This window comes from Crocuta crocuta, unplaced genomic scaffold, assembly GCF_008692635.1.
Source record: "Crocuta crocuta isolate KB4526 unplaced genomic scaffold, BGI_CrCroc_1.0 scaffold54, whole genome shotgun sequence".
NCBI lineage: Eukaryota > Metazoa > Chordata > Mammalia > Carnivora > Hyaenidae > Crocuta > Crocuta crocuta.
Window position 1 is genome coordinate 2614276 of NW_027530356.1, and position 114951 is coordinate 2729226.

General features: G+C 37.3%; 3 protein-coding genes across 4 annotated transcripts in view; all 3 read left to right on the forward strand.

Moving 5' to 3' along the window:
* The first annotated feature begins 13412 nt into the window (after positions 1-13412).
* On the forward strand, positions 13413-49270 carry CPB1 (carboxypeptidase B1). Its single transcript, XM_077765856.1, has 11 exons — positions 13413-13522; positions 13632-13707; positions 21965-22089; positions 29986-30085; positions 30172-30273; positions 31119-31220; positions 34172-34282; positions 34372-34462; positions 35346-35548; positions 47186-47270; positions 49083-49270. Exons 1-11 carry the CDS (start codon positions 13452-13454, stop codon positions 49268-49270), a joined length of 1254 nt encoding a protein of 417 aa, XP_077621982.1. The 5' UTR covers positions 13413-13451.
* A 5867-nt stretch (positions 49271-55137) lies between these two features.
* CPA3 (carboxypeptidase A3) lies at positions 55138-79152 on the forward strand. The gene is made up of 11 exons (XM_077765855.1): positions 55138-55233; positions 55332-55407; positions 58349-58473; positions 67582-67684; positions 67808-67909; positions 68984-69085; positions 70611-70721; positions 71823-71913; positions 72907-73109; positions 74920-75004; positions 78610-79152. Exons 1-11 carry the CDS (start codon positions 55166-55168, stop codon positions 78795-78797), a joined length of 1254 nt encoding a protein of 417 aa, XP_077621981.1. The 5' UTR covers positions 55138-55165; the 3' UTR covers positions 78798-79152.
* Positions 79153-106048: 26896 nt separating this feature from the next.
* GYG1 (glycogenin 1) overlaps positions 106049-114951 on the forward strand; it is a 96033-nt gene continuing 87130 nt past the window's right edge. The window contains exons 1-2 of one of the 2 annotated variants that reach the window (XM_077765871.1): positions 106049-106305; positions 110910-111417. In XM_077765871.1, coding sequence (XP_077621997.1) covers positions 111368-111417 — 50 coding nt within the window. In that variant the 5' untranslated portion in view covers positions 106049-106305; positions 110910-111367. The remainder of the gene's footprint in view (positions 106306-110909; positions 111418-114951) is intronic. The other variant, XM_077765869.1, reaches the window with a different exon arrangement.

The following is a 114951-nucleotide window of genomic DNA, read 5'->3' on the forward strand; positions in this document are numbered from 1 at the left end:
GACTGGAACACTATGTCCTGGGTTCAATGAACTCTAGTAAGGAGGTAGGGGGTTTCCTCAGCTGGAATTAAGAAAGGAAGATATTTCAAACAGCTGGCAGCACTTGAACAAAGGCACGGATATTTGAAAATGCTTGGTCTGTTTGGACAACTATGGCATCTGGAATGACCAAAGCCAACTTGAAACAGCTCTATTATCAAACAGATATGAACACTTAAGCAGGCTCTCAACAATTATCATAATCTCCTACCCCTGAAATGCACTTCAGCATCCACACTCAAACTCTCACTGAAGCACAGTCTTATTTCAAATGAAAATGCACCATTCACTTCATTCCTGAAACTACCCTCTTTTAAAATCCACCTAGTAAGGAGTTATACATTTTTAAGAATTCTGTAGCTCAGAAATTAGCAAATTATATTAGCTCTTTAAAATCCTAAATAAAGAGGGGCACCTGAGTGGCTCTGTCAGTTAAGTGTCCAACTCCTCATTTTGGCTCATGTCATGATCTCAGGGTTCGTGAGTTCGAGTCCCCCGTTGGGCTCTCTGCTGATGGTGAGGAGCCTGCTTGGGATTCCCTCTGTCTCCCTCTCTCTCTGCTCCTCCCCACTTGTGCTCTCACTCTCTCACGCACACTCTCAAAATGAATAAACTTTTAAAAATAAATAAATTCTAAATAAAGAGCTTTCTTTTATTATTTTTGTGTTTCATATGTTTTATTTTTTATTTAAAATAATTTATTAGCAAATTGGCTTCCATTCAACACCCAGTGCTCATCCCAACAAGTGCCCTCCTCAATGCCCATCACCCACTGTCCCCTCTCCCCCACCCCCCATCCACCCTCAGTTTGTTCTCTATATTTAAGAGTCATGTTAAGAATGAAAAAATAAAAGCACATAAATAAGGAAGAATGTCTAGTGCTTGCACAGATTTTTACTAAAAGTATCAGGCAGGCCAAAGTCCAGAATGTGCTACGGTCTATGGGAAAATGTCAAGGATAACCAAAATAATTAATTGGATCATAAAGTGACATGAATTAGCAAAATATAAGTCCCTCTTTCTCACTTAACTTTTGGGAGATAGTATCATCGCTAAATAACAGGGGGAAAAAAGTAGACATAAATACACAGGCCCTAGTTGCTCCTGCCCCAGTTTGTCTTCACCTAGAAAGCATAGAGGGAATCGAGTTCAGGAAAGATTTGAACAGTAAGAAGCATCTAGTCCATTTACTATGGTCACAGCCTCTAGGCTCAGCTGGACTGTTCAGGGGCATCAGTTTCCCTAAGGGCTTGGAAGTGCTTGTAGATGTTCACAAGGAATAAATGCGTACGACGGTAAAGAAATCAAATTACCTCTATTCAAGAAAAGCCCCCCACTCTATAACTACTGCCCTCTTTGTAGGACACTTGTCACATCTCAGCTTCCACTCCTCAAGCCATGCTTAAAGAGTTCTTTTGTCCTGGGTAAAGTTGTTCCACTTCATCTCACAAAACTGCCTGCCTACAAGGCTGCCAACCTCTTCATTCTGCACAGTTCTAAGGAATAATCTACTGGAGCAACGATCGTTTTCATGCTAGCATTATGTAAGTACTTTATTGTAGCTGATACTGTCTTGTTATTCAGTGCTTTACTGGCTCTTATGTATGCTGACAGAACCATCAAAAAGCCATAACTAGTGTCCAATCTAAACCTACTACACATATGTCTTTTCCTAATTTACCTTTCCACCTATGTTTACAGTCTTACTAAAGTTCAAGCAAGCCATAGCTAGATTTGAAATCAAGCTAATCCTATCAGTGGGCCCAACAGGAGAAATTTAGTGCTGAGGGGACATTACACAATGTCAGAAGACATGTTTGGTTGCCAGAGGGAGTAAGGGAGATTACGACTGGCATCTAATCAGCACTGTCAGGGGAAAGTGCTAAGCATCCTACAACGCACAGGACAGGCTACACAACAGAGAATATCCAGCCCAAAATGTCAGCAGTGGTGATATTGAGAAAACCTGTAGTAGTCTACAAAATGTTACTAACTCTATGAGTCATTTCTCATTTGACATGTATTCTTGGTGTATAGAATTTCAGTATCTGCCTTCAAAGATTTAACAATAAATGAGCCAGAAATGCCTGTTCTGCATACCTACTATGCATACATTTAACTGCGCTCAGAAATCATTAGTCACCATATAAAATAATGCATGTTAAAAACGTTGACTTTTCTTATTATTCTCAAAATACATCTATGCTATTAATATAAGCAAATCTTTAACAAATCATTCAGTAAGTGCATGAAAAAGCAGTCACCAATGGCTTCTATGCATAATTTTCATTTATCTACATTAAACATGATATCTGCATTAAACATGATATCCCTTCACCATAACCAGGAAGAATGTATGAGTCTCTCTTTTGTATCAGGAGATCTGAACCACAGACCAGACCATACATGGCTGGAGTATACATTCTGGATCTGCCTGATGCCCATTACGATTTTCCCACATGATGGTACTGATTTATGTGAACATTTTGTTTGTTGCATAATATGCTAAGTAGAAACATGAGCAAATGCATGGTTTCAAAAATGTGTGTGAAAGAGTGAGAAAGAAAAAAAGAGCTTTTTTTTTTTTTTTTTTTTTTTTAATCCACCAACGCTTATGCCAGAGATGTTGGGGATAATTACTTCAGCTGTGTCCTTGCTTTGCCTCTGAAGTGCTGCCATTGTCCACAATTTGTGACCTGGTCCTATATTTCTCTTCATCAACTTGTCTGTCAGTTAGAATTCGCCATCAGACAAAACTTTTACCAAATGCTACCCTTATGCCCATTGGACTTAAACCAGCTACTCTTCCCCACATTTTATACTCTGAATTAAATTGTGTGTGAAAATTACCTTTTATTGACTTTAGTGAGAGCCTTATACAAACAACTGAGGGCAGATTTCAACTGCCCACTGCCAAAATAGCCCTCTGTCCCATCTGTTGGATGTACATATCATTAAGACTTTTATTAGCCTCAGAAATAGAGAACTCATTTTATGGTGTTAGCTAAAAATCTACAGAAGTCCTTGAAAAGCAGCTCTTACTGGCCCTGGTACCCACTGCATCTCAGCAAATGCTGCTAAAGAGCCAGACTAGCAATAGATCTCAAAAGTGTAAAATGTTTCTAAATGATGGCACCAAAATGTAATTTCACTGTCTATAAATTCATACGTTACATTACACTGCTCAAAGAAAGTGGAGCCTTTTCAAAATTTGGATTTTTAAGAAATATTGAGAAAATTTCCTCAGAAACACTGGAAACACATAATGTCTTACAAAAAACACTGTGAAGTAAAGACATGACATGAGAGTCACCATCAGAAGAAATCAAGAACTTTCTTGGAAATGAAAAAGTTGTAAAAGGCTTAACCATTAGGGGCCCAGGGAGAAGTAATGACCTTTTACCAGAAGAAGAGAATAAAATCATGGAAGCCTAATATGGCTTTTTACAGTTCTGCTTACAATTACGCATTAGACAATTTACCCCTTGTGGATGAGTTCCTAAAGCCTGCTGAGATGTTGCACTTGGAGAAACGAATGCATGCTGTTTTTTCTTCTGTTGTAGTTCATTTTTATTAAAACAAAAAACTTAACAACAACTAAACAAAATTTCACTTTTGCTGAATTTTACTCTTTCCAAGAAGACTGACAGCATGGATGAACATTTGTCCAATATCTGTAGTAAGTCCAACAATAAAAGACAATGGCTTATACATTCATGCCCAGTCAATGTCCTATGGGCTAGAATTCATAAAACAAAGGCAGCAGATGGCATACCTAAATTTAATTTGCTATTTGATTTATCCTTGTGTTAGCATTCTGAAATGCAGACACTGAGTGTTTTCTAACACCGTTAGAAAGCACAAGACCATGCTTTGAGCAAGTTTATCATCTAATCTGATGCTGGATCATCAATCCTGAAAATGAAAATGGTAGCCCATCCATAGAGGTACTCTTCTCAGATTAAGAAGGACCTGGCAACAGCCAATATTCCATGTATCAGGGATGGCATATCATGCAGTTTGTAATCACTACTCGTGGCAGTAAAGCAATACCAGACACCATCAAAAGGAAGAATATGCCTTTGATTCTGCTGCTCTAAGTTGAAATTAGAACGGATATTTTCATGTGTTTCAGCCTTAAGTATTTTGTTTGATTGATTAATGTGATCACCTTTCCTTACGGGTTCTTCTCTTGAACATTGTGTTACTATCTTTGATTATCCATTAGTATATACACAGATGAATATTCTGGGCTACCACATTCTAAAATGAAAACTTCTTGAGCCTTATGTTACTGCTTCTGGCAGCTGTCAAAATAATTCCTGCTGACATCACGTTTAACAGACTTGCCTCTAAGTCAGATCGATGTTGGGGAACAGCATGCAGTGCTGCAAAATTAGGTCATTAATTGTAAAGCAACTTCAACCCTCCTTGCATTTGGAGACCAAAACTTCCAAGGTAAAAGGAAACTGAACAATCAAAGATTCTGAATCTTCTTTTAAATCTCAATAAAGGTGTCAATTTAGCTATTTAATTCTCAAAATTCTTTTGAAGGATTTTATTATTTTAAAGTTTGGTGATAAAATATCAACTTCTCCAAAGGGACTGTAAAACATTCCAATGTTAAAATCTGTCCCTCCCAAAGGGTGAACATCCAAGTGCTAACAACATCCATTGTACTGATCATCTTTGAAGCACTTAAATGTCAACTTTTTCAAACAACTCTAGGAGAATCTGTGGTCCACCTGTTACCCTCAAATGTCAACCAGACTGGGCATCATAGGGTTAGCCTATCAAATGACCTCATAGCAATATAATAGAAAGCAAAAGAGTCTCAATGAGTTAGAATTTGAGAACAGAGGAAACAATCTGGTGGTTAGAATCAAACTGCCAAATGACAGCATCAGCTGTATTATCTGTGTGCCTGGGGTTTGCCCTTCCAAACTAATTTTAAGAATAAATTGAAATTGAGCTGGAGCCATGCAAAGTAGAACACAGACCTTTCTGAAGACTCATATCAGGTAAATATTAAACAGGTTGTCAGAAAATACTGACATTTTCTTTTTTGAATTGATTTTATGCTTTTATTTCTCTACCCATACAGAATTTTAATTAACATTTATTTATTAAAACCTGCTCTTTCCTCAAAAGGTTTAAAGGAGTTTGGTGTTTTGTTGCAGCATTTTAAAAATAAAGATAATCCCCCACCACCTTACAAACTAGCAAAACCCAAACATATCTCATATTTGAATTAAAGATATAAATGTACATCTTACAAGTTTGTTTCCAATAAAGCAAAGATGTTAATATGGAAATATAACATTTAATTGATTCATTTAACAATTCAAAATACCTTGGAATGTTTTCCCAAAATCCATAATCTAATATACAAACCAAATACCAAAATATTAAGATAGATGGTCTATAAGAACCAACAAAGACAAATGTAGGTGCAAAAACAGGTTGATTTATTTGGAACCATTCCAATTTACCTCCCCACTCTTCTGTCCTGATTAATTGCCCTCAGCAAGGAGCTGGAGCCTAGTTATGCTGTTTTCTTAATTCCTGTTGATGGAGTGTTGATATAAGAACAGAAAGAGAACCAACTGCCTTCAAACTAACCCATTCTTCAAGAGTTAATCAATCATAACTTGTCCATTTTAATTATCTCCCAAATTCCAAACAGAGATATGTTTGCAGTTTCCAAATATTTGCTTGATTAAAGATGTTTTCCTTGTTTCAACAAGGAACCTCAAATTGATGAGTCAGGTGGTAAGATTTATGGGATGAAGTTGTCCTGTTTATCTTCCAGCTTTCAAAAATACTGGTCTGCAATTCAGTAGTAAACAACATTCCCCCCAGAGATATGTAGACCACATCCATTAATGATAATAATCATGTTTAAAAACATATACACATATAAACACACATCAACATCAATAAATGCCAGAGAGAAAAACCAGCCAAGAAAATGTTTACAAGCCTCCTTCTTCATATCCATAAGAAAGCAGCTTATTTGCATATTAAATCTAATCACACAAAGCTAACAGGCTATTGGTGCACCTGGTTAACATTTTCTGGTTGTTTTTGCCCTCCTTGGTGCAATACCAACAGACTGGTCATCAATCAGTTATACCCATCAAGTTATAGGGAAATCCTGGCTGCCTCACTAACAACTGGACAATTCAGGTAAGATAAGGATTTGAGCAGAATTTTGACTGAACTAATCATTTCTTTTGCTTAGATGGAAACAAAACAAAAGATAACTCTTCAGAAATAACTCTCCATTTAGGAACTCTACCCCTATCATCTGAAATCCTATTGTGTTTGTAACATCAGAAACAAAGCACCAAAGTTCTCCTTTCATAGTAAATGGTCTAGCAATTGGTGATAGAATATGATGATAATGATGACGAAAATGATGATGATACAGGATCTCTGAAAAACAGTTTTCATATAAAATTTCTCTTGTTCAATATCAAGACACAAATACATGTACAAAGTACTTGAACTCTTCCAAGTAATTAGAACTGTTTTCTCTGATTTAACAGAAATTGCACATTCCCTAATTTACCTGTCTTCCCTTATATCATTTGGTCTTGAACAGTGAAGAAGAGCTCTCACCCACTAGTTCTATGTAGCACGCAAGTTAAGAAAACAGTTTACCCAGAATCATCAATTGATCCAATTGTTAAATCCACTCTCTAAAACAAAGAAGGGAGATGTCAAGAAAACTACTCCTTTAATATTTCTGCCTAACCACTTGCATGACTGGCACAATAGGGCTTAAAGAGCAGAAATTAAGCCCCTTTCATCTCTGAATACTCCATAGCACTCAGCCCAGTGACCTTAATGTTGAAGTCCCAATAAACTCTTTGTCCTTGAACAAACAGACTAAGAATCCATGAAACCAAACTTTTAAGTTAATGTGATTTTATTTGTGATCTCAGTCTAATGTTTCCTAAATGTGTTCCTAAAATCACTGGTCCTAAGTGATGCTTTTGAAGAAAATGTTCCACAACCAAACATACTAGAATGTAGCAAAGGCCCTAAGTCTTCCAATTGTAACCAGACTTAACCAACCCAGCACTCTACTGTGAGATATGTGTGGGAAATGCTTTCAGAGCCCCTTTTTTGATGATTTACCATATATATTAAAAACTCTAAAAACCCTACACTAAAGGAGCTTGTTTGTTTTAGTGCAAAGCAAACATATCTGACCTCAGAACCCTTCCTATTTAACACCATGTGATGCCTTTGCATAAATGCTTTTCCAGAAACTGAGACCTCATAGAAGATGAATTATAACACCATGGGGCAGTTTACAGACTCCCCAAAATCTCATACTATTACACGAAACACAGACAGACACAAAGGTGCCTTTGTGCTTATTAGTCACCAAGCTGTGCATAAAAAAAATAAGAATTCAAGTATATAAACATGAGATAGGAAGCAGAAATTTCAAGATCTATGGAAAAACTATTACAACTAACAAAAACAAATTTTAATTACTAATTGGAAATCCTAATTGCCCTCTACTTGTATTCACAAAGCATCAACTGCAATAAACTTTCTAGTATGCTTAAAGTTCCAAATATAACACCACAAGTCATCCACAAATGATTTGGCCCTCCTTTAGTGCATATTTGTAATTGTTTTTAGCTGGCCAGATCTGAACCCCTTCTCTAAGTTTGTAGAATACTCTGGCTAAAGAGCCATACAAGGCTTCCGCTATGAACTTAAAATTCATAATCCCACCTTCCCAGCCTCTCTTGAAACTGGAGCACTGACCTAAAATCTTGAGTTTGACTTGGGAGCTGGTGACAGATACAAGTGATGACTGCTTAAGATTCATCCTGGGAAGGGTGGCAATAGCAGCAGTATTAGCTGTATTAGATACTTTGCATGGGGTGTATGTTAAGGTTCTAGGAGTGGTCAAATGAGTTAGGGCTGGCCAATCAGCATATCCCATCATCCTGACCATTGAATTACTTCAAACATGGAGAGATAAACATGCCAAGTCATTCCACTAAGATTCCATCTGAAAATCTGGGGTAGAATTTTTTTAGAAGAAACTACCTTTCAATAGAACTGCCAATTCAGTAGGATGTAAAACTGAACATATTAGTGGCCATCTTATTATCACATGGCAGAATTCACCAAAAAGAGAGACATGGGAATAACAAATATCATCAAATGAACTCGTGAAGCCAACACTATTGCTAAACACTTCAGGTGCATGAATAATGAGTTTTCTCTATCATTTAGCTACAGTTTAGACCAGGGTTGTTATACATGATAGAATTCCCATAAACTCCCCCTTTGCAGGCCATGATAGAGTTTCTTCAGTAGTTAATAGATTCTGTTGTATTATTGCCTCAGGTGAAGCAAAACAGTCAATACTGAAATTGAAGAAGAAAGCTACCTGGCTTTCTAAAGCAAACACTGATGCCTTATGGAATTTGTTCAGCTGGTTGGGTCTGGTACCCTGGGGAGGAATGGCTGTGGTCAATGTTACAGATTGGTTTCATCATGCTGCTTAAAGTCCTGTTGATATTAACCTAAATTAAATGCCACATTAGATAAATTGAATGGATTTGGTCCTAGCCCCTGTCAGTCAGATTGATCAGAGTGACCAACATCATTGGAGCATACTCATGAGGAAATTCACCAGAAATCAAGAGTGTATAGAAAAGAGTAGGTATTGTTGAGAGACAATTCTCCATGGATCCCTCTGTTTCTTTACCTCCCAGGACAGCTCTTATTGTGGACTATCTTTTCAAAGATGTTTAAATAGCAAACAGCTTGGAAGACAGAAATTACATCTCCCTTTGGGGCAAAGGAAAGTTCTGTTTGCCTCCAGGATAATAAAGCAAATGTCAAAGGCAAAAGTTGAACAGGTTTGCTAGGAGGCCCCTCATGAGATTCAGAGTTTCCTAAACTAATATACCTCAACTGTGACACAAACCTCTGACCCAGCATCCACCTGGGACACCTTCACATTTCCCTATGGGAATGGATAATTCAAGGACTGATACAACCATAAAGTCTATGCTTCCTGCTATGTCATGCATAATAAAGCCCTTTGATTCTGACCCAGGAGTTTCATGTCTTCTTCCAGCGTCTATGAAACTGTGGAAGCATAACTTCTTATCTTGCAGGTAGGATAAAATTTCAGACCCTTCCATTTTTTGACAAAGACCCAGATTAATATACAGAAATAGTACTGTATAAGCTGAAAAACCAAATATTGAAATTATATCAGTTCTCCCCAACTTGATCTATAGATTCAATGCAATTCCAATCAAAATCCCAGGAAGATTTTTCATAGAAATTGACAAGTTGATACTAACATATAAAAGAAAATATAAAGTATTTGCAATCAAACTTAGAAAAGAACAAATTTGGGGGACTTACATATTATGTCACCTTAAGACTTACTATAAAGTACAATAATTAGACATTATGATAGTGGTATAAAACTAGACAAGATCAATGGAATATAACAGAGTGTCCAAAATTATATCCTACATATATGGTCAAATGAATTTTGAAAGAGAAATCAAAGAAATTAAATGGGGAAAGAAGTCTTCTCAACATACAGTACTGAATCTACTGCAGATCTATATATTACCTTTGTTGATCGATACTTCACACCACAAGACCCAAGGGACAAAACTCTTTTAAGAAAACATAGGCAAATATGTTTGAGATCTTGGGATAGGCAAACGTTTGTTGGAAAGACTATAAAATGAACTATTTATTTAAAAGGTATATAAACTAAAACCATCAAAATTTCAAACTTCTGCTCATAAAAAGATAAAACTGAGAAAATGAAAACACAAGCCACACACTGAGAAGAAATACTTGTGATATAGATTTCTAATAAAGGACTTCTATCCAGAATATATAAAGAACTGCTACAAAACAATAGTAAAAAGCCAAATAACCAAATTTTTTAAAAAGGCAAATGACTTCAATAGATCCTTGACAAAAAAGAATCTATAAATGGTCAATATTTGAAAAGATATTCAACTTCATAAGTATCAGGGAAATAAATACAAATGAAAGCACAATTAGATACCACTGCACACTCACTAGAATTGTTGAAATTAAAGACTAACAATACCAAAATGCTGGAGAGAATGCAGAGCAACTGGATACTGACAGAAGCTTAAAATGGTACAACTACTGTGGGAAAATGTTTGGCAGAATCTTATGCTAAACTTTCACCTATATTATTATTTAGCAATTCCACTCTTAGATATATACCTCCCCCAAAGTGAAAACCTATGTCAACAAAAAGACCTGTACAAAAATGGTACAGCAACTCTACTCATAATAAAACAAGATTGGAAACAACACAAATATCCATCAACAAGAAAATGAATAAACAAATATATTCACACAATGAAATATTACTTGTTATTAAAGAAGCTAATAATGCAAACAAAAATATTAATATATCTCAAAAACATTATCTTGAGTGAAAGAAGCCAGACACAAAGGAATACATATGGTATGATCTCATTTACATTAAGTTTTTGTACAGGCAAAACTAACGTACGAAGCTAGAAATCCACAAATACTAGTTGCCTGAGGGGAATACTGAAATACTAGAAAGTGCTCAAAGAAACTTCTTAGGGTGATGAAAATGCTCTAAACCTTGATTGAGATGTTTGTTACAGGAGTATACATACATTTGTCAAAACTCATTAGATGTTACACTTAAATCTATATAATTTATTATATATAATTTCCAATTCAAAATGAAATATGTACAAGAAATTATAGAATAGATTTTTTTATTTAAATTCAATTTAGTTAACATACAGTGTAGTTTTGGTTTCAGCAGTAGAACCCATTGATTCATCACTTACATAAAAGACCCAGTGTTCATCCCAACAAGCACCCTCCTTAATGCCTGTCATCTATTTAGCCCATCTCTCCCATCCACTTCCCCTCCAGTAACCCTCCATTTGCTTTCTGTATTTAAGAGTCTCTTGGGGCACCTGGATGGTTCAGTCTGATAAGTGTCTGACCTCGGCTCAGGTTCTGATCTCACAATCTGCGTGTTTGAGCCACACATCAGGCTCTCTCTGCTCTTAGCACAGAGCCCAGTTTGGATCCTCTGTCCCCTGTCTCTCTGCTCCTCCCCAACTTGTGTTCTCTCTGTCTCTCCCAAAATAAATAATTAAACTTAAAAAAAATTAGTCTCTTCTGGTTTGCCTTCCTCTCCATTTTTATCTTATTTTTCTTTCCCTTCTCTTGTGCTTATCTACTGTGTTTCTTAAATTCCATATGAGTGAAATCATACAATATTTGTCTTTTTCTGACTGATTTATTTTACTTAGCATAATACACTCTAGCTCCATCCACATTGTTGCTAATAGCAAGATTTTTCTTTTTGATCACTGAGTAATAGTCCATTGTGGGGGGGGGGGGGGGTATTTTTTTTTTATCAATTCATCAGTTGATGGGCTTTTTCCATAATTTGACTATTGTTGATAGCACTGCTATAAACATTAGGGTGTATGTGCCCCTTCAAATGAGCATTTTTTTGTTTCCTTTGGATAAATACCTACTAGTAATGCAATTGCTGAGTCATGTGGTAGTTCTATTTTTAATTTTTTGAGGAACCTCAATACTGTTTTCCAGACTGCACCAGTTTGCATTTTCACAAGCAGTGCAAAAGGATTTCCCTTTCTCCACATCCTCACCAACATCTGTTGTTTCCTGTTCATTTTAGCCACTCTTACACATAGGGGGTGGTCCTCATTGTAGTTTTGATTTGTATTTTTCTGATGATGGGTGATGTTGAGCATCTTTGCATGTGTCTGTTAGCCATCTGGGTATCTTCTTTGGAAAAGTGTCTATTCATGTCTGCTGCCCATTTCTTCACTGGGTTATTTGCTTTTTCGTTGTTGGGTTTGATAAGTTCTGTATAGATTCTGGATACTAACCCTTTATCCAGTATGTCATTTGCAAATATCTTCTCTCATTCCATTGGTTCCCCTTTAGTTTGCTGATTGTTTCCTTTGCTGTGCAGAAGCTTTTTATCTTGCTGAGGTCCCAATAGTTCATTTTTGTTTTTATTTCTCTTGCATCCAGAGACATGTTGAGTAAGAAGTTGCTGTAGCTGAGGTCAAAGTACTTGCTGCCTGTTTTTTCCTCCAGGAATTTGATAGATTCCTATCTCATATTCAGGTCTTTCATCTATTTTGAATTCATTTTTGTGTATGATGTATGAAAGTGGTTTTGTTTCATTCTTCTGCATGTAACTGTCCAGTTTTCCAAACACCATTTGCTGAAAAGACTTTTTCCCATTAGATATTCTTTCCTGCTTTGCCTAAGATTAGTTGGACATACATCTATGGGCCCATTTCTCGGTTCTTTATTCTGTTCCATTGATCTATGTGTCTGTCTTTGTGTGAGTATCATATGTCATGATGATTACAGCTTTGTAATACAGCTTGAAGTCTGGAATTGTGAAACCTCCAGCTTTGGTTTTATTTTTCAGAATTGTTTTGGCTATTTGGGGTCTTTTCTGGTCCCATACAAATTTTAGGATTGTTTGTTCTGGCTCTGTGAAGAATTCTGTTGCTATTCTGATAGGGATTGCACTGAATGTGTAGATTTCTTTGGGTAGTAGCAACATTTTAATAATATTTGTTCTTCCAAGCCATGAGCATGGCTGTTTCTCCATTTCTTTGTGTCTTCTTCAATTTTTTTCATAAGCTTTCTATAGTTTTCAGCATACTGATCTTTTACCTCTTTAGTTAGGTTTATTCCTAGGTATTTTATAGGTTTTGTTGCAATTGTCAATGGAGTAAATTCCTTGACTTCTCTTTCTGCGGCTTCACTACTAGTATATAGAATGCAACTGATTTCTGTACATTGAATTAATATTCTGCAACATTGCTGAATTCATGTATTGAGTTCTAACAGTTTTTCGGTGGAGTTTTTTGGGTATTCCACATATTCACGTCATCTGCAAAGAGTGAAAGTTTGACTTCTCACATGACAGGGATGTCCATTTTCACCACTGTTTTTCAACATAGTACTAGAAGTCCTAGCCTCAGCAATCAGACAACAAAAAGAAATAACAGGCATACAAATTGGCAAGGAAGAAGTCAAACTATAAAATAGATTTTATTTAAAATTCATTTACCTCCAAACTATTCAAGGCCTAACATCCTAATTAAATAGGTTGAACGTGAGATTATTTGTTCTGTATCCACAGGTGTTGAAAGAGATATCCTCTCAGACTTTACACAGCTACCAAGGCAACAATACTAGGAAAATTATTAATCAAGATTTGATAGTGGCTATCTGAATCAGAAGAAGAAAACAAAGAACACCTTGGATTATAAATGCAGGTGAAACACACCCAAAAGACCTAGTCAGTCACAATGTTGACGTTCTTGCTTCTTGTATGTGTGGCCCTAGCATCTGCTCACCATTCCGGTGAGCACTTTGAAGGGTAAGTAAGCAACATCTTATATGAGCAAGTCCTCTTCCTTGCTATCCCCAAAATGTGAATGCATTACCCAATATTAAATTTTCTCTTCTTCTGCTACCTCACCATTCAGTGAGTCGGTGTTCCGTGTCAATGTTGAAGACGAAAATCAAGTCAGCTTACTCCACAAGTTGGCCGGCACCACCGAGGTAATGATCCAGTATTATAGGTTTGCTTCACAATTACCTTAAAATCTTAGATTCCATCAAAGGAAAAATAACCAAAATATTAATTATAGCAAGAAATAACTTGAAAAACATTTAATGCCACAATACCTTCTTTTTCTGCCTAAATTAGATTACCATAGCCCTATAGTATAATAAATCCATGGTAACTCTTTGTTTGTTTGGGTTTTTTTTGTTTTTTTTTAACTCTTTTTTTTTTTAATAGTTTATTGTCAAATTAGTTTCCACATAACACTCAGTGCTCATCCCCACAAGTGTCCTCCTCCATGCCCCCCCCCCCGCCTTACAGTCACCACAGTTGTGTCTCTGGGTTAATCTTCATGGGTGTCCGCCTCCATGCCCATCCCCCCTCCCCCCACATCCATCAGTCCTCAGTTTTTATCAGCATTCAAGAGTCTCTCATGGTTTGCTTCTCTCCCTTTCCCCCACCATTTCCGCCCTTCTTCTCCCCCTTGTTCCTCCGTCAAGTTCCTCCTAATCCTCCTATACGTGCAAACATATGATATTTGTCCTTCTCTGCCTGACTTATTTCACTCAGCATAACACCCTCAAGGTCCATCCATGTTGCTACACATGGCCAGATCCATGGTAACTCTTGAAGGAGCTGACAGAACATGACAACTGGATGAGCTGGAGCAGTCACGAAGGTCACAGAATGTCTAATGTACAGTCACTTCCCTTCTAAGGCAAAAGTGAAAAATGATCAACTTGGATATTACTGAAAAACTGGGCTTCTGCCCAACTTGAAATTCATTTCCACATCCCATGTATCATCTGTTCCCTTTGATTTTCTTTCATTCCAAATCAAACAGCTTGAGTTTTCATGACCTTGATTCAGGCCCTCTTAATGATATGACACGAAGGAATTGGGGGCAAAGAAGGTAAAAAGCCATGAACGATTTCCATACTTTTCTTTTACTTTCAAGAAACCAAAATCTCTATGCTACTTAAAAATGAATCCACTGAATATGGGATGAGAAATGATATTCTTAATTATTTATATAGTATAGCAGGAAGCTATTGCTGGCCACAAACAGGTCACTTGGGCCAAAGTTGTTTCTTCGTGAAATATAAACCAAAATAATTTGCCAGCCCCTAAATTATCTCTCAATCTATCTTTTTATAGTTTTTTTTTTCTTTTGGCTTTTAAGGTATGGAGAAAAAAAAGAAGAAGGTACAGTGTCATAATCTGAAACAGATTCAAAACTTTAGAATTCTAAGAAAATAAAAAGTCTATATTCCAGCCTTCCACTCAAACTGGAATTTCCTCCATAGAAATACCATCCCTGGTTGCTGGCCTTAATAAAAGCTGTTTGGGTACTTCTAAGGATGGCAGGAATGCTGCGTCTCAGAGTAGTCCATTTGCCTTACAAGTCAATTGTTACATGAAGTTGAAAGCTACCTTCTCTAACTTTAGCCCACTGGACTTAGCTGAGCCAAATATTGTCTTATCTCTAAGATTTATCTTTTCCAGGCCTTCCATCATTTCTCTTAGCACTGATTTACACTGATCATTCCTGGTCACCTTTGAATATAGCTCAATCTTTCTGTCTATATTTCTTTTTTTTTTTTTAATGTAGCTTTCAGAATTGACAATGGACCTGTAGGTATGCTCTGATTAATACAGACTACAGGACCATTGCCTGTCTTCATCCGTAAAATAGACATTTGCTAACAGAGCGTGAGATTCTTTCCAACATCTTCAACAGTTAATGAATACTCTTAGTTTATAATAAACATATGGCCAGCAAAAGCTAGTAGGTTATTCTTTTTTCACATGAATCACTCTCAAACAAGGTATTATTTCTTCTTGCCTAATTTATTTTTTACCTAAATTCAGGATTTTAGATTTACTCTGTTAAAATTTATCTTTATAGTTTATTTTCAGCATAATGAGATCATTTAAAAAACTAATTCAATCATCCATGGAAATAATTCTTCCCCCTAACTTTGCATCACCAGCAAGTTTGACAAGCATGCCTTCCCAACTTTTATCTTTGTCACTGATAAAGATAAATTTTAAGTCAATCAAGGGTCAGGACAGAATTAGAGGCCTCCTTCACGGTTCATTCGTTTAATACATATTTATCATGAGTCTTCAATGTGTTAAGTATTGAAAGTGACTCATTAACCAACTATTCTAGGATAAATTTGCTCAATTACCACATTACTGGGGTGTTAGCTCCAGCTAACACTGTGCTTTCCCGCTTGTAAAGAAAAATATAAATACAGAGACTTGGTCAAATGCTTTGTTAAGATCTAGATTCAGCATTCTATCAGGCTAGTGGTCTCTTTCAATAATCAGATGAAGTTAATTAGGCCTGACTTACTCTTGCTTTAACCCATGCTGGCTTCCAGGGATCACAGCTTCCTTTCCTGAGCATTCATAATCCATCTGCTTTCAGTTTACTCCACAGCTTTGCCAGAATCCATGCTAAGCCCCAAGAGCTCCTGCTTCTGGAAGTCACCTGCTTTCCTATTTATGAAAACCAAGATTTATCCCTTCAACTCCTCAGTGATTCCTTCAAACTCCGATTCCTCCAAAATTACTGAGCAAGTTCTGCAATCACATGTGCACTAGTATTTTAGTTACCTAAAATTCAGCATTTTACAATAGTCAAGAGCAGAGAATCTGGACTCAGACTCCTGGATTCAATTCCTGGTTCTATCACTTGCTAGCTGGACTTTAGACACCTCTCTGGGTCTTAACTCTTCTTCTCTTTTGTCCAATGAGAAGAATAATGGTATTTACCTTATAGGATTGTTATGAGATTTAAAAGACTTGATATAAGTAAAGCACTTGAAACTTATATAGTGAGAACTACTTAAGTATTTGTTATTATCATCACTACAACTGGAATATAAATGCTATTTATAGCCTTTATAATGGCCTGTATAATCCCCTCTCTCCTCATCTATCTTGGGCCTCGATGTTCTCTTTCCAAAGACGGTATTTCTACTAAAAATCATAACATGTGAAAAATTTTTTACTTACGGTAATTTCATCTCTCAGTAGAAGTAGAAGCAGCAAGAAATGATATACCCCCTCAGAAAAGACAAAAGTCAAAAAACAGTTAAACAGGATGACTTTCTCTCTTCCTGCTGCAAGCATCATGCTTTAGCTCTAAGCAATGGGATTGCACATTTCTTCTTTATTCATTTCATTTCTAACATGAATGAAAAGAAGATATTTTTTCTCCTTAGCAATCCTGCAACTGCAGCATATTCTGGACTATAGCCTTCCTGATAAGATCATTACAAGGGCATCTAGTCTTTGTATGAATCCTTGGCCATGTGTCCTTCCTCCCAGCTTTTAAACATATCCTTTTACAAGCTGAATGCACTAGAGATATCTGTGATGACATGGGACTCCAGCAGCCTCCCTTTTCATCTGTAATTATATAATAAGGGTTTTATTTTATCTCCTTGTAATCAGAATTGAGCTTTTTCCTTTATTGGAGACATTAACTATAAAACCTATCCTCTTTGCTCTCTACATTCTTGAACTCTGTTTCTCTATGGTAAGGTCCATGTTCATCTATGCCCAGAGTAACATGGTTAGTCTTCCAATGTTTTCATCACTCTCACTATACTACTAAGTTGATCCCTACTGTCTGAAACTATGCCTGGATTACAAGTCAATCCTCCAAACAGGAAATGAAAATTCCATCAAGATAAATAATCTATCAGATGTTCATCTTATAGTCAAATGCAATGTGAAGAAATAAATTGTGTAAATTTGTAAAGAACCAAAGATCTCCAACACCAATATTTATTGTTTTAAAAGCCTAAAAGAATTTACAGTGGACACAGTACTTTTGCTTTTGTGCTGGTTCTATAATATATTTTAAGAAAAACTCTTCAGTTACTAGCCAACTGGTTAATTAAGTTAATATTCCCACAGTGCTATCACTTAAAGACATTCCTTTATCCTCCAACAAATGCTTTTTACAGTTTTTTGTAACTCAGCTTCCTGGATTTATATTTTATTACCTCAGTTTTACAGTTTATTAACATATAATTCAATTCCCCATATCTCACATCATTTATTTTATTCCATTTCCATATTTCAGAGACAGCTCTCGTTCACCTGGTCCTGGTAATTACTGAAATGTATATCTATCTTCTTGTGAGAATTTTGAGGTTATTATTTTTATCCATACTTGATACATTGGTAAACATCTATGAGGCTATGGAGTTGCTCTCCTTTTTGGTTCCATTTCTCCTAAGGAGCACTAGTAACTAACTCCAGTGTAGTAAGTCTGCATCACAGTTGGAGAGCTTCATAGTGTTGGATGCTGGTATATTTGTTGACCAACTTTCTCCATGTCAGACTGAAATTTTAAGGTACCTCAGGTTAGATCTCCAAGTTTTCTTTTTTTTTTTTTTAATTTTTTTTTTTATTTCTAGGAGAGAGNCCAACTAAGCCACGCAGGTGCCCCTCCAAGTTTTCTGTAAAAACATATTCATGTTTTTTACATGAGATTTACATGAGAAACATAGAGATTTCTCTACCCCATTTTATTTATTTTTTAATAGTTTATTTTCAAGTTGGTTTCCATATAACACCCAGTGCTCATCCCAACAAGTGCCCTCCTCNTTATCCCTTGGGTAAATTTCTAGCAGAGCTGTTACTGGGTCTTAGGAGAGACCCTATTGTTAATTTTTTGAGGAACCTCCGCCCTCTTTTCCAGAGGGGCTGCACCAGTTTACATTCCCACCAACAGTGTAGGAGGGTGCCCGTTTCTCCACANACGAAGATTAGTTTGCCATACATTTTTGGGTCCACTTCTGAGTTCTCTATTCTATTCCATTGGTCTATATGTCTATTTTTGTGCCAATACCACACTGTCTTGATGATGACAGCTTTGTAGTAGAAGCTAAAGTCTGGGATGGTGATGCCTCCCATTTTGGTTTTCTTCTTCAATATTACTTTGGCTCCTCAGGGTCTTTTGTGGTTCCATACAAATTTTAGGATAGTTTGTTCTAGTTTTGAGAAGAATGCTGGTGCAATTTTGATTGGGATTGCATTGAATGTGTAGACTGCTTTGGGTAGTAATGACATTTTAACAATATTTATTTTTCCAACCCATAAGCATGGAATGTTTTTCCATTTCTTTGTGTCTTCTTCAATGTCCTTCATAAGTTTTCTACAGTTTTCATCATAAAGGTCTCTTATATCTTTGGTTAGGTTTATTACTAAGTATTTTATGGATTTTTTGTGCAATTGTGAATAGAATCAGCTTCTTGATTTCTCTTTTTGTTGCTTCATTATTGGTATATAAAAAGCAACTGATTTCTTTTTTTTTTTTTTAATGTTTTATTTATTTCTGAGAGAGAGAGAGACAGCATGAACAGGGGAGGGTCAGAGAGAGAGGGAGACACAGAATCCGAAACAGGCTCCAGGCTCTGAGCTGGCAGCACAGGGCCCGATATGGGGCTCGAACCCACAAACGATGAGATCATGACCTGAGTTGAAGTCAGACACTTAACCGACTGGGCCACCCAGGTGCCCCAAAATGCAACCAATTTCTGTACGTTGACTTTGTACCCTGCAACTTTGCTGAATTCATGGATCAGTTCTAGTAGGCTTCTGGTGGAGTCTGTCAAGTTTTCTATGTAGAGTATCATGACGTCTGTGAAAAGTGAAAGTTTGGCTTCTTCTTTGCAAATTCTGATGCCTTTTATTTCCTTTTGTTGTCTGATTGCTGATGCTAGGACTTCCGGCACTATGTTAAAGAACAGTTCTCTACCCCATTTTAAAGAACCCATCATTTTCACTGCAGAATCTTAAAAGTCTCTGTCTCTCTCAGTCTTTCTATGTTTTTCTCTGTCTAGATAGATAGATATAGAGATATAAACATAGATATAGATACAGAGATGTATGTAGATATGCAGAGAGAGAGATCGATCTCCCAATATTTGGGAGAGCCAAGACCAATGAGCAAGAATTAAGAGATTAGGAAAGGCAGCTTTCAACTTAATATCACAAAGAAAACCCACCCATAAAGTAATTAGGCTATTCTGAATTGGTACTAGATGTATTCAAGATTGTATCAGAACCATCACCACGATATCTTGTACAGGTACATGCTGTTCTAAGTGAAAAGCTGATGTCTCAGTATAGGTTCTTAAAATCAGAATCTTAGACAAAGATTTGAGGGCAAATATTTTTTTGAGGGGAAGTACAGGGAACACTGGAAGAGAAGTGAGGAGTGATGCAGAGAAAGGAAGGTAGACAAGAAAGGGGATACTATTAAGACAACTACCACAAAGGATTAGAGCTTAGTCCTACAGAGAAAACCCAAGAAAGGGTACAAATCACAGATCTCAGAATTATCCCACCTGAGAAATGAGAGAATTGGAGTATTTATACATCCACTTCCCAGGCTCACTGGTTGAGGGCTTCTCTGTAAAAAGTTATTTCTTATCCACCTCCTGCTGGCTGCAAGCTTGGCTTTTTCCAGTTTTAGGGGAAAGGGCTTTCACAGAGATGAAAATGTTGGTGGTGAGGGGTCCCTTGAGTACACTAAAAGGTCCCAGATTTATGTACGGGTGGGGCACTGTCAAGTTCCCTACAGATGCCTGGAAGACTTTGTGTGCTTTACCAATTCAAAACCTCTCTATATCTATAATAAAGATACACATCCCACTCCCATCCCACCTCGGAATGACAAGCATTCTTAGAAACACAAATTCGGAGTTAAATTTTGAAAATATGCTTTCTCCTATAAAGTGCTTGTCTTCATCCCCTTTCTCTTTACCATGCTGGCTAATGAACTTCATTACCAGATCCTTGCTTTCTACGTTCTTACAATGGCATGCCTGTAAACCTCCTCCCATCTTTTAACTTTCACCTTTATTTTCTCATCTTTGACTCACTAGATCACATTCTGTAGCCAATCCTTATCAAATTGTCAGTACTGTCTCCTTTCAACACCTTACTGAAAACCACACTCATGTTTTTCTTCTGGAATCCCTTGTGATATTGTCCTAATGTCCCAGCCTTCTACTGCCCTGGAATGCCCTGTAGCGCTGACTCATGACTCAGCACCCACTAGACATCTACAGTGGTCTCAAGATTACCAGGACAGGATATAGGTTATTGGATCTCCACAGGCAAGTATATCTGAAACTGAGTCATCTTAATATCTTACCTAATTAGTTTTAATTAAACAACCACTAAGTCTTGCACAAACTCCCTCGTAAGTTTCCAAGCCATGATCCTAAATATCGCCTGTCTCAGGCTGGAGACTAGCTCACAAACATCCAAATAGGGACTCAGTGAGACGCAGGGACAGAGAAAGACCCACTGTCAGGCACACCTCAAGCTTCAAGATCTTTTCTCAGATCAGGGAAGAAACAGGGTAACAGAAACCTGAGAGAGACAACACATCCTTAGTTACTATTTTTCCATGGAAAAAAAGAGGAGATTTGAAACCATACATCCAAAAGGGAAAACATTAGAATTCTCAAATATGTCATCCTGTTATTTTTGTGCATAATTGTCTCTAAAATCTCCCCTGTAAAGACAGAAGCTATGTTTGACTCGCTCACTTAACGTATTCCTAGTCTCAAGCTCAGAGCCTAGCACATAAGAGGTCCTCAGTAAAAGCAGATGAATAATTGAACAATTGAAAATGTCTGGATCTCAGATCCAATGCTCAAGAGAGCATTTTGTTTCTGGCCATGATGCTGAGATATGCACTGTGGAAAGAGGCATGTTTCCTCTCTTATACATCAGAGATGTAGATCCTGGTTCTGCACATCACTGTGGCAAGCACGGTGCTGAGTTCCAAGCACAAATGAGCAAAATAAGTCAATTCAAAAGTAAAAAGGAAGGCTCAATCCCTTTCTACTAAATTTTGTGGCTCTAGTTAATTCATCATCATTCATTCAGCACATTTATCCATTACCACAAACACCACTATCACAATAAGCAACTGCTCTGGACCATTCTGGAAAATACTGCAACTAACTAGCATTATGGAAAATAATTACACGTTCTTCATGCCTGATGATAAGCAGTTAAGGCCATGTACGTATGTGTAAACACTTTTATTAACATCTAACTGTTTGGTCCCAACTTCTTCACTCAAAGGAGATTTCATGGATAATTTGAATTTAAAAATAATTTAATAGAGTGCTAGTGTGCTTGCTAATGATAATTCACCCACTGAATTATAGGTGTCAAATGCAATATCTCTTACTCCTTATTCAGATTGACTTCTGGAAACCAGACTCTGTCGCACAAATCAAACCTCAAAGTACAGTTGACTTCCGCGTTAAAGCAGAAGATGTTTTCACTGTGGAAGATTTTCTGGAGCGAAATAAACTACAATATGAGTAAGTTTAAGTTTTTTAACTATTAAAATTCTCTCCCATGTATACTCTTATCTTAGCCTCTGAATAACTCTGGGAAGGTAAAACTAAGACCAAGAACAGGCTTCCCTAGGGCTCCACAAATAGATCATGGCAAAACTGGCCCTAGATTCCAAATCTTAAGACTTTAAGCCTGGTAGATTTTGTTTTTAGTTACTGTTCTACTAAAAATGGTTTTCACTTTTAAACCCCAATTCAGCAAGATATCTGACCTGCTACTGGTTTACAAATGATATACAGACTACAGGCCAAACCATGAACACTCTTATTATCAATCAGCTAGACAGTTTCGGACCTAAATTGTATCAAACCTTCTTTCCTAATGAGAAGTCCTTATGATCTATAAGGACTCTCATGCTCCTAACTTTCTGTGTATGCACACTGGACTCAATAAATATTTATTTCAACTTAACCAGTTATTCATATTTTATTATCATTTTAATTTTTTTCATCATTCGAAGTGTACTTCTTAATCCCCATCCTTTTTTCCCCCACTCCCCCACCCATCTCCCTTCTGGTAACCATCAGGGTTTTTTTTCCTTTAATATCTGTTTCTTGGGGGACGCCTGGGTGGCTCAGTCAGTTAAGAGTCCAACTTCAGCTAAGGTCACGATCTCACGGTTCATGGGTTTGAGCCCCACGTCGGGCTCTATGCTGACAGCTGGCTCAGAGCCTGGAGCCTGTTTCAGATTCTGTGTCTCCCTCTCTCTCTGACCCTCCCCTGCTCATGCTGTCTCTCTCTCTCTCTCTGTCTCTCTCTCTCTCTCTCAGAAATAAATAAATTTAAAGAAAACATAAAAGAATCTGTTTCTTGGTTTGTCTCTTTCTTTGCTCATTTGTTTTGTTTCTTAAATTCCACATGAGTGGAATCATATAGTATTTGTCTTTTTCTGAGTGACTTATTTCACTTAGCATTATACTCTCTAGGTTTAAACATGTTGCAAGTGGCAAGATTTCATCCTTTTTTATGACTGAATAATATTCCCTTGTATATATACACCATATTTTCTTTATCCATTTATCTATGCATGGACACTTGGGCTGCTTCCATAATTTGGCTATTGTAAATAATGCTGCAGTAAACAAAGAGGTGCATGTATCTCTTTGAATTAGCGTTTTTGTGTTTGGAGGGTAAAGAGCCAATAGTATGATTACTGAATCATAGGGTAGTTCCATTTTTAACTTTTTGAGAAAACTCCATACTGTTTTCCACAATGGCTGTACCAATCTGCATTCCCACCAACAGTGCAGAGGGTTCCTTTTTCTCCACATACTCTGTGAGCGCTTGTGTCTTGTGTTTTTTTTTTTTTTTTAATTTTAGCCATTCTGACAAGTGTGAGGTGATATCTCATTGTAGTTTTGGTGTGCACTTTCATGATAATGAGTGACGTTGAGCATCTTTTCATGTGTCTGTTGTCCATCTGGATGTCTTCTTCGGAGAAATGTCTCTCCACATCTTCTGCTCATCTTTTCATTGCATTATTTGTTAAAGAGTATTGATTTGTGTAGTCCTTTGTATAATTTGGACACTAACCCTTTATCGAATATGTCATTTGCAACTATCTTCTCCCACTCCATATGTTGCCCTTTACTTTTGTTGATTATTTCCTTCATTGTGCAGAAACAATTCTGATATAGTCCCAATAGTTCATTTTTGCTTTTATTTCTCTTGCCTCAGGAGACATATCTAGAAAAATGTTGCTATGTCTGACTGGCATCAGAGAGATTACTGCCTGTGCTCACTTCAAGGATTTTTATGGATTCAGGTCTCACACTAGATCTGCAGTCCATTTTGAGTTCATTTTTGTGTATAGTGAAAGAAGGTGGTCCAGCTTCATTCTTTTGCATGCAGCTGCCCAGTTTTCCTAACATTATTTGTTGAAGATACTGTCTTTTTCCCATTGTATATTCATTTCTCTTTTGTCAGAGATTAAATGGCCATGTAATTGTGGATTTATTTCTAGGTTTTATGTTCTAATCCATTGAGCTATGTGTCTATTCTTATACCAGTACCATACTGTTTTAATTACTACTGCTTTGTAATATATCTTGAAATCTGGAATTGTGATATCTCCAGTTTTGTTTTTCATCCTCATGCTCTTTTAAGATTAAGGACCAGACTAGGGTCAGACTGAATGGTTATTCTGTCCTTTACCCTCAAGGCCCCACCACTATCTCTAATGGTAGAAGTCATGAAGACAAGGACTGAAAGAAAGAAAGAAAAGTGGTCCCCAAAGGCCTAATACAGAGTTGGCTAAGCTGATGACCCTATCTTCTCTCTCCAAGTACCACACTTGTCCATCTTAGCCTTTTCAGATGACTAGGAGCAGTTGTCCATTGTTGGTACAACAAATAGTAAATGCCTATATACCAAGTCCAAAAAAGATAGATACGGCCCTACTCCCATCAGAGGAAAACAGACTTTAAACAAAGAATTGCAAAATTATGTAACAGATGTCAAGAAGAGTAAACAGCTGGATATATAGGGGAAATGACCAACTCTAGGGTCAGGGAAGGCCACCAGAGGAAATGAGGCTTCTGCTGAGAACTCAAAGATGACCCAGAGTTAGCCAAAGAAAAGAAAAACACATACTCTAGGCAGAGAACAGACTATATGGTAACCTTACAACTGGGAGACTCCATGCTGACCGGGAGGCATTTTCACTAGAAAGAAGAAAGAAATGAGGTCTTTCATCCAAAACAGAGTTATTCCTCCTGGGAGTGGGTCAGTGAGAAGCAAAGAGGCAGTGTCAAGCTCCAGTCCTGAACATTCAAATGTTTATCCAAGAGCACCCCACCACAAGCTCAAGTCCTCATTATATTTTGAGTAAATATAACCTAAATAATTGTTACAAAAATTTTCTCTTGTTTTTCACATCTTAAAAAATATAGAATAGTATTTATGCTAGTGAAGATGTAATAATTGTTACCTATAAGGTCTGTTCATCATCAGAAGTGGCACGCCATAACACAACAAATAAATGCTCCAGTAAAAAACAGACCAGATTCAAATCCTGGCCCTGCAACTTTCTGGCTGTGACCTTAGATAATTTGCTTAATTTTTGTGAATTTCAGTTTCCTGATCCATAATGTGAAGATATCATGCCTCTCTCAAAGGGCTGTGAAGATGAACTAAAACAATACCTAAATAAGTTGCGACTGATATTACTACTGCTGTGAAAGCTGCTATGGTTTATTATTGTACAAAGAGGGAGATGATACATTGTTTAAAGGTCAACAGAAATTGTTTTGTTTAACCCCATTACCATGCTTCATATAGCTTAGCTATCTGCTTCTGCCTGAGGGAAGTGTCAAAATGTGACCTTAAGAATCGGCTGTCTCTTTTAAAAAGAGATATAACACAGTTAAGTTTCAAAATTTGATTAAGAGTCATGTCTGTGACTTTTTGCTCTGATTACACTAGGAAGAGTTTCAAAAATCCTAACCTTTAGGAGTCCATGGCAAAAACTTTTAAATGACAGGTTTGTTTTTTATACTTCTTTGAGAAAAACAAAGGAATATAGCAGAGACCATAAGCTAACCCTAGCTACCTGAATCATGTCCTACTTCTGCCTATATCACAAAGCAGTACAATGGCTTCTAATCGCGTATTGATCTCCTTTTCTCAGCTGGAAACTTCAAGCCTTTATTGGTGGGTAAACTTTTGGAAACTGGATATAAATGTTGTCTCATCTAGAATATAGGATATTCCCAAGAGCTAAACTCTTGTTAATTTTTGTTTCTCTGTTTGCTGCTTAGCACATTTGTAGCATATAATTTTCTAAATATTAAATAATAACAAGTCCCTAGAAATCCTGGAGAAGCACACCAGCAATATCCTTGCTGGGGCTGCAAGCAGTCCCTATGCATCCCGTTATTACTTCGTATGGTAATTAATTTGTATTTAGACAGTTTCCTGTCGGCAAGAATTTGTAGTTGTGTTTACATGCAACAGGAACCGTCTACTGCACAACTTCCACCAAAATAGCTTTGTAGATTCTTTCCATGGTTCCTTCAAACCTTCTTCACCGAGATGTGTATCACTTTGGCAGCTTTAGTTAGTTTCTGAGTTACCATGGGAAAAATTCAAAATGTGTGCACCAAGAAAAATAACTATTTTTATGCTTATGCTACACACTTATGTACAGAAAGACCAGGAATTGGATGGGGTAAATCTCCAACTTTTTGTTCTGAAGCCGGGCTGACAGACCTTTTAGTGGGCAGCCCTTCAGAGATTACCTTCCTACAAATTGCAGGATGGTTGTCTTTCCCGTATCCAACCTAGGAAGAAACTGAGTGTTACTAACTACGTATAATGTTACTTTTCTGCGTATTTCAGATTAGGACAGGAATGTGTCCTTGCATAGCAATGGGTTCTAAACAGTGTTCTTCATAGCAATGGGCATGTATTATGGGAACTAACCAAATATTCCTTTTTTAAGAATCTATAAGGGCAAAAAAGTGAGTCATGTCTCTCCTTCTCAGATGTTCTGTTCCCTGTTTTGTTGGGAGTCCCTGTTATCTAATTTGCTTGCATGTTTGTACAGAAGAAGTTGGATGGCACTATAAAAGGAACATAGGAAAGTATAAAACAGTGTACATGCCCCTATATTTTGGAGCTGTAATGCAGTCCCTATTACATTAAGAGGCATTGTTTTAATCTCCTAGAATAGAAGCTCATTATTTAGTAATCATATTTGTAATACAGCTAAAGTAGTGCTTTGCCCTAAATCTAATAAAATCAAATAATCACAAGGCTGGAAAAGATCATTTCAGGTCAATCCCTTGCCTTCCGGCAAAAGTCAGCACCACATTAACCTCATTCTGATGCTCTTTTGCAACTTTCTAGATGGAGGGTACTTTTCCTCTTGGGCATCATCTTAAATTTAACAGTTTTTTAATGCTTCTTTGTCCTGATTATTGATGAAAGTGTTTAACAGTTAACATAGTAATAACTCTAACAGAACATCTCATCTAACATCCAAACAAAACACTAATCCATACACAGTTACTGATTCTTCTAAATAATGTGAATTTGTGGATTAGGGGCAGAGAAGGAGAGCCATAACCTGTGGAAGGTCTGTGACCCCTCTATTCAGAGCTGGTTCCTGAGAGATCAGAGCTGGCCACAGTTACGGTCACAGACACAATTGTCTATTGAAGGTCTTGAGGCTGCGTCTTGAGGAGCATTTCTGTGATGATTTCTTTTCTCTGGGCACCCACTAACAAGCCACGTGATCTAGATGATATTGTACTCGCTCACTGATGATGAAAAATCCTGTTAAAGTAAAAGTAGCTGCCATTTACCGTTTCCTCTTCAAGTTTTAGTTTTCTCGCTCAGTCAGAGTTCATCTTTGTGACACAGGATTTGTTCTTTCAAATGGAGGATCTTGGAATGGTATACAGCTATGTTCCTAAAGATTTCAGCCAATTTTATTTTTTTGTTTTCAAGTTTTTGTTTTGCTTGTTTTGTTGTGTTTTATTTGTTTTTAGTTTTTGTGAATGTTATATTTGAAAATCATTTTCCTAAAAACCATCTATTCTAGGTGTTTTTCTAGAGTTTATGAAGGTGGTAACTGGCAATTTTAGCTTAATTTTTTTTTCATAAACCTTGGAAGACATCTATGACCAAGGCCTATGCATTTGAGTCAAGTCACTGCATTTTACAACTGATCAGGACATTAATACCAGCTAATCAAATGCTCCCTTCCCAAAATTATGAAATTAAGGCCCAGAGATTAAATAATTTTTCTGAAGCCAACTTACAAGTTAGTCAAAACTATTACCCATGACCTTTTGATTCCTAATTCTGGATTCTTTCTACTTTTGCCCTATCCCCTAACAATCCAATTTGGGTGTTGAATATAATTATAGAACATACTATAATCATTACTCCTAACTGTATCAGGCAGAATGATGATCCCCCCACCTAAAATGTCTACGTCTTAATCCCCAGAACACCTGAATATGTCACATTACATGGCAAAGAGAGTTAGGATTGTAGATGGAATTAAGGTTGCTAAGCAGCTGAACTTAAAATAAGTAGATTATCCTAGATTGTCCAGATAGGTCCAACATGATCACAAGGTCCTTACAAAGGTTAAACAGAGGCAGAAGAGGAGGTCAGAGTGATGTGACATACAGAAGACTTGAGCTGCTGCTGCTGGCCTCAAAGTTAAAAGACAATGGCAAAGAGCCAAAGAAGGTGGACAGCCTCTAGGAGCTGGAAAGGGCAATGAATCAGATTCTCCCCTACAGCTTCTAGAAAGAAGCACCTTTATTTGTTGACACCTTAACTTTAGCCCACTGAGACCTATGTTGGGCTTCTAACTTACAGAACTGTAAAATAATAAAAAATTCATGTTGTTTCACACCATACTACATTTGTGGTAATTTATAGCAGCCATAGAAATAAATATACTAACCAAGTACTGATGATTGCTTAAAGAGAAACTATATTTCTGCATGCTAAACTCTTAAGTCTGCTCCTTTTCCTTTTTCTTTTTAATACCACCTTAAGACAGTATTTGCCTTGGGGTGCCTAGGTGGCTCAGTCCTTAAGCACCTAACTTTGGCTCAGGTCAGAATTTTGTGGTTTGTGAGTCTGAGCCCTGCACTGGGCGCTGTGCTGACAGCTCAGAGTCTGGAGCCTGCTTCAGATTTTGTGTCTCCCTCTCTCTTTGCCCCTCCCCTGCTCATGCTCTGTCTCCCTCTCAAAATAATAAAAATAATAATAATAATAATAATTTAAAAATTTTTAATGATAGTATTTGCCTCTTGCTAGGAAGCAAATATCATTTAGTATTAATTTATTGCATTTTCCATAAACAGACACAAGTTCATTCCCAAGTTAACCAAATGAAGGAGAGACTAGGAGGGAGGTTCAGAGGATGTCCTTGACATACTTCATCAGAAAGCCCTTGGAGCAGCCACAGCAGAAGTAGACTTTTTGATGTGTGGCTGCAACTTTCTGTATGTCAGATAAAAACATTTCAAGGCTTAACTGTGGATAATACAAGTTTCTGCAAACTAGCTTCTGTCCATAATATTCACAGTGCTGTGATCAAGGACACTAATGCTCATAAAATTTTGTCCTTTCAAAACATACTTTTTCCACTCAACAGTAGCAAAGACAAAGGAAGTCGCACATATCCACACCTTCCAGCCTGCCTTGTAAAGTATGAACTTTCACCTGAATAATCATTTATAGAAATAAGCAGGCCTCAAAGGTCTGTCACCAATTTTCATACTACTGTGCTAGAGAACCATTCCTTGATTATTTTAAACCAGCCAAGAACAGGGAAGCAGAAACTAGATATTTAGCCCCAGCATTTTTTGCCAAATAATAAGTTTTTGGTTTATTAATATTTCTGAATTTCAACCCATCAAGACATTTTTCTCAAAACATAGAGAAAGTCCCTCAAATGACGAACTGTCTCAGTTTACCTGGGCCTGACTGGCTCCTGGGACCTGTGCCTTTTAGTGCTAACGGCAGGGAAGACCTGGGGAAGAAAAACCGCAAAAAGGGCTCACATGCATACTTCTGTGCGGCAGCCCAAGGCTCTGATCCAGAATGCTCCAGGTATCAGGGGAAACCATTTTCTGAATGTAGGGTCCAAGAACACCTAAATATGTCAAGTTTGGGCTGAGAAAGAGCCTGCCTTACTTGCTCTCTCCAACCATATGTTCACTCTTTGGGAGGAGCAGCTCGGTTGAAGGACATTAGGAATAATCAGAGGACACATATGACTCCATGAATAACATACTGCACCATTTACTAACGCAGTGACTCTAGGTTTTGGCATATGTTCCCTGGGAAATGCTCATGTTCACAGGATCATCCCCTTTGGTATATTGCAGGGTATTGATAAACAACCTGAGATTGGCGTTCGAAGGCCAGTTTGACAGCCACGTCCGTGCAACTGGACACAGTTATGAGAAGTACAACACATGGGAAACGGTATGATGCATACATGATTTAGACAGACATTGCTTTGGGAATTGAACTAAGAACGGACATTAATCCACAAATGGTTACATTGGTAGATAGAGGCTTGGACTCAACAAGTCAGCACTGAGAATCCAGGTCTCATCTCTCGCAGTGCCATTGGAACAACATTTGAAGGACGCACTATGTATCTCCTCAAGGTAATCATTTTTAACCATGACCGTGCCATGTCTGAGGGCTTTAAATCAATGGTTCTAACACATTAACATCTGTTACACAGACATGCTCATCCCAACATTGTTATAACTCTTTCCCTGTCTATATGCCCCAGGGAATCAAACAGACTCCCCAGCTTCTTTTATCATATGTGGATTTTTAAATCATTATTTTGATTTATTCAAAAGGAAAATGCAATAAAATAAGAGAAGTCCTATAAATTTAACCACATTCCTGTAAGCAATGTAAATGATCACCTACCTTGATGAAATTCTTCTCTCCCAGATGTTGTTTGCGATTCCATTTGCTAAAGAGGTTCATAAACTTCACGTCTATCAGGCAACATTACAAAGTGTAGCAACAATTTGTTTCTGTCGTCTTCTAATGCCATTTTTGTCATGTAATTCTAATGAAGAAAATAAAAAGACAAGGACTAAGTGGGAGAGAAGAAAAATTCTTACAAGATTAGCAACAATCATGATTACTTCTAATTACTCATCCAGTTGTCTTGGTCATGTCACCTAATAATAGCAGCTGAAAATAACCTCCACGTGAGTACAATTAAGCAGCGTAATCAGCATCTTCTGAAAAATATGAGCTTGTCAAGCTTAATAAAAATAATAAACAGCCATGTAAGCCTTCAGTTCAAACATTGTGAGTGTCTAGAGGCAAGAACATACTGTGCTAGTATTGTGTTTTAATTTAATCATGGGATCTATCTCTTGCTGCTGTCAAGTTTCACCTGTTGAATCCACAACCCAGACGGGTAGTGAATGTTAACCCCTGAATGTGACAAATCAGTGTCTCCTTTTTCCTTTGCTTGCAATAGGTTGGCAAAGCTGGACCAAATAAGCCTGCCATTTTCATGGACTGTGGTTTCCATGCCAGAGAGTGGATTTCCCCTGCATTTTGCCAATGGTTTGTGAGAGAGGTCAGTATATAGAATGGTTTTTGGCTGAGGGAAGTAGAAAGTATTTTTTATTTAATAAAAAACTTCAGTTTCTTATAACTTAGCTATAATAATAATAACAGAAAAATTCATAACTCTAAGTTGTCATTTTTAGGGAAACTTTATAAGGTAAGAGTTTAAGTTTTTTTAAGTTTTTTTATTTATTTTGAGGGAAAGTGCACAAAGGAGGGGCAGAGAGAGAAAGAGGGAGAGAGAAAGAATCCCAAGCAGGCTCCGCACTGTCAGCACAGAGCCCAATGCGGGGCTCCAAATCACAAAACAACTGTGAGGTCATGACCTGAGCCGAAGTTGGACACTTAACCAACTGAGCCACCCAGGCACCCCTGTAAGATTTTAAAATAGTTACAAAATTTTATTTATTTAAATTTGACTTATCAGAACTTTCTTACCCACCTTTGGTGGAGAGACTAACTGGTAGTATAATGGACAGGTCATTTAAAAGTAAATGATTGTGGATAAAGCACGAGCTTCATCATTATCTCTTAGGCAATAGAGAAAGTTTCGTATACTTCAGAAAAAAAGAAAACAATGAATAGTGGTTCCTACTCTAAATGATAGTGTTTTTCATTCCTAATTCTAATTGTCTAATTATCATTCTAATGATAAGATATATGAGAAAGCCCTTTAACTGAACTTTTTAAATATCCATGAGTCCATACTGATATAAATAAATTATTCAATAAATAAATAAGAGGGAAAGAAGGAACAACTCTTTCTTTAAGAAGAATTACAACTAATGGATATACAGAGAATGAATACAATAGAAAATTACCATTAGAATACCACAGTAATAATCATTTCGTGAAAATCTATGTACAGATGCAAAAATTAGTGAGTCAAAGTTTAAAGACAAATAGGATATTTGCAGTTTCAAGGCATCTCCCCAAAAATATGTATCCAATTACAAAGACAAAGTTTAGAGTAGAGAAACAGCAGAAACTATTTAACCAAATAGTGATCAAGGTCAACATCACTGGTAACATCACCATCACATACCACACATTGTCTTTATGGTACTTGTCCTAAAAATGCATAACCTTCCTCTAATCATAAAAAAAACTGACACAAACCCAAATTGAGGGGCCTTCTGCAAAGTAACCAGACCAGAACTCTTCAGCAGTGTCAAAGTCATAGAAGACAAAGACAGACTGAGGAACTCTCACAGAGAAGAGGAGACAAAGGAAACATGACAACCAGCACAATGTGGGACTGTGCACTGGATCATAGAACAGAAAAAGGACAATAGTGGAAAAACTGGTGAACTATAAAAAAAAATCTATGATTTAACTTATATTATTGTATCAATGTTAATTCGTTCACTTTGATCACTGTACCATGATTAAGTTAGATGATAACATTAGGAGAAGCTGAGTAAAGGGCATATGTGAACCCCTTGCATTTGCAACTCCTTCTCTAAGTCTAAAATTATTTCAAAATTAAAAGTATAAAATATTGAAGTACTTTTAAAATTAAGAATACTATTATATACAATACACCATCTTTTGTGTGAAACACTTCTGTATATATTTGTCATTGTCTTGGTTTCTAGACATGTTTTGAATCCAGTTGTCACCATTGAACTTCAATGGAGATCTCACCATCTGCCAAACTTTTGTCATTACTGTAGTTATCTAAGATTATACCAGTAAAAAGGACATGGTTCTATAGCTCTTCCAACTTAAAAATTACATATTTTATCATGTGTTTTTATAATGATATACATATATAGACTCATGAAAAAGTATAGTAAAACTATTAATAAATAGAAGCCTTAAATATTTTAAAATCTACTCAGCAAAGCCTAGGGCAGAGTTGAATTTAAGTTTAATATGATACTGGGGCTGGGATACTATGACTAAAAGAACATAATAAATGACTGAGGTCCTTCATTCACAGAGGAATGTCCACATTACTTAGCAGGGGTAGCTAGTCCCTTAACAGGGTTCCCTTCTCAATACAGAGGTATGAGAAGGAGACTTTCATCATTATACAGGCTTTGGTGAGAGCCACCCAAAATCTATCAGTGTGAGCTCACTTCAGAAAGGGAGGCTTCTTCATTCTTCCTCTTTATTGTACATTCTCTGCAGTGGGACTGCCTACAGGTTTCACAAAACTTAAATAAATTTCTAGATGATATTATTTTTTTTTTTACAAATAGTTTATTGTCAAGTTGGTTTCCATATAACACCCAGTGCTCATCCCCACAAGTGNCATCCTCGCCAGCATCTAGAGTCCTCTGATTTGCTTATTTTATCCACTCTGACTGGCGTGAGGTGGCATCTCAGTGTGGTTTTGATTTGTATTTCCCTGATGAGGAGGGATGCTGAGCATCATTTCATGTGTCTGTTAGCCATCTGGATGCCCTCTCTGGAGAAGTGTCTGTTCATATCTTCTGCCCATTTCTTCACTGGGTTGTTTGTTTTTCGGGTGTGGAGTTTGGTGAATTCCATATAGATTTTGGATATTAACCCTTTATCTGATATGTCATGTGGAGTTTGGTGAGTTCCTAGAAACATGCATAGCCACCCATAGACATTCCTTACTTACTAAAAATCGGTTTTACCCTCATATCCTACTCACTTTGGAAAAAATTTATTGCAGTTACTATTGAAAAGTGAATATGTTTAATAGTCTTTAGTTTTATTAAATCTTTGCTCATCTTTAAACTGAAAATTTAAATAAATAATTATGTGAGTCATATACGGGTATAATAGAATATCCTGGAAACAGAAGAATTAAAAACTATTTTAGTCAAAACTATGGATAATATTTTGCTGTCTTTTAAATATTACTAATATCTATGTCAATAGGTAGATATTAGTACCAAAGTTAACATTCATACAGTCTATGTAAATTTTAGCAGCATCATGCATTCCATTTTTCCACGAAATTCTCTTCTTATTCATACACAGGCTATTCGCACATATGGACGTGAGATCCACATGACAGAACTTCTCGACAAGTTAGACTTTTATGTCTTGCCTGTGCTCAATATTGACGGCTACATTTACACCTGGACCAAGGTATATGAACCAATACTGAGAAGGGCTGATTAAATTAAAACCAACCCACTTTCTATTATACTTGACCTAACCACACAATCCACTTTCAGAACCGAATGTGGAGAAAGACTCGCTCCACCCAGGCAGGAACCACCTGCATTGGCACAGACCCCAACAGAAATTTTGATGCTGGTTGGTGCAGTAAGTATCTGGCTGACCATTTTGCATGTATCTGTTGAAAAGTATGGGAGGAAAAATCACACAAGAAAACAAAACAATGTCTAAAATAAGAAAAAATGTAAAGTGTTACATTTTAGAATTCTAACTTTCTGAAAGCAGAAACAATAAACAGTTTACTTATTCACTCAAAAAAATGTAGTGTACTCTACTGTGTTCCCAGCTGTGTTAGATACTGGAAACACAAGGCTGAGCAATCCAGACAGAATTCTACTACTTTGAAATGTATAATTTAGAGGAGACAGTCATTAAAGAATTATTTAAATAAAAATGTGATATTATTACAATTTTGTGATTCCACTCTCAGAAAATGATTACAAGTAATAAGAAAATTTCTCATGGATATTAGTTTCTCCCTTATTAATTTTCTTACACTATATTGAGATCTCATTGTATTACTATACAAAGACACACTGATGATTTCACATGCAACTTTTTATCCCATTAGCTTAAAAACATACCACCCTAATCTCATGACTAAATATATGTGCATGCTTTATTATATATACATACATGATCATGAGGGCACCTGTAAAAACAGCTTTTAAGTTTATTTATTTTGAGAAAGAGAGAGCATGAGCATGGGGAGGGACAGAGAGAGAGGAGAGAGAGAATCCCAACCAGGCTCTGCACCATCAGCACTGAGCCCAACGTGGGACTTGATCTTACAAACCGGAACAATGAAATTATGACCTGGGCCAAAACCAAGAGTCGGGCACTCAACCAACTGAGCCACCCAGGAGCCCCCAAAACAGCTTAATTTTAACTCTCTAAGTTGAAAGCTTGAAACGTGCCTTGTAAGAACTTTAGTAGGTGACCATTCCATTAACGACATATGTTCTTCTAGAAGTCGGAGCCTCTCGAAAGCCCTGTGATGACACTTACTGTGGACCTGCTGCAGAGTCTGAAAAAGAGACCAAGGCCCTGGCTAATTTCATCCGCAGCAACCTCTCTTCTATCAAAGCATATCTGACAATCCACTCATACTCCCAAATGATGCTCTATCCTTACTCCTATGATTATAAACTCACAGAGAACAGTGCTGAGTTGGTAAGTAGCTGTGGTAGTAAATAAGGTATTTCACTGTTGAGATTTTTTAAATCCTATTCCTGAGAAAAAATTATAAAAACAATTTCTAAAAATTCCATTATTAATTTTTGGTAGTAGAAGCAAAAAAAATTGAATTGGCTGATAAATTGGCTAAAAAAGATATGATTTTGATGGGGCAAACAGTTCCCAACATGTTAAACTGGCTTAGTCACTAATTTTCAAAATGACAATAAGTACACTTACTCCTGCTTCACCACAATACTAACTCACGTGATGATTTCAGATGCATCTGGGGTCATCAACAAAGTTGCTTCATCTCACACACAATCAGAAAGTCAATTCTGTCAAGAACTGCCTTGAGCTGGATTTGACATAGACAGAGCATGGCAGATTTCATTAGGAACTTGGCACATTTGGTTGATATTGGGTTAATTGATAAGATCCTAATATTGCTTATATCACTGTTTGATTAGATGAGACACAGAAATAAAGCAATCAATGAACAAATGGTAAGAATGGGTCCTTACTATACATAGGAAATAATGCAAAAAAAAAAAAAATTAAGTATCTCTGACTCAAAAAAACTAGCAATCTTGTTGGAGAATCATGATATAACCACATGAAAAGTTAAATAATATAAGAATTTTATAGCATTCACATTAACAGATATCACATATCAATGCATAGTTTTTTTAAATCATCAGGTTTGAATCCTTCAAACAATATTTTCTAAATTATGAAACATCTGGCTGCCATAAGTTGGGACCAATGACCTTAAAAGAACAAGTGTAAGATTTAAAGCATTTGAGCTATGCCAAAAAAAAAAAAAAAGTGTTCCACTTAGACAATGACATAGATATTTGGCTCACCTAAATGCATAAATTTGAAGATCCAGGGACTTTAACAACTGGAAATTGTTGTTTTGTACTTTCAGTCTTTCAGAGACCAAATAAAACATGTAATAATATAAATATTTTGTGTAGAGCAAAATGGAAAAAAAACTCAGCCTCTTAGAAAATTGATAGCTAATAGTTGGCCTGGTCCTTTTCATTAAAAAAAATGCTATTTTTCAAAAAGCTTCCCATTTTCCCTATCCACAGCCAAAAAAACAAAGGAAAACATCACTAGTTGGAACCATTAACTATTTCAGTTTTCCAATTATGCTCCATCTGTGAAGTGTTCCCAGAGGGTGCACACAGCCCTGCTCTTCCAGAGATGGGTGTGGTCGGATCCTCATTCCAATCCCAGATTTCAGTCCCAGAGGACAGAAGGTGGGGCTATGTTGTTTGCTTTATTCATGGGAGTATGTTTAAAGTGTACCACATCAGAAAAGAAAAAGACAAAGCCATATTAAGTGTAACAATAATCAATATATCCAGTTTGCTTAATATATCCAGTTTTAAACCCAAATTCTAAAAGACTAATGCTAACCGAAAAATTTTAAAGTGTTCTTTGGAAATGAGCTGCCTTACAAAGCATCAATACCTTTTCTTATTTGGAGAATAAGTGAATTCTAATTAACAAAGAAGTGGAGTAAACAATTATATCTAGCAAAATATTCATAATCTATTCTCAACAAAAATACAAACCATAAAATTATCTTATGTTGGATGTTTAATTTTATATTCACAAAACCAATAAATTCAAGAAAAAGTACATGCTACTTCTTATCCTTTCTGAGCATGATAAGACAGGTGGCTAAACTGAAAATTTAATTGTACTTATATCACAGTAATTGATTTAAAAGGTACTTTAAATTTCCAGTAATTTTTTCTATGATTAAGCTTTTGCCTAGCATCTTAAAAGAAATACTTAAGCTCCACTAGTAAAATCTAAGGTGAATGTTAATTTGATTATTTGATTCATTGGGAATCTGAATTTAGTCCAGCACCCCAAAGTCACTTAAATCTTTGAAATAACTAGAGATCCTTTCCATCGTTTTCTTATTTTGCAAAATTCCAGTTCACTAACTTCTTAAGCACATTCTGCTAGAGCAACTCATAATGGTAGTGTTAATGAGTATATACATACAGTCAAAAGAGACTCTGAGTCTCTCATAAAGAAAAATATTGGCTTTTTCATGGTTTTTATTTGTAATGAGGCTATTAAGAACAAAAAGTACAAGTCCTGATCTGGGCACAATAAATGTTCCATCCAAATCTAGTGCTTTTATATTAATTCTCAGCTAGAAAAAAATGTGATTCCACTCTAGAAAACTAAAGGTAGGGAAAAATTAGTAAGATGAATTCTTGGCATACCACATTATAAATAACTCAGAATTTCTTTTTTTTTTATTTTTTTAATATTTTTTTAAATTTATTTCTGAGAGACAGAGACAGCATGAGCAGGGGAGGGTCAGAGAGAGAGACACACACAGAATCTGAGGCAGACTCCAACTCTGAGCTAGCTGTCAGCACAGAGCCTGACATGGGGTTTGAACCCATGAACCGTGAGATCATGACCTGAGCTGAAGTCGAAAGCTTAACCGACTAAGCCACCCAGGTGCCCCCAGAATTTCTTAAAGTAATACAAAGTGGACTTTGTCTTACACAGAATTGAGTGCAGAGATATAGATATGATTCTTATTTATCTTCACCCTTATAAAACTTACAAGATTATATTTGTAGCAAAACAAAAAATACTTTAAGGAGAATAAGACAGTAAACTGAAGGAAATTATCCTGTACCTATATTAGAATTCTCAGCCCAAATTTAGGACACATAGCAATCTTTGATATCTGAGTTGTGATAAAAAATGTATGTGGCTTCATTTCTGAAAGATCTGACATGTGATTGCCTGACAATTATTCATATCTCATGATCTGGGACATGTCAAGAGACAATCTTCAGAGAATGCAAAAGACCAATGAAGTAAAAGGACAGGAGCAGTAATAGCATGGATTACAAAGAAAGCTACCAAAAAATAGGTCTACAGCAGATCAGTAAAAAATATGAAGAATCATAAAAATATCTTACATGTATAATGCTTTCCCAGTTGCTAACAGTTTATACTACATTATTTAAAAAAAGAATACAGTTTACTGTGAGTTTCGAATGGCTTCATACACTATCCAGTTCCTCAGTGTTGACTTATTAAATATGAACTATCACTACCTTCAAAAGAAGTTTTAAGGCCCACAAAAAGAATATAATTACATTTCCAAAACTTTAAAAGATAATGGAATACTGACTCATGTGACCTCTTTATTGTCAAAGTAAATAAAAACTAGGAGGCTTAATTGAAAAGCCTCTCAAACCTTTCCATATCTTTACATTTATTGAGCAGGAAAGGAGCTCCAAATCTCTGGTCCACCTTCCCCCCAAAGGGCCTATGTGGCACTATTAATAATAATAATAATATTATTATATAATGAATTGTTATTGTTATTGTCATTGTTATTATTACACCATTTCTAAGCCCAAAAGCAGGAACCCAGAATAAATGGTCAACTAAGTATCTTGTCCTGTTTCCCAGACTAGCCAAATTGGAAGCTGATATGCACTACACAAAGGTGCTGATCCAAGCCATACCTCTCGCACTACATTTCTACATTAGAAGCATGGAATTTTACAGCTGGAAATCTTGAAATTTCTCTGGTTCTGCTTTCTCATTTTCCAGCTGAAATAATCAAGTTTTTGCTAAGCCAGCATCAATAGCAGAGGCGGCCTTGGGCCTAGGGCTATTGGATCCTAAAGGACTTCTTAGATTGTCCCAATTTCCAAAGATACCCACACATATTTGTGTGGCCATGTTCTACGTTGGTAGCCCATGTAGCCATTTTGCAGAACAGTCATCAAATAGTCCTTCATCTCATAAATACATTATTACCTCTGTCCCTGGACACTACTAAGGATTTACACTGGTCAGCTGAGATGCCTACCTCCTCAGGGCCCAGTCTTTATGATTCTGGCCCATACTTTCAGGGGCATATACCCTCTAACCAGGAGAAAGTTGACAGTCTTTCTGAAAAATTATTAAACTTGACCAAAAGATAAGAATCCATTCCTAAAGCCTAACACCTTCCAGTCCAGTGCCACCTCACTACCTCTTAATTAAAGTTTTAGTTAATGAGCTGCCAAGATAGAAATCCACTGCTCCACCCAAGCATGTGAGCACAAAGCAAGACTATGATTAGAGATAAACATAAAAATCAGAGGGAAGAAATGTTGTGATTAGAAGGTAGATAATTGCAGGCCCATGTGCATACCCAATCACAGCTGTCCCCATGTCCCTGCTTAATAACAAGGATAACAAGGACATAGTCCCACTGTCAGGCAGGCTACCAGCAGCTAAGGCAGACCAGGACCTGAGGCATGAAATTTTCACTCCAGGTATTTTCTCATAATTTTTAAATTTTATTTATTATATTAAAAAATAGATGACAACTACAGGATTTATTTAATTAGAGAAACTGGTTGCTGATTTATCACTATACACTTTAAGTGACATCTTGGTCTGTTAAAATTCTCCTACAGAGGGGCCTGGTCAGTACATGGCTCATCAGGTAATTACCAGAAATTTCACTGAGTACCTATTAAGTGGTCGGCGTAAACCATGGTTTCTGCTATTAGGAACGTCAGATCTTATTGAAATGTTAAAACTCAGGTATCAGAAACCATACAAGAGAAGTACAGAATTTGGAGTTTCAAACTAAGCACAGTAGTAGTAATTCAGGGCAGAAAAATGGTAATATGTGATAAAGCTATTCAATGAAAGTATAGAAAGGAGAAAATATATTCTGGGCCTTGAAGGATGGGCAGGGTTTGGGTGACAGAGGACAGAAAAGAGCATTTTAGGCAGAGAGAAGAGCCAACAAATGTGCAAGAAGGTGACTGAACAGTGGGGAGGGAAGGAGAAGGCTCAGCCGGTTTCAAGTGTTCTTGTGAAGGAACAGTGGGAGTGAGGTAAGGAGATTACGGAGGGACTTAAATGTCATAGTGAGTCCTGTGTCATGGCAGGCCCTGGAGCCAGTAACCTGGTAGACATGACTGCCAGGTCAAATTTAGGACACCCAGTTAAATTTGAATTTCAGAGAAATAACTTTTAGTGTACGTATCTTCCAAATATTGCAGACTCATAGTGAAAAAGTATTCCCTCTTTATCTGAAATTTAAATTTAACTGGGCATTCTGTATTCTTTGCTAAATCTGGCAACCCCGCTAGGAAAGTGATATTTTAGCAGCCCTGACCTAGCAGCAGTGTTTAAGAGACACTTGTACTATCATCCGCAAAGAAGACAGGCATTCAGAGAACCTTCAAAATGGTTGTCCTTCTTTTTAATTTTGTCTCTAAAATACACCCGTGTTTACCATAATTATGTCTTTTCTCTGACTTCCCTTTAAACTAGTTTTGCCCCCTCCCTGAGCCCCTAGGAGACATTTGGCAACGTTGGAGGGACATTTTTGGTTGCCATAACTGTAGGAGTGCTCTAGGCACCTCGTGGGTAGAGGCCAGAGGATGCTGATAAACATTCTACGATGCACAGGACAGCCCCCACAACAAAGAATTATCCCACCCACATGTCAAGAGTGCTGAGGTTGAGAAACCCTGCTTTAAAACTAAGATAAGAACAGAGTCACATTCTTGGCTAATGGCCCCTGGCTTTCACCCTCCTCACAAATAGTTTACAGCATTCTGCAAATCTAAAGAGCAAAAGATTCAGTACATGCTCATTATTCAGCATTTATTTTTTAATATTTATTTGGAAGACATACCACCTACACACACACATACACACATGCACACACATACACACAGGCACATACACACACAAATTCTCTAGACTTTGCAATTTCAGCTGACTCACGTTTCACGTTTTCCTTGAATTTTAAAGAGCTGAAAAATATGTACGTAGATCAGCCAAAGGAAAAAAACTGCTTTACATCAGTGAAAGCCTTCCCACTCTCCCCACAAGCTCTGCCAAGGCGGGCAGGCCCTGCTCTCCCGAGCCAAGCCTTTCCCCTAACTCCCTGCCTTTCTCTAATCTCAGGCTTTGCAACCAGAGCCCGCACTTGTTTACCCTTCTCTTTTTCTCAGAAACATATTTTGTTTGTTCAAGTCCCAAAGGCCTTCTCCATGCCTGCCTGTGGGCCTTGCAGCCTTCTCCTCTTGCATCAAAATTATAAAAGTTAAATTCCTCATTGGTCCCTTGGTGTAAGTTACCCATTATCACAGAACAGAAGGAAGGAAACGGCAGTTAAAGATCGTTTTGATGCTTCCATTATCACATGTATTCACCCAGAGGAATAATTAAACTCGGAACTTCAAGTGAGAAACAAAGTTCTGAAGAAAATTTCCTTCGAATTGGCTTATACCCCATAGTCAGTGTGGAACTTTTGTTTTCTTGTACTGTAATAATGGACCAGTGGAAGATTAGAAGAGGCAGCCCTCCACCTCCCATGACTCTGGCTTGCGATGAAGACCATGAGCACAGCCATGAGACAGGGGCCTCCTGATCACATGTTATCTGGGAACGCAGGTCAGTGGAAAAGAACACCCTCGCCTTATTCATCTTACCAGCCCCCTGGAGCTCAGAGCCTGAGAAACATTACACTAGTTGGTCTTTTGTCTCTTGGGCTTTGAGTTAGATGTGACATTTTAGACTCTCTCTGTCTTTTGCTCTATGACCAAGGCCTCTTTTTAAGAAAACAGGTGACAAAAGAGAACATGCATAAGACATGGTAGGAAACTCATATCTAAGGATTAATAAAGGCTGGCCATGTTTGGCCTTGACTGAAAGCAAAGTTTTCTCTGAGGCTGATTTATATTTAGCTTCCTTCTGTTCTTTACAATTGGTAAAACCAGCTCCAGCAACACTTCTTTTGAAGTATTCGAAGGCCACAAGGAGAAGTGAAAAAGAGCACAGGATTTAAAGCAAGAAGAACCTAGCTCAAGTCAGCCACTTATGGGGCTGCATGCCCTTGGGAAAGTTCTTTTATCCTCTCTGAGTTTCAGTTCTTTTATCTGTAAAATGGGGATAAAAATATCTAGCTCTTATCAAGAGCTCTTTGTAAAGTCTAAGGTTTTATGTAAATGTTAGTTCTTATTTTGAACCCATTGAGCAAGGATGTTAAGATGTCCCTCAAATGACAGGTTGTATAGAAAGTGTCTTTAATTGGAGTTTCAAGATGCGGATCATGCCTTCTGATGTGCTATTGCTTCTGCGGGTCTTTCGTCAGCTGTCTGAGTCCCTTTTTACAGAAATGTGTAAGGGAAAGGAGTTACCACTCTAACATTTTAGCAAATGCGGGAATGATCTCTCTTTTACCATTCCTGGCTGGGGTCAGTCACCCAGCTTGGTTGGAACATTCCCACTGAGCATGCTGCCCCACGTGGCATTCCATTTTGGTAGAAAATTCTACGCCGATGAAATGTGGACAGATAGTGTTGGGAAGATAAATGAGTAACATTTGTGAAAGTATTTGAACTCTTCAAGAGAAAAGACCCACACTGATTCCAGGGATTTTTGTAAGATCATTGGAATTTAAAATACGATATTTTGGTCAATTAACGTCTGTTCTGATTTTTTTGCCTCTTAGTTTCGGAGAGGCCAAGAGAGAGGGCCCACGGACCTCATTTTTTTTAATTACTAGAAATAAGTAAGATGCACAGCAGAAGTCATCATGTAATTGTGGCAATGCATTAACTATCACTACATGGTACCACCACCCTTCCCACAAACATCCTCAGTCTCCACTCACATGTCACAGCCTTTACAGAGCTCAGCATCCTATACACCCACCCAAATCAGGTCCATCCGTAATGCTCCAAAGTGCGAGGATAAGACTCAATCAACCAACCATGTGCTAGATGCTGTACAATCTGCTGCAGATACAAAATAAACAGCCAAGAATCCCTTCCTAGAGGGGGTTTGCCTGGGGGTGGGGGGCAAATAGATGCAAAAAAAAAAAACCTCCATTACAGAATAGAGTGACAGGAATGCTGATAGTGGGGTGAGGTTTCACAAAGGAGTGGGGAGATCGATGCTCCCTAAGAGGGTTATAGGGGCAACTTCACAAAGAAGGTGACCCTAAAACTGAATCTGGAAGGACAACAGTAATTCTTCACATAAACAGTGATGAGAAGAGGATTTCAACAAGGGAGGAGGATATCCAATGGGATGGGGGTAAGAAGAGGCAGGCACAGGCCCACTGGGAAGTAGCTCAGGGAAACCTGGCTCAGAAGAAACAGGAATGCACACCAAGGGATGCAGACTGAGAGAGAAGGGAGGGACCAACTCGCACCCTTTATGCCAAGAAAGGAGTCTGGACTTCAACAGAAGGTGAGAAAGCCACTGAAGGAAGTGGTGATGAGGTGACACTCAGAAGATGAGTGATGAGTAGATATCAAGAGGTCAGAGCAACCGAGGACAAGGAGAGCAAAGGTAGACACAAACTAAATGCTCCTGCAATGTGCACCAGTGACAGGAACAAATTAGCATCCCTTTTGAACTAACATCAATCTTAGATATTGCGGTCAGCAACAAAGGTAGAACAACTGCTTCCAGAAGATGCTTACGAAGTCTTAGAAAGCACTTGGTTATTATCACTTTAAGGAAAGGCAAACTAACATTTTTGTGTGGCCCTAATGGTAGTTATGACTAAAATGGTAAGTTGATAAGTCAAAAAAGATAATAGATCACAAGCAGGCCCCTTCAGTTTTGTCAGATAACTCAAACATTATGTTACACCAATAACCTTATTAAGAGACTTGAAGGTCAACAGGCATGCAGGAGTTTTACAGATAATGACAGTGACTTTCTTGTCTTAAATCTCCTCCAGTCTTTGTAACTGTTCATGTTTGGAACTAATCCCAAAGAATCATACTTCTTTATTTCTCCAGCTTTATTGAGATATAATTGACATATAACATTGTATCAGTTTAAGGGGTATAGTGTGTTGAAATTATATACCTATATACTGGGAAATGTGCACCACATTAGCTAACACATCGTTAACTTCACATAACTACCATTTTGTTGTTGTTGCTTTTTTGTTGTTATGGTGAGAACATTGAAGCTCTACTCTACTCTCATGGCGACCTTCAAGTACAATACAGTACTGTTAATCATAGTCATAATGCTGTACCTTAGATCCTCAGAACTTATTAGAATTGTATCTCTAACTAAAAGCAGTAATTCAAGGCTTAAAGGTGGGGGGTAAACCCAGAACAGATGAAAAGCCTAAGAAAGGTAACTAGGGAAAGAATAAGAGTTCTTTAGGATCAGAGGTTCTGACTTAGAAATAATTACAGATATCCTCCAATGGATGCAAGTTAAAGAAATTATAGAATAGTAGAAAATATACCATTTACTTACCAAAAAAAATTAGTACCTCACCATGTTTCACATCTCTAAAAGATGGTTTCAAACCTATTCTGAGCATTATGCAATTGTTAATAGATTATTCTCATTTCCTGTACTAAAGGATAGAGAGAAGACTGGCTCTAGTGTGTTGGTCAGAATAAGATTAAACAACAGAACTATACATTTAGATCACAACAGTGAAAGATTCCATGCAGTAAGAGGAAGCACATATTAGTTTACCAGATTGGGGAAAAAGGGAAGTGAAACCCTACAATTTTCAAGTTACTGTCCCAAAACTCTGAAGGTAACAAATTAGTTCCAAGAAATTGATTACACCATTTCAGTGGACCAGACAAGAAATGATTTCTGTTTTATAATTCTTTTTAAGTTTTCTAATTTGCCACTTGGTTGAGAAAGCATTAGCAATTTAGGAGCCGGAAACTTGAAGTTATATAGGCATGCCGTCATCCATGTGACATAAGATACCACTAAACTGGTTTTGATATTAGAACAGGGACTAAGGGAAGCTGCTACTTTGTAATACTCAAAATATTTTGATTTCATCACTAACCTCACAGCTTTCCAAGCATATGTACAAGACAAAATTATGATGCCAAAGTATGAAATATAGCTAGTTTCATAACCAGAATGAATTACGGCTAATTCTCCTGTAGTAAACAATCAGATTCTCAAATCTGTATTCCCAGGACAGCCAAGTTAGACCTTACTTTTCTTTTCTTTTCTTTTTTTTTTTAAGATTCTCCTCCAAAATAAACATTTTATTTTAAAAATACTTTTTTTTTCTTTCATAGTTTATTGTCAAGTTGGTTTCCATATAATACCCAGTGCTCATCCCCACAAGTGCCCTCCTCCATGCCCATCACGCCCTTCTCCTCTCCCCCACCCCCATCAGCCCTCAGTTTGTTCTCAGCATTCAAGAGTCTCTCATGGTTTGCCTCCCTCCCTCTCCCCCACTATTTTTCCCCTTCTTCTCCCCCATGGTCTTCCGTTAGGTTGCTTTTCAAGTGATTCATTTAAATATGCAATATGTCCGTGGACATTAGGGAGTTTATAGCACAGGGAGGAATGGGGGGACAGAGCCCTTTTCCTTGAGGAGTTGAGTGCAGGGGAGCAGAAAGGCAGTGGATCGTTCAAGAGAATGATGCTGCTTCTAAAAAAAAAATACACATAAGTTAATACTTGCCACTTTTTTTTAATTCTGGAATTCAAATGTTCACTCTGAAATATAGTAGATGTTGTCTAACTTTTCAGTCTAAAAATCTTTGAAGCTGGAACCATCCTCATCCCTGGAACTGCCAATTCCTACCAGTATTTCTATGCTGGTAGTGATCACTGTGTTGAATATCCAGTCGTTCATATGTGTAATTTTTGATACTCCTGCCCCAGCTCATATAATCCTATTTTATCTAGACTTTATAACCTACCATATCTCCAGGTAGTTTGTTTTGTTTTGTTTGGGGTTACTTTGTACTTATTTGACTTTTGTGTGTTTGCCTGTACTAGATAGACAACCTCTTTGCACAACCACAAAGAGCTCCTTGCCTCCAGCTGGTCTCTTACAAGCACCAGAGACAATACAGATTTGCCAGACTCATCTTTAGACATAGTCTAACTCTTAACACACCGTGACATCTTATTATATCAGTGAACGTGATAGGTGGGACAGTTACAGATTCTATACCCTCATTACACTAGCTTGAAATAGGGTTTAAAAAAAACTTGACAAGTCTAAATAAGAATACCTGGGGGAAAAGACATACTAAGTTCTATGTAAATAAAAAAGAAAAGAAAGTAAAAGATTGTCCTGTGACCAAAACAGAAGTTATTGCTGGTTACTGCAACAATGATTTGAAATAAACATAAGGGCCTAGTTCTCAAATAAGAGGGCAAGAAGAGTGCTAATTGTCCTCAGAGTTCCAACAAATAGTTCCTGGACAACCCTCAAGTGGTAAGCCGTGGCCTGGACCCTGAACATATGGAGATAAAAGACAAAAAAGTCACTGAGAGCTCAGAGGCCAGCAAATGGTGTTGCCACAATACAACACATTCTGTGTGGAACAGAGGGAAGCTCAGAGTGAGTGCCTGGAGAGGGCATTAGGGAAGACATCCTCACACAAGAATGACTTGGATCCTCTGATTAGGTCAGCTAAACAATCAGAATGGGCCCTGAGTAAGTAGAAAACTAGCCTAAATTGTGTCTTATGTGTCTTATGTCTCTTCAATGTCTTAAAAATAATGTAGATAATAATAAGACAGATGTTTGTCAGTGTGTGCTTTTACTTATTTACTGACTAACTGCTGGTTCTTTTTCAGAATGCCCTGGCTAAAGCTAGCATAAAAGAACTTGCCACACTGCATGGCACCAAGTACACATATGGCCCAGGAGCTACAACAATCTGTGAGTCTTGGCTTCAGAACTGTGCAAAGACATCGCATGCCTAAAATGGCGACAAACGGTTCCCAGAGACTTTCCTTAGATCATTTAAAGCATGTGGCTTTTGCCTGAGAGTGAATTTTTTATACATGTCATCAGTTTTCTGTTCAGAAAAAATATCCCTTTCAACCCACGAAAACATTTGCTCTATATAAACATCCATTGAGCTCCCACTACTATGTGCCAGGCCGTACTAGGTGCTAGGGAAGAAAGGAAGGATGGAGAGAAGGCAAGAGAGGAGACGGGGAAGGAGGGGGACCAGCACGGTCTTCTAAGAACCCACAGTAGGGAAGCAGGACAACTAAATACAGGGGTGCTAAGTTCTATGGCAGAGGATGCGCAAGGAAGGAGCACCCCCTAGGACCAAGCGGCCCATCCCACGGTCTCAGGGATGCCTCCCCAGGAGAATGAACCAGAAGCGTCACCTGGAAGAACAACTGCTGGAGAGAAGCATAAGGAGTGTTTTCCTGACTAAACAGCCTGCAGATGTGACGGCTAATTTGGGCTCAGGCCCCTTACCAGGGATAGATGTCAGCCCCTCTGACCAGTCACTCGGTGTGGTAGAGCAAGTGACAAGAGACACACAGCAAGAGGGTTCATAAGGACCGGACCCCAGAGTGCAGATTTCACCTAGATGCTACAGAGTTTAAGTTTCACGGGGAAGGCACATCCTGCAGGCCCCATTCTCCATTTCTACTTATATTTTTGTTTGCCTTTACATGATTTCTTTTTGCCCCAGATCTGAAAGGACTAAAAATACATGGGAAAAGAGCAGTTCCTGTCATCACAGGGCCTCCTGTGCATTTGGAAAGGCCTAATCCTGGGTTGTTGTTTTCTTTCAAGTTTTATGTAGAATACAGTTCTCTGTACTCTTGGCCTTAGTAACTGCTCTGGATCATATGGGGTATACTGTTTCCTTACGGGGTCCCAGCAGAAACATCCCACTTGGTCATATATTGTAAACTTCCTGCATGTTTTATTCAGACCAGTTCAATGAAGGTCCCTTTTCCATTAAACCATAAACCTTGGAGGGCAGAAGTCACATCTTTCCTCTATCCTAGCCCCTCCGGTGTACAGCCCATGGCCTGCTGCCCAGTGGGGGCTGTGCAACTGTTGACTGAATACACAGATCAAAGGATGAATTGATGAAGTAAGAAATGAACGACTGAACAAATGAACTAGTGACTGAATAAATACAAAATCCACATGGTAGTAACATCATTACCGTTACTGAATGAATAACTGGAAAATGCACAATCTGTGCCAGACCATACACTAGACTCTGAGGAAACAAATATAAAAACACAGACCCGCCCTCAAGATGCTCCAATTTCATCATTCAGGGTTGTTTCCTAAGGGTTGGAGTTCTCACCTGTCACCAGTCTTCATGGAGCTTACCTTATTTTCCTAGGATACAAACATTCTTTTCCCAGAAATTACATGTATTTTGTAAAAAAATTACGTTACAGTTTACCATAGCACACAAGCACAGTGAGAAGTTTATATTATAAATATAAACTATATTTATTTATATTTATATTATATTAAGTGGAGTATTAAACACATCATTCCCACTAATTAAGCTTAAAGGTAAGACTGGGCTGATTTTTTAAAATACACCGTATCTTTTATAATCCAGTTTTCCATAATAGTTTGCCCTATTAAACGTGATTACAAAAGAAAGATGGTGTGTTTTGTTTTTTTTTTTAATTTCCTTCCTGGATTTTAAGTTTTTTTGTTTTTTTGTTCTGTTTTTCTGCTGTCTGCACATCGCAGATCCTGCTGCTGGGGGCTCTGACGACTGGGCTTATGACCAAGGAATCAAATATTCCTTTACCTTCGAACTCCGGGATAAAGGCAGATACGGCTTTGTCCTCCCTGAATCCCAGATTCGGCCAACGTGTGAGGAAACGATGCTGGCCATCAAGCACCTTGCCAGATACGTCCTGGAGCATCCATACTAGCAGAAAATGCTGACAGCCTTGCTTCCAAGTGCACACGCTTCATCTAGTTTCTATCCTGAATTCTTATTTTTGTTTCCCTGGGTATTTTCCAGATCCTAAACTTTCTTTTACGCTTCTGGGTCTATTAAATTACTTGGATCTCTTAATACTAATAATAATAAAAGTGAATCTATTACAATGAGAAACCTGACAGGCTGCCTACCTCTTTAGAAAAAGGAAATTATATGAACAAATGACTCAGCAAGCCATACAAGGGTGTTGAAGTGGATCAGCCACATAGGAGTTGAAGTCCTCAGGGATCTGCCAACACTGGCAGACTGCGGAAATGCACAGGTTATGACGGGGGCTTCTAAGGAAGGAGAAATATAAGTGGAAAGTTAGAAAAACTCAGTTGGGTGAAATACCCCATCTTGGTTTAGTTTTCATCTCAATTAATTCATTTTTTTAAGTTTATTTCTTTATTTTGAGAAAGAGAGAGGGGGAGAGAGGGAGAGAGGGAGAGAGGGGGAGAGAGAGAGAGAGACTCTCCCAAGCAGGCTCTGCACTGCCAGCACGGAGCCTAACCTGGGGCTCAATCTCATGAACCATGAGATCATGACCTGAGCCAAAACCAAGAGTCTTAACCAAATGAGCCACCCTCAGCTCATTTATTTTATGAACTGTCTACTACATCCTAAACACTTTGCTAAGCAATCAGGGACAGAGCAATGAAAAAGGAAGATATTTCTGCCTTCAATGGACATTTGGGAAGACAGACGTTAGCTATTTAACTAATGATTTAATAATTCATGATTTAATTTGCATGAAGCAAGTAATTGCTGGACAAATTACATAAAAAGAACACATGGAGGAGAAGGCCCTCTCAAGGAATGCTGGAACTTGAAGAATAAGTCACAATTAGCTGGAGGAAGGGAGTGCCTCTTCCACACCCTGTAACTATTCAGAACCTGTAAGAAGAAAATCAGAGAGGGAGGAACCTAGAGAGAGGAAAGAAGGGCTTGTGCAGGGGCTGAGGAGGGAAGTAGAGCCTATGAGGCATAGCAAAGAGGTTAAGGATTTGGAAGATCAGTCTATGAATAATGGGAAGCCATTGAAAACATTAGATTGCAAATTACATGACCAGAGTTTCTAAAACCCCAACCAGCTAAGGTGTGGAAAGCAGGTTGGAAGTAATACAAGAGGGTGGTCAGGAACCTATGTGCACTTATTAGGCCTTAAACCAAAGAAGCAAAAATTATTCTATGATTTGAAGTTTTCCATAATTAGAACAGAACATGCTAATGTTAGAGTGTATTATGCAAAGTTCAAATTTTAAAATATAATAATAGGCTATTTAGTTACAATTTGCAGGCACCTCTTAATTTGTAATTTACTTTACTAGTCTATTTACTTTAAAATATGAGTTCACTGTTTTCTATGTGGATTCAAGTCAAACAGGATTCTATATCTGGCAAAATTTTTTAAATATGTATGCTGTTCCATTCAAAAAAAGAATCCTTTGAAAATCACCATGGTTTGTTTAGAAGTTGTCAAGCCAAAGAATGATTAATTGCATTAATTGTCCACTAGGTGGTAGCAGTGCTGCTACTACAATTTGTCCAGCAATCATCTGCAAAATAATTTAGTAATACATCATTTAAAGCAGCAGAGAAACAGACATTTAAGCACAAAAAAAGAAATTCACATGAATTCTCAAGCACTATTGATGGTAATAAAAAAAATACATGTAATTTAGCTAAATTACCTTTCCCCTACGTTAAATTATATCCATGTTGGGAATTAGAAAGCTAACTCAGCCAGAGTTACCTAAGTGAAGTTACCTTGCTGAAGGTATCTTTCAATCAACAGGTAGTTCCACAAGACACTGCCATAGTCCACTTCTAGCAGGTAACAGTGACCTCTAACTAAGGGATGTTGTGACCCAAAGTTCAAATGTGTATAAACCATTAAGGAACCCTCCAATGTCTCTGAATTAAGTGTTTTAAATTAGAAATTAGGAATTTTCAAAAATTACAAGGAATTTTTAAGAAAAATAAGGACTAGGGAAGTAAATATGCAAGTATTCTCATTTAAGTTCCAATGTATTCAAGATTTCTTATACCAGAAGCATTTTTGCTCTATCTCTGGCTGACTGAAAGTCAACAGCTATCTGGCTAGGGTTGCCACCTACTTGAGCTAAAACAGAAAGAGATGTCTGCTTTAGACCTTCCCAGTACAATAACACCATATGGCCTCCTGTCCTGTGGACCAGGAACTCTCAGGGGTTCCTACCCAGAAGCCTCTGGCTGTAAGGGCACGTCTGTTCCTCCCTCCTTTAAATTACTCCCACACTTAGATCCCAGGGCAGGCTCTGAGTCCCTCCTCAGTCTCAAGCTCTCATCTTGCCAGAGCAGCAATTAATCAACAGCACAGAAATGGCCCCCTGAATCTTTCCTATCTCAAGTGGTGTTACTACAACATAGCAAGGCTGGAATATGGGAATTATGCATACCTAGAATAACATCCTATGTGTTCACCTGTTTTCACCACATAACCTGTATGAATTGCTCAAAAGGAAATTTCAGGCACAGAAGAAAAGGAATCGTGACAGTTAATGAGTTTATCTGGGGGCAAAATGGGGTCTTGATGAGCCTCTTAGGTCACCTCAGTTAAGCAGGTAGTCACTCCCCGTCTAGCCAGGTCTTACACTGAATCGCACACCCGCATCTTCGTCCAGAAATGCCACCTTCCCGTCAACGAATGAAGACAAGTATCTATCTCTGCAGCATTTTGCAAAGCAGCTGCAACAGCCAATATCCATGACACAAGGCAACACATTTTTCTTTCAACACATCCTTTATGACATCTAAAGGTAATCCAGAAGTTTCTTGGATTTTATTTGAAGATGGAGAATTATTTGTAAGATTCTAGTAAAATCACAAGAAAATCTTTACTTTCATTTTCTAAAATACATCTTTTATAGTGGTAATGTTTACTACAAATATGCACAAAATACATAGTTTAAAAAATAAAGCAGTATTTTAAACTGTAGCTATGCATACACTATTGCAAAACTCTGTGGAGGTCAAAGATCCTGAAGGGTGGAAAATTATTGTTGTGGGAGGCATTCAACATTAAATCTTTCTAAAAAAGATTAATTTGACCTACAAAATGAACCACCTCCTTACATAGTCCATCCTATAATGACACGTTGTCCAATAGCTATTCATCCTATTCCATGCATATGCCAAGATCTTTCACAAATTTTTATGTGATAATATAAGATTATACAGAACTATGCCTGCCAAGAAATCACACCTGTTCTGAAAAAAGCTCCAAAATATTCTTGAAATCCATCTACTGTATCTGTTCTTTAGAGGCTAAATAAATTGAGGAGGAGCGAGAAGCCTTAAAAGAAAGCATCACACGTCAACGTCCTATTCTAGAAACAGGGAACAGAAATATGAAACAGATATTAAGAAGTCCAAGATTATTTATAATTAGTCTTAGCCTTAGAGCTACCAGGATCCTTTACACATTTACCTAGAACCTCAAATAAAACAGACGTGTCCTTCCTACCTGACCTGAAAAAAAAAAACATACAAGCCTTCTCTATAGTTTTAAAACTAGTCACACACACCAAAAAAAATGGCTTTAAGAAAATATATAAGAATGCTATAATCAACGGTGATTTCTTATTTCAAATTTTCTGTATTTCTCTAAATTATTTTCAGTAGGAATTTATTACTTGGGGAATCAAAAAATAAAACTCCAAAAAGGAAAGCTATAACATAAAAAAACTTTCTGAACTATCCCCCAGTAAAACAGAGATATTTTACCTCTAAAGAACACAGCCATCCCTTCCATCCACCACATGATATATGCTGATACTCCAGTTGACAGTGGCCAACCATAAGTCTTTTTATCAAGTGCTTAGAAGGCATGGGCATATTTTTTTTCACACCTACCATCCACCAAGACCTTCACAGATGCTATCTCATTTAGCCCTCACAGTCTCTTGCTAGAATCCCAATTTGCAGTTCCAAGTTACAGATGAGGAAACCAAGGCCCAGAATGATAAGGCCAGCCTGCTCAAGGTGAAGTAGTCACTCTGAGGTTACAGGTGTCTACCCACAAAGTCAAGCCCTTCCCTTTCCTCTGAACCCCTACCAAATACATGCTTAGAAGCAACAGAGCAAACATTTGCTTTGGGAGTTTCTAAAGTGGATGAGCTTGTCCAGTGTCAAGAACATAAAGGCATTTATAAACCCTTCTTCTCTACTACCTGCAGGGTTGAGCAAGGGAAGCTCCCTGGGGGACACATTCTAGCATACACCTACCGGATGGAGAGGAATGAAGCTATTGCTGCTGCTGTACGTTACATGGCCATCTCCCCAACAACAGTGTATACAAATACAGAACTAGGACTCTGAGAAGTTTCATATAGGATGATCTATATATATTTGTCAATGTGAAGAAGTAGTAGTTTTTATAAGAAAATGCTAATAAGTTATCTGATTAGCTATATTTACTCACTTTGTTAGATTACCTATAATTCTGAGTAAAGGTGCTGCCTTCTCCAAAATAATCCATAATTAACTGAGTTGTGTTCAAAATTAAAGACCCCTCAAAAGACTATTTAAATAGCCTGTAAGTAACTTTCATTAATTCAACTTTCTGAAAGCATTTATTGAACCCTGCATCCATACCCCAAAGAGAGAAGCCAATGAACAAACATTTGAGCGACCATATGATCATGCCTTCTAGGAGTCTGCAAGTTGTGTTAGGAAGATGAGTTATCTCTGAGAACAGAGGGAGGAGAAGGGGAAAGGAGTGGGGGTGTGATTGCTTTAACTCTTTCCGTAACATTTACTTCGTTACAAAGAGAAGTACAGAGGGGCGCCTGGGCTCAGTTGGTTAAGCATCCGACTTTTGCTCAGGTCATGATCTCACAGTTCATGGGTTCAATCCCTGCGTCGGGCTCTGTGCTGACAGCTCAGAGCCTAGAGCCTGCTTTGGATTCTATGTCTCCCTCTCTTCTGCCCCTCCCCCACTCATGCTCTGTTTCTCTGTGTCTCAAAACTAAATAAACAAAAAAAAAATTTTTTTTTAAAGAAACAGAAGTACAGAGAAAATATGGCAAAAGTACAAATCTAGGTGGTGAACACATTGATGTTTTTGAGATTATAGTGTTTTTAATACATTCAAAATATTTTGTAATTTAATAAGTTACAATGTAGCTTCAAAAACATGTTTCATGAGAAGGGGAAGAATAGTTGGGGAGAGGGAGGGAGGCAAACCATGAGAGACTCTTGAATACTGAGAACAAACTGAGGGCTGGTTGGGAGGGGAGGGGGAAGGGATGTGATGGGCATGGAGAAGAGCACTTGTTGGGATGAGTACTGGGTATTACATGGAATCCAACTTGACAATAAACTATGAAAGAAAAAAAAACATGTTTCATGTTACTAAGGACCACCCACCAGGGTTCCGTAGCCAGATACTCAAATTCATGTCAGGTCCCAAGTGCAAACTTAAATGGATTTCTTCCATCATTCAATTCAAGAGTATGGAAAAACAATATTTTAGAACAAAGAACCGGGTTCAAATCTCAACTCTGTGAACATACTAGCTCTGCTACACCGGACAAGTTATTTCCTAAAAAACAATTTACCTGCCATCTGTAAAATGGGTATTCCCAATTGTAAAAGGTAGATGAGTAGCGTGACATTGCATCTGCCACAATATTGGCATTTAGTGTTAGTGTTGCCTTCCTACCCCTCCCTCTCCAACTAGCAAACACAGGGGGAAAGACGTTTGATCTACCAGAACCCTCAGAGGAAATCAGCCTCTTGTCCAGATAAGAGCTGAGGCATAAAACTTGTCAGAGGGTCCTGGAAGAGGCATAGAAGAGCCATGCGGTTCATCCTGCCTGTGGGTCTGATCGCTACCACCCTTGCAATTGCCCCTGTCCGCTTTGACAGGTAACTCACCCCACCCTGTGGTCCAGGCCCAGTACCGGAAAAGGATTAAGGAATGCTTCTTTACAGTTCACGTGTTTCATCTTTTTACATTCTTAAAGGGAGAAAGTGCTCCGCGTGAAGCCCCAGGATGAAAAACAAGCAAACATCATAAAGGAGTTGGCCAAAACCAACCAGGTAAAGCATTTATAGGGTTATTTTATCTTTCCTTTCTGTTCTCTAAAAGCTGCCTCTTTTCTATTTAATTTTTAATGCATGTGGAGCTTCCCAAGACAAAAAGATGGGGGGAAGTGTCAGGAGCTACTTAGATAATTCAGCCAATCGCCACTACTTCATTTGTTTTGTTTATTTTTTCCCCAAATTACCAGTCCTGTTTTCCCTCCCAAAAGCTGTGCAAAGAACAGCTTTTTCTAGGTAAAATTGTAAAATAAGGAGTCAGGTAACTCTGAGACCTTTATGAGGGCCTCTTTTCCCTCACTCCTCTTTCCCACCCTGATCTCCACCAGTGGTATAGTTTCTCTTAAAATTATGATACTGGACAATCAAGGTGCTGGTTAACTGATAACATCAAAATAATAGTTGGTAATATCAAGATGTGACCCTTCCCAAGAGTAGGTCCATTTTAAAAGGAAACTCCTAAAGTTCAATCAGTATTTTAAAATCCAAAAAGCTAGGGCCGTCAGGGTGGTTCAGTTGGTTTAGCATCCAACTCCTGATTTCAGCTCATGTCATGGTCTCACAGTTGTGGGATTGAGCCCCATGTTGGGCTCTGCACTAGGCATGGAGCCTGCTTAAGATTCTCCCTCTGCCCCTTCCCAGCTTGTGCTCTCTCTCTCTCTCAAAACAAATAAATAAACATTTAAAATAAAATAAAATCCAATGAGCTAACATAATCATTTTATCATTTACTCAGCTGCTCCCATAGATATGGCACACAGTGCCAGTCACCTTATATACGTCACTTCAAATTCTCCAACAGATTTTCAGTGACAGTGGCATATATCCACTTCAAATAAAACAAATGACGTTCAAAGACAGTTAATTAAATGACCTAAACAACACAGCAGACTTAAATCAGATTTATTCTAGTCACACATACCCTCATCACCACATCAAACCAATCAAAAGTTCTGCTCTTCTAATCACCAAATGTTTTTCATATCCATACTTTTCTCTTCATTCCCTTGCCTCTGCCAAATTCATGTCTGCCCTACATTTACCAGGACAATTTTAATAGCCTCTTATACAGTGTTCAGGTTCTAGTCCTGTCTCCCACAAAGCCGAGTTTGCACTACAACCTGATTCCTCTAAAACTTGATGATTATACTCCTCCATCTAAAGCAATTTAGTGAGCTATAACTTAGTGTGGAAAGAGCACGGCCTTCAGAGTTTCAAATACTAGCTCTACACTAGTTCTGTGGCCTTAGGTAAGTTACTTAACCTCTGGATCTCAGTTTCCTCCTCTACTATGTGAGGATAATAAGCATGCCTACTTCCTAAGGTTGTTATAAAGACTAAGTAAGCTGATGATTAATGTGCAGAAGGGCGCCTGGCCATAATAAGCATGGTTAAAGAATTTATTGGTATTGATGTGGCATTTGAAGTCCTTCATGATCTACCAAACTGCTAGTCTCTACAGTCTCCTGTTCCACCACTTTGTTTCTCACTCGTCAAGCTCCATAAACACCAAAAATGCATTTAAATTATACTTTATCCCTCATATGTCCTATTTATACTGTAGGAATCTGATCAACATAAACCAATAAATATTGGTTGGTTCATAGCAGCCTCATATCAGCACATAACTCACTGGCCTAGGGGTAGAGTAGGATTCAACTACAAAATAGCCAGATGGACTTAGAGGTGTTTACAAGCTTGGAATGGTGGGTGGAAAATGTACCTTTCCTTCACATTTCTCAAGTTGGGGAATTTTACTTCATTTGTTTTCACAATTGAGTTGTTGTTTGTGTTTTTTTATTTATTTTGGAGACAGCATGAGAGCAAGTGGGGGAGGGGCAGAAAGTGAGGGGGAGAGAGAGAATCCTGAGCAGGCTCCATGCCATCAATGCAGAGACCAATGTGGGGCTCAAACCCACAAACTGTGAGATACTGACTTGAGCTGAAATCAAGAGCCTGATGCTTAACTAACTGAGCCATCCAGGCACTCCTTGAGTATGGTTTTTAAGAACAACAAGAACTGAAATCTTCTAAAATTTATTTTAATCCAAATGCCATCCTTTTGGGCCCATGCACTGAATTTCTGAAATTCTCAGCTAAAGGAAGAGAAAGAGAAGAGGATCAACAGTTGTTAAACACATGCATGTCCCAGACCTCGTTCCCATTTCACAGTCTTTACAACACTCCCAGTGGAGTCCTCTTAACCCTATTTTCAGGGAAGAGATTTAAAACCCAAGGAGTTTTTTTCTTTAAGTTTTATTTATTTATTTTGATTGAACATGAATGGGGAAGGGGCAGAAAGAGGGAGAGAAAGAATCCCAAACAGGCTCTATGCTGTCAGCACAGATCATAACCTGAGCCAAAATCAAGAGGCTTAACCCACTGGGCCACTCAGGCACCTGTGAAACCAAAGGAGTTATAGTATTTCCCAAGGACTTGCTGCTAGATTATGCCTTCTGTTGGACACAAACCTTCCAGGAATTTCAGAGTTTATTTACAGGGGCAACTGATTTTGAGGCCTGAGTCAAGGGCAGGATGGGAGAGCCATATTTTTAATCTATATTCCCAATTAGCATCAGATTCTATGGCTAAATCAATTGTGAAACAATTCCAATCAACCCCAAGATGGTAGAAGCAAACATTAACCAAAAGCTCCTGGTTCTTTTGGGTTTTGGGGGGGTTTTTTTGGGTTTTTTTTTTTTCTTTTGCATTTTAGATATTATCTATGTCCTGAAAAAGTGATCAATACAAATGGTTTCTTTCCCACTCCCTAATATTCAACAGTATATTTGCAAACTCTCATAAGCTTAAGAGAAAAGTCAATACCATAGCCACATTGAACCCCAGGTTCGTTTTGTAGTGTATGACACATAATTATTTCTTAAGAAATACATGTTGAGTGAACAAGGAACTGTGACTAACATTGAACTCATCTCCGCAGCTTGACTTCTGGTATCCAGATGCCATCCATCACGTAGCTCCTAATATGACAATAGATTTCCGAGTTAGTGAAAAGGAATCCCAGTCCATCCAGTCTTCCTTGGATCAAAATAAAATGCACTATGAGTAAGTCTTATGAAATATTCAAATGTGTTAGATGTTCAAAGTTTGAGGAATCTTGAAATTGAGAGGGAAGTATCACTTTTTAATTGGGCCAAAAAAAATGAAAGCTCTATGAGATAAAATTTATAGTTACTTCCAGACTGTTGAGGCCTAATTAAAGAGGGGATGAGATCAAATGGCCACTCAACTTCCGTCTTTTTTGTTCTAATCTGAAAGAAGGGCAATTGCCTATGTCTGCCATCTCCAAAGCCCTCTCCTAGTAAGGACATCATGCACTTGTGTAGGCATGGATGGTTTAGCCACACTGATCACCTCTGACAGGTAATCAATGCAGAGCTCTGGCACTATGGCAAGCACCTCACTCTTTTCTTTTTTTAAAAAAATTTTTTACTGTTTTATTTATTTCTGAGAGAGAGAGACAGCGTGAGCACGGGAGGGTCAGAGAGAGAGGGAGATACAGAATCTGAAACAGGCTCCAGGCTCTGAGCTAGCTGTCAGCACAGAGCCCGACACAGGGCTCGAACCCACAAACCATGAGATCATGACTTGAGCTGAAGTCAGACACTTAACCAACTGAGCCACCCAGGCATCCCAAGCACCTCATTCTTGAGGATTTGAATTCTTCTGTTAAATAAAAGGAGACCCAGATAATTGTGCTCATCTTTGAGACAGATATGGGAATATAGAATATATAATAAATAATTCTTTGTGAAATAAATTCTTCCTCAGAGAGAGCAAAGCAATGCAATAGAGTAAGACTTAAATCCAACAGGAGCGAATTCTCAAATGACCAACGATGCAGAAATGAGTCATTGTGGTCCCATAGAGAAATATGGGAAAATTAGAACTCACTGAGCATCAGCCATGGGCCATCCACAGTCTAGGCCCTGGGGCAGTGAACAAGGGAGCCCAGAGAGGAATATCACAGACTCACACATAACATGAAAAACAAAATGTGTTTCATGTAGTGAGGGGTCTTGTTTTCATTCCACCAGCTCCTGTCATCTCAGCAATTCCCTTTTAAAAAAAAATTATTTTATTTATTTTGAGAGAGACAGAGGCAGAGGGTGAGTGAAGGAGGCGCAGAGAGAGCCAGAGAGAGAGAATCCCAAGTAAGTTTCATGCTGTCAGCACAGGACCCAACATGGGGCTCAATCTCAAGAAAAGTGAGATCAGGACCTGAGCTGAAATCAAGAGTTGGACACTTAAACAACTGACCAACCCAGGCTCTCCCCGGCAATTCCCTTTACTGAGACCTTCACCACTCAAAACAGTGCTAAGCACTAGCTCTTTCTTTTTGAATTGCTATTTCATGCCTCTGCTACCCAACATAGAGCAATAACTAAAAAAGCCTTCTTATTCTAGCTGAAACCTTGCAGAGCAGGATTTACTGCTGCTTATCATGACTGATTGTGTTTATATTGCTAAAATACCCTTAATAAATATAAATGCTATTGAAATTAAGGAAAGACAAATATAAGACAAGTAAAAAAAATTCTTTTTCATGGCTTAATGGATTAAAAAGCAGGCTATTATTTGTGATTGTCGTTAATTATTGTCTTTGTTTTTGCTGTTGTTTCAAGAAGTTGTGAAACAAATGTAGAATAACTGAGGATCACATATTCAAAATTAACTTAGATAAGCATTTAACCCTTTAAAATATATCATATGCACTTTTCTATGTTCTTATACATTGCATCATTAAAATTAGAAATAGACACTTTTAAATTTACCTTGAAGATCTCAGAAATTTGTAGCATATTATAGACTCTCTGCTTATGCTAAGGTTCAGATGGTCTTCATTCTTTCATCTAAAAGAAATCACCCCTCCACCCTATATACCCGATGGTGACCGTGTCTCTTGATTCACTTCACAGCCAGTCTTCTTTAATGTGTGCCTCAATTATTATACTCTTTATTTTACTTCACTAGTATAGACCTGCCCCAAACTCCTGTGATCAACTAATTCTTACTAAGTATCCAGCTCAAGCTAAAATAAATTTCAGCTGGTCAATTTTGTTTAATATGATTTGAAGAGCAGAAGGAAAATAAAGCATTATGTTTTCCTTAATATGCTAGTAATATAGACAAAACGCTAGCTGCCTAACCTAAGTGTGGACAGTGGAATAAATCACTGTGACAGAGGATACCTAGGCAGGTGGCACCTCTCTCTCCTCTTTGGACCCCTAGGTTTCTCCTAGCCTGAAACAATTCTGACTCAAACAGACATCTAAATCCAGATCCTCATAAATACACTGTGTTTTTCACTTTGTCTTATGCCAAAATACATCCTTGTTATCTACATCAAGTACCAAAGTGTTAAACTACCAATAAAAATTAGTTTTATCTAATTAGGACATGATTTCTAGAAATTGGTCCAAATTAGCCACAGTTGTGGGAAAGCCACATAATTAGATAGTTACCTTCCTCAGAAATATAAATATGTAAAGTGATCTGTGGAGACAAGGACTATTTAAATCTTGTCTCCAAGTACTAATTATATAGATAATTTTGTTTGCATATTAATTATATGTGTTACTTGGTGTCAGTCAGTAACAGAAGAGTGTTCTAAGAACAGAAACATCTGGTGGACCCAGGCATCAGTCTGAATAAAACCACATTAAGAGGCTGGTTTGACACAATGATTTACTTAGACACCCTTCAATAGACAGTGCATATAAACCACTATTTAAAGTATCTGTGTGATTTTTTTTAGAAAATTAAATTATTAAGACAGATTTGATTTTAAAGTAGCATGTTTGCTTCACTTTTATACTTTTACAAAATCATAAAAAAAACAAGTCCAAAAAACAAACAACCCATACATACCAACCAGTCTGAACGGACTGGTGAATAAATGTCTAAAGAAAAGCACACCTATTGGACTGAGTCTAAAGGAGCAGACACCATATTTATTAGATTCAGCAGTTAAAAACCCTAGTGTTTTTACTACTTATTTTACCTTTTAGATATTGGTATTTCAGATACATTTTAGATTACCTGTTCTTTGATTGAAAGTTAAAATTAGAAAAGAATTGTTAATGAAAGATAATTCAGAAAACTATCAATATATAGGATGTAACACAAATATATATAGTATATATATATATAGTAAAATATATATATTTAAAACATAAAATATATATAGTAAAAAATATATAGTAAAACTCAAATGATATAATTAAGTGAAATCTTACTAAGATGTACATGAGATTTATAGGAAATGTGAAAGAAATCCACAACAAACTGACTAATCTATACCAAATTGACTCATCAACACTTCAGATTAATGTCCAATTACTTAATAGTTTAGTCAGACACAAACTCATATTCCAAGTATATACACAGTCCTATCAAGTAAGTATTCAATCAAATAAACCATTCTCTTTTTTAATGTTTTGTTGTTGTTGTTGTTTTTCCTGAGAGAGAAAGTGAGCGTGAGTAAGCAGGGGAAGGTCAGAGAGAGACGGAGACACAGAATCCGAAGCAGGCTCCAGGCTCTGAGTTAGCTGTCAGCACAGAGCCTGATGTGGGGCTCGAACCCACAAACCATGAGATCATGACCTGAGCCAAAGTCAGACGCTTAACTGACTGAGCCACCCAGATGCCCCTCAAATAAATCCTTCTAATGTCTTGTCCCACTCATTCTTCCTTCTGTTCTATGTCTTTATATATTACTTGCCCAAGAGCATAGCAGGTAAAATGATACCTGATACAAATGGCAAAGAGATGTTGGTCATCATAGAAAGCAGAAGAGTGTGTTAAATAAGAATTTGGATTCTCTGTGATGCTGTTTGGCTCCATTCCCATTTAAACCACACATTAGGTACTTAAACATTGATGATTTATTTAACTTCTCTTAACCACATTTTCTTCATTTTTAAAATGGTGTTTCATAGAGGGTTCATGAAGACTGACTGGGGCCATAAAATTACTGTTTGCCTGGTTCCTTTACTTCTACTAATGCAAGAGAGAGAAAGACCACTTATACATGTGTTTACACGAGGTCACGCACACACACATGCACATATGCACACTCTACAACAAGGGATAACTAGAGGCTATCACCAGATGCTCCCTTTCCCTCCTAGTGAATAAGTTAGTGCCTTAAAGTTTATTATCCATTTGTGCCTCAAATGTTGAGAAATCCATGTCAGTAAATGCAAAGTTGGATACATGGTAACTCAGGGAGTTACTGGGAACAAACAGGATCTTGTGGAAACATGAAATCATGCTTTTTGAATAGCATGACTCAAAAATTTCTAACCTGCTGGAATATTGGCAGGGGAGAATGAAGGCAAACCAGACCGGTTTATAAGGCACAAAACAATGACCCTGCCTCCCTGGAACATGCTTCTCCACTGCTTGTACACGTACACACACACACACACACACACACACACACACACACACACACCCCAGAGCCTATGGCAGTCACATACATTGACCTACCATTCTCCATTTCTCTGTTACTCTTTGAAACTAACAGATGGAGGGAGTCTTGAAACTGTCCAAATAGGATTCATCTTGCCTCTTCTCTGAACTTCGTACCTACTTCCTGACCTCGGGACACAGCCTCCCAGGAGAGCTGATCAACTGGGCGAATGCTGCACAATACTCAGTAGACTAAGAAGACCACAGATCTGAGGGCAACATCCAGGGAATTTCACTCCTTGTGCCTGGAGGCACTGTTGTATAATGGATCAATAATAGTGAAGTCACACACCTCTAGGTTAAAATGCCAACTTCTGCATTTTAACAGTTATGTCAAATTTGTAAACTCCTATCTAGCCTTTGGGAGTGAAAATGGTACCAAATTAATAGTGATGATTTGAAGATTAAACAATAGAATGTAAATACTAGGCTGAGCTGAATGTATGGAACGTAATACAGGTTCAATAAACATTAGCCTTTTATGTCATTAAATCCTCAGTGATATTTACCCTTTCATCTACATTTAGGAATTTCTTTAACACATTAAGCAAATCTTGCAACACTAAAATAGTATTTGGGAGAAAGTAATTTGGTTTCATCTGCTTAAGCCTGGCTGCTGGTTAGTGGAAGGGCTCATGAAAATAACATCTGGCCTTGGCTCTTAATTTCCAGCCTCAGGCTTAATTTCTAGTCCCTATCAGGAACAATCTGGCACCATTCTCATGTCCTCCTGCAGCTGCTTTGTGGAAAGGTCGTATTTTAGCTTGCCCGATTTTCTTTTGCTGTTGTTATCACAAAGGCTAAATTGATATGTGTAAGTCTAAAAATATTCTTAGATACGAGCTCCCTGTGACTAATTAATACTGCCTTATGATGCGAATCAACCTCTGGGACCATAAAATTTCTCTTTTGCCTGGTTCTTCTACTTCTATAAGTGCAGGTAGAACAAAAGCCTCATATCCTCTTTAGAACTTAAAACAATTAATTAAAGGAATTCATTATGTCTACACTGACCACCTTTCCAATGGTTCTCTCAGGCTTCGTGAGTTTTAGTGCAACATGCCACACCTGATTCCAAATCTGTTGTCACCATTTTTCTTCTAAGAAATCCCAGATTCATCATAAGTCAAAAAGCCAAGCATACAGTGAATTAGATATAATGTGCATAATAATGTGTTTGTCAGTAATGTTAATGGGAATCAATATTCATGAGTAGTACTTTTTGGTGTCATGTGCTAAATAAACCCTAATTAGAAGTATACCGCATTTATCTTCTGTCTCCAAACTCAGATCAGCCAGTCAATCAGCAAGAAGAAACCGACAAGTAGAGTTGGTGCTACAGTGTCACAATTCATTATCATAAGAAATGGAAGTAACAACTACATGCCAGCAATGCCTGGTTAAAGACCTGTTAAGTCTGTGAAGTGATTGTCAATTTTCTGACTCAACTACACTGGGAACCTATGGCTGGCCAATCACTTCTTACATTTCAATTCATTTCATTCTCACCACAATCCTAGCTGATGTTTGGTTCCATTGTAAAAGTGAGTAAACTGAGGCTCAGAGAGATAGTTAACCACCCCCAATATCACATAAAGTATAAGCCAAAATGAGGTGGGAACCCAAGAAGGACCACAGATCCTCTTCCCACCAGGTCACTACTTCCCTACGTGATAGGATTTATGGAGGTAAAAGGTGCATGATACTCTCCTAAACGACTAGAATGAATATTAAAAAACAGAAAGTACCTTTCTATTTAGGACTTACTGCTAACAGAGAGACAATACACATGCATTTCACCAACAGCAGTAATGCCTTTTTAAATAGTAAGTCAATAGTAAATATGATAATCCACATGAGGAAACTTCAAGTACAACTTCAAAACATCCTTGATTTTAAATATTTCACTGAAATATTTCTATTATAAGCCATTGATCTATGCCCTGTAAAATATAGAGAATGCTATAGTTTAATATGGTTGAGGAATTATTATTACCAACATAAATTTTCATGCTGTGCTGTGAAAGAATGATATCTATAAGGGCGATTTACATTACTAAAATATAGTGGGTCTTTAGATTTATGCCAAAGGACCACTGACTTCTGTGTTTGTTAAATCCTTCTGTGTATGTAGTTAATTTTCCTTATTTTTGCTGTTAGCTAACACCAACTGATAGTATGCTTGCTTCCTACCAGTCAATGTATACTTTCTAGATTAAATAAGCTTTTTAATAATTACATCTAAAATAAGATGGGGACACACAGGTGGGCTCAGTCAGTTGAACATCTGACTCCTGATTTCAGCTCAGGCCATGATCTCCTGGTTTCTGAGCCCAGCATTAGGCTCTGCACTGACAGGGTGGAGCCTGCTTACGATTCTCCTTCTCTCTGCTTTCTCTCTCTCTCTCACTCTCTCTCTCTCTTTTCCTCAAAATAAATAAAGAAGCCTAAAAAATTTTTAAATAAGATGAATGAAGCTTTTTTTGAGGGTGTTTTTTAATTTCTTATGGCTGTAATATATTTAACACACTAAAGAATCTAGTAAAAATTCAATGCAACTATATATCAGTGGACAATAATTTGGCCATATCAATAGATACTGACATATTAATCTCAAATGGCAATCAACATTATATATAGTGGTGAAAGACAGGTTCTCTTGTTAAAACCAGAATAAAAAATAGAATGCCCTCTTTTACCACCATTATTTTCCATTGTTCAAAGAGTTTAGCCATTGCAATAAAGATGGGAAAAAACAGTTACTGGACAAAAGTAGAAAGTATAATTTTTTGCAGAATAAATAACTACCCTAAAACCCTTAACAAGCCCATAAAGACATTGATAAAAAATCCTTAGAAGTAAAAAGAGTTTTGTAACTAATAAGGTAGCTAATAGATAAGTATAACCAAAGCAATACGTTTTTTTAATATATGAATAATAATCAGTTCAAATGTTTAGTGAGGAAAAACCACTCACAAGACTAATAAAAATATATAAATAAAATATACAAAATTTTACTGAAAAATAAAAAAGACAGCTATGTTGTGGTTCATTATTAATAAGATTCTCTCAAATTTATTCACAATTTAATATAATTCTACTGAAAAGTCTATATTTTTCTAATAATTCTAATAATTTCTAAAATGATCCTGAAAAAACATTTATTAAGAACAGGCAAAATTACTCAAAAATTTAGAAACAAGAATAAGGAGATACTACATTAAATATTAAAATTCAATATTAAAACTAGAATTAAATATGGTTTGGCTCTTACACAAGAGAAGGAAAACAAATCACTGGAACACAACAGAAAATCTCAAAACAGACAAAATATACAAAAATATTTGTGTATATATGAGATGACAATGGCATTTTTAAAGTACAAATCAAAGTCAGACATGGTTGCATTCCAACTCCCAACCCCAACATACACAAATTATTGGTATTTAAGCTTTCTGAGCAAATATGTCACCATCTGTAAAATGGTAATAATATTATCAAGATAAAAATAAAATAATGTCTGTAAAGCAGGACCTGGAACATATGAAACAAATGGATAAACAAGTGAAAATGTCATGCATGTAGGCAACTGGATTCATAAGCCCCAGGAGAAGCAGGGGAAGAGCTAGAGCAGTGTAGGTTCAGGGGAGAGTCCAGAACTGGAAATAGAAATGTGAGCAACCATTAGGTCACCATTAGAGCCATGGAATTCAATGAGATGATGAGATGAAATAACTCAGGAATAAGATGAAAACAGAGAAGAGGTAGAGGTATAAGACTTTTGGGTCCCTGATATTAGCCCCCTAACTATTATTTCGGCATCTTATTTCACCCCTTCCAAATCAGCCTAACCATTTTCCAGCTCTATAGCTATGGACAAGTTAACCACTTTGTGCCTCAGTCTTCTCATCTGTAAAATGAGGATAATAATTTCATGTGACAATAAAATGAGTTAACGTGTACAGGATGGTTAGAGCAATGACTGGCACATGGTAAGTGCTAGTAAGTGCTTACTATTATTGTTATTCAAGTTTCTCCCAGCTCTCCAAGTGTGAAGTGATAAGGAATGGTCAGTAAATTTGTACATAAGAATATCCACTGTTGCCTGTATTGTGTGTAAGTGAATGTGTGTGTGTGTGTCTGAAGAAAGTTAGAGAACAATTACAGATCAAGGCTGACCAACAGTAGTATAATGTAAGTCACATGTGCAATTTTAAAGATTCCAGTAGCCACATGAAAAAAATTAAAAGCAACAGGCAAAATTTATTCAGCAATACATTTTATTTAACCCAATATTATTACTGTATTTATATTCAACATGTAATGAATATAAAACTCATTAGTGAGGTATTTTACATAATTTTTATACAAAGTCTTCATAATCTAGTGTATATTTTACATAGCAGCAATCTCTTTTTTGGACAAGCCCCATTTTCAAGTGCTCTAAAGCCACGTGTCCCTAGACTACCACACTGAACAGCACAGCTACAGATAAATGGGAAGATAGGAAGCCACGCAAATGACATTTCCAAAAGAGATGGTTAGAGAATAATGAAGAAACAGGGCAAACTTGATCTAAGATAGAGAAGAAGGAAGGGAAACTTTCTGTAAATGAAAGATAACTGTGGGGTTTTTTCCTCTGGTAAATGTGTATTTTATCATTACCCTGTCAAACAGAATCTTGATCCATGATCTACAAGAAGAGATTGAGAAACAGTTTGATGTTAAAGAAGATATCCCAGGCAGGCACAGCTATGCAAAATACAATAACTGGGACAAGGTATAGTATAAAGTGCCTGTACTTCAAGGATAAAAAAAAAAAAAACCTGTAACCCTCAATATTTGTTTTCATTTCATTTTTTTTTAATAATTCTAATTCCTCAAAATTGTTCTTGCTCTTAAGATAGCTGCTTGGACTGAAAAAATGGTGCATAAACATCCTGAAATGGTCTCTCGCATTAAAATTGGAACCACTGTTGAAGATAATCCACTATATGTTCTCAAGGTAAAAATAATTCAAGAACTACTGATTCTTATTATTGCTGAAAAAACACTAATTTAAAAGTTACTTTGACATAGCTAGTGAATTTTGATATAATAAAGTCTTATTTTTTGAAGAACATATAAGCTCTAAATGTTCGTTCAAACACAGAAGTGACAGATGGTTTTAGGTGAAACCAAGAAAGTCCCTGAGTAAACCACTTGTGAGACACAATGGACAAAATCAGACAAATATCTTATCCCATGTCTTTATTATAAGAGTTTACGATGTGCCTGGTGTATAAAACAGTGCTCCATCCACTAAAATTCAGTGAAACTGATGACTAAGTGTTTAAGTCAGAGTGTGTTTAAGTTAAGTGTTTAAGTTAAGAGAAGTTAAATATCACAGAATCATAGGATCCCAGAACAGAAAGTGAGGCATTTCAATCCTATGTTAATAGAGAACTCCCTTCCATAACGGAGCTGACACTTGCCATTCAGCTGCTGCTCGATGTTTGCAAATCATCCAGAGACACTGCTCCCTGAAGCATCCCCTTAATAAATGAGAAGCCCTTCCTTGCCCTGAATTCCCATCCATTCATTCTCTCCAATTATCCAAAACAAATCTACATTCCCTTCAAAATGACAGCCCTTCAAATATCCAGCCACCATTCCTCTTCCCGACTGCAAACACAGCAACAAAATCTTTTCCACCCCAGGCTAAACATCCCATTTATGAAGCCAGAAAAACAAAAGGAAATGGCCAAAACAAAATAATGTATAATTTATTTCTCAGACCAAAGGACGTTAACAATAAAATAAGAAAAACAATACATACTGTGATTCTTTCAAAACTGTAAAAGCAACTCTGACACTAGGAAATTTTTTTAAAAAAGATATACTATGTAATCAGGTATGAATTATGTATAGACACTTAAAGGTATGTGCCATAGTCTTCCTTGAAAACAGTATGTGCATATAGTTATTCAACAGAAGGCAGGGGAAAGAATTGCTTTGAGCATAGGAATGAGTTATTGGACAACAAGAGATCAATGTGTGAGTTCATGCAAAATAATATCTCAAGTTTAATTTTAAATAGATTGGGAGAAGGGATGAAAGGAGAAAGGCTATTTTTATGGATTGTGGCATTCATGCACGAGAATGGATCTCCCCAGCATTCTGCCAGTGGTTTGTCTATCAGGTAAGTGAATCGGAACGCTCATACAATTCTCCTTTGATTGTCAAATCTCCAGCACTACACAGAGTGGCAACACCCCTTTCCAAATGAATGCAGTTCCACTTAACTAGACGAGCCCACATTTGGTGCTGTCAGGAAATAAATGCTCTGGATTTTACTCATCGTTGGGGTTTTCATAAAATTGACACCCTCCTTCAAAATTCTTGAATTCCAGCTGACAGTTAAAAGTAAAAGAATTTTTTTTTTTTTGGCATGATATGATTTCTCCTATAGTGGGGTATGGACTATCTAAAACTATCTTCATATTACAATCTATAATCTTGGCCTTTCTTCAGTAAGCTCAAAGCATAGACCTCTTGTTCCTGTTTAGATAATTAATTGGCCGATCATGCACTTGGAATTTTCATACTTAATTTCCTTTCCAACTGAAATATAACTTTTTTTAAAGGTAAATTCAGCTTATAAGTTGTTGTTCCTCTCATTCTAGCTCTGACTATTCTGACTCCTACCATCTTATAACTTTCTCTTTTCTGCCAGCTTTTGCATACAACATGCTGATGTAATATGAATGATAATTTCTTTCTGGGCATGGATACTTTCACTAGGAATGAATCTGCCAGTAGAACTGATTTATCTCTACACTTGTTTTAGCTCTTCTAGCTGAGGGCCAAGAGCTATAAAGGAATACATGTGATAGGGCTACAAAAAATCTCTTGGCTCTGGAACAGATGTACCTGGGAGAGATTTTCCAAGAATGAGAGAGATTTTGGGTAACAATAGAAAGTAGAGATAATTAGATAAATTTCAATCTGATAAGAGAAAAGGAGTTGACTGGTCAATCTAAATGCTTGAGCCTTTTATTAATGGAATATTTTTCTTTAATCCTATTTGTAATTTATGAATTCTCTCCAATATTTACAGATTCCTATGTTTACAAACTCAATCTATATTTACCTAAACATGTAAAGGAAAGAATCTATTTAAAACAATATGTACTGCTGGGGCACCTGGGTGGCTCAGGCGGTTAAGCGTCCAACTTTGGCTCAGGTCATGATCTCACGATTTGTGGGTTTGAGCCCCACGTCGGGTTCTGTGCTGAGAGCTCAGAGCCTGGAGCCTGCTTCAGATTCTGTGTCTCCTCTCTCTCTGACCCTCCCCTGCTCACACTGCCTCTCTCTCTCTCAGAAATAAATAAAACATTAAAAAAAATTTTTTTAATAAATAAAACAATACGTCTGCTAATTTTTCACTTGGCCTCCATTCTTCCTACAAAACATGTATACGTGGAATACTACAATCTTGACAGAATGATCCTTTAAAGAATGTTCAGTTCAATTAATTTCACTAGTCTGAATAAGTGACTCTTATATGGGTCACTTATTTTTATGCTATTTAGGGGAAATATGTTTGAAATTATGTGACCTTGGGCAAATGACTTAAGGAATGGTAGTTATTACAATTATAACCACAGCTTTCCACATGGTGTTAAACTTTACACCAACAGTTTAATTTTTTCCTACTTCTACAGGCAGGCAAAACTTATGGAAAAAACAAAATTATGACCAAACTCCTGGACCGAATGAATTTTTATGTTCTTCCTGTATTCAATGTTGATGGATATATTTGGTCATGGACACAGGTAACGTTCTGTGGTCTCTTGTTTGCAGCTGGACAATACAGTATTTACTGACTTGAATGCACATTGATTGCTATGCATTAAGTTGGGTAGCCAGTTAATTCTAATTCAGAAAAATGTATTTTTAAGAATTTCAATTTCAGAGTAAGGCAAGCATGATTTCCTAGTTGCAGCAGGAATCCCTGAAATAATACGAAATTTTTGCTGCTGAAGCTAGGGAGGAAAATGAAATAAAGCAATCATTACAAAGGAAATGTATATGATATGGCAAAAGCACATTCTACCTAAAAATAAAAGTCATTTAAAGACATTATGAATACAGTGGGGCACCTGGGTGGCTTAGTCAGTTAAGCGTCTGACTCTTGATTTTGGCTCAGGTCATGATCTTCGTGAGATCAAGACCCACATCAAGCTGTCAGCACAGGGCCTACTTGGGATACTCTCTCTCCCTCTCTCCCTGCCCCTTCCCTACTACCGCTCACATGCTCTCTTTCTCTCTCTCAAAATAAATAAATAAAACTTAAAAAAAAAAAAGATATTACGAACACTGACCTCAAAGCAAAAGGCACTGTATTCCAATCTATCTGTAACAGAATTTTATGTGAAATAACTGTATCAAAAAATAGAGTGACACAATCAGGATCCTTTATTGACTCACTGCTGTTAAAAACGATTAATACTAAACTTTCAGACAGATACTATCACATCCAGTTATTCTGAAAATTATGCTCCAACAGTCACAATGTGACCTGTCTTATACCTGAAATCTATAAATGGTGAAGAATGTAATGAAGTTACAATTTAAATCATAGGTAATTTCAGAACATTGTTGGTAATTTTCTAGTACCGAGAATTAATCAACAGTTTCTAAAGCTAACTAAATTATCCTATCAAGGACTTAGAATATTAATTTAAAAAAAACAATGTTGCTGAAAATATTATGAGTTATAAGAAAACAATTTATTTTCTTCATAATAAAGAGCCTCAAGTTAACTAGATATATTTCAAATAAAACTGCAGACACCTGCAGAGAGGATCTGAAATGATCAAACTGAAAAATGCAAACTGATCTGGTGTAAACACTTCCATCATTCAATCCTGCAGAACCGCATGTGGAGAAAAAATCGTTCCAAGAACCAAAACTCCAACTGCATAGGCACTGACCTCAACAGGAACTTTAACGCCTCGTGGAACTGTGAGTAGTATACCTGATCTCCAGGAAAATAGCTTTTAAGAGTGTTCAGACACCAAAATCAGTTAAACAACTTGTTTATTTCAGCAAAAATTATGTATATCCTGAGCGCTAATCTAAAAAAGAAAAGATAATCATCCCTACCTTAAAAATATAAGAATGTTTTACCACACGGGAGAAACTGGTGGGTGGGGTTATCAAACCATCTCTTAATATATCTAGCTTGCTAAAAATCAGACACAATCCAGACACAGAAAAATTCAGATAATCTGAAGAGAGGTCTGAGGTCCTTCCTCTTCCTGGTCTGATAAAAGCTGAGAAATTTACCAGTGGTTAAAACCAACATACAGATAGCTCTTCAGATGTTTAGTGAAAAGAAACTGCGGGGAAAGAAAGTGAAAAGGCTTAACAGAAATGCAGTGATAACGAGAAGCCTGCTACATCAGATGACACTACAGTTGCTGTACAAATACGACTTCATCAATACAATCAAGGGAAAATCACCACTACCCCACTTCCTAAATTTTTTTCTTTAACTAATTTTGTTGAAATACCACCTCAGCTCTTAATTCTATTCTACCATAAAAATTATAATAGCAGCTATCTCTAAGTGAGAGCTGCCTGCTGAACTAGGATGAAGAAACTCAGGGTCAAAAACTGTCATTCATGCCAGTCCCCACCAAATTTGACTGGGGTTGAACTGGAGCTGGGGTCTATCTGGCTCCAGCCCTGGGCTACCTCTGATGGATGATTCCTGTGACCCTGGGAAACAGGCAAAATAAACAAGACTAAGAATATTCCAGTGGGCTGGGTCTGTCACACTCTGAATTGTATGTACAAAGTTGCTCTGCAATGATATGGCACCAGAGAGATTGAGGCAGCCCTGTAAACCTGGGAACTGAAAATGTTTAAAACATTTTCAAGTCCACATCAGAAGAGACAGGAGCTTTACTGATGGGGAGCATACTGCGATCTCACCCTCCGTGTCCACTGCAGCTTTTCCAAACACCAACAACCCATGTGCGGAGGTTTATCGGGGCCCAGAACCAGAGTCCGAGAAAGAGACCAAAGCTGTCACTGACTTCATTCGAAGCCACCTGAAATCAATCAAGGCCTATATCACCTTCCATTCCTACTCCCAGATGCTATTGTTTCCCTATGGATATACATCAAAACTACCACCTAACCATGAGGACCTGGTATGTAGAAAAAACCTATGGTTTATGCACTGACAGACACCACCGTTGACTTTCACAAACAACTGTTCTTTATGAACAACTGCATTATGTTGAAAGAACTAAACACTTTCATACCAAAGGAAAGAACTAATAAAGTTTACTTGGAGTTAAAATCATAATCTATAGATTAATTTTTCATGTGAGAAAAAGATACAGATAAAATCTTTCAATGTGATTCTAAGATAAAGCCAGTAGGAAAAAATGTATAGGTCAGCCAGAGGAGAATTCCATGATTACATAGATTGTTATGTAATGTATGTATGTTATATAAGCATTCACCATGGGCCATACTGTAAAACCACACACAGCAAAAGTCTAACAGAACAGCAAAGATATCTGCTATTCTTGCCCCTGAGATGCTGTATTTAAGAAGATCCCTTGTATTTTATCCTCCTGATCAACTTGGAAATAATATTAATTCTTTTACTATCCAAAGAAAGAACGTTACGAATGTTTATGAAGCCTCCTTACTGAGAATGCACTGTCTTTCAAGAACAAAAATCCACTATGCATCCTTTTCCTCTGCATCAAAACTGATTTGATCATGTCAGCTTTAAAATAAACAAAAACTCTACATATGGGTTCCAATGCACCACAAGAACTGGCAGTATGAAAAGACAAAAATCCATAAAAAGGGATATTAATTGCTGTAAAAGAAAGGAAATAAAGCAGATAAAGCTCAGTGTCCCAGATCCCATGGGGGCTGATAAATATAACACATTTGGTAAAAGCTATGGTTCCAATATTGCCTCATATTTTAAAAGTATATTTTCTGAAAAAAGTCACAATTGTCATTTTGACTTCAGTTGATTGTATTCAGCACTACAGCATTTAATTTCAGTTGAAGCAAAGATTTAAACTCGTCATTAAGACCATCTGTATATATACAACAAAGAAAATATACAAGCAATATGTGGTCCATAGTCATTTATTTAACCAATATAGTTGAGAATCTGAACCCATGAGTTTGATTAGTCCATGAAAAGATATGGCAATGCAATTTCAATCTGCCTTTTAAAAATGGTATTATGGATTAAAAATACAAATACACACAACAAACCACTTTGAGTAAAGAGTTCTTACACAGCAACTAAAATGATCAAGGGAAAAAACTATCTTTTGGTTATATACATTACATGTACAGACTAAAAGTACATCTTCATTTAGGGTACAAATATGTTAGTGACTGTATTCCATTAAAATTCATTCCAATAATCATTCTCATAGCACAAAACACTAATGTGTGTTAAAGGTCGTGAAATGCATTCACTCTGGAAGAGAAACTAATTTAACAACTATTTTAAAGAGGAAAAAGTCCTACTACAATGTGAAGCCCATAAAGACAAAGGAAACAGGAACACAGGAGAAAGTGACTTTGAAAAAGACAAATACCTAAAGCCAAAAAATATCTGAGAGGAAATAGAAAGAATATTATTTTTAGAAGAAAGGGCAAAAATCAGAAAGCAAGGAGCAGGGGGTGGGGGGGAAGAAGGGAAGAAACAAGGGAGAGAGGAAGGAGAGAGAAAAGGCAAGGTAGAAACACAAAATGAGATACGACATGACTGTTTATAACTCATTTCACATTTGTCTTCACATCATGTTCACAATGACAATATAGCTTACCAAAAATAAATGTATCACCTAACCATTGATTTTTTTTGATCTTCAACTGCCAAATCACCAGTGAAATTTACTTTTTTAAAACCTCAATAAGTTAATAGCATTTACATAGTTTCCTATCATTCCAACACTAACTTCCCTGTTTCTCCAGGCCAAAGTTGCAAAGATCGGCACTGATGTTCTATCAACTCGGTATGAAACCCGCTACATCTATGGTCCAATAGCATCAACTATCTGTAAGTCTTTCCTATGATTTACTGTGCCATTTTCCCCCCCTTTTTTATAAATATTAAAGAAAATTTTAGAATTTGTAAATTAGGATTAGAACATTTAGAATTTCTAATTTAAATCACAGTTTTAACAGGTGACTATGAATTATATGTAAATCTAGGGGGACACATTTTTCCCTTTTGGGGGGATAAGATTTTTCTAGAAACAAATTATGCTGAAATTTTACAAGGTTATAAGGTCAATGGAAGTTGTTATATCAAGATGCATTTACAATTTAATTCATCCACCTTCCTGTTCTCAACCAACAACACTTATCCTCACTGGAACTGATGAAAAGTAGGACAAACTTAACAGTTTTCTGTGGCAGTTTGTGTGTGTGTGTGTATGTGTGTAATTGGACTCTTTTTTTGGCCTTTTCCCTATGCAAGCACAGTCTTCCCTAGCACCTGGTGGGAAAATGGGCTGGCCAAAAGTTTCAGTCACTTTGATCATGTAAAATCAGTTTATTGTCTCTCTCACTAGTCCCCTATTTTGTTAAACTGAAATCTATATGGTGGATTATGAAAGAGGATGTAAAGGTTCTACTTCTGTTGCTTTTGTTTTAGTGTCTAAGTACCACTTCCTCAATTTCAGCTTATGCCCACATATCCCTAGCTTAGCTCTTGCTTCAAATAGAACTTTCACCTAGTATTGATATAAAAGTGCAGATCATTATGTTTATGCATGTCAATAATCCTTTTTTTCAGAAGACACATGTTAAGCCACCAGCATTATGTTATGTAGACTCCTGTGGACTGAAACCAGATTCCTAGTTTGGTTCAGGTTTATTTTGACTTGTTTTGACTGTACTACAGTAAGTTCCTTGTACCTAATGTGCCTTTAAAGGAGTAGAATTTTTTTAATATCAATATATTAGGAAAATGTTGTCAACAACAACAAAAATATCTTGTAGAACTCAAAGACGACTTTCAATTGGGAAAACTACAGATTGACATATAGTAGGTGGTACTGTTACACAACGGTTAATAGCAAAAACTCTGAAGACATGCAGCTTGGTTTTGATTCCTTACTCAACCATGTACTAGCTAGTGTCTTTGAGAAAATTGTTCAATCTCTCCTTGCCTAAGTTTCCTCTTCTATGAAACAGCAAATGGTACTTAAATCCTAATGTTGTGATAGGAATTTATGAAATGAGTTAACATGCATAAAACACTTATAGGGTGCCTGATATTTAGCAAGTGGTTGTTATATTCACAAATATATACACATATTTTAGTAAGTATAGGTGTACATAAATAAAAGGTTACGTAGTACATTCAACAGATTAAGTTTTAGAAAAATACATTCTTACAAGTGAAAAGCTTTCAGTGTTGCATTTATTTCATGCCTTATATAGTTTTTGTTTGCAAATTTAAGGTTTTAAAGATACAAAAAGTGGTTTCATAAAAGAACATTAAACTTAATAACATCACATAAATATAAAAAAATCACAAATTCTATATATTCTCAATAACCACTATTAACCTTAATGAGAAATTTCACAAAAATTTGCCAAAGCAGAATAGCCATACTCTTTAACCCTTTTAAATCACAGCAGTTTACTTAACTGCAAATGGAGAGCTAGTATATCTAGAAATTGGCTACATTTATTAAAATGCCTAGCACACTCTAAATCACCATACAAGACACAATTCCTACTTACCCTATCTCCATTGCTACCAAACTCTGATTTTTATATGCCTTTTTCTAATGAACTTAAACCTAACTCTAGCTAATAATGGCAGCCTTCTTAATCACTAAAGCCACTACAATTAGCTCACATGCTCCACAAACTCCCTACAAAGCTAGACCCTATTGATATCCTTTCTTCTTGCCATCCCTTGCCATCCTTACCAATGAACTCTAATGGTTTCCCTCCTCCTCCTCTCTACTTGGTCTCTGCTGATTGCCTCTAAAAAAAAAAAAAAAAATGTACATCTTCTGATGTATGTATTCTTTCTTTTCCACATCACTATCCTGAGTTCCTCTTTCTATTAATAATGTGTGGGTTGTTTTCAGCCACCCAGACTGGAATCTCAATCATTTTTATCAGATTTTGTGACTCTTCCATTCCAATATTGGTGACATACAGCCCTCAATGCTGTTCTCAGTGTGGTGACCCTACACAACTTCAGGCTTTCATTTCACAATGCCTCCTAACTGGTTTCTACATTTTCCAGTCCAGATTAACTGTCCTAAGTGTGGCACTAAAATAACTATTACTGCCTCCCAAACAAAACACCTTGTCCTGGTTTATCAGGTTTTCTGAGCTTTGCCCACAAACTCTCACTGCTCCATTTGTTCCAGTCCAGAGACATCTGTCTGGTCATAAAAAAGGCCTCCATGCTTTTCCATCTTCATAGCTCACGGGCCAGAATGCTTTTCTTCCATTCCCATCTGGAAAAATACTAGCCTTTCTTCAAGGCTCTCCATTATAAAGGTGGTATTTAGGAGGCACTGACCATAAAAGGTCATCCTCCTCACCCGACATACACCAGATTTTTTTTAATCTTCATAAGATATTGTACCTTCCTTAGGGAATTTACATATTCTTCCCTGTCTCTGTTGATTTGCATCTTTGACTTCTCTCGCCTAAACCATAAGTTCCCAAAGACACTAATATCTATATCTATGTAACCTGAACACACCCACCCTCCACAGTACCAAGTATAGTACACTGTGCATATTAAAGGTTTAATAATATTTGTTTAATAATTTGAGTCAACTCTGTCTATTTCTACCAAAATATTTCTTCTTTCTTTATCACAACTTCGAGTTTTCATTCTTTGAACCTAAAACATTAGTATCAGTTACACTCATCACTTGTCCTGGAACATAATTGATTTTATATACAAAAAAGTAGTTTTTCTATAATAAAAGGAAAATATACACAAATGCATTTATACTATATATATAATATGCACTTATATAAATGCATTTATAGTATATATATGCACTTTATAAACCTTATATGTATATAACTTCTACATGTGTCATTTTTCAAATAATAACATTCTGAGTAAATCTCACAAAAATTTACACTGAAGTTGGATTAGGGGATTAAATGCATACTTAAAATAATTTATTTAAGCATTCTTGGTCTTCTATCTATAAAATAGTTCACCCAAGCAAATGAATAGAAAGGGACCTGAAATATTAGGAAGAACCTAATTTTGCCTAGCTTGGATGTATGACTTTTTTTTTGGTTGGGTTTTCAGTGACCAGTGACCCCCTCCTCATTTGGTTTCCACAGCTGCTTGCACTTGCTTAGTTCACCTCCATCTGCAACACTGTGTGCCCCACAAAGAAGCTCAATTTATTTAGAGTACTGACCCAAGCAAAATGTAATTTTGAGAATGCAGCACATATTTAAAATGTGTGGTAGATCCCAAAACCACAATTATGTTTTACTCTACACTCCATACTATATAGACCAGTACTCTCATTCCTTACTGCAATTAACTGTACACATAATTATTTTTTATTGCTAATTTTACACCAGTGAATTTCTATTTCAAGAAAAACATTAGCATTTGTTTCTAATTAAATATTTATTGCTTATGTTTTACAGACCCAACATCAGGTTCTTCTTTAGACTGGGCTTACAACCTGGGCATCAAACACACATTTGCCTTTGAGCTCCGAGATAAAGGCAAATTTGGTTTTCTCCTTCCAGAATCTCAGATAAAGTCTACCTGTAAAGAGACCTTGCTAGCTGTTAAATTTATTGCCAAGTATATCCTCAAGCATACTTCCTGAAGAATTGGCCTCAGTTTGGAATAAGCCAAATAATCCTTCTTTATGCCTTTTGCCAGAAAGTGAATCTTCAATTATCCCTAGATATAGCTTCCACATTACCTGAATAGGTCCGTCTCTTGCTCACTTAAGTTCTATGTTATTTCTTTTTGTTTTTATTTGCTCTCAATAGCACCTTAACAAATACCTTTAAGTGAAAGCTTTCAACAACCTTTCTTTGCTCCAAATAAAGTTTGAAACCACCGAAAAGTATTGAGTATTTTGAAACATGATCTACAGTGGGATATATGTACATCTGTGAAACATGATACACAGAAATGAGAACCTTCAGTTTCTCCAGAATCAGACTTTCCATATGGCTTCATCATTTCACGTATTAATATAATAAAATTAAATTGTATTCCAAAATGCATCTGTGTTTTGATAAACTATACTCTCTATATTCCTCTATAAGCACTAATAATCAAGCATTAATATGTCTCATGCAGTCTGTTAATAAGAAATAATATCTTCAATTCAAAAACATATTTTGCCTGCATATATATTTCTTTTTAATAGAAGTAGACATTGTTTATATCTTCACAATAGCAAAAGGATGTCCTAGTAGGAAATAAAGTGGTTCATACTGAGATGAATCTCAGAGCTTCAAACAAACAATCCAGTTCTCATCAACATAATGTACATTAAATTCAAAATAGTTTAGGGGTGCCTGGGTGGTGCAGTCAGTTAAGTGTCCAAATCTTGATTTCTGCTCAGGTCGTGATCTGGCAGTTCGGACTTTGAGCCCCACATCGCACTCTGTATTGATGGTGCAGAGTGTCTCTCCTTCTCTCTGCCCCTCCCCCAACTGTGCTCTCTCTCCATCAAAATAAATAAACAACTAAAAATTATTTTTAAATTTCAAAATAGTTTAACGGGCCATAATCTGAGGAAACTACCTGCCAAAACATCTCTTGGTAGTAACTGACACAGCCAAGACAGTCTGATTAGCTGTGAGCCCTGCCTCTTAACAATGGATGGAAAAAATTCCTGGAAATGTAGTACAAGTATAAGAGAGAAAGTCATGTTGACCAAGGACAATTAGAGTAATTTATTATTTTTATACTATCTATAGTTCCTATTGTTTAAGATAGAGTTACAAAGTCTTTTCCTTAACTATGATTCTTCAATGCCTTATCATTTGACAACAGTAGTGTCTACGTTCTAGAAATACAGAATACAGATGCCTGACCAGAGTCTGAAAGACAAGTACAGAGTTCCTTGACTTCCTATAAACTCCCTTCTCATAACACTCTCAAAATTGAAGATCCTCAAAGATCTTGAGAAACCAGATAAACAAATAATCTGGGACATCCTGATTAATCCTTTAGGGGTCCATAAAAGAAAGAATGCCATTAAATCTATAAGGTGATGCTATTTCTGATAGTTATGAGGTAGGTAAAAGTTTCCAAAACTGTCTAGAGGAAACCAATATATACTAACAAAATTGATTTACAGGCAGAGGGGTTAAAGGTGACAGAGTCAAGAAAATAAAAGGCAAAACTGTGATTATGAGAATACATTGCCTCTTATAAAAAAATACATCTACATCTAAATATTTAGTAGTCAAACTGACTCAGAAAATGGTGTCTGGTGACTCATTTGGTTGAGCTTCCAATTCTTGATTTTGGATCAGGTCATGATCCCAGGGTTCTGCGACTGAGCCTCACCCTGGGCTCTACACTGAGTGTGGACCCTGCTTAAGCTTCTCTCTCTCTCTCTCTCTCTCTCTCTATCTGTCCCTTTCCCCTGCTCGCATGCTCACTTGCTCTCTCTCTCAAAAAAAAAAAAGAAGAAGAAGAAGACGAAAAAGAAAATGGGAAGTAAATCTGTTCCATCAAACATACCATATGGAAATCATTCATTCATTCATGCTCAGTTACTCAGGTAAGAAAGGACTGAAAGAAATTCTAACCTTAAAATTCACAGAAATATTTCTAATTCCATTGGGTCTTTAGGTGGAAGAGTTAAGAAAGATAATCCCAATTATTGACTATCTTCTGTGCTCATCCATTATTCAGATTATAAAAGATACAAAAGTTTTATATACCATTCTATTTGAGCTATTATGTAGTTTAATATTTCTTTTCTCAATCAGATAAAAATCATTTGAGTGGCTAAAAAATAAAAAACCTAACAAGGCCATTCTTTATCATACTTTAATAGCTTTGGCATAGGGTCATGTGGGGAATAAGCTTAGGAACTCCTGGGCTTGCACCCATGTGTCAACAAGGCATATAGGAATAGGAAGCCTCAGGATGAAAGCATGCAAGATTATGTACTCAAGAATAGGTAAAGAAGGCAAAGCAACCCCAGTATAGGACAAAGGCATAGGAATAGGAAGCCCCAGGATGACAGCATCCAAAATTAGGTAAATAAGATTAGGTATTCAGGGTAGAAAAAACCCCCAATTTAGTACAATAGTACAAAGTTGCTTTCACAGGAAGGAAGGCCCAAAATAGGTAAACAGGTAAATAAGGCTATAGACCACAGCAAGGTGAGGTTGCCTAAAGCAGAGCTTATTAGCAAAAGAAAGGTGCCTTGTGGACCCTGAGATACCTTTAATGCTCTTTCTGTCTTCTCCTCTAGGCTAGGTAAGATAAAAAGACCATGNGCTATAGACTACAGCAAGGTGAGGTTGCCTAAAGCAGGCTTATTAGCAAAAGAAAGGTGCCTTGTGGACCCTGAGATACCTTTAATGCTCTTTCTGTCTTCTCCTCTAGGCTAGGTAAGATAAAAAGACCATGTCTGCCTTGAGGCGCCCACGATCTTCAAAATCCCCTTTCCCTCATGTCCTTGAATTAATGTTCATGGCTTCACTGTCTCTTTGTGCATATCCATCATGCTTGTAAACCTTCTGATCCTAATAAAAATGGAGCAAGGACCCTTACTCGGGGCTCTTGTCTCCTCCCAGACATTAGCCTCTCGCATATCAATCCTGTGTCAGCTCTCTTACTGGACAAGAGAGAACTCCAGACCAGAGTCTACTACAGTGTCACAGAGTATTTGCTTCTTTGACTTCATATGAATTGTAAAAATAAATATGTGAAGAAACATACATTAAAATTTTAAAATTAAAATGTCTATTTGTGGGAAAGTTTGAGTAGTCAATGCTGTGATTCTTCTCTTGTAATTTCTCATTTATCAGTAAAAGGACTTTGTATCCAAGTTATAAGTTGTGCTATCTCCTATTCTTGACAATATGTCACACACACACACACACACACACACACACACACACAAAAGCACTTCTAAATCCTCATTTTCTAGTTTTAACTCAAGAGACATTTATTATTATTTAGTATTGAACATTTATTATTTTATGGCATTGGCCTAGTGACTAAGACATACATCTCCATTATATTAGAAAATGAAGCATCTTACTGATTATTTTCACTAATGCAAATAAATACCCATTCCAGTGGGCATGTGACTCCAAACTGATTTTAAAATGTCATATCAGATGTTCCCTCCCCATATCCTACACAATGAATATCTTCTATAACTATGAAGTGCTCATTGGCTAAATAAATATTGAGTTTATTGACAAGAGTTTCCATTTCTCATCTATGCCTGATTTTCTTTAGATAAAAAATAAATAATTCCCAGAGAAACTTGCAGATTACTGAGAATATACAAGTTCTCTCTGTTCTCTGACTCTCCACTAGCAACTTGTTCTCATAAAAGAATTTAAATGATTTTGGTCTTTCCAAATGGATGTATGTTGGGCTTTCCCAGACATGGGAAAAGATCACAGACAGAGAACTCTCCTTATTCCACCACGTGGTTCTCTCACAACTATGAACTAATCTTTTTCCTTTAATATAGAAAAGGTAAATGGGAGTTTTTATAAAAAAGAATATTCATTGGTTCCAAATCTCCAAGGATACGAATAACACAAAGCAACAGCAGTAAGCAATCTTAGTTGAACACTCATTTATTTGAGCATTTATGAGAAACAATGATGTCCAGAAACTGCTTGACTTTAAGAGCTTCTAGTTGTCCCCTAAAATTTATTCTTCCTTCTTCCCTAGTAGCAGATCTCTCAATTCTGAACTGGGCACACGGCCACTCAAAAGTCTCAAATTCAAAACCTCCCTTTCAAAAGAGATGGCTCTTCAACTGTTCTGCCCAGTGAGTTTTAAGAGCAAACAGCATTTGGCAAAGTCTACGTAGCTAACTTTAAAGATCTCTGGCATATACATTTTGGTCCTTCTCCATTCTTTCTTTCTTTGGAACTGAAATATGATTGCGATGACTGATGCCAAACAATCATCCTGAACCATAAAATGCTCTCAAGAACTGAAGTACAAAATATGACAGTAGAAGCCTGTGCTCATGACAATTAGCAGAACAGTTCCAGTTTGGGTTAGAAACCTGAATCTACCACCAAAGGATGCCCAGTAAGACACAGTCACAATTTCCCACCCTGCCTATGTCCTAGATTTTTTTGTTAGTATTTGAAATAATAAATGCTCACCATGGTAAACCACTAATTTCCATTTTGTCTGTATTTGGGACAAAGCACATTCACCCTAGAGGTAGGCTCAGGTGGTTCCTAACTGAGGTAGGTGTTGAATGGCACAAAAACAATGGCACAACTGCTGCTCTCAAGGGTGGTTCTTCCCCAAAGCTCTGCTACGGTGGGTACAAAGTGACATGTGCATGTACGTATGTACAGTTTCTCCCACGCAAAGCTTTCAACAAATTATTACAGTCAAAGGATTATTGATCCTCAAAAGTTCAAGCACAATGGAAAACAAAATCCATAATATTAAAATATATTTTCATACATCAAAGTAACTATTAACTCCAATAAGGGGATCTGAGAATGTGTGTAGCAATTTGCTTTTTTGTTGTTGTTACCATTAATTTTTTTTCTGTTTGCTTAGCAACATTCAGAAAAAATATATAAAATATCTATTATATTTCCAATTACCAAAAGCAAGAAAAATAAATATCCTAAAATTTAACAAAATGATTAAAGCCTGCCAATGTGTTTATTATGGAAGTCTCGTGGAGAAGCTCCAACACACCACTGGAGCAAACATATCTGCATCTGGACACATCAGAGAGGGCAGGAGGAACAGCTGTACTCTACATCACCTCTCCTGTAAGGGGGCATAGCTCTGCCAAGAGGGCCCTCTGAGCCTGCAGCTTTCCCCATAGAGGAAAGAGAGTGTGTGTGAGCCCCTGGTGTCCACAGCTACGTGAAGTACTGCCAGAGAGACCCATTTATCCCTCTCCTCCAGAGTAAGGAGTCATGAGTTGCATGACTGGGGAGCAATAAGCAGTTACAAGAATAGCAGCCAGGGCTTAGACCATATCTAAGGAACATAGATGCTACTAACCTTATCAGGAACCCCATCATAAGGCCCACCCATGCATCCTTGAGACACCTCACCTGCAAATCCCCCATCCAGCCCACAAGCACCACGGTGCCACGTGCTCATCACATACACAGACCCACAACCCCACGGCAGGCTCCCTGGGTGTGCTCCCAGTCACAGTGAGAACAAGCTTTGGCAGACAGGTAGTGAACTTGTGCAACCAGCTGGCCTGAATCTTCATGCCAAGGAGAAACCACAAACTTAAGCATTTAGCTCTGCCCTTGGAAAAGTTAAAGGGAAGCTGTCAGCACCCAGCCTGGTTCAAGATCAAGACAAGGCATACAAGCTTAAGATTTCTGCCACAAGAGGGAGCAAGATGTGAGGAAAAGGCATACCCATAGAAAAGCTAAAAACCCCTCAGAATCCCTAGCAGGACTGACAGAAGGTATTTCTTCCCCAAGGACAGTCAATAAAGAGTGGAGAAAGTGATTGCCACTCAAATGTGAAGACAGCAACATAAGACTTCAAGAAACATGAAAAATCAAACAAACATGACACTACCGAAGGGTAACAATAATTTTCCAGTAACTGATCCCAAAGACATGGAGACCTGCAACTTACCAGCTAAATCAAAATAGCTATTTTAAGGAAGATCAGTGAGCTATAAGAAAATGCAGAAAGATCATTCCTGCCCTCCCCCCAAAAAGACAGGAAAACACGACATAAACAAAATGACAAGGAGAACAAAGAGACGGAAATCAGAAAACAGAACCTAGCAGAAATTCTGGAGCTAAAGCAAACAATAAATGAAATGAAAAATGCAATAGAGGGCATCAAGAGAATGGATCCAGCAGAAGAAAGAATTCATGAAATAAAAGACAAGAACTTTGAATTTATCCAGCTAGAGGATTAAAATATTTTAATGGATGAAAAGAGTAAAGAGGGACTCATGGGTGGCTCAGTGAGCTAAGCATCTAACTTCAGCTCAGGTGATCATCTCAAGGTTCATGGGTTCAAGCCCCACATCAGGCTATCAGGCTGACATCAGCCCCACATATGCACTGACAGCTCAGAGCCTGGAGCCTGGAGCCTTCTTCAGGTTCTGTGTCTCCTGCTCTCTCTCCCTCTCTCTCTGCAGCCTCCACCCCCCCCCCCCCCCCCCCNCTTGCTCTCACTCTCTTTCTCTCTCTCAAAAATATACATTTTTTAAAAAGAGTGAAGAAAACCTACATGGACTATGGAATACCATCAAGAGAAAAAAATGCAAACTACTGGAGTCACAGAAGAGATGGAGAAAGAGCCAAAAAGAAAAAAATGGCTGAGAACATCCCAAATCTGGTGAGAGATTTGCTCACCAAATTCATGAAGCTCATAGGTCCCCAAAAAAATTCAACTCAAAAGATCTTATCCAAGACACATTATAATAAAACTGGCAAATATAGAAGACAAATTTAGAATCTAAAAAGTAAAATGAAGCTTATCATTTACAAAAGAATCCCCATAAGTCAATCAGATTTATCCACAGAAAACTTATAGGCTGGGAGAGAATATGATGATATATTAAAAAATGCTGAAAGAAAAAAAAAAACTGCCAGCCAACTTTATCTAACAAAGTTTTCCTTCAGAAATGAAGAAGAGATAAAAACTTTTCCCAAACAAAAGCTGAGGGAGTTCATCATCACTAGACCTGTCTTATAAGAAATACTTAGGGCGCCTGGGTGACTACATTGGTTAAACGTGGCTCAAGTCAAGATCTCACAGTTCATGAGTTCAAGTCCCGCATTGGGCTCTGTGCTGACAGCTCAGAGGCTACAGCCTGCTTCAGATTCTTTGTCTCCCTCTCTCTGCCCCTCCCTCCTCTCAAAAATAAATAAACACTTAAAAAAAATTTTTTTAAAGGTGCATCTGGGTGGCTCAGTTGGTTAAGCAGCCAACTTCAGCTCAGGACACAATCTCACGGTTCATGAGTTTGAGCTCTGTGCTGACAGCTCGAAGACTGGAGCCCGCTTTGAATTCTGTCTCCCTCTCTCTCTGCCCCTCCCCAGCTTGCACTCTGTCTCTCTGTCTCTCTCTCAAAAAGAAAAAATAAAAACATTTAAAAATGTTTTTAATTAAAAAAGAAATACTGAAAGTTCTTCAAGATGAAATGAAAGGACTCTAGCAGTAACATGAAAACATATAAAAATATACAACACACTGGTAAAAGTAATTATATAATCAAATCCATAATACTCTAATATGGTGTTATATTAACCACTTAACTATAGTTTTTTTTTTTTTTACAAATAGTTTATTGTCAAATTAGTTTCCACATAACCCCCAGTGCTCATCCCCACAAGTGCCCTCCTCCATGCCCATCCCCCCTCCCCCCCACATCCATCAGTCCTCAGTTTTCCACTTAACTATAGTTTTAAAGAAAACAGTTAAAGGACAAAAGTATCAAAAATAACTACAGCTACAATAATTTGGTAATGAATACACAATATAAAAAGGGGTAAATTGTGACATCAAAAACATATAAGGTGGGGAGTAAGAAAGAAGAGTTTTCATATGTTACTGAATTTACAGTCTTATCACTGTAAAATGCACTACTATATTATCTAGAAGATATCTTATGTAAGCTTCTGGAAACCACAACACAAAATCCTTTAGCATACACAAAAGATAAAGACAAGGAACCAAAGCACACCACTATGGGAAGTCATGAACTTGCAAAGGAAAACAGCAAGAGAGGATGAAAGGAACAAGATAACTATAATGCAGCCAGAAAACATAAGATGGCATCAGTAAGTACTCACCTATCAATAATTACTATAAATGTAAAAGGAATAAATAAGACATAAAATGGATAAAAAAGAAAAAACTAACCATATGCTGCCTATAAGAGGCTCACTTCAGCTTTAAGGACACACACAGGTTCAAAGTGAAGAATGGAAAAAGATATTCCATGCAATTGGAAACCATTTACACCAAAATGGATTAAAGATTTAAACATAAGACCTGAAACCATAAAATTCCTGGAAGAAAACATAGGGTAAAGGCTCCTTGACATTGGTCTTGGCAATGAGTTTTTGGATATGACACAGCCACAAAAGCAAAATAAAAGCCACAAAAGTGGGACTACATCAAGCTAAAAAACCCAGAGGGGCACCTGGGTGGTTCAGTCATTTAAGCATCCAACTTTAGCTCAGGTCATGATCTCGTTGTCTATGAGTTCAAGCTCCACGTCGGGCTCTGTGATGACAGCCCAGAGCCTGGAGCCTGCTTCAGATTCTGTTTCCCCCTCTCTCTCTCTGCTCCTCCACAGCTTGTGCTCTGTTTCTCTCTGTCTCTCAAAAATAAAAAAATGTTTAAAAATATTTTTTAAAAAAACTTCTGTAGAGCAAAAGGAATAATCAACAAACTGGAAAAGCAATCTATAGAATGGGGGAAAATATTTTCAAGCCACCTACTTGATAAGGTGTTAATAACCAAATATATAAAGAAGTCATACAACTCAATATCAAAAAAAAAGCAATCCAATTAGGCTGACAACCTGAATAGAAATTTTCCAAAGACATACAAAAGACTAACTGCTACATGAAAAGATGCTCAGTATCACCAATCATTAAGGAAATGCAAATTGAAACCACAATGACATATAACCTCATACCTGTTACAATGTCTATTATCAAAAAGACAAGGTTGATAAGGATATGCAAAAAAGGAAACACTTGGGCACTACTTGTGGGAATGCAAATTTGGTGCAGCCACTATAGAAAATAGTATGGAGTCCTCAAAAAATTTAAAACTGAACTGCCAGAACTACCATATGATCCAGTAATTCCACTTCATGGTATATGTCCAAAGGAAATGAAATCAAGATCTCAAAGATATATCTGCACTCCCATGTTTACTGCAGCATTATTCAGAATAGCTAAGACATGTAAACAACTTAAGTGTCCATCTACGGATGAACAGGTAAAGAAGATGTGAAATAGATATAGTGTGTGTATAATATACATATGTATGTAACATATGTATATGTATGTGTGTGTATATATGTACATATACATATACATTGGAATATCAGTTAGCCTTAAGAAAGAAGGCAATTCTGCCATTTGTGACAACACAGATGATCCTTGAGGGCATTATGCTAAGTGAAATAAGTCAGAAAGAGAAAGACAAATACTATATGATAACACTTAACATGCGGAATCTAAAAAAGCCAAACTCCTAGAAACAGCAGAACAGTGGTTGTCAGGTGCTGGGGTGGGGAAAATGGGGAGATGTTGGTCAAAAGATACAAACTTCCAGCTATAAGATGAGTAGGTTCTAAGGATCTAATACAGAGCATGGTGTATTACAACACTGTATCACAACTTGAAAGCTGTTAAGAGAGTAAGACTTAAATCTTCTAGCCACACACACACAAAANAGTTCTAAGGATCTAATACAGAGCATGGTGACTATAGTTAACAACACTGTATCACATACTTGAAAGCTGTTAAGAGAGTAAGACTTAAATCTTCTAGCCACACACACACAAAAAAGGTAATTATGTGAGGTGATGGAGGTGTAACTAACTCCACTGTGGTAGTCATTTCACAAAATATACATGTATCAAATCAGCAGGTCATACATCTTAAACTTACACAATGTTTATGTTACTATATCTCAATAAAACTGAGGGAGGAAAAAAAGAAAAACTATATGGCTCTTACAGATGCTGTGATATTTTCAACTGCATGTGTTACAATATTTTGAAGCAACTTTATATTCTCTCCCTCAAAAAACTGAACCCACTGAAATGGGAGAATAAGCAGTATTCTACCACTCAGGGAAGAAAGAATTTGCAGGAAATTATATGAAGTTCAGATTACATGTAATTACAGAGGACACCTCCTTTCATTCAACTAATGACATGCAGAAAATTATGATTGGAAGTCACACTAGGAATAGCAAATATATGCAATATGCAACTTTCCAAATTAAAAACCATCTTAAAAGAACAACATTTACTAAATTGTGCAGCTAGTATAAATACATGACAATATTTCAAAGATTATGTCTTTACACTTTACACTTCTTTCTCCTTTTCTACACAACTGTATTTTATGATTAAAATACCAAGCCATTTTTCTGTAATGAGTAGAAATGAGTCATAATAGCATCTTGAAAATTTTGGCAGAATATAGGCTACTGTCAGAAATTCCTTAGGCAAAGCTTTTGGGAGATTCTCTTGCATTTCACTGTCACAAAATCCATTATATCAGGACAGATCTCAGCCTGCCTGAGTAACATCAATTCTGAGGGTTATAATTTTGTCATAAAAATGTATTCTCACATGAACTTAGCATAAAAGGTCTCTGTCCAGAAAACAGGAATTGAAATAGATATATTATCACTTGAACTCCTTTTCGCTCACTTATCCTTCAATTACAAGCCTTAAGTTCACTGGTGTCGAGAGGTTAAACCAGAAAAAAATGTAAAACAATTTTTGAAATATGTGAGGGAAATGTGACACTTAACGTTCCAAATGCATTATTATTGCCATGGTATCACTGAAGTGTGCTATTGATTCATTTTACATTGTGGATTAAAGGCTTAAAAGACTATTCATGAAACAAAGAAAAAATCCACATGTATCATTTCATATATAAAAGAAATTGCAAGAACTCTGGTTTCTTCATTTAAAAAGTCTCCAATTTCTTTTTTTTAAATATCTGCTTTGCAAAATGTAAATTTCAAGAGGTAATTAAATTGTATGGGGCCAGGACAGTGGAGGTGAGAAGGGTAAGTTTTGAGACTTGTAATCCTGACAGTAATAATCATATGAAAAATAACATCTGCACAGGACTGGATAATTTAAAAATTGTCCTCACATGCATGTCTGCATTCAATCACAGCAACTCTACGAGAGTGAGCTGTGGGGAGGCTATCATTATCCCCATTTTATATACTAGAAACCATGGTTCAAAGTACTTAAGTGACTTGCATATACAAAGTTGCAAACTGAAACCAGATCTTGACACTTGAAAGTTCAAATTCTTTTCAGTACATCACAATGCCCAATGGCCATACTTCTCTCAAAGGCAAAGAGAAAAAAGAGGTTATCTAATTCATGAATCATCAATTTAAATTCTAATCTTAAATCTTGCTATGAAGGTATATCATCCTAATGACCCATTGGACACTCTTCCAGATGGTCTAGACCAGAGATTCTCACACTTGAACATGCACAGGAATCACCTGGGAAGATTAAAGTACAGACTGCTGGGCCTCTCTACCAGAGTTTCTGAAACCATAGGTCTGGAGTGGAGCACAAGAATCTTCTTTTTTAACTGCTGATGCTGCTGGTCCAGAAGCCATACTTTGAGAACCACTGATAGAGAATAATTCTAAATTTGCCTTCTATTTTTCAATGATTGGGGGTTTTTTTCAATAATTTTAGTGACCTTTATTAAACTGTGCAGTTTATCTGCAAAAGTAATTTACTCATGGGTTTTATCTTCAGTTAAAATTTTAGACAAAACAAATAGATGAAACAGGGATAATATTTCCATTTCAATTCCCATCTTCTATAAAAACTATTTGTAAATAACAAAACCAAGCATTTGAACAGTTACATATTTCAAATATGCTACACATTAAAATTGTGTAAAAATATACATAAATAAATATACCAAAGGGTCCCTGCTTTGAAATTTTGTTGATTCTACAGATTTTAAGATAACTGACATTAATTTTTTTATTTATATTTATATTTTATATCAGTTTATTGACTTTTTAAATGGTTTCAGCTTTTATGTTAAATGTCATATTCAAATCCATTTTTAGAACATAAAAAAATGTGACTTCCAAGGTGCCTGGGTGGTCAGTAGGTTAAGCATCTGGCTTCTGGCTTCAGCTCAGGTCATGAGCTCACAGGTTCAGGTTCATGAATTACAACCCAGCATTGGGCTTAGCGAGCTGTAAAGGGAGATTCTCTCTCTTTCTGCTTGGAATTCTCTCTCCCAATCTTTCTGCCCCTCCCCCACTTGAGTGCACACTCTCGTACATGCACGCACTCTCTCTCTCTCCCCCCTCTCAAAATAAATAAATAAACTTAAAAAAAACAAAAAACAAAAAACAAAACAAAAAAAAAAAAGACTGTGACTTCCCCTGTGGCCCAGGATCACTAGGACTTCATCCAGCTAAGGAAACTGGTTTGGAAACCACTGTAAGAATTCCTTTGGCAATAAGCAGTAGCTTTCTTAATAATAAAACGGCAAATTCTGAGAAGTATCTGCAGAAGAGTTTCTGGAGTTCAGAGCATTTGTTCAATGAAGACTAAGGGAAGGATTCCAGCTGATATGATTCTCTGGCTGTCACATAAAAAGTTTAGACAGGGTAATGGATAATCTAAGGAATTTCTTATGTTCAGGAATCCCTTGATGTTGCCACTTGACAAAGCTCACTTATGTCCAGTCCAATTAAATTTTTACAAAGGCAGAGAAATGAAGAAAGGTGAAGAATATGTGTCTGCTTGCTTTAGTAGAAAACTAGAAAGAAAAGTGTCAAGAAGAAAAAAGTAATAAAATTAGACTTTCCTTAGTCCCTACCACAAACTCCCATCCTCTCCCAGAATTATTTAAAAATTCTGTCTCTAACTTTCATCTTAATCCACTGTCCATTGCATTCTGTCTACAAAAAGGAGATTCTGAGGGGAGAAAGCAAATCTTTGAGATGAGTCCCCTTTTCTCAGACCTTAGTCCAGGGCAGCCTCATGATTCTTGCATGTCCAGTATATTCTTATTCACCTATTTTTCATGAATTTTTTGGAAGTTAAATATCTGTTATTACTTTATCTTACTCTAAACCAGATATGCTTCTGATATACATTTTGAAAGACTACATAGGAATACAGCAACATTTGACTGTACAACAGATGTAATGGAGCATTCACATACCATGATGAAGTCACTCACTGGCAGGTTTGAACAGAGGCTTCACCACTTCCTACCATGGCCTATCTGGGAAATTCAGTGAATGATACCTCTGTCACAAGACTATTGTGAAGACTTAAAAGAACTATATAAAACATAAGGGTTTTCTAAGGGTTCCGGTTGGCTCAGAACTGAGGGGTTTCCCAGGACAAAAAACTTTCAGCGCTGAAACCAAGATGGTCCTGGGAAAACCAGGACAATTGGTCACTGACTTGCAATGAAATATTTCTCAAGCAAAGATAAATAAATATTAGGACTCCCCCTATCCCCTTCCAATTTTCTAAAAATTATTTTCATCAGATGAAGTATATATATTTTTATTACCAGTTATCACTGGCTATTCAGTGTTAAATACTTTATGTGGGTTATATCAGTTAAATGATATATTTAAATGATATATTTATATGAACTCTTAGAGCTAAATGCCATTTTAATCACTTCTATCTTGGCAGATGCCAAAATGGAGGCACAGAGCAGCTAAATGTCCTACTCAAGGTCATAGAGCTAACGAATAGTAGAGCAGCCATTCAAACCCACGCAGTCAGATTTTCAAATGTGCACACTGAACTTTTTCTACTCAGTGTGGTCCTTGGACCAGCAGCAGCACCACCTTAACTTCATGAAGGAATCTGAAGTTCAACTAAAGTAGAATTTGCATCTCTAGAAGTAAATTTAAATACACTAAGTAAACTTGAAACTGAAACAATGCTTTCTTATAGCACAGAGTTTGGGGGTGGGGGGATTTCCTCAAAATATACCTACTTAGAACATGACCAAGACTATACCTTCTTTCTAATACAAATGCATCACGAAGAGGGAAAGGCAGAGACCAAAATATCAAAGCATTCTGAAAAGGAAACTTTGAGCTGATCTACTTTTTGTGCTGTTCAAGTTCCCGGCTTTCAAATAAAACTGAAAATAGGAGGGAAATTCATAATTAGAAGACTTACTTATGTTTAGCACAGATTTAGAGTTTTGAATACAAACATAAATTAACAAGTATTTAATGTTCTTTTCAAAAACAGGATCTTAGCAGTGATAGTCTATCAAGCACTCTTACCGAAAGCTGAAAGCACAGCAATAAAATCTCATTCCCGGCTGAAACCAGACACACAAAGTCAGAAGTGATGAAGTCATTATCGTTTGCTAGATTAAAAACACTCAGTCTCAATAACAACTGAGACCCAGTTCAAAATAACAGCTTCAGTCTATCAGAGTAAATATTTTATGTGCCAAAATATGTTGGGTACACAGTCTGTACCAAATTATGTGTTTAATTAGCTGCATTTCATCAGATGCCTTTATACCAAGGCTATCTCTTCTATATGCCATAATTTTTTCCATATAAAGTGAATAAAATAGTCACTGGAAACAAATGCAGCTAGGAAATAAGACCATAATTCTACCTTCAAAATTCCTCAGTTTAAATCTAAAGGTTTTTCTCATTGTGTTTTTTTAATAATGCATAAATATCTTATTTTTTCATTAAATTTAAATTGAATTTTTAAGGCTTTAGCTTCAGGTATCACAACTGACATATTAGGCTATATTAGAAGGAAACTACATTTCTGGAGCTCCATGCCAGGAACTTTAATCATTATTTTATTTAATCGCCCAACAATGCCATAAAACAAGTATAATTAACCACCATATAAAGGAGGAAACTAACACTCAAAGAATCTAAGAGAATTACCCATGGTTTTCACCAGAGGGGCAGCATCAGAATTTGAACCCAGGTCTGAGACCCAAACACACTGAATTCCAAAAATGACCATAAGTCCTTGTGGTACACCATTCAAGGCCCTAGAACTGAAAGTGAACAGTTCCCTGTCCAACAAGTGACAGTTTAAGGACAAAACAGACTTGCAAGAAATGAGTAAATAATAGAAAGGTTTAATGTTCCACCCAGCCACCTTAGCCCCCTGCCTCCGCCACCAACAGCGCAGGGTAAAGTAAATAGTTACAACTCTTCCCTAGTGATAAAAGGTGCTAGAATAGATATGCAATGGCTCTACAAAGTACAACTCCACCCAGGAGCTGGCCAGCATCATCCAACAAGCCAGGGAGAGCAACTCCCCTAGCAATTCCCCAGCACAAGTGACACAACAGCATGGACCCAAGTGCACGGACCTAAGTTTGCCTCGCTGCCCCAAAGAACAAGCCACCACGCTCTCCTCTTTATGGAGGAGATGCCAGGCATTCCAGAAACTGAGTTTCCCATTCACAAGTAAGCCACCAAGCCTCTCCAAGGACACGGCTAAATGTCAGTCACCCACCTCTCTGGCAAACATATGAACCTACGTTCAACCTCTATCCCACAATTAAGTGGCCTGCTCTTTAAGGTTTACAGATTTTAACTTCTCAGACATTTGATGACCAAGGAGGAATAAGATCACATTTTTAAGTGGCATTTACCTGGGAAGCGCAGTCTCCAAAAAGAACATGTCCTAGGAACCCTTATCAAAATTGCTCCCCCAATTCAAATTCATTACTTGGACCTGGCCCCTTATTGGGGCCTTTCCAAAAGGTGCCAGTCCACACGAACTCTCCTCTCTCTCAACTGCTCTGAGTTTGAGTTACTGCCTTGGTAAAAGTCCCCTTGTGGAGGGTTGTTCCTGAGCATACATCAATATTCCCAAACATCAGCCACTATTGCATAGACTTCCTGCTGATTCCCCACGGCACCTAATACATTAAGGACAAATAAAAGGACAAGACCAATCCTGGCAGGCTGCTTCAGCACAGTCTCCTGGGACAGCAACGCCTAGGCAGGGTAACCAAAGTCCAGAATCTGATGCATAGAAATGTGACGAGACCTGAACAAGTGCTGCTAAATGAACACAGGTCAGCCAGATTCACTAGGCTCTGACTTGCTTCCACATAAGATCACTGACTTGTTCATCTGCTATGGGCTGATAGGAGTTTGGAGGGAAACAGAGAAAGCAGAGTAGATACAGTTGGGGTACACAGACAGCATCCATCCCAAGCAGTAAAGAGGCAGAAATGCAAACAGATTGGGAAAATACATGTCGAAAGATCATGATAAGTCTCCACTTTATGCACTTGGGACTATTAAGTAACATGGAAGAAAAAAAATTGGCAATAAGCTCCCAACAGCCACTCTCAGTTTCATCACTGCTCTTTCCCTTTATTCAAAACAATAAGATGTCTCAGGTCTTCTACCTCAGAGAAACTTGGCATTTGGGGAGAGGGGGATAAGGGCAGTAAAAGGCCTAAGGGTGAAGTTAATGGCCCTAGAGGGTCAGGTGCTTTTAGGGAGCACTTTCTAATACACATGCATCCACATCCTTGTCTCAGGCTCTGACTTTAGGGGAACCCAAACTAAGAGGGAAACCAAGACAGGAGAAATTGCCAAATCACCCAGAAGAACTGAAAAAGTGGCTTTTGTGAATAATTTATTTACCATCTAAGATTATCCTTCAGGCCATAAGTATCTAATTTCCAGAAACCTTTTGCAGATTGTGAACAGAAGTTACCTAATCACCAGTAACCTGTGATTCGACTGAGGAAACTAATACAACCATTCCTTTAGTCAAACAGAAAATGCTCAAGAACTCCAGTGCTGATTCAATCACTATTAAAGATGCTAAAGATGATGACATCATGACATGGGTTCTAAAAAGCAGCCAAAACCTATAAAGCTATGCATAGTTACCAATAACAAGATTATCGTTATATTTAATATTTGAATAGACTTGTTTAGATTTTTTAGAATGATTTTGGGTTCACAGCAAAACTGAACAGAAAATACAGAGTTTCCATAGACCCCCTGCCCCACACATGCACAGCCTGCCCCACCAATACCTCACACTAGGGCTGTCTATTTATTACAATCAATTAATCAGCAATGACAACTGTAGATCATTCAAAGTCCCTATATACATTAAGTTTCAGTCTTGCTGTTGTACATTCCATGGGTGTTAAATTTAGTTTTAAATGCCAAAATGGTATGAAAAGTGAGCTCTTCCCCCAAGAAGTCATAGTATGCACTCAAAAAAAAAAAAGAGTGCATACCCATGAAGCTAGTTAAAAGTCCTCAAAATAGAGACCTAGGAACCTTACACAACCCACCAATTAGTTCTTGATACATGGCAGAAACATGGATCAAGGCAGATAAAGAATAAGCTCATTGAAAAGTGCAAAATCTCATGGTCATTCCCAGTAGCACAACTGAACCACTGTAAATCCTCACACACTGAATCCACAAACTATTTAAGTACTCTTTGTGAATGGAATATGAGTTGACATAAAATTAACACAACTGCAGCCGGGCTGGCAGAATGGCTGTGAGCAGCCTGGAAGAAAAGACAGTAGATAATGATGGAGTACTCTTTTAAGAAATGATCCATTACCAGTACTCCCAATGCCTCCTGACGAGTGGAAAAACACACATTCAGGACTCTATGTGGAAAAAATGATTCAGAAGAGCAAAATTCCAGGGGCACCTGGGTGGCTCATTGGGCTAAGTATCTGACTCTTGATCTTGGCTCAGGTCATGATCTTGTGGTTCATAAGATCAGGCCCCATGTTGGGCTCTGCACTGACAGTGTGGAGCCTTCTTGGAATTCTCTCTCTCCCTCCCTCTCTCTCTCTGCCCTTCTCATGCTTGGACAAGTACATGCTCTCTTTTTCAAAATAAATATACTTAAAAAAAGGAAAAACAAAAATCTGAATATGAAGTTATTTCAAGAATAACATATGTACAATTTTACATATGTACAATTGTTATGTGCAGGTGTTTTAAAACCTATCTAAGTCTAAAAGAGCCTTTTTAAAAATATGAAATTAAAATCTTAGGGATAACAAATTTTAATCTAATTAGTAGCTTTTTTTCTTTTTTAGTGACACAATTGATGGCATCTTAAATTCAATAAAATATGACAAGGGCTTACAAAATTATGGGAAGGTCTGGGAAAGCAAAGGTAAGGGAAAACCACCACTGGCTTTCAGAGGTCAGAAGGTTTAAGGAATCAGAAAAACTCCACTGATGATCTCAGCTATAGTCAGCAGCAACGTAAGTGATTGTAGAAAGAATGCCCAGAAATCCAAATAAAACCTCGTGCCTGTCATTGTCCTTTACTTGCCCTTCTGCTGACAGGTAGAGTGGACCCCCATGACAGAATGTGCTCTTATAAGAAGACACCAGAGGGATGCCTAGGTGACTTATTCGTTTAAGTATCCAATTCTTTATGTCAGCTCAGGTCTTCACCTTAAAGTTCGTGGGTTCGCTGTCAATGCAGAATCTGCTTAGGATTCTCTCTCTCCTCTCTCTGCCCCTCCCACGCTCATGCTTCTTGGATGCTCTCGCTCTCAAAATAAATAAACATTTTTTAAAAAAAGACACTGGAGAGCTTGTACCTTCTCTCTGCCTACCCCATGAAGGCACAGTGAGAAGGTGGCAAGACAGGCAATGAGCCTTCACCAGAACCTAATCGCGCTGGCATGCTAGTCTCAGGCTCCCAGCCTCTACAACTGCGAGAAATAAATTCCTATTGTTTAAGCCACGCAGTCTATGATATTTTGTTATGGTAGCCCAAGCTAACTAATACACTAGGCTTCTTCCCTAAAATGCAGTGCCATCAGCACCTTTAATATCATATAGATGAAGAGGATGATAGTGAATAATAAACAATCTGCACAATTGTTTTGAGAATTATGATACATAGGACTATTCTCAATTCTTCACTCACTCCTTAATAAAGTTATACATCCACACTCTTTCCCACATGACTCTGCAGTGCACCCTACTGCAGTTGCATTCAGCCACATCGGACAATGGAATTTAGTAGATGTGAGGCAAGCAGTAGTTTTAAGTGTTTTTTTTTTCTTTTAACTTTATTTATTTTTGAAAGAAAGACAGAGTGTGAGCAGGGGAGGGGCAGAGAGAGAGAGACAGAGACAATCTGAAACAAGCTCCAGGCTCTGAGTTTTCAGCACAGAGCCAGATGGGGGCTCGAACTCACGAACCATGAGATCATGACCTGAGCCGAAGTCAGATGTTTAACCGACTGAGCCATTCAGGCGCCTCGCAAGCAGGAGTTCTAAATATATTTGTGTGGTTTCGCCTGCCTACTTATACTTCTGTTGTCTGCAATAAGAAGGGCATGCCTCCAGACAGCCACTGGCCCTGAGGAAGCAGACAGGAACCCAGCCCACAGCCCAGAGCCAAGGCCAGGCAATCCTGGAAACCAGCTGAGCCACAGACAACCCACAGACCTATGAGAGAGAAAATGAGTGTTTGTTATTGTAAACACTCAAGATTTTGATATTGTTTATTATGCCGCAAAAAATACTGCAAGGATTAAATATACAGCCAAAACAGTGCTTGGCACATAGTAACCATAATTATTTCAGGAATCTTGTAAATGACATAGCATGATGTAAGCAATCTATATATATAAGCAGTATATTCAGAGTTTTTGTTTAAAGATAATATCAGTTATGAATAGCAGGGCTTCAATATGTAAAAAAAAAGAAAGTTACATTTTACATTTTCTATATCAAAGAATATCTAATTTGAGCACCAGATGTTAGGGTTAGCAAGAAGTCTAAGAGCTGTCCTTTTTCCATGCCCATCCCCTTCTTGCCTGATATAAAACCCCCAACTTACATGGTCGCAGAGGAGGAAGGCCATACTTTTAGACAACTTGTGGAAGTAAACAGATTTCAAAAAATATTTTGTACCTTTCTGGGACACCTAAGACCCCAAACTATCTAAGTAATACATGCTCTCTATATTGCTGGAATCTGAGAGAGTAAATGTCACCCATTGTCTTAATTTATACTTATATTCCTAATTACTTAAATTAGAATTAGAATTAAGAGGATTTTACAGGGCTATTTGGAAGTAATAGTGGTTTTAAAAAAAAAAGGAGATGGTCTATCACCATTTTAATTTAATGTATCCTTAAAAAATGTAATCAGAGTAGTGTAAAAAGACAGAAGAGGATTTGTCTGAAGTGATATACACCAAGTTTGTGCATATGCAATTAAGTATACATCAGAATAAGTATATAGAAAACCATTCAAAGAATAGCATCATTCTTTGAAGGGCAATTTGGCAACACTTATCAAGAGCTATAAAGTTTTTATGTCCATGGACCTTGTAATCTCATTCTTAAAACAATCTAAATTAATAAATCAAAAGACAAAAGATATATTTATAAAGATGTTATATTCATTTCTAATTATGAAAAGTAAAAATAACCTAAACATAAGTGAGCTTTGGTAATGTAATTTGGTATGTAATTTTTAAGATTATACAATGTATTAAAAATAAACACTGCAGAATCCTAATAATCAACAAAAAGAATTAAAATAAGTACACTCAAAATAAATGTGTGGTTAAAAAAAAAAACCCACAGCATAAAAATAATGTGATTGCGTGTGACAGATGACTGGAAATGGAACACAGAGAGTTTGTGTGTAATATTTTACATGCTACATTTATATTTATATTCTAAACACATTTTGTAATAATAAAACCAAGAGAAAAATTATATGTTACTTTGTGCTAAAAATGATGGTCCCTAAAAACAGTACCAAAAGCTGGGTGGATCCATTTCCAGATCCTACTAGAAGGTGAACAGACAATTGTTATTGACTCTCACCTCCAAGACCAAGCAAAGATACCAAGAAAGGGATAAGAAATCCCTGAGATGAAGACAGAGGGCTGTTTTGAACTGATGTGAGAGGCAAAGAGGGAAAGACTGGCTTCATCAAGCACAAGAGGTGGCCCAGTATAGAAAGGATAGAAAACAGAATAAAATATAAAATGTACTGTTGGGGGTTGCCTAGGTAGCTCAGTCGGTTAAGCATCTGACTCTTGATCTCAGCTCAGATCATGATCTCCCGGGGTCAGGAGTTCCAGCCCCACATCAGGCTCTGTACTATCAGTGCTGAGTCTGCTTGAGATTCTCTCTCTCCCTCTCTCTCTGTCCCTCCCCTGCTCACACACTTTTTCAGAATAAATAAACTTAAAAAAAAAAAAAAAAAAAGAAGGAAAAGCTACTTTTAGGATAAAGAATACCCACCCTACACCTATAGCAAATCAGATTTGGTCCAAGTGATCTCAAAAACAAAGGCATATGACAGGCAGAAGCTACTGTGATGTGGTGTGAGAAGGAAGTAATGACTCTGGTTAAGTTGCTAGGCTTAAGGAAGGTTCCCACCTAAAGCTGCTCATTCCTAAGGGACAAGGAGCAAAGCCCCACATTAAGTTCTTTTGTTTGGGTGAGGAGAGATTTACCTCAGTTTTCACTGCCTGGGTCTCTCCACACCAAGGCTCATGCATAAACCCCATTGCTCACCCCCTGAGCTAATTGAGGTAACAGAAACAGGGGTCTGACTTTCCCCTATATGTTTTGCTTGACAGAATACCCCCAGAAAAAACAAGCCCATGAATCAAAAAGATAAGATATTTGAGGAGTACAACTATCTGGATTTTAGATTCCACCAGAAGCAAAAACATACACACAAATAAATTTAAATCAGCTTAATGAAATATTTTTAAGGGAAAGAATGTATCAATATGATTAAAACTTTATTAAAAGAGTGAGGCAGAGGGGAGCCTGGGTGGCTCCGTCAGTTAAGCATCTGACTCTTGATTTCGGCTCAGGTCACAATTTCACAGTTCATGGGTTTGAGCCCCACATCAAGCTCCGTGGTGACAGTGACCAGTCTGCTTGGGATTTTTTCTCTCTCTCTCTCTCTCTCTCTCCTTCTCTCCCTCTCTCTACCACTCCCCTTCTCTCTCTCTCTCCAGATTTCTCTCAAAATAAATAAACAAGTCACAGAAAGAGAAGAAATTTTAAAAGAGGAGTAAATATTTGAAGATGTAGATAAATGTTCGATTTTCTTAAAGATAATAGGCCTAAGATGGAAAGTGCCTACAGAGTGGCAAGAAGGAGAAAGAAAGAAAAATCCACACCACGTTATATTAATAATTAAAAATAAGAAAGACAAGGGCCCCTGAGTGGCTCAGTCAGTTAAGTATCCAACTATTGATATCCACTCAGGTCATGATCTTGCAGCCATGAGATCGAGCCTCAAGTTAAGCTCAGCACTGAGCAAGGAGCCTGCTTGGGACTCTCTCTCCCTCTCTGCCCCTCCTCCACTCACTCTCTGTCTCAAAATAAATAACCATTTTTTAAAAAAATAAAGGATAAAAGAGGCACCTGGGTGGCTCCGTCAGTTAAGCATCCAACTTCAGCTCAGGTCATGATATCGCAGTCTAGGGGTTCAATTCCCATGGCAGGCTCTTGTGCTGACAGCTCAGAGCCTGGACCCTGCTTTGGATTCTCTGTCTCCTTCTCTCCCTCTGCCCCTCCCTTGCTCATGCTCTCTCTCTCTCTCTCTAAAAAAACTAAATAAACATTTTAAAAAATAAATTTAAAAAAAAGAATAAGAAAGATAATGGAAAAACCTTAAAGGCTATCCAAAAGAAAAAGCATATCACATCAAAGAAATACAAATCAAGTTATTCAGAAGCAACACTGCCCTTTACATAAAGTCTTTACATAAAGACTATGTAAACAGAATTTCCAAAGTATTGAAGAAAAAACCTTAGAATTTAGAATTTTATTATCCAGCCCCAAATTAAATCAAATCTAAGTCTTGATAAATACATTCTCAAGAATATAAGGCCTCAAAAGGTTTGCTATGGGAAGACCCATGATGAAAACAGGGTGGGGACACACTTAAATAAGAGGACAAATACAAGAGATGCTGTAAGTGATATGTGAATAAGAGATCAAATATCTTGGTTGCTACCCTAAAGTTGGTTGTTAATATTAAAGAGAGGGCGAGAAAGAAATCTGTGATCAAAATAGAAGAAGAAACATTCTAATAAAACCCATTTCAAAAGCTTAGATGCTATCAGTGTGTTGAGAGTTAGGTTCTCACAAGGGATGTAAAGGATTTAAACTGTGGTTCACCAACCTAGCTGGTCTGTGAAACGTTTGTCAGTTCTTGACAAGAGAAGTTTGTTGCGCCAAAGTGTGTATCAATCACATCACTAAATATACTGCTTAGGTCAGGTAACATGATTTTTACATAAAGATATTCTCAATGAAAGGAGTGGTGCTTTATTTTTACATTCTCTAGCATGAGGTCCTTATCTCATTATGGATCAGTAACAATTCCCAGATGAGCATTTTGAGTAGATATAGCTATTAATTTAAAGGAGAGAAGGAGATGACGTGGGTGAAAAGAAACAGGAATCGAGAAAAAAAACAGAAATAATGAGATATTTTGAACAGGTCCAAATATATTAATAATTAATTAGCATAAATAAATATTAACTACATTTTAAAAGATAAAATCACAGTTTGGATTTTATAAAATCTAAAATATGCTGTTTAGGGGCGCCTGGGTGGCTTAGTCGGTTAAGCGTCCGACTTTCGCTTGGGTCATGATCTCGCGGTTCGTGGGTTCGAGCCCCGCGTCGGGCTTTGTGCTGACTGCCAGCTCAGAGCCTGGAGCCTGTTTCAGTCTGTGACTCCCTCTCTCTCTGACCCTCCCCTGCTCATGCTGTCTCTACCTCTCTCCTAGAAATAAATAAAACATTAAAAAAAAAATTAAAAAAAAAATAAATAAAATAAAATAAAATATGCTGTTTATAAAAGATATTCCTAAAGCATAAGAACACATAAAAGTTTAAAGTAAAAGGATAGAAAATTGAATATGAAGCAAATTTAACCAAAAGAAAGTTGCCTACAGCCATTAATAACAACATACAAAATAAATGTCAAAGTAAAACATGTTATTAAGGACAGAGAATTCAACTCACTATTTAATGTAATTATCCAAGAAGATAAAGTAGTTTTAAATATGTAGTTACTAATAAAATTGCCTGAAAGTATATGAAGTAAATTTTACTGGAGCTGCAGGAATAGAGCAATAAACCCACTATTATAGTGAGGAATTTCAGCACACTACTCTCAATTACTGAAAAGTCAAAGAGAAAAGAAAATGACAGATATACAGTATCTGAATTACACAACTAAAAAACAATCTAACGAACATATGACACTTAGAATAAAAATATTATTCTCAAGTACAGATGACTATAAAAATTTATCATGAATTAGGACATATAGAAAGTCACAAGAATATTATAAAAATAAATATGTAATTAGACATTAATATACAAATATAAATTTTTAATTCCCATTTACTAGACATTTATTTTTCAAAATCCTGATAAATAACTTGTGAATGAAAATGACATCATAATGGAAATTTTTAAATATCTAGAACTGAGGGCTGCCTGGTGGTTCAGTCAGTTAAGCATCTTGAACTCTTGGTTTTGGCTCAGGTCATGAGCTCACTCACTGTTTGTGAATTCAAGCCCCACATCAGGCTCTGTGCTAACAGTGCAGAGCCTGCTTGGGATTCTCTCTCCCTCTCTCTCTCTGCCCCTCCTCTGCACATTTGCTCTCTCTCTCTCTCTCTCTCAAAACAAATAAACTTAAAAAAAATAAAATAACATATCTAGAACTGATTTAAATTTTTTAATTCTATATCAAAATTTATGTGATACAAAAAAAGCAGTGATCTGAGGGAAATGTATAGCCTTAAACATTACTATTGATGACAAAAATTGAAAGCCTCAAAATCAATGAATTAATTACCCATCTTAAGAGATTAGAAAAGGAGCAACAGGATAAAACTTAAAAAAAAAAAAAAAACACACAAGCTAAGAGATGAATGAAAACAAAGAATGGAGAAGATTAACAAAGCTAAAATGCCATAATATGGCTATTTGGAAAAACTAACAAAATAAATAAGCTTTGGCAAAATTAATCAGGATGAATAAAGACACAAATGTTTTTATAAATAAAAACAATTATTATAGGAAAAATAGGAGTTAAAATGATTTTAAAAGACTTCTAAACAAGATGGAAAACCAGAAACCAGATTGACTCAACTGTCAGAAACAGCTAAAAACACTAAAAAAAAAAAAAAGGGCAAAAAAAATATGGAACAGTAGTTTTTAGATATTAGTCATTACACAACAATTGACAGCAAATGATGCCTGAGAGAAGGGAAATTTGAGGGGAGCCCCACAATCACCCCATCAGCTTACTGCCTGGGAGAGTTTTCAGACTTCCACTTAGTAAGAATCTGTAGCATACTGCTAGTGGGAATGTATATTAGTGCAACCACTTTGTTACAGGATTTGGCACTGTATTCTATAGCTGAAGATTTACATAGCCGGTAGCCTAGCAATTCATTCCACTCCTAGGTGTGTATCAATAGAAATTCTAGCACCTGTAGGACAGAATAGATGTAAAAGACTGTTAATACCAGCACTGTTCACAATAGCAAAAACCTGAAAACATCACAAATATTTATTCACAGGAAAACTGTATGAATGAACCATGCTATACATACATAGCAGTCAGAACTAATTAACTACACGGGAACTTGTTGGCATAAGGATAACTCCTAACAATAAGATATTAATGTGGAAAAATAAAGTCCCTAAAGAATAAGTTGAGCATGATGCTCTTTCTGGAAAGTTAAAAATAACTAAGATAAAGGATACATAAAAATCAGTAAAAATACAATTTATCTATGTGAAAAGGAAAGTAACTTCCACTTCTAGGAGCATAGATGTATTTTGCCTTGTTCTTCCCACTAAGTATAAGTAAAAACTCTGCATATAATATATAAGACAAACATCATCCTGTACATTACATACCCATGACTTTTTGATTTTATAACTGTTACTTTGTAGTGTTGACCCCCTTTACCTATTTCACCTTCCAGGATATGCCTGGAGTATTGGTGATCCCAGTCAACAAAACAACACCCAGTCGCCTCCACCCGCTGGTTCTTAGAGGTCGTCATAGAATTTTCTCCTCACCACTCAATCATATCTACTTACATGAGCCATCACCAAAAGAAGAAATCTTTCCAGAGACCAAGAGATATTTCACACTGTATAGTTTTGCGGGCTGCAGTTTCTTTGTTCATTTCATCCAGTCGCTAAACACAGGAAGTCAGGATGGTACCCAAATGGGGAAGACCGTGGTAGACGTTAAGAATGAAGCTCAGATTCAGGGGTTTCCTCGGGCCTGTCGGCTAGAGGGACGTGACCTCCTCCTGCCTGCAAGGAGCTTAAACACGGACATGACCATTGAAAACACAGCTGCTCCTGTTCATCAGGAAAACAGCAGTCAGCATGCCAATCCCTCACCTCTAGGTTATGGAGGTTTTCCAAACTCTGTACCTCTGAAATAACGTGCCATGTCATGGTATTTCTGGCAACTGACCACTTCGGAATGGAGATATGATCAACAGGTGTCAGGGTCTATTACAACCGCTGCCCCAGAGACACCTCTGAAAACATTTTTGGTAGGCAGCGGTGGATGAATGCCATTAACAACTTGGGTGAGGCTGCCAAGAGGTGTAGACATGAAGCAACTGTGGCTTACAGGGCCGTCTCCCTTCTCTGTCACTGGAAACACAATCAGACGGAACTCATCGGAACGGTTTGCACAGAACGGTCCACAACCTCTGGGTCGGGGGGCAAGGGAGGTTTATCTTCACTTCTGCAGAATGGATGGGGCAGGGGCTTCGCACGCAGCTGCCGGACGGGTCCCATGGGGGCAGCGGACAGAGATGGCAGAGGCCACTGCGGACACCGCGGTCCAGGTCCTGGTTCGCATGGGTAATCCCTGCCCCGCCGTGCTTCCTCAGGCCAAGCGGTGCCGCCGCATCTGCTGGGGCAGGAAAAACGCGGGCTGCGGCTTCTTGCACCGGCAGCCATACTCCACACCTCCGGCCACGGACTTCCTGCGCACCACGTGGCTGGGTCCGCCGGAAGCTCTTCCGGTGCAAAGTTCCTGCTGGCGCCGCACTCTGATAACAGGACCCCGCTGGGATCGCTTTTCCGGTTAAACCGCCTCAGGCAGGAGCGGGAGCGCCGCCGCGGCAGAGCTGCCTCCGTGTGGAAATTGCTTTTCAAGAGCACAAACAGCACTGCTTTTCATGGATCCTTCTTCCCTCAGTTGACACCTGGGAATCTCGTGCCACCGCTGCCTCACAGCCTGCTGCAGGAACCCCTCTACTTCCCTCGCCAGGAGGATGTTGGCGTCCCAGAGAGGCTGGTCGTCCATCGCAAAAACTGTCACATTCTAGCAGGTGTGAGGTGATATCTATTGTGGCTTTTATTTGCATTTCCTTGAGGATGAGTGATATTGATCATCTTTTCATGTGTCTGTTGGTCACCTGTATATCTTCTTTGGAGAAACGACTGTTCATGTCTTCTGCCCATCTTTTCATGAATTATTTGTTTTTTGGATGTTGAGTTGTAAAATTTCTTTATATATTTTGGATAATAACTCTTTATCAGATATGTCACTTGCAAATATCTTCTCCCGTTCAGCGGTTCCTTTAGTTTTGTTGGTTGTTTCCTGTGCTGTGCAGAAGCTTTTTATTTTCATGTAGTCCCAATAGTTTAATTTTGCTTTTGTTTCCCTGAGCTCAGGCGACATATCTAGAAAGACGTTGCTATATCCAGTGTCTGAGAGATTACTGCCTGTGCTCTCCTCTAAGATTTTTATGGTTTCAGGTCTCACATTTAGATCCTTAATCCATTTTGAGTTTATTTTCGTGTATGATAGAAGAAAGTGGTATGCTAAGTGCACAGGAATTAAAACTTAAATAAATAGATAAGTAGATATATAAATAAATAAATAGTTCTTCATAGACTGAAACTTTAAAAAAAAATTCTCACCGTGCAGTTCAAGTCCAGGTGCTGAGGTCAGCTTATATAGCATGGTGTACACCATGGTGACTATAGTCAATAATACTTTATTGCATATTTTAAAGTTGCCAAGACAGGAGTAGATCTTAAAAGTTCTCACAAGAAAAACAAATGTTTTGCAACTATATATGGTGACAGATGTTCATTAGACTTATTGTGATCATTTCACAATATACATAGAATTATCATGTTGTATACCTGAAACTAATATAATGTTATATACATCAAATTTATAAATAAATTTAAAAAAAAAAAGCAAATATCAGAAGACCTGAAAAGTGGAGCCATCTAGGGATGTTGGGACCTAGTGAAGGATGGCAAAGGATGTTGAAGCTGGTGAGCTTTCTGTATTTTCTTTTTGCTTTATATATGCCAGATGTAAAGCTGAAGAAGCTAGCAACATAGAAACACCCATGGACACAGAGGAAGAAAAAAGCCCCAACAAAACCTACTCTCCCTAGTCAAAGAACCAGGAAAAAGACAGCCTAGCACGCAGAGAACCTGTAGGCAAAAACTGCTCTATTCCAGCAAACACCACTGAAAAAATTGCATCCTAACCCCTGCCAGCAAAGACTGAGTGAACAGACTAGACTTCCAACCCCACCACCCACAATCCCACCACCACCACAACAGGCTATAACAAAGAACTCCAAACCACCAACAGGGGTGATGTGAAAGACAGTAGAGCCAAGACTTTGATGTCCACCATACAGTACTGAGGTCTTCCATGGGTTCAGGGGGGACAAGGTGGGGAACCTAGATTTCCCTCCAACCTGGCAGTAACCTTTCGTTCCACTGTGGCAGTATGAGAGGAAGCTTTGGGGAGATTCAGGACCTTCCTCACCACCCAGAAGTAATAAGGCTACAGGGAGACCACATGAGGAGCAGCAATGAGGGGCACCTAGGTGGCTCAGTCAGTTAAGTGTCCAACTTCAGCTCAGGTCATAATCTCACAGTTGATGAGTTTGAGCCCCACGTCGGGCTCTGTGATGACACCTCAGAGCCTGGAGCCTAATTTAGCTTTTGTGTCTCCTTTCTCTGCCCCTACCCTGCTCATGTTCTGTCTTTCTCTCTCTCTCTCTCTCTCTCTCAAAAATAAATGAACTTTTTTTAAAAAGATAATTATCTTTTTTAAAAAGACAGAGATGATAGTAATGTTAATGTTATCTGATAAAGATTTTAAAGCAGCCATGATATGAAATGCATGTGCACAATTATAAGCACATTTGAAACAAATGAAAAAATTAAAAGTCTCAGTAAAAAAATAAATAAATAAAACAGTATTGGAAAGAAGGTAAAAATAAGAAATAATGGAAATTTTAGAACTCAAAAAAAATTTCTAATTAAATAAAAACCTCACTGGGTAGGATCAATAGCAGAATGGATGCACAAACAAAAAGTAGAATAAAATAAGTAAAAATTAGCAAATCTAAACAATAGGAAAAAATTCAACCAAAAATATTAACAGAACTTTAGATACCAATTCTACAAAATCTCTTCTAACAAGAAAGTATAAAATAGAAAGGAAAAGGATACTTCCCGATTCATTTATGAAGCCAGTTTTAGCCTGATACCAAAACACAGACAGTACTAAAATAGAAATCTACAGGCCAACATCCCTAAAGAACATAGATGCAAAAATCCTTAAAATATTTTAATAAAATCCTTAAAATAAAAATAAAATGTCAGCAACTAGAATTAAACAGTATATGAAAAGAATTTTATGCTATGACCAAATGGAGCCTTACAAATTCCCAGAAGAAAAATCCCAGGATTATATCAATAGATGCAGAAAAGTATTGACAAAATTCAATACTCATTTATTTAAAAAACTCTCGGCAATGTGGATGAAACTGGAGAGTATCATGCTAAGTGGCATAAGTCAGGCAAAGAAAGATAGATACCATATGTTTTCACTCATATGTGTATCTTGAGAAACTTAACAGACCATGAGGGAGGCAAAGGGGAGGAAAAAAGTTACAGAGAGGAAGGGAGGCAAACCATAAGATACTCAAATACTGAGAATAAACTGAGGGTTGATGGGGGGTGGGGGAGAGGGGAAAGTGAGTGACGGGCATTGAAGAGGGTACTTGTTGGGATGAGCACTGGGTGTGGTACGGAAACCAATTTGACAATAAGTTATCTTTAAAAAAAAAAAAAAAGGAAAAAAAAAGCAAGAATAAAGAGCCCTAATAAAGAACATCTTTAAAAACCTTCCAACAGCTGTTATATTTATGGTGAAATACTGATGCTTTCCCCTGAAGATTAGGAATAAAATAAGGGTATCAACTTTCACGACTTTTATTCCAGAAGGTCTAGCCAATGCAATAATGCAAGAAAATGATATAAAAGCATACAGATCAGAAAGGAGGGTATAAAAGTGTCCCTGGTGCAGAGGACTGATTGTCTACATAGAAGATCCCAAGGTGCTCTCTTCGGCAGCACATATACTAAAAGTAGAAAGAAGATCCCAAGGAATTTCCAAAGAAAACCTCCTACGACTTATAAGTTAATTCAGTAAGGTTGCAGGATACAAATAAACAAAAATATCAATTATATTTCTATACCCTAGCAATAAATACATGTGGACACCAAAATTTAAAATATATCATTAAAAATTGCATAAAAATAGGTGTAAATCAAACACCACATGTACAGGATTTGTACTACAAACTATAGAACATTAATAAAGATTTAAATAAAAGAAGAGCCAAAGCACATTCATGAATTAATAGATTCAACATGGGAAAGCTCTCAGTTCTCCCCAAATTGATACATGGGTTTAACACAATTCTACCGAAGTCCCAGCAAGGGATGTAGACAAAGTTATTCTAGAGTTTATATGGAAAGGCAAAGGAACAATAAAAATTCACCAAGTATACTCCTGAGCATTTATCCTAGAGAAGTGAAGACTTATGTTTAAAAAAAAAAAAAACTCTTCACAAATATTCATAGCAACTTTATTTGTATAGCTCAAAACTGAAACAATCCAATTATCATGTGTTGGGTAATGGTTAAAACTGCAGTACATCCATACCATGGAATACTACTTGCCAATTAAAAGGAGTGAAATTGGTACATGCAACAGTCTGTATGAGTTTCCAGAGAATTATGCTGAGAGGGAAAAAAAATCCCAAAATGAATCAGATCCATTTGTAAAACATGCTTGAAATGACAAAACTGTAAAAGTGGGGAACGATTTAGAAGTTACTAGGGCTAACGAGAGATTGAGGGCCAGAGAGATGCTGGTATGACTACGACATAACTGATCCTTTTTGTGATGGAAATATTTTCTTTAGTGTTTACTTATTTGTTTTGAGAGAGGGGGAGGGAGAGCATGCCTGAGTAAGAGAGGATCCTGTACAGGCTCTGACTGTCAGCACAGAGCAGGACGCAGGGCTCCATCTCAACACTGTGAGATCTTGACACGAGCTGAAGTCAAAGGTCGGATGGACGCTTAATGGACTGAGCCATGCAGGCGCCCCTCAGTGATGGAAATATTTTATGTCTTGACTGTATCAGTGTTAACATTCTGATTATAATGTTATACTATAGTTTTTCAAGATGTTGCCACTGGGGGAATTTGGGTAAAGGGTACACAGAATCTTTCTGTTATTACTTAAAAGGTGTGTGAATCTCAAATTATTTCAGGATAATGGCTGATATTTTTACAGATAGGAAAACAATGAAACGAGCAATACAGTTTCAGAATGATGGTAATCTTGTGTAGAGAGTCAGGAGATAGAGGAAGGGAAGACCATTTAGTTGTAGGATTTATCAAGGTCCTTGCTCATATTTACGGTGATGAGTTTGCAGAGTTTATCATATGATTAATGATACCTAAGTAGATAATTAAAAGTGAAAGTTTAAAAATGAAACATGACAGTTTTAAATTCGGTCTCAGAATCTTATATTCTCAATAAAATATGGTGGTTGGACAATGCTATAAATTCACCTAACTCATTTATTTTCCTCTCAGGTTCAGAGAAAGGCTGCTTGGAGAACCACCCCAGAGAGCCTCCTGACTATGGATATCTGCATTGGCTACTGCAGGAGCTAGAAAGAAACCTGGTTTAAGCCACTGTGATTTGCATGTTTATTTATTATTACACTGCCATCTAGCCTACTCTAATACACGTGCTTAAAAAGAGCCCCGATACGTGATGAGAACTCACAGCAATGAAAACTAGCACTAGCATTTTATTGCTAAAATCTGGAGAAATGGCCACTGTTTGTAAAGTCCTTAGAATTGGATTGAGAAATATAACTGGTGATCCATGAATGTGTTGGCACTGGGTTGCAGAAAACCTGATGGCTGAAAAGAAGGTAGAAAGATGCTTTGCCCTCCCCACTGTCTGCCCTGGCTCAGAAATGCAAAGACACTGCCAACCAAACAATGGAGCCACCACTCCTCGACTACAGTGAAGCTTCCAACAAATGCTGGCTCCCTCCTCTTCCACTTCTAGCCCATCCTCGCCAGATTCATTGTAAGTAAAAGGACATTATAGGTGTATTTAAAACTCCCTTGTGACCTTCTCAAATTCTCCGTTTTTCTTTATTTATCTGCTCTGAATATGATGTCTGTCATTTCTGTCTATATTTTTATACTTTTACTATGTGTGTATTTGTCCCAAAGTAATATAGCTTGAACTATTTTTTTAATGTCATTTATTCTTGAGAGAGAGAGAGAGAGAGAGAGAGCATGAGCAGGGGAGGGGTAGAGAGAGAGGGAGACACAGAATCTGAAGCAGGCTCCAGGCTCTGACCTGTCAGTACAGAGCCCCACATGAGACTTGAACTCACAAACTGTGAGATCATGACCTGAGCCGAAGTCAGAGGCTTAACCGAATGAGCCACCCAGGCACCCCTAGCATGGGCTATTTTAAAAGATTTATTTCAACACTAGTCTAGCCTATGAATCCTTCGGCAACTTGCATTGTCATTTAATGCCATGTTTTCTATATTTATTCAAATCTGTAACAGTTTGTTCATGTTAACTGCTACATATATTCAATATTCCACAATTTTTGTTCATACTTCTATTAGTATGTTGCATATACATTTTGGCTATTAGAATTTATATTCCAAAGAGCATTTTTGTGTGTCTCATTATGCATATTTGTAAGCATTCTCTCAGGCATCTATGTAAGAGTATAAAAATCTATGACTATTCTGGATGTAGTCAAGTTACTGTCACTGTAGTATACCAGTTTATGCTGCCATCAGTAGAATATGGATTTCTATTTCTCCTCATATTCAATAATAATTAATATTTTCAGACTTCTAATGAGTATAAAATGCTCATTTTGAGTAATCTCATTTTTAAATCTTCAGTTTCCTGATTATCAGTGAACTTGAGCATTTTTCATATGCTTATTGGCCACTTAGGGTGTAATTCTATTCATCACTTGTTCATATCTCTTGTCCATTTTCCAACTACGCCTTCTTTTTTCTTATTGATTTATAGAATTTTCTGCATGGGGCACTTGAATGGCTCAGTTGGTTGAGCGTCTGACTTCAGCTCAGGTTGTGATCTCACGGTTGGTGAGTTTGAGCCCTGCATCAGGCTCTCTGCTGTCAGCATGAGGCCTGCTTCAGATTCTCTGTCCCCCTCTCTCTCTGCACCTCCCCCAGTCGCTCACTCTCTTTCTCTCCCTCTCTCTCTCTCTCAAAAATAAATAACATTTAAAAAATTTTTCTATGTATTCAACATATTAATTATTACTCACTTATATGCTTTGAAAATAATTTCTCACGGTCTATGGCTTTTCTGTTCACCTCACTAATGAAATCTTCTGCCATGTAAACCTTACATACAAAATTTACCAGCCAAAAATCTTTTCCTTTATGATTTAAGGTTTGTGGGTCTATCCCACCACTTTATAATGTCAGCTCTTTCACTTACCAAACATTTATATATACATGACAATATTTCTGGTTCTCTATTCTGTTGTATTGATCTGTTGGTTTATTCCTATATCAATTATTACTGCAGCTTCACTAAAAGTTCTGATGTCTGCTAAACCACATTCCCCAGCCCATTTTCTTAAATTGTTTTTGCTATTCCTGTCCTATTACTCTTTAAATAAAGTTTAGGATTGACTTGCAAGTTTGCCTTTAAAAAAGACTTTTTAATATTTAGAGAACAAACAAAACTTTCTTTTATGTAATTATCTTTTCAGAATCAATAATAGAGAGGATGCTAACAATTAATGCATGTCAAAAAAATTTTTAAGATAATGATTTATGTTACTAAACAAATGCGTGCAGGTATCATAAAAACGTTATGTATTTTTTCTATATGAAGTTCTTGGTAGAGGGCATGAGGGACTGCTGGGCTGGGAAGACTAGATATGACTTCACTTTTTTGAATCCCAGAGACTAGCAACCTCTGAAGATCACATAATAATTAAAACTGTCAATTCAGTGTGTTTCATTTAAGAAACTTTTAATGGAGAAAAGAGTTAAGATACTTAATTCCACTGAGATGCCGTAGACAACACTTTGATATTGCACTCCATTGATCAGAATTATTTTTTTTCTGAGCCAAGTGCATTTTCAATTGCAAAATAGAATAAAATAAATTTCCTTTAATTCTTTGCTGTTCAAAGAATTTGTGTATTGTATTAGTCAGGATTCTCTAGAGAAACAGAACCAGTAGAATGTGTGCATGTATAGAAAGAGAGATCATTTTAAGGAAATGGCTCATATAATTATTGAGGCTGGCAAGTCCAAAATCTCTAGGGTAGGCAGGCAGGCTGAATACCCATGGAAGAAATAATGCTGTAATTTGAGTTCAAAGGCAAAATTCATCAGCTGGCAAAATTCCCTCTTCTTTGGAGAGGTCAGTTTTTTTCTTAAGACCCTCAACTTATTGGATGAGGCCCACCAACATCATGGAAAGTCATCTTCTATACTCGAAGTCAACTAATTTAAATGTTGATCTCATCCAAAAAATACATTTACAGAATCCATTAATGTTTAGCCAACCATCTGAGTACCATGATCTGGCCAAATTCACACATAAAATTAACTGTCACAGGTATTCGAAATGAATTTCATAAAATATATGAAACTAGATATTTCAGGAAACACTTTCTGCAAGGAAAAAGAAACGTGACAGTGTTACAGGATAAATCCTTTTTTTTTTTTTTTGAGAGAGAGAGCAAGGGAGAGGAGCAAAGGGAGAGAGAGAGAGAATCTTAAGCAGCACAGAGCCCAATACAGGGCTCAACCCCACAACCCTGGGATCATGACCTGAGCCTAAATCAGTCACTCAAATGACTGATCCACTCAGGTGCCTCAAGATAAATTCTACGCTATGGGCTAGTAAAGAAAAACTTGCTTTTGTCAATAAATGTGTTTTCTGAACATTCTAAATTAAATACAAAAAGGGAGAAACTGATGAAGTTTCATATTTCATACTGTTCTAGAGTCTCCACATAGAGTTAGGGTTTTGTCTCCTGAGTTTTCAGGGATAGGAGAATTGACTTTTCTAATTTTGCTAAGAGGTTAACGAGGTCATTCATACCAATATTTTTCCCAGTATTTTTTTTCAGTTTGAACTAAATTCTTTTTTATCTGAATCTCAACTTAAAAATGTTGGTCATGTAAAAATGCTGTAAAGATTTTTTATCAAGTTGGACATAAAATAGCTTTTTTATTCTAGTATTTCAGGAATTGAATGACTTTTGAACACAAAGCTAAAATCCGCCATCTCGTGTAAACTCGGAATCATAGTTGCATTGGTGTTTGGCAATTATAGCTGGGCTATTTTATTGCCGTCATATTCTCCATATATTTCTTCTTTAAAAGGAAATTGCTTGAAAAAAAAATCCAGTGACTCCCAGCTTTTCCTGCCAATTGTCTAATTGACTGTAACTAGGCTCTATGGGCTGTCTGTATGCATAATATGCCAGATTTTCAGACAACAAAGAATTGGACAAGCACCTATTGTGTGTGTGCTGGTGGAGGGAGGTGAGTAAAACTTTTCAAGTTGCCCAAGGATGAGAAGGCAAGGA

Bases quoted from the DNA above. Each gene is read 5' to 3' on its own strand.
- CPB1 (XM_077765856.1), top strand. From the start codon at position 13,452: ATGTTGACGTTCTTGCTTCTTGTATGTGTGGCCCTAGCATCTGCTCAC. The intron at 22,090-29,985 runs GTAAGTTTAAGT...GGTATATTGCAG, and splicing joins CGAAATAAACTACAATATGA to GGTATTGATAAACAACCTGA. The intron at 34,283-34,371 runs GTATATGAACCA...ATCCACTTTCAG, and splicing joins ACATTTACACCTGGACCAAG to AACCGAATGTGGAGAAAGAC.
- CPA3 (XM_077765855.1), top strand. From the start codon at position 55,166: ATGCGGTTCATCCTGCCTGTGGGTCTGATCGCTACCACCCTTGCAATT. The intron at 67,685-67,807 runs GTATAGTATAAA...CTTGCTCTTAAG, and splicing joins AATACAATAACTGGGACAAG to ATAGCTGCTTGGACTGAAAA. The intron at 69,086-70,610 runs GTAAGTGAATCG...CTACTTCTACAG, and splicing joins GCCAGTGGTTTGTCTATCAG to GCAGGCAAAACTTATGGAAA.